Consider the following 112,421-nt stretch of genomic DNA (forward strand, 5'->3'; position numbering starts at 1 on the left):
TGAAAGTTGAGAATTCAATCAAGTAGAAAATTTGACAATGTTAAACTAGAATCTTTGCAATGGCTTTAGCCACTGCAGTGACGGCAGGAATGTTGGAAAAAGATAGACTGAAAAGTATTTTAAGTACGTAAATTAAGGAATTGTAAAAAAAACTTTGAAAGTAGCTGCTTGTAAATGACTGAAAAGATTGGGCGAATACTTGAAAAAGCTCAAAAGTTTGAAATGTGTTTTATTTTGAAAACCTCCAAAACATTTGAATGTAGTTTATATATGAAAATCCCTGAAAGGTTGTATAAGTGGTTTCCGTTAGAAAATCCCTAAGACAGAGTTTAACAATGGTTTTATCTTAAAAAACCCAATTTGTTGTTTTTCTGTGCTTTTATTTTGAAGGTAGTACTCCATGTACTTTAACTGCATCACTGCAATAGCCTAGAGTAGTTGTGAAAGTGTTTTGAAGTGTGGAAAGTTTAACATTTGTTGAAATCTTTGATAAGTTCAAAATCCCATTGGAAAGAATAGGGGAAAATACTTCCAAAAGTACAAGTATACATGTCAAAAGTAGTAGAAGGCATTAGAAAACAGAAGCTTTGAAACATTAGCAAATATTTGAAAAATTGTCACCTTTGAAACTAAATTATTGAAAGTACTGCATGTGTGGTAAGAGTACTAAATGTGTAAGTACTAGTTTTGTAAATGCTGCAACTGTTGAAAGTGGAAACTTGAAAAATATTTGAACTTTGAAAAAGTCCCTATGCAAGTCAATGGGAAAAAAATACTTGTACTTTTGTCGGTGTAATCCCTCATTCGTCCAGGCGTGTTCCATAGTAGAAAAAGCTTCAGTTGTAGTCATCTGGACTCAGTTAGAAAAAATAGACGTTTCGACTCTCATCCAAGAGTCATTGTCAATAAAAGAATTTAGATCGAGAACTCCAATATTAATACTGTTCTGTGGTAAGACCCGCCCATTGGGCGGAGCCTTCCTGAAGTAGAAAGAGTTGTTTGTTTCAACAGAAACTCCCCCCTTGTATCTACCGAGCTAGCCTATTCAGAATCTTAATGGCCTATTACTAGGTTTTGTACTTTTGCAAATACTTCAAAAAGTACAAAACCTACATACATACACCAAAATTAAAAAGCAAAGCTTTTTTGAAACATTTGAAAATTTAATAATAAAAAACACAAGAACAATTGGTGACTGCAGAAAACAGGGATGACTATGGAAAATGTAATAAAAAAACAAAACAGGAACAATTGGTGCAGAAACATCCGCAGTCACCCAATAAATAAAAAACTGCCTATAAATATAAAGTGGCAAAGTGAACTAAAGAAAAAAGGAACATTTGAAGCTGACAACTACGAGTCAGGTGGCTTTCAAACAAAACAATGTAGTTTAACATGCATCTTCAATCAATCATTATTCCATGTGTAATTGAAAACACTTCATGGAGTCGGGTTGTTTGGGAATGCAGCCCAAAGCGGGTGGTAAACTCCATCTAAGGCTAAATACCGGCACGAGACCGATAGTCGACAAGTACCGTAAGGGAAAGTTGAAAAGAACTTTGAAGAGTGTTCAAGAGGACGTGAAACCGTTAAGAGGTAAACAGGTGGGGTCCACGCAGTCTGCCCGGGGGATTCAACTCTGCGGGAGAGGGACAACGTGCAGGAGGAGACGCTGTACGACAAACTCTGGATCCACTTCCAGGAGAGGAGGAACGAGGGAGGAGAAGTAGAGTCGGTGACGTTGGTCCGAACATTGTCCGACTATGTGGTCATCATCTTAAAGGACAGCAGAGGTCAGGAGGACGTGAAACCGTTAAGAGGTAAACGGGTGGGGTCCGCGCAGTCTGCCCGGGGTTGTCTGCCACAACCCAAAAAATTACATTCAAAATAACTTTATGGGCACAAAAATAACTACGTTCTAGGATTTTAACTTTTTAGACGAGCCCCCATAAATATGTTTTGACCCCAAAAAAGGATAAAACATATTTATAAAAGGACACCGGAGACAATATGCAAATTCAAAGATTTTATTAATATTCAATACTAAATCAAATACCGAAAACTTGCAAAAACGGTAGCCCAAAAAATAACAAACAGGAGCGACACCGGGCCAGCCCCGTATAGGGCCGTAGAAGCCGGTGTCGACACCTTTAACTGGAAAACAGGTACAAAAAAACCCTAGCTAAAGCCCAAACGAAAACGAAAACAGGACTACCGGTCCCACCAGGCCAGACAAAAAGCTGACGCTAACCAAGCGAGCCAGCTGGGAGCGGCCCAACTTGGCGTGCGTGCGAGCGAGCGCACATCCGGGTGCTCCATTTAAAAGGCTCCAGGGCCCGCAAACGTGAGCCATTCTATGAAAAAAAAAAAATGAAAAGATCATTAAACAAAACCTACCAAAACTAGGAATATATAAAAAGACTAATCTAAGAAACGGAACAGAAAAAATATGAATACAAACAATAGGGCCAGCCTGGTCTCGCCCCCCCTCTTTGAAACAGGGGTGCACCCCCCCTGGATCCGCCACTGATAAGAATAAACAAACTTGAAAAAATTAAAATCTTCCCCTCTGCCTAAAAGGATAAATCAGGATTGTTTCCCTTGCAATGTTTGGCAATTCAAATCAAAATATGCATTGGATTGAAAGCCCTCTGCAGCATATGAACACAACGAGCCAACGCAATTTGATTCAAATCAAAACCAAATCGCACTTCTCCAGACAGAGACCGGACGTTTGGCGCCCCCTAGCGCGAGCAGAGCAAACCACAGCCGTGTTTTGTAGTTTTATTTTCTCCCAAAGCGCGCAAACTGAACTTTTCTTCACATGAACGGAGAAAACGCCACGACATAAGCGAGGTAAGTAAAACTGTCACTCCGGACGACCGCAGACGCTTAGAAAAACCACAGCAGACGCGCGCCTTTTGTAAACACAAACTACAGACTTGTTTGGGGTTTAGATGTCAGATTTGCACTTCCTTGATCGTGTTTCTGGTTTGTTCACAGGCCAGGCACATTCTCCGCTTCACGAGGAGCTACATTTGCAATCACGCTGAGACATTTAAGACAATTGTTTAGGGAGTTAAGGTTACGGTTAGGGGTTATTATTATTATTTGTTTCATTTATTTCAATAACAAATTACCGTGATGATGATCAATAACAATATTAGTGTCTCTAACCGCTGGGCCAACACGTCAGACAATTTTTCGCCGAGACAGGAAGTCTGGTTTCGGCCTCTCTTTCTCCCTTGTTTCACAATCACAAAGTGCACGTTTTATCTGCGTGTGCCCCGGCAGATGGAACAGTGGGCACGGTCTATGAGAGTGGAAGGTCTGCCCAGCAACCACATGCCAGACAAGAGTCTCAAAAACAAGCTCATGAGCTACTACCAAATGAAGGAGAATGATGGAGGTGAAGTGGTGTCTATCACTTTCTGCCGAGGACCACCCGACTCAGCGGTTATCACCTTTCAGGACAGCAGAGGTCAGTGACGTTACAAATCATGTTAAACCTTAGGAAGTCACGGGTCAGTCACCATAACTACTATAGAGACTGTCATGTGTGTCCGTAAGTGGGAGCCCTAAGCTTACAAATAGTTACAAATTAATCTTAAAGGCGTAATGGATGATTTTTCACCAATTTGAGAACTCAAGTGGAAGTGCGCATGTGCACTCCACCCGTGTGGAAGCAGAGAAAAACCTTGTTGCTACACATGCGTTTGTTTGTTAGCGCAACGGATCGCATCGCATCTCTCGTCTCCCGTAGATTTCCGTCTCTTTATGAGTCAGCTTGAACAGACTTTGTCTTAATTTTGTCCCGCACACTGAGGGAACTACATCATGATGGAAACGTGCTGCTCTCCTGGGGACGAGGCTGCAGGTGAGCGGTAGGTGCGTTTAATGATTGATACGTGGCAGGACTAATCGGCAGTCCACACCACGAGGGAATGAGACTCAGATTTGGGCCAAAAAAATCGTCCATTATGCCTTTAAGTCTTTCAAAGAAACGTGTCATAAAAATACAAAGTAAACTGCACAATATATATAGATGAGGCACTATTTACAATGAAATATACAGGATAAAGAGTTGAATTATGGACATATATGTATAACGAAATTTCCCCATGTGGGGACAATAAAGGATTATCTTATCTTATAACTAAAGCACTATTGGTACTTCAAAACACGTTGAGCCCAGCCGCACGCTATCACTTTAACAGCGAACATCGGCTCGCAAACAAGTATCTGCGCTCTAACTTACAGAACTTCGACGTTCATACATGGCCACAAACGATACTCACATCATATGGACGCACACGGTACCTATACACAACATACATACATAAGGCAAGATGAAAGAGCGACACGAGACTCCGCTCCTAACACAGTAATGGAAAACAACGCAGCATACGGGCCTTTGGGAACTACAATAAACCCTGTTGCATTATGGGAGGTGTAGTACTTTCACAGGACGTTCAACAAGCTGTAAAGACCTCGAACATTAATTTTGGTTGTATTAAAATAAATACGTAAATGCATCAATGTATTAGTCAAAATCAAACTTAACAGAGCCAAAACGAGACTAAATCAAGGCTAATTTGGACTGAATGAGGACAAATCAGCCTTTTCCCCCACATTTTCATTTAAATACATCACATTATCCTAACCCTCTGTCACATCAGTGTTCTCGCTGGGCTGAGGTTGAATATGGCAGTGGGACAAACTGCGGGCGCTCGCTCACAAGGTGATCTTAATACCTGGCGGTATGTTTGGGGTATAGTGGTGACCAGCCGACGCATGGCAGCCCCCTCAGCAAGAACACTGCACATGTAGAACCTCGCTGTTCTTGCGCTGTATTTAGTTGTTCAGCTGTAGAGCTCGGTTGAAAAAAATCTATTTTCCGATTTTTAATCGATTCGCATATTAATGACCGATTATCGATTTGTACGTCCAAAGATCGATTTTTTTTTAAAATTAAAATTATTTTCTACATTTCCCTCAGTGAACTTTTATCCCCGCCCCGTCACTAAATTCACGCAAGCGCGCTCGGTCTAAAAATAACTCGAAAACAATCATGGCGTCGGACAGAGATGGTAACGTTAGCGTAACACTTAATACACCTGAGACACTGAAGGTGCCGATTTGGAGGAATTTCGGGTTCCGGGAAATAGAAGGGACCAACGAGCTGGACTTAAGTAAAGCGGTCTGCAAAAAGTGCGGGATTGAGGTAAAGCACTGTGGTAATACCACCAATTTACAGAATCATCTGCGGCGGCATCACCATAACCTGTCCTTGGGACCGCAGCAGACGAAGCTGGACATGCTGTCACTAACAATCAATTCGGCACGTTCCCAGAAAATAACTGAGGCGATTGCGGGCTTCATTTGTAAAGATATACAGGCGTATTCCGTCGTTGAAAACGATGGCTTCAGGCAGTTGATGAAAGTCACAAAACCTCATTACAAAATGGTGTCTCGCAAGCAAATCTCAGAAGATGTGATACCAGAGGAGGAGGCAGCACCAAAATCTCCAACAGAGAAGGCAGAAGATGAGATCCTACTGTACAGAGCAAGGAGACCTGCGGGACTGCATGACAATCCTCTCACCTGGTGGAGAGAGAATGAGGATCAATTTCCCCTTTTGGCTCAGATGGCAAGGCGATATCTCTGTGTCCCTGGCACCAGTGTGGCATCTGAAAGGGTTTTTTCCACCACAGGCGATATTGTCAGAGCAAAAAGAAGCTGCCTTACTCCAGTGCATGTAAATCAGCTCCTGTTCCTGCAGAAAAATCTTTCTTTGCCCAAGTGATGGCAATTGACAGAAGGGCAGTGTATCCAGTGTCAGTGACTATTTACAGTTAGTCAGTGTCACTGACAGTTTAATTTACTGTTTAAAATGTTCTGTTCTTTCGTTCGCACTTTAAAGTTTTGGCCATGTCTTCATGCAGGGCCATAAACAGGCACCTGAGCTACAAACACATTGGTTATATTTTTATCTTTTATTGTCCTTTGTGAGTTTGAAAAATGCTCAACGTTTAAATTGTATACTTCCAGTTTCAGTACTGGCAGTGTGTGAGCAGTTTTAAAATAAAAATGCTTTTGGTAGCAACCGCTATTGGGTGAATTCTTAATTATTTTCAAGCATAATAATAGTGCACTGGTTAGTGTCCCAATAGGAATCCACTGTTGCAGATGTAGTCACCTCAATGATGTCCTCCATTTATTGTCCTGGATTATCTTTCTTGATTGGTAGATTGACCCTTAACCTGTTCAGTCTTCCAGCCATCAGTAACTACCAATACGTAAGATTTGTTGTTTAATATTGATATAATACTAGTTTTAATATGTTGCTTCTCTACACAGTCATGAAGTGAAGGAAACGGTTCAAATACATTTTCATTTTTAATAACATTAACCCCCGGATCAAATCGAAATCGGATCGAATCGGAAATCAGATCGAAATCGGATGGAATCTGAAAAATATCGATTTTGAAACGTAAAAATCGGAATCGAATCGATTCTTGAAATTTGAATCGAAACCCAGCTCTATTCAGCTGTAGCGATATATCCGATCTTTAGCCGATATATTGCGATTAACGAACTTGTTTTGGCTTTCTGCCGCATATTTCGGAAATCTTTTAAATTGGACATTTTGCACGGGTTCTATTGTTTCTCATTCGCGGTCCTGACACAGTCCTTCTTTGTGCGGGTGGCATCGGATCAGCTGAGGTACAGAATTGTTTACCCAAAGGTTAGAACTATTCGACTGACATCTCTCTTATTTGCTCGCGAGCGCCGGTGAGGGATTGTGCTCTGTTGGCCGTTGCCCGTGATTTAAACGGTGGGAATGTTTGGTGCGCGACCCGACAGAGCGGCCATTGCTGAGCCGAGCGCCGAGTCAGGATGGGGGACGTACTGAGATTCATTTGGCTCCGGTGACGGCTCACCTTCATTCTTTAGATGTCATAAAGCATATGTTACCAAAAACTTGCAAAAACTGTAGCCCAAAAAAATATTGTGGTGGGTACTTCTTAACAAATAAATTATATGGCAAAGTCAAATAGTGTTCATAAATTTATTCCCGGAAGTGCAAAAACAAAGTGCAAAAATCCAAAACCAGTGCAGAAAATAAGTATTTACAAGTATATACAGCGATAGTCCAAAAAATGATGACCAGCATTGGCTCTGGAGCTCGTGCCTGCGGTGCACCCAGCTCTCTCTCCTCGAACACACATCCCTTTGTGGTGCAAAACGTCCTTTTTATACAAGGAGGCTCCTCCCCCAAACCAATTAACAGAAAAAAACAATATTTCTCTACAAACAGAACATGAATACTTTCATAAAAAATACCAAAAATTCTAAATATATTCCTACACAACACTACCCCTTCATTTTGAAGTTTAGCGTAAAAACAAGAAAACTAATAATTTTCAACCAAAAACGGCGAATTCCCTGACGTCACTGATGACGTCACCCATGTGCGCCCGTCATGTGACGCATTTATAATGCGGAAGTCCGCGGAGTTCGTGTTGGCCGGCCGAACACTGAGGGGATGATGAAAACACAGAGCATGTGGATTTGGGACCGAGTTATGGCGAAGGAATGTGGTTAAGCAGCAACTAAGTGTGCACCCGTGATTACTGCTATGGAGAAAAGGAACCAGGAACAGTTTTGGGACAGGTAAGGGACGTGCCGGTACCAGTGTACCGGTCCGTGTATGTGTGTGCGTGCGTGCGTTGGCGCCATGCCGCCCTGGTCTCCCCGGGCTGGCTGACGAAGCTACTTCGTCACAAAAATAAACAAAGTTACAACTGAAAGATGGACCTGGTGGGCAGCCAAACACAAACAAACAGGAGCGACACCGGGCCAGCCCCGTATAGGGCCGTAGAAGCCGGTGACACCTCTAACTGGAAAACAGGTACAAAAAAAAAAACCTAGCTAAAGCCCAAACGAAAACGAAAACAGGACTACCGGTCCCACCAGGCCAAACAAAAAGCTGACGCTAACCAAGCGAGCCAGCTGGGAGCGGCCGAACTTAAAGCGTAACCCGAACCCTAAAAGGCAAGGCAAGGCAAGGCAAGTTTATTTGTAGAGCACATTTCATACACAAGGCAATTCAAAGTGCTTCACACAGAAGGAAAAATGCATTCAAATCACAAAGAAATTACAGAAACAGAAATACAATAAAATTAACTGAATTAAAAATTATCAATCCAACTGATTTTCTAAACTAATAAAATCACAAACAAAAGAGAAGAGTGCAAAGAAAAAATCCTTTCAGTCATATGCGCAGCTAAACAAAACTGTTTTTAGCTTAGATTTGAACATTGTCAGAGTTGAAGCCTGTCTCACATCTTCAGGAAGACTGTTCCAGATTTTAGCTGCATAAAACTGAAACGCAGAACCCATGTTTAGTCCTGACTCTGGGCACCAGCAGGAGGCCGGTCCCTGAGGTCCTCAGAGTCCGAGATGGTTCATATGGCACTAACATATCCAAGATGTACTTTGGTGCTAGGCCATGGAGAGACTTGTACACAAGCAGAGCTGCTTTAAAGTCTATTCTCTGAGCCACAGGGAGCCAGTGCAGAGACCTGAGAACAGGACTAATGTGATCATACTTCCTGGTTCTAGTCAGGACCCGAGCAGCAGCGTTCTGGATGTACTGCAGCTGTTTTACAGCTCGTTTGGAGAGACCAGTGAGCAGGCCGTTACAGTAGTCTAATCTACTGGAGACAAACACATGGATAAGTCTCTCTAATCTGGTTTTGACACTATATTTTTGATTTTGGCAATGTTTTTTAGATGGTAAAAAGCTGCTGATGTTATTGATTTGACGTGGCTATTAAAGTTCAAGTCTGAGTCCATTATAACCCCCAGATTTCTAATTTGGTTTGTAGGTTTTAGAGCGAGACTCTGGAGGTGACCGCTAACACTTTCTCTTTGTTTCTGTGGGCCAAAAACGATTATTTCAGTCTTGTCTGGCTTCAGCTGGAGAAAGTTGTTTTGCATCCACAAACTGATCTGTTGGATGCAGTGACAGAGTGAATCTACTGGCCCATAGTCACCTGCCGATAGTGAAACATAGATCTGAGTGTCGTCTGCATAATTGTGATAGGACACATTTTCACTGCGTATCAACTGACCTAACGGCAGCATGTAGAGGTTGAACAGAAGGGGACCCAGGACTGACCCTTGGGGCACTCCACAGGTCAGGGTCATGTGGTCTGAGACACAGCTACCAATTTCAACAAAGTACTTCCTGTCTTCCAGATAGGACCTTAACCAGTTTAGGGCAGTGCCAGTGATGCCCACCCAGTCCTCTAGTCTCTGTAAGAGGATCCCATGATCGACAGTGTCAAAAGCAGCACTCAGATCTAACAGAATTAAGACTGAGGCTTTGCCCGTGTCAGTGTTCAGGCGGATGTCATTTGTCACCTTGACAAGAGCAGTCTCAGTGCTGTGATGAGGTCTAAAACCTGACTGAAAAACATCAAATGAGTTGTTTATTAAGAGGAAATCTGTGAGCTGTTGGTAAACAACCTTTTCAAGGACTTTGCCCCAAAATGGCAGATTAGAGATGGGCCGGTAATTACTCAGTACTGCGGCATCAAGACTGCTCTTCTTTAGGAGAGGCTTTATGACCGCAGTTTTCAAAGACATTGGGAATGTTCCAGATTGAAGCGACATGTTAACTATATGAGTAAATGGTGCCAACAAACTGTTCAGCACACACTTTAGAAATCTGGTGGGTAACACATCGAGGCAGCATGTAGATGAACTCAGACTGGTGATGATCTCATGGACAGTTTTGTCAGTTACTGGTGCAAAGTGAGTTAGCTCTAAGTGTCTTGGTGGTTTTAGGGTAATTTATTGCATTGTGGGATTTATAGCATTTTTAATGCCCTGAACTTTGTCATTGAAGAATAATGCAAACTCATTACACTTGGATGTGGAAATGAGTTCTAACGGCAGCTGAGCTGGAGGGTTTGTTAATCTGTTTACTGTGGCAAACAGGACACGCGAGTTGTTACTGCAGCTTCCAATTATTTCAGAAAAATATCTTTCCCTAGTTCTACATAAGATTAGGTTGTACATGTTCAGCTTCTCTTTGTAAATCTCTTTTTGAACCTGGAGCTTTGACTTGCGCCATTTCCGTTCGGCCCTGCGGCACTCCCTTTTCTGTGCCCTGACCGAATCATCATTTCTCCACGGCGCCTTCTGCTTATTTTTAACCATTTTAGCCTTTATAGGGGCGATGGTGTCCAGAACATTCAAAACACTAGATGTAACAGAGTTCAACAAATCATTTACATTAGAACATGAGACAAAAAACTGAAAAGATCATTAAACAAACCCCCCCAGACCAGGCTGGTGTCTCGCAAACAAAATGCATACTTCGTGATTGTGAAATGAGTCTGCGGGCTGGTCGCCGCCTGCAAGAAAATGGATGGATGGATTAACACACATAGCGACTTTCAAAATATTACAAAACAAAAATCTCAACTTAACTGTTAATTGTGTGTACACACAAGTCTAGATTAAACTTATTCTAGAAAAATGAACTTTGTGTCGAGTTCTATATGCGAAATCTCAAGATTTACTTTATTACCTACAAACATGATATTTCAGTGCTGTTGACATATGGCACAGTTTGCATATTTAAATTCTTATCATTTTCTATCATCTTTGTCTTATACATGCATACTAAAGTCCCCTCCTTAAACCGACACCTTAACGTGGTGGAGGGGTGACAGGAGTGTGACCAGCAAAGACCCAGCAGTCGTGATGGACAACGCTGCAAATAATGGTAAGTGCAGTGGAGATAATGCAGCTGATGCACATTGGACACACTGAACTGAGCCTCACAAACAGGTCTAAAAACTACTTTATATTCCAAAATTGCACTTTTGAGACAGTTTTGTTTATAGCTGAAGTTTAAACTGTCCAATTTACAAGTTTGCACTTAAAACCTGTTTATGGTGAAAAGAAAAAATAAAGTACATTTGAATTTTGTAACACAATTGAGCCATTTTCATTATTTAAGAGCAGATTGAATTGAATTGTATTGAATCGAATCGTGATTAATCAATTCAGGACGTTATGTATCGAAATCGAATCGATTTATGAATTGGCCATGATACCCAGCCTTATTGTACATCGTTTCAAATGTTGATAAAAGCCTGAGAGTTTTGATAATTCTATGTTTACAATTCGATATTGTGTGTGGCCCTAGTTGTGCTTAGCATCACCTGATCCTGGCAGAGAGAATCCTCCTCGGTTAGGGTGGGCGCCGCCACCATCAGGTTCAGGTTCACCCCGTCCACTTCCAAAACATGCAGGGGATTTTTTTATGACCCGCTTTGCCACTGTGGGAGAGCGAGAGCGGGAGAGGTCACCGGAGCCAAATGAATCTCAGTACGTCCGCCATCCTGACTCGGCGCTCGGCTCAGCAATGGCCGCTCTGTCGGGTCGCGCACCAAACATTCCCGCCGTTTAAATCACGGGCGACGGCCAACAGAGCACAATCCCTCACCGGCGCTCGCGAGCAAATAAGAGCGATGCCAGTCGAATAGTTCTAACCTTTGGGTAAACAATTCTGTACCTCAGCTGATCCGATGCCACCCGCACAAAGAAGGACTGTGTCAGGACCGCGAATGAGAAACAATAGAACCCGTGCAAAATGTCCAATTTAAAAGATTTCACAAATATGCGGCAGAAAGCCAAAACAAGTTGGTTAATTGCAATATATCGGCTAAAGATCGCATATATCGCTACAGCTGAACAACTAAATACAGTACAAGAACAGCGAGGTTCTACATGTGCAGTGTTCTTGCTGAGGGGGCTGCCATGCGTCGGCTGGTCACCACTATACCCCAAACATACCGCCAGGTATTAAGATCACCTTGTGAGCGAGCGCCCGCAGTTTGTCCCACTGCCATATTCAACCTCAGCCCAGCGAGAACACTGATGTGACAGAGGGTTAGGATAATGTGATGTATTTAAATGAAAATGTGGGGGAAAAGGCTGATTTGTCCTCATTCAGTCCAAATTAGCCTTGATTTAGTCTCGTTTTGGCTCTGTTAAGTTTGATTTTGACTAATACATTGATGCATTTACGTATTTATTTTAATACAACCAAAATTAATGTTTGAGGTCTTTACAGCTTGTTGAACGTCCTGTGAAAGTACTACACCTCCCATAATGCAACAGGGTTTATTGTAGTTCCCAAAGGCCCGTATGCTGCGTTGTTTTCCATTACTGTGTTAGGAGCGGAGTCTCGTGTCGCTCTTTCATCTTGCCTTATGTATGTATGTTGTGTATAGGTACCGTGTGCGTCCATATGATGTGAGTATCGTTTGTGGCCATGTATGAACGTCGAAGTTCTGTAAGTTAGAGCGCAGATACTTGTTTGCGAGCCGATGTTCGCTGTTAAAGTGATAGCGTGCGGCTGGGCTCAACGTGTTTTGAAGTACCAATAGTGCTTTAGTTATAAGATAAGATAATCCTTTATTGTCCCCACATGGGGAAATTTCGTTATACATATATGTCCATAATTCAACTCTTTATCCTGTATATTTCATTGTAAATAGTGCCTCATCTATATATATTGTGCAGTTTACTTTGTATTTTTATGACACGTTTCTTTGAAAGACTTAAAGGCATAATGGACGATTTTTTTGGCCCAAATCTGAGTCTCATTCCCTCGTGGTGTGGACTGCCGATTAGTCCTGCCACGTATCAATCATTAAACGCACCTACCGCTCACCTGCAGCCTCGTCCCCAGGAGAGCAGCACGTTTCCATCATGATGTAGTTCCCTCAGTGTGCGGGACAAAATTAAGACAAAGTCTGTTCAAGCTGACTCATAAAGAGACGGAAATCTACGGGAGACGAGAGATGCGATGCGATCCGTTGCGCTAACAAACAAACGCATGTGTAGCAACAAGGTTTTTCTCTGCTTCCACACGGGTGGAGTGCACATGCGCACTTCCACTTGAGTTCTCAAATTGGTGAAAAATCATCCATTACGCCTTTAAGATTAATTTGTAACTATTTGTAAGCTTAGGGCTCCCACTTACGGACACACATGACAGTCTCTATAGTAGTTATGGTGACTGACCCGTGACTTCCTAAGGTTTAACATGATTTGTAACGTCACTGACCTCTGCTGTCCTGAAAGGTGATAACCGCTGAGTCGGGTGGTCCTCGGCAGAAAGTGATAGACACCACTTCACCTCCATCATTCTCCTTCATTTGGTAGTAGCTCATGAGCTTGTTTTTGAGACTCTTGTCTGGCATGTGGTTGCTGGGCAGACCTTCCACTCTCATAGACCGTGCCCACTGTTCCATCTGCCGGGGCACACGCAGATAAAACGTGCACTTTGTGATTGTGAAACAAGGGAGAAAGAGAGGCCGAAACCAGACTTCCTGTCTCGGCGAAAAATTGTCTGACGTGTTGGCCCAGCGGTTAGAGACACTAATATTGACTGGTCTCCGCCTCCCTCCGCGGGCTGGTCTCTGCCTCCCTCCGCGGGCTTGTCTCCGCCTCCCCCCATATATATAATAAATAAAAACTTAACACAACGCGAGCCCGAAAGGGAACAAGCGCTAGAAAATGGATGGATGGATTAACACACATGGCGTCTTTCAAAATATTACAAAACAAAAATCTCAACTTAACTGTTAATTGTGTGTACACACAAGTCTAGATTAATCTTATTCTAGAAAAATAAACTTTGTGTTGAGTTCTATATGCGAAATCTCAAGATTTACTTTATTACCTACAAACGTGATATTTCAGTGCTGTTGACATATATGGCACAGTTTGCATATTTAAATTCTTATCATTTTCAATCATCTTTGTCTTATACATGTATTCTAAAGTCCCCTCCTTAAACCGACACCTTAACGTGGTGGAGGGGTTTGAGCACCCGAATGATCTCAGGAGCTATGTTGTTGGGGCTTAGCCCCCTGGTAGAGTCTTCCAGGTAAACAGGTCCTTGGTGACGGGTCAGACCCAGAGCGGTTCAGAAGCTCCTTATGAACAGTGATACAACAAGGCCAGTTTGCTCTGCTCAGCAATGGCCGCTCTGTTGGGTCGCGCACCAAACATTCCCGCCGTTTAAATCACGGGCGACGGCCAACAGAGCACAATCCCTCACTGGTTCAAGCGCTTTTTTCGGACGTTACATGCATCAGTTGCTCTCATATGGACTTACTATTCACTGAGATTTGCACTGTCATTTATATTGTGTGCATATTTTGCACTAGACTAAATGTAAATACTGGGTTTTATGTTGTTTGTCATGTTTGTCATGAAACCTAATTGTATTCTGTATTATTACTTACACGCACCTCCGATAGTTGACCTAGAATCTTGCGCACCCCCCTTCAGAAAATCCTGGATCCGCCCCCGCTTATTATCTGTGAATAGAGTAGAGCTGGGTTTCGATTCAAATTTCAAGAATCGATTCGATTCCGATTTTTACGTTTCAAAGTCGTTTTTTTACGATTTCTCAGATCCCATCCGATTCGCTCCGATTTCGATCTGATTTCCGATTCGATCCGATTTCGATTCGATCCGGGGGTTAATGTTATTAAAAATGAAAAATGTATTTGAACCGTTTCCTTCACTTCATGACTGTGTAGAGAAGCAACATATTAAAACTAGTATTGTATCAATATTAAACAGAAAATCTTACAAGTATTGGTAGTTACTGATGGAAGACTGATGAAAAGGTTAAGGGTCAATCTATCTTCAAGAAAGATAATCCAGGAGTCCTGAATTATCTTTCTTGAAGGTAGATTGAAGTTCACTGAGGGAAATGTAGAAAATAATTTTAATTTAAAAAAAGAAAAAAAATTGATCTTTGGACGTACGAATCGATATTCGGTCATTAATATGTGAATCGATTAAAAATTGGAAAATCGATTATTTCAACCCAGCTCTAGAATAGAGTGTGGGGGGAAAGGATATTCAACATGTGTAAATTGCAAAACTAACGAGAGAGAGCGCATTTGAGTAATATTTCTGTTCATGGGTTTCAGTGTGTATTTGTGAAATAGCAAGAGTTGGCGCTGTGCGCAGAAGACAGGGAGACGGGCGCGCATGTCTTCACATGCTCTCCCCGGGGACCGTCACAGACTCCAGCAGGGAAAATTGCTTCACGCTCTTATCTTTTGACTTTATACCGCTTTTTATATTTCATTTAATGCTACTTTGCCTTGTCGGCGGTACTTTATAAAAAACAATTGATAATGATGCATTTCATTTATATAGTAGAAATCAATAATCTAAGTGCGGCAGATCCGTAAACCAAATAATAAAATAACTGCAGCCTAATGGTGACGGACCAGTGACTTCCTAAGATTTAACACTTAAATGATTTGTTACCGAAGGTGACGAGCGCAAAGTCAGGGATGTTTGGACCACCATCATGGACTCCACGTCTCCCCCCGCACACAGCAGCGGCTGGTCCATTAAAGGCGCTGGGGTGCCGCCCCCCCTGTCAATCTGCCAACTACGTCAATTTCTTTTGTGTCTAAAAACAATATAATTTATTCAAAAATATCTTATATTCTTATTAGTGTAAATGTGTAAAATAATAATATATATCCATATATATATCCAGGGCTCAGATTAAGGATTTTCACTTGTATAGCAGCAGCTGCAAAACAATCCGTTAATTTTTCGAAATTTGTATAGCAATTCCATAATTGCATAGCAAAACACGAAAGTGACTAACAATCAATATTTTCCATTGATATAACACGATCATTTATTTAAATGTATTTGTAAACATTCTATTAAAGAAAACTCTTAACAAATTAACTTTTAAACACTAAAAAAAAAATCTTTAAATAAAACTTGCAAATAAAATTCATTGTTGAACAAATTAATCAACACAAAGTCAGATGGCCTTAATTACAACTTTCTTCCATATCATCATCAATCAGATGACTATTTGCAGGAGTCTCATTTACATATTAATTGTCATTACACTCACAAAAAATATGTATTAAGCTTCTGATGGAAACATAAAGGTTGCTGTGGCGTCCATCATGGTGTATTTTATGTGTTATTCAAATTGTACCGCTCTATTTGACGTTCCATTCCATTTTTCTACTTGATGACGGTCCCTAAGTACTCCGTCACCGCTCCGGCTGCACATTTGATGACGGTCCCCAAGCGCTCGTCTCGGCTCCGGCTGCGCATTCGGATCAGTGTAATTCGCTGCGCCCGAAATACGCATCTGATTGTTAAAAACGAGATTGTCGTCACTTGACAGTGTAAATATGAATATTTCGGCTGTGAATGATCTGCAATGACTTTTGCGTTTAGGAGCTATTGACCTCGGAAGTCCGAATCTGACGCCAACTTTATCGCACGTGGCTCCTCCCACTTTCAGACTCGTGATCTGTGACAGCAGCGGGACTCGTCATGACAACACAGCGTCCTACATGTGTCATGCCGTTATTGACGATCGATTGACGAGTGATCAGTACTTTTAGGCGCTTTGGTTATACAATTGAACACACATTTTTGTATCGCAAAAGCTGCGATACAAAGCACTTTTTTCTGACGAATGCATTGCATTTGAGAGAAATTGCGTCGCATTTTGCGATACCGCTTATTCTGAACCCTATCTATAAATAGATATAGATGTATAAAGTGAACCCTCGCTATAACGCGGTTTACTTTTCGCGGTCTCACTGATTCGCGGATTTTCATCATGCATTGTGTTCTGCATTCTGATTGGCTTAACAGTCTTCTCTACCTGTGTGTCAATAACGTTATGGATTAATATGTACATGTACGTAAAACCGCTTGCCAAATTGAAGTTTGCGAGGCCGGTGAGAGCGGCGCGCGTGAGCTTCAATGTTTTCTGGAGTATTTCATTGTGTAATAACTAAAAAAATAAAGGTTTCTACTTCGCGGATTTCGCCTATTGCGGGTTCGTTTTGGAACGTAACCCCTGCGATAAACCTGCGTCACTTTTCTACGTAGCCGTGGGGCAGTTTGAATAGCGCCCCAGAGTCCCATTTTAGCCAATCAAATCACAATCAAAAGTGACTACGTCACTATGGGTTTCTCCATAGGAAAATAGCGACTTTGGGGCGCTCCAGAAACCGCCCTTTTGAACGTAGAAGTTACGCCATGGAGCTACGCTTTTTACGCTAGAGACTGAGGCACGCGCCTACGCGGAAGTGCCACACACGCCGTGTTTTCCGTGTTTACGTCTTAAAACTGCATCTACAGAGTCTGTGACAAAAGGTACGTCCAAAATGACTCAGAATGAGCTGCTCAACTGTTTGCTGGCTTTATTTGTGTGTGTTGAAAGCGGCTGATTTCGTATCAATCCGAGCCAAGACATGTGATCTGTCAAACCCCATGCTACCTTACCATGACAACAAACACGCAGTTTTTTTTTGTTTATTACTTGCATAAGGCTAACGCTAAGCATTAAGTATCGCTTAACTTCTAACTTATCATTATCAAAAGTGGAAATAAAGTGTTTGTACTTAATTCAGTTGTAAATGTGCATTTAAAATATGTATCCATACAGTCAATGTTAAATTTTGGACAATTAAAAAAAAAAAAAAAAAAAACACGGTCATGTCAAATAGCCCCCCCTATCATTTGTACCACCAGCCGCCACTGCCCGCACGCCTCCTCCCCTGTTCCTCCTCTCCTGGAAGTGGATCCAGAGTTTGTCTCACAGCGTCTCCTCCCGCACGTTGCCGGGCAGACCCGTCACCCTCATGGTCAGGTCCCAAGCTGCCATCTGCCGGGCACACGCAGACAAAACGCAGGCTTTTAGATAGAGGGCCGTCTGTATTATGTTTTCACACTGCACACTCACTTCCCTCTGCACGCTGTGGGACTCAAGGAGGAGCAGTAATAATTAAGTTAACTCATTCAGATAAAACACTTGAACAATTAACATTTTTACAATGGTGGGAGTGGAATAAATACATTTGGGGAAATATGCACAAATAAAAACAAAAGAAAAATAAATAAGGAGGAGGCATGCGACAAAAGACAGACCGCTTTAATGTCTTCACTCTGCACATGAGCTCCCTGTAGAACGAACAGCACGTGCACTGGCTGCGCACGTGTTGCACAAATGTTTAGCTAACATGCAATGTGGCTTTCTAAATAATATATTTCATTACACTAACACACCACTTGCACAAAATCGCATCCACAGCATTCACTAATGTTGTCCCACCAACAAGTGGTTTGTGTTTTTGTTGGAAACCGTGTTAATAAAATGAAATATTTAAAACTTTCATGGAGCAAAACTCACCCTGAAAGACACGCTGGACGGCACTGGGAGAGCAAGTTAAGCTAGCGAGAAAAACAACACGCCCGGAAGCAGTGTGCACAGGTCTTTCAAAATAAAATGAGAAAATATAAAATTCACATTTTTAAAACGAAAAAACTTAAATACTCACAGGAAATGATACCAAACATTTTTTTTAACTCCGTTACACTTAAATGTCTCAGCATGATTGCAAATGTAGCTCCTTGTAAAGCTGAGAATGTGCCTGGCCTGCGTCTGTTGATTCTTTGTGTTTACAAAAGGCGCGCGTCTGCTGTGGTTTTTACGAATAATTGATCACGTCTGCGGTCGTCTGGAGTGACTGCTTTACTTACCTCGCTTATGTCGAGTGGCGTTTTCTCGGTTCATGTGAAGCAAATCCAGTCTTTCTTTTTGAGCGCTTTGAAAGAAAGCTAAAGGTCCCATTTCATGCAAAATCGACTTTTCAGAGCTTTTAACCTTCTTGCAGTAATATTGGTGTCTCATATATGTGCCCAAAGTGTTTTTTTGATTGATTCATGCAGTTTTTAGTGAGAGTACAGTCTATATCCTTTTCCTCGGATGAACAGATGGATGGGGCCTACCCATTCAATGCGTCATCAGTGTTGAGTGAAGCGGCACACTTCCTTGTTTCTACCGGTTTCAGCCCCTCCTACAGGAAGCACTCTGTACCTGGAACACGCCCCCTCCGCCGTTCCCCCAGCTTTGCGCCGAGGGGGGAGGGGGGAGTGAGAGGAGCATGAGAGACCACATCTTCTTGGAGAAAAATGTGTCTCTACACCGTTTAATTTGCCGAAAGAAGACACAGTACGTGAAAGGTGTCTGGGGTTTATTTCGGGTGTTTGTTTTCCCACGACACGTCACTAAAGTTGCGCAGACGAAAAGCAAAGTCTTCAGCGGAGGCAGGCAGCGGTGAGCCCAGGGAAAGCACTCCGGCAGGCGGGGAGAGGACGCGCTAGGAGAGGACGTGCTAGGAGAGGACGGGTGGAGAGCCATCGCGGTGAAGTTAGTTTCACGTTGCACGTTGGACAGGAGAGCCGGGTCCACTGCGCTGTGAACCTTCGGACTATTACGTTATGGGTGTTGCACAGCACTTATTATTATCAAATATACCCTTAGGGTTGACTACGAAACAGGAAAAATAGCATGATATGGGACCTTTACACTACATAACACGGCTGCGGTTTGCTCTGCTCGCGCTAGGGGGAGAATTTCGATTTGGTTTTGATTTGAATTAAATTGCGTTTGCCCATTGAATTCATATGCTGCGGAGGACTCTCAATTCAAAGCACATTTGATTTGAATTGCCAAACATTGCAAGGGAAACAGTCCTAATTTCTCTTCTTTTGGGCAGAGGGGCAGATTTTTATTTAGTTTTTTATTTTTATTTATTCTTAAGTGTGGGGAAAAGGATATATTCAACATGTGTAAATTAAAAAACTAACTAGGAGAGAGCGCAATTCGAGGAATATTTCTGTTCCATTTTTTCCCACTGAAAATAAATCATATTTTGTTTTAAATAGTTAATCGACAACAGTCTTACACTTTCATCGCTCCAAAACCTATTGGTACAGACTGGAATGTAATTTTTGTTGTAGTACTTGTCAGTAGAGCGTGTAAAAATATACATTATTCAACAAGTGGCAAGTTAAATAAAAATCACCAGGAAGAAGCGCACTTGAACAGTTTTGTCTAACGCTTACTTTTTTTTGACAGTAGAAGAAGAGCTCATTGTCCAATCAGAGCGGGCGTTGCACCAGCGATACGCATGCGCAGTCCAGCTCCTGTTTCATGTGTACAAAAAAAGCATAACAAACGTGTCCGCCAATCTGGTCTTTATTTCTAAAAGTATAATTCGATACAAAGTTGAGAATTCAATCTGTGGCGTCTCCATGTTGCACAGTGCCAAATTTACATATCTAAACAAAAGTGTGAAAGAAAACAACTGTAGAAAAGGAACGGTGGAATTTTGTGAAACGGTGACGACGCTAAATAAAAGAAAATAACAGTGTGAAGAAAAAGTGTAAAAAGCCCGGAATAAATGTCTTCAAACTACAAAAATGGAACGGTTGTCTGCATTTACAAGTCGTGGCTGGCGACTACGGGATCCTGAGAGCGGTCAGGACGTCCGACAAGTGGCTCAGGTAAGAGGAGTCTGGGTACCCCCTAAAACAAAACAAAATAATGTGCAGTTTAATATGTATCTTCAATCAATCAATCAATCATTATTCCATGTGTTATTACTTTTCACAATATTACTTCTTACTATTTTATTTTTCATCAGAACATAAAACAACAAAAAGTAAATACACAACATAACAACAACAGAATAAAATAAAAGCACAGGCAAAACAAACATGTGGGAAACAGCGTTTCCCACATCAGGAATTGAGTTAGAGCTCCGTCTACTGGCTGCAGAGGAATTTACATAGGGGAGATAGAGCTAGCTTGCCCCTGACATGCTAATGTTGGCGCGCAGTTGTAATGAACATGATTTAACAACATAAATACTAAGAACGAGTCACAGAAGATCTTTGATGTGAATGAAGCTAAATACATCTCCAGGTGTGTTTTTGATGCAGGAACATTATTGTAACATGGTTAAAAGCTTTTACAGTTTACATTTTGCATACAGTATGTCTCTTAATAGCAGTTACTCACGTGGGCTTGCCCCCGTGCATGCTGGTCTTGTGCTGGATGCTGTCCCACTGGACCCTGCCCTGCCTCACAGTGAAGGTGTGGCCCCTCTTGAAGGCCTCGTTCAGCCGGGGAAGAAGCCTCCGAGTCTGCTCACAGTCCGGGAGGAAGGCCTCGAATGTACCTCCTGTAAAAAACTCTCCTGGAGACGGATGCCCCTCCTTTGGGTCAGGAAACAGAGAAAACGGCACAAAACGATGCATTATTTTAAGCTTGATAACTTTTGAAATCATTGTTTTAACAAATGTATAATGAAGCATGAGCGTTGACATCAAAAAGTGAAAATCACTGCTAATATTTACATTTATTCCATTGATTTTGTCAATACAAACCCACAGTCTTTAATAACAAAATATTTTGAATGTAGAAGAGGCAGCAGAGTTAATCAAATTTTGATTTTGTTTTTTGGTACAAATATTCCACTCAACAGGAAGCATAGATGTGTGAATGCACGTTTAAGCCTCCCTTTGTACCAATTTCTCTGTATTGATTACGTTGTATTTCATCACAACTAATCATAAGGAAAACGTATGGACTGATGATTTAGATTAATCCAAATGAAACATAGGCCTATAGAAAGCATGCAAATTGATGCATTATAGGCACAGTATTTGTCCCAGCCCTCTCTCCCAGGTAATAGGGGAAGTCTCTCACCGCTTGAATGCCATCTGGAATGGAGTAGGTGATCTTGACAACAGGATCCCTTGTATGTCCGGGTAAACTCATGGGCAGAGTAGCATAGGTCATGTTCCCGTTTATGCAGCATGCTTCCCGGTCCTCTCTCTGGTCACACGTAAGGCATTGGACGTGCAAAAATTCATTACAGCTTGAACACATGGTCAAGAGGCATTTGGTCCTCTTCACTGTCGGTCCTGCTTTGTCACAATACATGCACTCTAACCCTTCTGTAGCTGCTGTAGTCTGCTGTCTATTCGATTTGGTTTTATCGTTTCGAGTTGTCACTGCCCCGTTTTTGATCGATTCTTGGACATCTTGGCCATCCAGTCCCAAACCAGCTGACCGGCTGAGCTTTTCCTGAATAACCGCATCTTTCCTTGGGGAAACGTGTCCAGTCGAGCCATTGACTTTCCCAATTTGCCCGTTTGGGGAATTTCTAAATGCCTCGGACCCACGTGACGTTGAAGGTTGTGAGTAGTCTTGCTGTCCAGGAGAAACTTGAGCACCGGAGAAAACTTCGAGGAGCAAATTAGAAACTTGAGAACAAAGATTTGTTGGCCCCAAAATAAAAACATTTTTGTTAGCGATTTCCATTGATATTTTCTTATACCGGCTGCGAATTTCAGTGTAACACGCCAGTAAAGTCTCATCAGTTTCATCTGTGACTCCAAGATCTTGTAGCGATAAATGTATGCAAATGAAATCTATACTGACTGAATCAATTAGCTTTTGTAAACCTTGCTGACATGCTAGGACTTCTGACCCTTTTGTCCCTGTTAAAAGAACAGTTGTATTTCTATCTCCTTTTGAATTTCTTTCTCTCCATTGGATCCCAGAAACTAACTCCTCAAACCTGGGTTTATAAGCTTTTATTATGTGCAACCATATGACACCATCAACAGTTATTTCGACAGTGTGTTGTTCTTGTCGAGTACTGAAACTGGACGACCTCCCTCTGCCTTTCCCCTTCTCCGTGTCGCTTTTCGGTGAGTTGTCTTGGTCCTTTTTTTGGACTCCTGAAAAACTACTCGTCCGTCTCAAGCTTGCTGTGGACTTCGTTTGCGCATCCAAACTGTCGGACTGGATTGCGCTGGCAGTGGATGTTTTGGGCCTTGTGGTGTTCTGCATCGTGACATCCCCACTCTTGAAAAGGATATCGCCACCCGTGTTTTGCGCATTCACGTAGGCGTTTTTAGTTGCTTCGGAACGCACGTCGTGGGCTACCATGGGGCCAAGGTGTTTTTTATGATTCGACTGCTGATGCCCCCTGATGGTAAAACTGCTCGCTTTGCTTCCCATTGGAGGCAAATGCGGATCTTTAAACTGCGCTGCAAGTTTTAACTTTGGGGATCCTTCCATCTTCGTGTCATCTTTCTCTTTATCCACGCCGTTACTTTCCAAAACGCCAACGCTGACGACTGGGGCTTTCGTTTCGTTGCCGGGCCAAGAATCTTGAAACCTTCTTGGACTCGTTACATTGGGTTTCTCCATGTCGCTGTCGTCGTGCAAGAGCAGAAACCTCTTCGCTTCGGAAACATCCTCCCTACTTCCAATAATGTAGATGTTTTGTTCGTCTTCGCTGAAAATAAGTTTAGCTAACTTGCTGCTCAGTTTATCGACCGCTCTCTTTAGGTTTGCTCTGCCGGGAAGGATTGCTTTTAAAAGCTTGTCCCGGCATATATTTGCCTGACTCTCCTCATACAACTGACTAATTTCTTTCCTCGCCTCCCTCAAGCACTCTTGTCCGTCTGCGCCGTCTCCAGAAGCGATTTGCAATAATAGAGTGGTCAAGCCTTCGTGTGAATAATCCACCACTGCGACCCCATGCTTCTTAAGGATGTGATAGTACTTCTCTCGACAGTATTTCTGCAAGTATCTGAACGTGTCCGCGTCTACCATGAGTGAAAAATCTTCTTCGGGCTCAGGAGGGCTTGCTGTAGCGCCTTGCAGTTCCCAGTCATAACCACCAGGAGTGATTTCTCTCTGCAAACTTGTGGCGTGTTTCTCTACAAATGGTCTTTCCTTTTTGTCCTTCTGGCTTCTGCTTTGGTCGTGCATTACCTGTAGGGACATCCAGATTCTTTTGTTAATAGATGATTGTGATTATTGAAGGGAATACCAAATAATATTAACTTTACTAAGATTGTATTACCAACTATATTCATTTTACGAGACTGTATTAAACTATATTTTGACACACACTGAAACTATGAAGGGTTTACTCCTTACACGCACATGCATACAGAGATCCCATTGTTCCTCTAAGACACTCTCTGATAAGACACCTGTGCCGGAGAAAGCTGCAGACGAGCTCAAGGACACTTCTGTGCGAAACTGGAGCGTTACAGAGGAGGAGACCAGAGAGGCGTATATATAAATTGTTTGAGCACACAGGGGCAGCCCGACACATTCGACTAGGGACAGATTTGGTAAGCGCTCTGTTATCTGTATTAGAATTGTACATGGCAGCGATTAAACATTTGATTCATTCTGACTATTTTTGATCCTTGTCCTTTCTTTCATAAACGAGCACGCCAACATTATTCAAGTGATAAATAAGCACAAGAACTAAAATCGTGACAATTTTAGAGTCAATACATATACGAAAAAATTAAACCTAAATGTAAAGTGTTTTTTTTTTGTTGTAGTTTTTTTGTCTGTTTATTTTATGTTTTTATCTGTTTATTCAATGTAGCAATTTTTTTGATGCCAGGGTTAGTTATGACACTATTAGTTATGTCAACCAGAAATTATTGATATATTTTAATCTTACTAATGATACGTTGTACTGCATTGCTTTATGAATCTGTTCAGACGGGTTTTTTGACGTTGACTTTGTTTCTGCTCAGGTTTGAGTTGAGTTTTTATTATTTGACAAAAATAATATTTTACTAATATTATTAGTACTTTAGTTGACAAAAAAATTTAAAAAGAGTTTGCAATTTTACTTATATTTTTTTAGTCTGTATAATCACTTTTTATATAGTTTTAGTCATCAAAAATATGCCATTACCAAAAACTATAAAGAAAACATTTTAGTCGATGAAATGCTCTGTGTCTTTGCTTTTGTTTTTGATTGAAACATTGCTTAATCGATAAAACTGATATGTTTTCGAGGCAAACCTGGCAACACCTCACGGCACACTAGTTTTCCCCAGCACACTGGTCGAAAAACGATAATGAAAGACAATTAAGGCTTTCAATGCCCATAACACCGATATTGGGACATCCCTGGTTACCTGTGTGTGAGGTAATGGCGTTGGAGGGTTTGGCGTGTTTTCGTCGCAGGTTTGTGGCTCCTTGTTTTCCGTTGTACTTTTTGGGAGTCCATTTTGGCCAAGCAGCTGTCCTAAAGCTGCCTGGACGGTGGAGTAGCCGCCACTTAATGTACAAAGTTCCAGATTTGAATTGTGGTTCACGTGGACATCCGGGTGGTCCTTTTTGAGGCCTTTCAGTGTCTTCCTCGCCGAAGCAGGGAGCTGGCTGTAGTCGACAGTAGCGGAGAGATGTATAATGATCTAAGAAGCAAATGAGGGACAGTTATTGAGAGATTGCGTTCACGTCACATGGGCCTATGCGCATGAAACAAAAACAAGCTAAACATTCAATGTCTTCTTTTTAAATAAATCAGTGGCTTCAGGAAGTGATGCCCTTATTCAACAGCGCCCAATGCTCCTGCCAGGTTGCTCCAGCAGTACTGAAGGATGGCTCAAATGAGAGATTCCCTTCACAATCAGTATCAGTTTTATTGCCATTGTCAGTGAACAATTCACAAACTAGGAATTTGGAACTTCGGCCTTAAAGGCGTAATGGACGATTTTTCGGCGATTTGAGATCGCAGGCGGAAGTGTGCATGCGCACTCCTCCGTGTGGACTGATACAACACACACGTGCGTTTGTTTATTAGCGCAACGGATCGTATCGCATCTCTCGTCTCCCGTAGATTTCCGTCTTCTTCTGAGTCAGCTCGAACAGTCTTTCTCCGTCTTCATTTTGTCCCGTACACTGAGGGAACTATATTATGATAGATAAATGCGCTTAGACACGCGGAAACTGCTGCTCTCATTGGGACAAGCAGATGCGGCGGCAGGTGAGCAGTAGGTGAGTTTTATGATTGATACGTGGCAGGACTAATCGGCAGTCCACGCCACGAGGGGAAAAAATCGTCCATTCAACCTTTAAGGTACAACTTAAATTGTAATTGTACAGGAACAATACAGTGTACCCTAAAAACCAGTTAACAATAATTCGATTACTAAATTAGTTGACGATTATTATAATAATCGGTTAGGTTTGATTAATCGATTAACTTGTTGCAGCCCTAGTTGGGTCTTTCTTGCACAAATCTGTGGCGCTTATATATGGACAACTGACAGTAAAACACTTAATACACAGCCTCTAGAACAGCGCAGAATTGGTGCTAAATACAGCATTTCAAGAAGAAGAGTACTCACTTTACTTCTCATCATTGTGGATCACTTTTACCACTGTGGGTCCACGACTGTCGCACACGGACAGCTTTCTTCTTCTTCTTCTTCTTCTTCTTCTATGGTGTTGTATGGCGGTTGGTATCCAAGTGTTACATTACCGCCAGACTTTATTCTTTAGACTTTATTTAGACCGCCCATTCTTCAGACTTTATTCGTCAGACTTTATTCTTCAGACTTTATTCGTCAGACTTTATTCGTCAGACTTTATTCGTCAGACTTTTATTCGTCAGACTTTATTACCCCCCCTCACCCCCCACCTACCCAGACCCTCCTCCCCCTTCAAAGTTATTGGTCTGGTGCTTGGATGCCGGCTGCTGTGGAGTGCCGAGGAGGAGGAGGAGGAGGAGGAAGAAGTAGAGGAACTCATGTGCTTTGAACTCTTGGGCTTTTAACTGAAGAATGAAGTCTAAAGAATAAAGTCTTAAAAATAAAGTCTGGCGGTAATGTAACACTTGGATACCAGTCGCCATAAAGTCTGAGGAATAAAGTCTGGCGGTAATGCAACACTCGGATGCCAACCGCCATAAAACAACAACAACAACAACAACAACAACATAAAACACCATAGAAGAAGAAGAAGTAGAAGAATTTAATGCACACTAATTCTTTTGCATATGCTTTATGACGCCTAAAGAATAAAGTCTAAAAGAAGTCATAAAGCATAAAACGGTCGGCACTAGATCATACGCTCCTAACTCACGGAAGTCAGAATTTGGAAGTTACAGAATCCAATATGGCGGCCCTCGTGGCGGCCAAAATCACAAGCGGGGTACATTTCCTGTCTCGCAGCATTGAATCTTCAGATTTGTTGGCCCAACGGTTAAAACGCAGCATGGGGTGCTGGAAATCCTGGGTTTGACCCCCGCTCCGACACAAAATGTATGGATAAAATGAACAGGTGAGCAAACATTTACATTTTTTCCCCTCGTCTCCTAACTACTACTAAAACTTAGGGTTAGGGTTATGGTTAGGGCTTAGGGGTTAGGGGTTATGGTTAGGGCTTACGGGTTAAGGGTTAGGGTTAGGGTTATGCTTAGGGGTTAGGGTTATTTATTTTAAGGTCAAACACTATCTTTGAACAGAATATAATACATGTGAAGTGGAAAAAACTGTAATGCAATGAAAAAAAAGCTTTTTAGAGACAGTGGTGAGTGTATTTTTGGTACGCACGTCGAGGCGTCTGCTTTAAGATGTACAGGCGTCCAACTTCTGCGTCAGGCGCAAATTTGACGCCCCGGTCTGAACGTAGCTTGAGAGTTTTGATAATTCTATGTTTACCATTCTATATTGTGTGGCCCTAGTTGTGCTTAGCATCACCTTGTCTTGGTCCAGGCCTCCGGGATGCGCCGCCACCGTCAGGTCATATCTCTTCCCGTCCACTTCCAGAACATGTGTTTTTTCGACGACCCGCTTTGCCACTGTGGGAGAGCGAGAGAGGGAGAGGTCACCGGAGCCAAATGAATCTCAGTACGTCCGCCATCCTGACTCGGCGCTCGGCTCAGCAATGGCCGCTCTGTCGGGTCGCGCGCCAAACATTCCCGCCGTTTAAATCACGGGCGACGGCCAACAGAGCACAATCCCTCACCGGCGCTCGCGAGCAAATAAGAGCGATGCCAGTCGAATAGTTCTAACCTTTGGGTAAACAATTCTGTACCTCAGCTGATCCGATGCCACCCGCACAAAGAAGGACTGTGTCAGGACCGCGAATGAGAAACAATAGAACCCGTGCAAAATGTCCAATTTAAAAGATTTCCGAAATATGCGGCAGAAAGCCAAAACAAGTTTGTTAATCGCAATATATCGGCTAAAGATCGGATATATCGATACAGCTGAACAACTAAATACAGTACAAGAACAGCGAGGTTCTACATGTGACAGAAATGTGATGTATTTCAATTAAAATGTGGGGGAAAAGGCTGATTTGTCCTAATTCAGTCCAAATTAGCCTTGATTTAGTCTCGTTTTGGCTCCGTTAAGTTTGATTTTGACTAATAAATTAAGACATTTACGTATTTATATTCTGATCTATCCGAAATGATTGTTTGAGGTCTTAACAGCTATATCCCAAATCACACAAATATCAAATGGCCCTAAAACCACAATAAATACATTACAGAGATAATTGTCAACTAATTTAGCAATGGAATAATCGTTATCCAGACTTTACACGGACTGTGAAGCCACGTGCTGAAAAATTTGGTTTCATGAATCAGCATCAGCAATCAACAACGAAGTAATTGTATCAGAATGTAACAGGAAACATTTAATTTTAGTGTCATTGTAGAAAAGATTCAGTTGTAGTCATCTGGACTCTGTTTTTGAAAAGTGTGTGTCATTAATAAAACTGTAAGTCTGCTCAATCATGGTAGTTTGAGGCAGCTTTGGCGACATCCGGAGCTACTTTAATTTAAATCTTAAATTCATGGGCCTTTTGCAGTCTAAACCACTAATGTATTCATTAAAAGAACACATGTTGGATTAATTGATTGGCTAAATAATTGTTTGTATTTGTACTGTATTTTCCGCACTATAAGGCGCCTTATAATCCAGTGCGCGAAAAATACGGTAATGAACAAAATGTGTATAGTTAAAATATGGTCTATAAGGTTTTGAAGTGCGATACATTGCACCGGAAAAAATCAACTGTAAACAATAATACTGAAACTGCTGACATAAAAACTAAAGCGGCACGATCACATAAAAACCCTTTTCTAAATGTACAATACCGTCAACTACAGTAGGTGGCAGTAAATGCACCTTTTCAGTTTCCAACCGCCATTAAAGGTAAAAGAAGAAGAACAGAAGTTTAAAAAACATGAGCTGCAATAAGAAAATAGCAGAATGAAACACACTGGTAGTTATTTAATATCTATAAGGCGACTTTGGAGTTACTTACCGTATTTTTCGGACAATAAGTTGCACCTTTTTTCATAGATTTGGCCATAGATTTCCTCTGTCACGATTTAGTGATTTGGGGTAATACTGATGCTTTGGTAAACTTGTTAGCATGTTCTTTATGCTATAGTTATCTGAATAACTGTTAATATGTTACGTTAACATACCAGACACTTGTAGCTGAAGGTGTTAGCGTTAGCATACGTACACCTATTCACCATGTTCTCTAATCTGTTATTATTTTAGATTGCATTTCAATATCAAAAGTCTGTTCTTGGTCTTGGATTTTATCAAATAAATTTCCCCCCAAAATGCGACTTATACTCCAGTGCGACTTATATATGTTTTTTTCTTCTCTATTATGCATTTTTTTGGCTGGTGCGACTTATACTCTGGAAAATACAGTAACAAAAAAGTCCTCACTAGTCCAAAGAATATTGAGTGTCTATCATTCACTCTTCAGTCTCTATAGTAGTCATGGTGACGGACCCGTAACTTCCTAAGGTTTAACATGTTGATGATTTGTAACGTCACTGACCTCTGCTCTCCTCGAAGGTGATGAGAGCAAAGACGGGCGATGTTTGGACCACGGTCACGGACTCCACGTCTCCTCCCCCGTTCCTCCTCCTCTGTTGGAAGTGGATGCACAGTTTGTCTCGCAGCGTCTCCTCCCGCACGTCGCCGGGCAGCCCCGTCACCCTCACCGTCCGGCCCCGCCCTGCCATCTGCAGACAAAACGTGCACTTCATGATTGTAAAACGAGGGAGAAAGAGAGGTCAGATTGACAGTGACACAATATATATACAGAGGATTTAAGCAGAACGATAAATGCCCTCAACTCACGTCAGTAACTACACATGTTGATATTTGGTGTTATGAGGCTGGTCACATGATATCTGCAAAACATAGCAATCGTAAAACTGGAAGGTACAACTAAAAGTACAGCAATCCTACTATTTAAATGTGCTTTTGTGATAAACTATTCTTGCATAAAAAGACCCCACCCAGATAACAGAAAGGAAACTGTGGTTATGTGGCGCCCTCTATTGGACGCTACTGCTACATAACACCAAAAGAAAGTAGAGCCACCGTTTCATAGTAACCATGGGTTTTGTTTTTCAGATCCCTTCAACCAAATCAGAGACAATGGCCCGAGAGAAATCTGTAAGTGCTACATGCTTATTTCCGTGTTGGTTTAACATCACTCTTGGCAACCCAACTGTCGCCTGATTAGAACATATAATATGCTATATGAGGTTATGTTATTAAAGTGTCGTCATGTACAGCACATTTCAAAAGGCTTCTAGTCACGATCGTGCCCAAAACAGAAGGTCTAGAAAGCCCTGTTTAGTCCTTTTCAAGTCCTGGTTTGGTTCAAGTCCCAGTTTGGTTCAAGTCCAGGTTTGGTTCAAGTCCAGGTTTGGTTCAAGTCCCGGTTTGGTTCAAGTCCGGGTTTAGTTCAAGTCTTGGTTTAGTTCAAGTCCCGGTTTAGTTCAAGCCCTGGTTTAGTTCAAGTCTTGGTTTAGTTCAAGTCCCGGTTTAGTTCAAGTCCAGGTTTAGTTCAAGTCCTGGTTTAGTTCAAGTCCTGGTTTAGTTCAAGTCCCGGTTTAGTTCAAGTCCTGGTTTAGTTCAAGTCCCGGTTTGGTTCAAGTCCAGGTTTAGTTCAAGCCCTGGTTTAGTTCAAGTCTTGGTTTAGTTCAAGTCCCGGTTTAGTTCAAGTCCAGGTTTAGTTCAAGTCCTGGTTTAGTTCAAGTCCCGGTTTGGTTCAAGTCCTGGATTAGTTCAAGTCCCGGTTTAGTTCAAGTCCCGGTTTAGTTCAAGTCCAGGTTTAGTTCAAGTCTTGGTTTAGTTCAAGTCCCGGTTTAGTTCAAGTCCTGGTTTAGTTCAAGTCCCGGTTTGGTTCAAGTCCCGGTTTGGTTCAAGTCCGGATTTAGTTCAAGTCTTGGTTTAGTTCAAGTCCCGGTTTAGTTCAAGCCCTGGTTTAGTTCAAGTCTTGGTTTAGTTCAAGTCCCGGTTTAGTTCAAGTCCAGGTTTAGTTCAAGTCCTGGTTTAGTTCAAGTCCTGGTTTAGTTCAAGTCCCGGTTTGGTTCAAGTCCTGGTTTGGTTCAAGCCCTGGTTTAGTTCAAGTCTTGGTTTAGTTCAAGTCCCGGTTTAGTTCAAGTCCAGGTTTAGTTCAAGTCCCGGTTTAGTTCAAGTCCCGGTTTAGTTCAAGTCCCGGTTTGGTTCAAGTCCAGGTTTAGTTCAAGCCCTGGTTTAGTTCAAGTCTTGGTTTAGTTCAAGTCCCGGTTTAGTTCAAGTCCAGGTTTAGTTCAAGTCCTGGTTTAGTTCAAGTCCCGGTTTGGTTCAAGTCCCGGTTTGGTTCAAGTCCTGGATTAGTTCAAGTCCCGGTTTAGTTCAAGTCTTGGTTTAGTTCAAGTCCCGGTTTAGTTCAAGTCCAGGTTTAGTTCAAGTCCTGGTTTAGTTCAAGTCCCGGTTTGGTTCAAGTCCCGGTTTGTTTCAAGTCCTGGATTAGTTCAAGTCCCGGTTTAGTTCAAGTCCCGGTTTAGTTCAAGTCCAGGTTTAGTTCAAGTCTTGGTTTAGTTCAAGTCCCGGTTTAGTTCAAGTCCAGGTTTAGTTCAAGTCCTGGTTTAGTTCAAGTCCCGGTTTGGTTCAAGTCCCGGTTTGGTTCAAGTCCGGGTTTAGTTCAAGTCTTGGTTTGGTTCAAGTCCTGGATTAGTTCAAGTCCCGGTTTAGTTCAAGTCTTGGTTTAGTTCAAGTCCCGGTTTAGTTCAAGTCCCGGTTTAGTTCAAGTCCAGGTTTAGTTCAAGTCCCGGTTTAGTTCAAGTCCCGGTTTGGTTCAAGTCCCGGTTTGGTTCAAGTCCTGGATTAGTTCAAGTCCTGGATTAGTTCAAGTCCTGGATTAGTTCAAGTCCCGGTTTAGTTCAAGTCCCGGTTTAGTTCAAGCCCCGGTTTAGTTCAAGTCTTGGTTTAGTTCAAGTCCCGGTTTAGTTCAAGTCCAGGTTTAGTTCAAGTCCTGGTTTAGTTCAAGTCCTGGTTTAGTTCAAGTCCTGGTTTAGTTCAAGTACTGGTTTAGTTCAAGTCCCGGTTTGTTTCAAGTCCCGGTTTGGTTCAAGCCCTGGTTTAGTTCAAGTCTTGGTTTAGTTCAAGTCCCGGTTTAGTTCAAGTCCAGGTTTAGTTCAAGTCCCGGTTTAGTTCAAGTCCCGGTTTAGTTCAAGTCCCGGTTTAGTTCAAGTCCAGGTTTAGTTCAAGTCCCGGTTTAGTTCAAGTCCGGATTTAGTTCAAGTCTTGGTTTAGTTCAAGTCCAGGTTTAGTTCAAGCCCTGGTTTAGTTCAAGTCTTGGTTTAGTTCAAGTCCCGGTTTAGTTCAAGTCCAGGTTTAGTTCAAGTCCCGGTTTAGTTCAAGTCCCGGTTTGGTTCAAGTCCCGGTTTGGTTCAAGTCCTGGATTAGTTCAAGTCCCGGTTTAGTTCAAGTCTTGGTTTAGTTCAAGTCCCGGTTTAGTTCAAGTCCAGGTTTAGTTCAAGTCCTGGTTTAGTTCAAGTCCCGGTTTGGTTCAAGTCCCGGTTTGTTTCAAGTCCTGGATTAGTTCAAGTCCCGGTTTAGTTCAGGTCCCGGTTTAGTTCAAGTCCAGGTTTAGTTCAAGTCTTGGTTTAGTTCAAGTCCCGGTTTAGTTCAAGTCCAGGTTTAGTTCAAGTCCTGGTTTAGTTCAAGTCCCGGTTTGGTTCAAGTCCCGGTTTGGTTCAAGTCCGGGTTTAGTTCAAGTCTTGGTTTGGTTCAAGTCCTGGATTAGTTCAAGTCCCGGTTTAGTTCAAGTCTTGGTTTAGTTCAAGTCCCGGTTTAGTTCAAGTCCCGGTTTAGTTCAAGTCCAGGTTTAGTTCAAGTCCCGGTTTAGTTCAAGTCCCGGTTTGGTTCAAGTCCCGGTTTGGTTCAAGTCCTGGATTAGTTCAAGTCCTGGATTAGTTCAAGTCCCGGTTTAGTTCAAGTCCCGGTTTAGTTCAAGTCCCGGTTTAGTTCAAGTCTTGGTTTAGTTCAAGTCCCGGTTTAGTTCAAGTCCAGGTTTAGTTCAAGTCCTGGTTTAGTTCAAGTCCTGGTTTATTTCAAGTCCTGGTTTAGTTCAAGTCCCGGTTTGTTTCAAGTCCCGGTTTGGTTCAAGCCCTGGTTTAGTTCAAGTCTTGGTTTAGTTCAAGTCCCGGTTTAGTTCAAGTCCAGGTTTAGTTCAAGTCCCGGTTTAGTTCAAGTTCTGGTTTAGTTCAAGTCCCGGTTTGGTTCAAGTCCAGGTTTAGTTCAAGCCCTGGTTTAGTTCAAGTCTTGGTTTAGTTCAAGTCCGGTTTAGTTCAAGTCCAGGTTTAGTTCAAGTCCAGGTTTAGTTCAAGTCCCGGTTTGGTTCAAGTCCCGGTTTGGTTCAAGTCCTGGATTAGTTCAAGTCCCGGTTTAGTTCAAGTCCCGGTTTAGTTCAAGTCCTGGTTTAGTTCAAGTCCTGGTTTAGTTCAAGTCCCGGTTTGGTTCAAGTCCCGGTTTGGTTCAAGTCCTGGTTTAGTTCAAGTCCTGGTTCAGTTCAGTCAGTGTTGAGTTCCAATTTTGATGTGTGAGAGTAAACTAGTACCAAAGGACTTAACCAGGACTAATACTGAACCACACCTAAAGTAATCCAGGATAAAACCGGCGCTCAAGAAGGATTAGAACTAAACCAGGACTAAACATAAGCAGATCAAAATAAAGCCTGACTAAACCGGGACCACTTAAAGTCTAAGTGACTCTTGTTTATCTAATTATGACTTCGTTTGGTGGAATAGCACATGTACTAAATACTTATCACAGGTTTACATCCGTTAAGTGGCCATTTGTGAAGACATTTCTAAAAACAAGTTAAAATGAGGGAAATTAAAACCGAATTGCTCTGTGATGTCATCAAAATGCGACGTTTCACTGAAAACACGGACAATTTACACTTTTCTGACGGTTCAAACAATAATTTAACCAAATACAGTGTTATATCGTATTAGTGTTTGTCAAATCATAACTGTTTTGTGATTTATATGCATTTTGGCTCTTGTTTACAGTAGGTAACAGCTGTGGAATTACCTGTGTCATATTTGGCTGTCCATATCAAACCAGGAAATACAATTATAAACTTTACAAAAATGGTCAAACTGGGGACAAACAGGCAAAATGTTTTGTAAAATCTGAAATATAATTGTGTTCACTACGTTTTAAGGAAATGTGTAGTTTAACCTGTGTTTTTGGGGCCCCATCCTGGAGCCAGGCCTGGGATGGGTGCTCCATGGCGAGCGCCTGGTGGCCGGGTCTTACCCTACGGGGCCCGGCCGGGCACAGCCCGAAAGAGCGACGTGGGGCCGCCCTCCCGTGGGCCCACCACCCGCAGGAGGATCCATAAGGGGCCGGTGCAGAGAGATCTGGGCGGCAGTCGACGGCAGGGGCCTCGGCGACCAGATCTCCAGACACAGAGACTAACTCTGGGGACATGGAATGTCACCTCGCTGGGGGGGAAAGAGCCTGAGCTTGTGCGGGAGGTTGAGCGATACCGACTAGATATAGTCGGCCTCACCTCCACGCACAGTTTGGGCTCTGGAACCCATCTCCTCGAGAGGGGCTGGACGCTCCACTTCTCTGGTGTTGCCCGCGGGGAGAGGCGGCGGGCTGGTGTGGGCTTGCTGATAGCCCCTCAGCTCAGCCGCCACGTGTTGGAGTTTACCCCGGTGAACGAAAGGGTCGCGTCCCTCCGCCTTCGGGTGGGGGACAGGTCTCTCACTGTTGTGGCGGCCTACGGGCCGAACAGCAGTGCAGAGTACCCGGCCTTCTTGGAGTCCTTGGGAGGGGTACTGGACAGTGCACCGACCGGGGACTCCGTTGTTCTACTGGGGGACTTCAACGCCCACGTGGGCAATGACAGTGACACCTGGAGAGGGGTGATCGGGAAGAACGGCTTCCCCGATCTGAACCCGAGCGGTGTTCAGTTATTGGACTTCTGTGCTAGCCACGGATTGTCCATAACGAACACCATGTTCAAGCACAAGGGTGTCCATCAGTGCACGCACATGGCACCAGGACACCCTAGGCCGGAGGTCAATGATCGACTTTGTTGTCGTGTCATCAGACCTCCGGCCGCGTGTCTTGGACACTCGGGTGAAGAGAGGGGCAGAGTTGTCAACCGATCACCACCTGGTGGTGAGTTGGATCCGCTGGCGGAGGAGGAAGCCGGACAGACTTGGCAGACCCAAGCGCATTGTGAGGGTCTGTTGGGAACGTCTAGTGGAGCCCTCTGTCAGTAGGGTATTCAACTCGCACCTCCGGGAGAGCTTCTCCCATGTCCCGGGGGAGGTTGGGGACATTGAGTCCGAGTGGACCATGTTCTCCGCCTCCATTGTTGATGCGGCTGCTCGGAGTTGTGGTCGCAAGGTCTCCGGTGCCTGTCGTGGCGGCAACCCCCGAACCCGGTGGTGGACACCGGAAGTAAGGGATGCCGTCAGACTGAAGAAGGAGGCCTATCAGGCCACTCTGGCTTGTAGGTCTCCGGAGGTCATCGACGGGTATCGGCAGGCCAAGCGAGCCGCGGCTCGTGCTGTCGCAGAGGCAAAAACCCGGGCCTGGGAGGAGTTCGGGGAGGCCATGGAGGAGGACTATCGGTCGGCACCAAAGAAATTCTGGCAAACCGTCCGGCGCCTCAGGAGGGGGAAGCAGTGTCTCACCAACACCGTTTACGGTGCGGGTGGAGGCCTGCTGACCTCAACTGGGGATGTCGTCGGACGGTGGAAGGAATACTTTGAGGATCTCCTTAATCCCTCAGTCACGTCTTCCGAAGAGGAAGTAGAGACCGGGGACTCGGAGGCTGGCTCACATATCACCCAAGCTGAAGTCACTGAGGTTGTTCGTAAACTCCTCGGTGGCAGGGCTCCGGGGGTGGATGAGATCCGCCCTGAGTACCTAAAGTATCTGGATGTTGTAGGACTGTCTTGGTTGACACGTCTCTGCAACATCGCGTGGCGTTCGGGGACCGTGCCTCTGGACTGGCAGACCGGGGTGGTGGTCCCTCTGTTCAAGAAGGGGGACCGGAGGGTGTGTTCCAACTACAGAGGGATCACACTCCTCAGCCTCCCGGGTAAGGTCTATTCCAAGGTACTGGAGAGGAGAATCCGACCGATAGTCGAACCTCGGATTCAGGAGGAGCAGAGTGGTTTTCGTCCCGGTCGTGGAACACTGGACCAGCTCTATACCCTCCATCGGGTGCTCGAGGGCTCATGGGAGTTTGCCCAACCAGTCCATATGTGCTTTGTGGATCTGGAGAAGGCTTTCGACCGTGTCCCTCGGGGTGTCCTTTGGGGGGTGCTCCGGGAGTACGGGGTCCGGGGCCCTTTGCTCAGGGCTGTCCGGTCCCTGTATGACCGGAGCAGGAGCTGTGTTCGCATTGCCGGCAGTAAGTCAGACCTGTTCCCAGTGCATGTTGGACTCCGCCAGGGCTGCCCTTTGTCACCGGTTCTGTTCATAATTTTTATGGACAGAATTTCTAGGCGCAGTCAGGGGTCGGAGGGTGTCTGGTTTGGGCACCACAGGATCTCATCTCTGCTGTTTGCAGACGATGTTGTCCTGATGGCTCCATCAAACCCGGACCTGCAACATGCACTGGGACGGTTTGCAGCCGAGTGTGAAGCGGCTGGGATGAGAATCAGCACCTCCAAATCCGAGGCCATGGTTCTCGACCGGAAAAAGGTGGCTTGCCCTCTCCAGGTGGGTGAGGTGTCCTTGCCCCAAGTGGAGGAGTTCAAGTATCTCGGGGTCTTGTTCACGAGTGAGGGAAGGATGGAGCGTGAGATCGACAGGCGGATCGATGCAGCGGCTGCAGTGATGCAGTCGCTGCATCGGACCGTTGTGGTAAAGAGGGAGCTGAGCCGAAAGGCAAAGCTCTCTATTTACCGGTCGGTCTACGTTCCTACCCTCACCTATGGTCATGAGCTTTGGGTAGTGACCGAAAGAACAAGATCGCGGATAAAAGCGGTCGAAATGAGTTTCCTCCGCCGTGTGGCTGGGCGCTCCCTTAGAGATAAGGTGAGGAGCTCGGCCACATGGGGGGAGCTCGGAGTAGAGCCGCTGCTCCTCCACGTCGAGAGGAGCCAGCTGAGGTGGCTCGGGCATCTGTTCCGGATGCCTCCTGGGCGCCTCCCTCGGGAGGTGTTTCAGGCATGTCCCACCGGGAAGAGGCCCCGGGGAAGACCCAGGACACGCTGGAGAGACTATGTCTCTCGGCTGGCCTGGGAACGCCTCGGGATCCCCCCGGAGGAGTTAGAGGAAGTGTCTGGGGAGAAGGAGGTCTGGGAGTCCCTGCTCAGACTGCTGCCCCCGCGACCCGGCCCCGGATAAAGCGGCAGAAGATAGATGGATGGATGGACCTGTGTTTTTGCTTATGGTTTAACTGGCTCATTTCGTTTTATTCATTCACAGATGTTTTTGTGCTCGAAAATTACCTTGAAAAACCTTTTTTTTTTACTGTGGACTGTGTCGCTTCTCCACGGAACTTGACCTGCAACTTGGCCTAGTGGCTTCGCTTGCTGTTTCCATGGAGATATACACTCGTTGCCATGCTGTGGGACAAGCCAGGCAAAGCAATAGCCATATTTTGGAGACGTAGTTTCATAGTGCACCGATAACAAGAACTAAAATTGGTATTAACATGAAGTGACGGACCTATATTATAAATTATGCGTATTACAGCTGCACAATATGTAGTAATTGAATCTAAATCACAATTTGAGTTGGCACGATTATCAAATGATCAATTATTGACTTCACAGTATCTTGTCTTTTTATAGAAAAATCTGATTTGCCTGTAGTTTAGATCAGTTTTTCTTAATATGGGGGTATTTATGCGTTCAGATTCAAACAGAATGTGGAAATAAACTGCATTTTAAAAAGAAAAAGTTATTTGTAGTAAATGTGATACCTTTAAGAATGGCTTGTTGGAGAAAGTTGACATTTAAAACATGAAAATATAAGAGTATAGTTGACAATAAGAATAGACTGAACTGATTTATACAGAATGGGCTTGTTACACCGGTATAACACTCCACATACTTTACATGTGCAAATGTCACAGGTCTAACCAAACCGTGGAGTTTCTAAACAAATTACACGTGCAAAAATCGTACGTAAATCGCTGCGGTCACAAGCAACATTAAACAATTGTCTTAAATGTCTCAGCGTGATTGCAAATGTAGCTCCTCGTGAAGCGGAGAATGTGCCTGGCCTGTGAACAAACCAGAAACACGATCAAGGAAGTGCAAGTCTGACATCTAAACCCCGAACGCGTCTGTCGCTTTGTTTGTTTGTGTTTGCGAAAGGCGCGCGTCTGCTGCCGTTTTGCGATTAATCGATCACGTCTGCGGCCGTCCGGACTGACAGATTTACTTACCTCGCTCATGTCGTGGCGTTTGCTCGATCCATGTGAAGCAAATCCAGTCTTTCTTCTTTACGCGCTTTGGGAGAAAGTGAAACTGCAAAACACGGCTGCGGTTTGCTCTGCTCGCGCTAGGGGGCGCCACACGTCCGGTCTCTGTCTGGAGAAGTGCGATTTGGTTTTGTTTTGATTTGATTTAAATTGCGTTGGCTCGTTGTGTTCATATGCTGCAGAGGGCTTTCAATTCAAAGCATATTTTGATTTCAATTGCCACACTCCTATTTACGGCTATGAACAGAAAATATGTCACAGTATTGCACATGATTATGAAAGCTGAATGACACATGTTCTAAGTGTTTATTGTAGAGTCTGGCCGCAGCAGGAATTAAAGTCTCGAGAAACCGTTCCTTCACACAAGATTAAGCTTATTTATAAATCAACTTAATCCCAGCGGGGCAATTGATAGGGCATCATATTGTTGTATTTATCTTTTTCTTCATTTTTGTTTATTCTTATCTGTGAAGTGAGGAGAAGGATATATTCGAAATGGGTAAATTGAAAACCTAACCAGGGGAGAGAGCGCATTTGAGTAATATTTCTGTTTATGGGTTTCAGTTTCCACTTTTTCACACTGAAAATAATCATAGTTTGTTTTAAATAGTTAATCGACAACTGTCTTACTCTTTCATCGCTCTAAAACCCATTGATACAGATTGGCATAGGCCCATAATCTCAATGTTTTAGTACTTGATGTATTTATTTTTTGTTGTAGTACTTGTGTAAAAATAATACATTATTCAACAAGTGGCAAGTTAAATAAAAATCACCAGGAAGAAGCGCACTTGAGCAGCTTTGTCTAACGCCTACTTTGTTTCGACAGTAGAAGAAGAGCTCATTGTCCAATCACAGCCGGCGTTGCACCGGCGATACGCATGCGCAGTCCAGCTCTTGTCTCACGCGTATTACGATTCCGGTGGAGGTCACAGGCATCAGCTAAAACTCACAGGTGACTTAAACTGTTTCATAACAATAACATATCTCAACATTGAAATGATGAAACGCGCCGTGTGATGCCGTCAATCTGTCATTGTCCCCGCTCGTGCTCCCGATTTAAAGCTTAGTTTGCAGGCGGTGACTGCGCTAACCTGATATGTGATCAAACATGTGTGCGTAATCCCGGCGCGGCACGCAGTTTAATTCACCTTTCAACGCTTCCAATCGCGTTTAAATGCCACGTACGCGTATTCACAGTTTTAAGTGAAATGACAGCTGCTGTAAAATGTTCGCGCACTCGCCGTCGGAACACGCTGCATACGAGTGAAGCTAGTGCGACTAGTTGCTAATGCTAACTCCTTCACATCTTGGCACGCATAACGCATTGTCCGAGGCCGTCCGCAGCCCGTCACCGATACTAAGAAGGACTTGACCCATCTTTGAGCTTCTAAACAAATAAACACGTCGTAAATAAGTGTTACGTCCCTGTTCTGTGTGTTCCAGGTCGCTGTCATGGCCAAGCTGTTTGAAAGCATTGGGAAATTGGGGTTGGCCTTGGCCATTGGAGGGAGCGTTGTCAACTCTGCCTTGTATAATGGTAAGTGCCAGGTTTATTTTGACTCCGGTAAATGCTTTCTTCAAGTTGCAGACCTTTTAAAACGGGTGTTTCCAAACTGTGGCCCTCAGAAAGAAATGTTGTCGTCTGCCATATCGGCCCAAAAAGAGTCATTTTAGAATCATAACTTCAATAACATTACAAACGTCATTGTTCTTAGTGGTTTTAAATTGCCCTGTGACTCTGTCATGGCTATGATAAATGCTCCTACCTGAACAACTCTGTATTGACCTTGCGTCTTCAGCCCTCCACTTCAAACGTGTGTCGGTGTGTGGCCCCCGGTGACAAAAGTTTGGACGGTCCTGCCCTATGAGAACATCTAGAGATTATATTATGAGTTATGAGTGATTCTTTGTGTTTTTAGTGCAATATTACCACAGATTTTTGTGTTCCGTAAAGCACTTGGAATCACTTTGAACAAATAGATGTAACGAGATGCGCTCTACAAATAAGTGAATGAACTCACTAATGTATCAAGAGCAAAGTGTAATTTTGGTAAACCAATATAAGCAAACGTAGAGTAAGAGCATAAATACATAAATATAGCCGCAAGCGGCAATGATCGGCCCTCGCCACGCCGCCGCCACACCGCCGCCACGCCGCAAGAGGAGGGGGCGCTAACGCGCCCCAATTGTCCTTTTATCACGCCTACTGCTGAATCTGTGACGCTGTCACATGTTCTCCCCTTTGTTTTACCATCAAAAAGCAATTTTATTTTGAATTCTTGGCAAAATGTGCGGCTTTGCCGCACAGACACCGTGACTCTTTGAATGAAAATGTGGATAACTTTTGATGGTCCTGAAGATGAGTCTCACCAAATTTCAGGTTAATAGGGCTGACGCCCTGGGAGGAGTTTGTGAAAGTCTAAAGCGTAAACATGTTCTGGCCCCATTGGAATAACATGGGAGGTTTCGGTCATCGTTACGGCAACGCCATAACAATTATGACATGGGTCTCATTGACTTTTTTGATGGGGATGCTAAAATTGAGTTGTGTGTCAAATTTCATATAATTTCGCAAAACTAAACATTTAACCTCCATATAAAATCTGTAGGGGGCGCTGTGGCGCCAAATGAATTTATTTCACTTCAAGTAGGTTTAGGGCAAAGAGTTTAACAACTGATTCTAATTTGACGCAATTCGGACTTTATCTGCGCAAACGGCAGAAATTTTAAATATGGGAGATTTCTGAAATTTTAGTTACAGTTTGCGGCTTCGCCGCACAGAGACCGTGAGAGGTATCAATGTAATTTGGATAACTTTTGATGTCCCACTCCTCAGTAGCATTTTCACCAAATTTCAGCTTTTTAGGGCCAACGCCCTGGGAGGAGTTCGTAAAAGTACGACGTTTGGAAAAACTCCGAAGTCATGTTTAGCCATTTTTGAAGCAATATGGCCGACATTTGGTTCGGGGGACGGCGTTGCCGTAATAATATTTTTTACTTCTCTTGTCACCATCTACCTCTGCGCCAAATTTCATGATTCTACGATCAGATTTTTTTTGGGTCATTTCCCATCTCTCAATGCATTTTTGGTACATTTGGTGGCGCTGACGCGCCAATTTTTTTTATTTTAGAAAAGGGAAATAGCCAGAATGTAGAGAGGCACGATTTTTAGAGGTGTGCAAATTTTTGTGACTTTTCGTCAATGTTCACTGGGTGAAAAATAGGGGGGTTGGTCCCGAGAAGAAGAAAGAAAGAAAGAAAGAAAGAAAGAATAATATTCCGATGCGAAAACAATGTTTCCCATTTTTCAAATATCATAAACTATACATTTTCGGAAAGCGCTCGCGCTTTCCTACCTCATGGTGTGGGTCCCTGGTCACTGACGGGTACTTTCGATAATTTTGAGTGGGCTCCGCCCACTTTGTGTTTTTGGCCCTCTATACAGTAATAATGTTCAATTTTTGCATTACATGCTTATATGCACGGAACATGCAAGAGATGGGGAACGTATTCGTGAGCTACTTAGCGCAAATGAGTGCTTTATATGGGGATGACGACCGCTTCGCGGTCGTCATCCCAATGTAAAGTGCTCGTTTAGTGCGAACTTTTGCACGGGCTTCGCCCGTTTACAACGGTAATGTTCCATTTTCCTACAACTAATTAGTATGCACGGGGCGTGCATGAGTGGAGGAGTGCGTTAGTGAGTGTTTGGAAGTGGGCGAGCGCTTCGCGCACTACGTGCGCACTTTCGCAGCCGTGCTTCGCACGGCCTTACGAGATTAATAGGCCTCTCGCCAGCTTGTGGCGCTCGGGCCTAATAAATAAATGGGAAATTAATGATGGTGAAACTGTGTGTATTGTTTACTTGAAAAATGTGGTGCTTATGTTGAATAAAATGTAATTTACTATAACATTGCTACAAGTCTTATAAACTAATTTAAATGAAAGTTTATGGTAATCGTATAATTTCAACAATATGAAGAACTTAAACTGTTAATTATTATTATCATGATATGGTTTTGGATTGTGGCGTCTTTAAGCAGCTCTGAAATCTCCATGGTCTGTCTCTTCGCAGTTGACGCTGGGCACAGAGCCGTTATCTTTGACCGATTTCGAGGGGTGCAGGACATAGTTGTGGGCGAGGGAACTCACTTCATCATCCCGTGGGTTCAGAAGCCGATCATGTTCGACTGTCGTTCCCGTCCACGCAACGTGCCCGTCATCACCGGGAGCAAAGGTGAGACAAAACGGACGGCTGAGGGAGTGACGTTTCGCCTTTTGGGAACTCACCGGAACTTGTCCAAAATGTGTTGTGATGTAAACTGAGAGGTTACATCAAAAGTAGCAACAACAAGTTCAGGCTTACCTTTCAATCTTGGGTAACTCATCTCAATTTAAGCTTCAAACCGTTCCATGAAAGACTTCAGATCAGGCCTGAGGTTTAAACTGTGCTTTGTTCAATTGAAATGTATGTTGTTTTTGTCTTTTTAATCTGACTAAACAACAGGCATTTTTAAGTTTTCTGTTCATTCTGTTCAGAGAAGCGAGGGGAAAGACTCACTCTCTTTTTGAGACGGAGGGATGGATCTAGGTAGATGGATGCATTTATATTGCAGACTTATGACCGATATCCTGTTTTTTCCCGAGGCGTGGCAACCAAAGATCTCCAGCAACTCGTAGCCAGCTCTGGTTTGCCACGTTAGCGGAACAGAACTAAGGATTTGATTTACCTAGCAGATTTACATAGTTTTTCTTTTCGACTTGTATAGGTCGTTTTGTCATCGTTCATTGTTTCACGTCGCACCAAATCGCCAAAGCAAGTTTCTGTGTTTGTGAATTTTTGTTTCGACAATCGGCAATAAACCTTTTCTGATTCTGATGAACCTGTATTGTCCAGATAAATACCCTTGAATAGTTGCTGCTGTAACAATTTGCTCCCGGTTGAAGATGAATGTTATTTTTGTCTTAATATCTACCTTTTTTTTCTCTCTCTCTTTTTAATAGATCTGCAAAATGTAAACATCACGTTGCGTATCCTCTTCCGGCCGGTGACCAACCAACTGCCGCGCATCTTCACCAGCATCGGAGAAGACTACGACGAAAGGGTTCTGCCGTCCATCACCACAGAGGTCTTGAAATCCGTAGTGGTGAGCGACCGTTTCCACCTCATTTACGCCGCCGCGTGTCATCGAATGCAGGTCAACAATGCGCTCGTTCTGTTGTCGTCGTGGTGTGTGTGTGTTTTTAGGCTCGATTCGACGCCGGCGAGCTCATCACCCAGAGAGAGTTGGTGTCTCGACAAGTCAGCGAGGACCTGACGGAAAGAGCGTCTACTTTCGGGCTCATACTGGACGATGTGTCGTTGGTACGGAGTAGTAGTCATTCAATGTTGTATTTTTTTAACTCGTATGTAACGATGAGAGGCATTTTTCCGGAATTGGATGGACGTTTGTCGCACGTTGTGTCAAACCGGACACATCTGCTACTTTTTACTGATCGAATCGTTTTGTTTTTAGACACATCTGACGTTTGGGAAGGAGTTTACAGAGGCGGTTGAAATGAAGCAGGTGGCCCAACAAGAGGCTGAGCGGGCGAGATTTGTAGTAGAAAAGGTATGCTATACTTTTTCTAAAATGTCTTATTACTGAACGTATATACGCGTAGTACTTTTTCACTGACCTTAAATCTTCTGTCCAGGCCGAGCAACAGAAGCAGGCCGCCATCATCTCGGCTGAAGGAGATTCTCAGGCTGCCCTGCTCATCGCAGACTCCCTGATGGTGGCGGGAGACGGTCTGGTCGAGCTGCGTAAACTGGAGGCCGCAGAAGAAATTGCCCTGCAACTGTCCCGCTCCAGAAATGTCACCTACCTGCCGGCGGGACAAGGCACGCTATTTCAACTGCCCCAATGATGACTTGAGCCGCCAGTGTTGTTGTGGGCCGCGGATTGTCCAAACTCCGCAGACCGCTCGCTCTCGCTCTCTTCCCAGTTCTGGACTATATCCTGTTCGATGCAGCGTCAATTAGAGAATGAGAGGAGTGCTGCCCGTGGCCTTGTGTGTGAAGAAGAGACCAGGAAGATATTGTGTAATCCAAATGTCATACTTTATGTTCAATTGTCCAAATTGAAAACTATTAAATATTTACAATGAGAAAAATTCCTGAAATGCCATGTCATTGCTATTAGTCATATGTGTCACTTTGCAGTACACACATTTGAACACCGTTGATTAAAACAGGCTGCCTAAGTTACGAGGCAAATATTGAGGCACTTGATATTGTTCCAACTGCTCAAATAAAGGATGTTTCCACATGTCACTGGGCTGTCTATTCAGATCAAATTTATATTTTCCACAAGGGGGAGTATAGTATCTGAAGTCATATAGAGCACAATGTGTTTTCTTATTGATATTTTTTGCAAAACTGCATAAAAAATGTATATATTGTGTATATATATATATATATATATATATATATATATATATATATATATACATATAATTGAAAAAATACTGTGAGGTAAAGCGTGTTAAAGTAAATGTTCCATGCTAGATATAGTTTACAGAGCCAGAATAGGACAGTAGCATGTTGTAGTCTCATGTGAGTGAGGATGGCTCCTGAGTGTGAGGATGGCACGTGAGTGTGAGGATGGCTCATAAGTGTGAGGATGGCACGTGAGTGTGAGGATGGCTCATGAGTTTGAGGATGGCTCATGAGTGTGAGGATGGCTCGTGAGTGAGGATGGCATGTGAGTGAGGATGGCTCATGAGTTTGAGGATGGCTCATGAGTGTGAGGATGGCTCGTGAGTGAGGATGGCATGTGAGTGAGGATGGCTCGTGAGTTTGAGGATGGCTCCTGAGTGTGAGGATGGCTCCTGAGTGTGAGGATGGCTCATGAGTTTGAGGATGGCACGTGAGTGTGAGGATGGCTCATGAGTTTGAGGATGGCACGTGAGTGTGAGGATGGCTCATGAGTTTGAGGATGGCACGTGAGTGTGAGGATGGCTCATGAGTTTGAGGATGGCACGTGAGTGTGAGGATGGCTCATGAGTTTGAGGATGGCACGTGAGTGTGAGGATGGCTCATGAGTTTGAGGATGGCACGTGAGTGTGAGGATGGCTCATGAGTTTGAGGATGGCCCATGTGCGCACACTTGCGGAGCGGACGCGCTGCGCTGCGCCTGCACACCGCGGCATGAGCGCGGGACGCGGGGGACGCGCCGAGCTTGGCTGGGCCACGTAGTAGGAGCCAGGGGCCCGCGCTGTGGATTTATTATAGAATAATGCTCTACGTTTGACACAAAGGAAAGTGATAAGACTGAACACATCCGCAGCTGTAGAGTAACCACAAGAAGTGCGCAGAGACTGAATCTGTGCAACTCTGACGCCAAAGGAAGAAGGTTTCCAGACTGAGGTAAGCCGTCTGCCTCCATCAAAACAAGAGTAAAGGACTGAAATGTGCCTGTACACGTGTGACACACCTGCCAGACCCCGCTGTGAGACGTGCTGCTGGCATCAGACACTGTCTGCGCTGTTTGAGCTCGGACTTTGTGTCCAGTTTGAGCTTTTCCACAGAAACAGTCTGTGTTTGTTTGAACACCGCTGTTTTCTCCCAAAACTGTCAAAATGGACTCCGTCTACCCTTCATTTTGGACGCAATTGAATTCGTAGACTGTCAATTCAAATCCTTAATCTGACACAAAGTTTCATGAATGTTACGAAGCAGACGTCTGTGCTAGCATTAAGCTAACTGGTTAGCCCAGAATCTGGGCGGTTTTGGGCTGAAAAGTGCAAGTGTGCTTCAGTCTGTGTCCTGTGCATTTGGACAGTCTCTGTCCTCACGCTCCAGGACAATGTGCACGACATTTGAATGTCCTCAGTGCACTGATACTTTAGCTGGGCTAAATGATATAAAAGCTGCACCTTGAGCTAATGTAGCCAAGTTAGCCTCATGTGCAGGTTAAAGCCGACCTACGGGCTTTGGCCACACAAGCTAACGCTAAGTAGCCAAACTTGGCCTGGTCTGCACTGAGCTTCTCAATGTTGCCTTTTTGTTTAACCCTTTCTGAGCTTCATCATCTCATCTTAACCTGGGCCTAGGACCTGGACTGCCCTGAAGCATCATGCACTAGTGTCAACAGTGATGCAAATCTACAGACAGATCCTGCTAAAACAAATACTTTTACCTTGTGCATTACCTTTAACTTTACACAACCCAATAATAAACCATAGCCTAAAGCTCATGAGGCTTATGTCCACTGTGGAGCGGACACTTGGATAAACACACAGAGGGAACAGTTTTGGTGAGAACGAGACCTGTCTTTAGATGTCAAATCAAACTCTTTTAATGAACCTCAGATTTGCACTGAAGTGAAAACCCCCAGCTTGTATCTCCATGACCCATCTGCGGGCCCCGGGGCCAGAGAGCAGCATCAGATCCGGGGTTCCCCTGCAGTGCACCACACAGAGGGCTGGTGAAGGTCTTATGAGAGCGGACGGACTCAGGAATGTGAACCCTGCCACAGTGCTCGAGCTGCAAGAGGGAAAGCTCATTAAAGTCTAGACTGGAGACTATGGATTTGAATAGCACGATGCAGTATTCCAGCTTCACCCAGTTCAGTTCTGACTCTTCTGTTTTGGCGTGATGCTCTTTACCTGTGTCATTCAAATCTTAAGCGCCCATATCTGTTCTGGTCAATGTACGAAATGGGTTTTTGCAATCTTCACCTTATCTGTGAATCACTTCCTTTCCTTTCTTTTAAACAAACCACAATATAAACACGTTCCTGATGACGTTATTCAGACGATATGCTTCAGAAATCATCCTCGCTACCACAGACATTGCTTGATTCATTTTTCACTGTCGCCCTCAGAGGCAACTGTTAATGTTAAAATAAATTGAATTCAAATTGAAAAATGTGAGAAATGTGGTAAAACGTGTATGAAAAATGGCCTGGTTAAGATTCAATTACTGCACAAAACGTGACCGGAGAAGAATTGTACCCATAAACAGTGCAGAAATATCCTTTTTTATCTTTTTTTGTTTTAATCCGCTACTTTTAAATCCTTTTATTGTACTCGATAGTCTACTTTTTGTCCACCCACTCCTGCAATTTCTTACTCATTCAATCACAAGTCACGATTTTGACCAATACATTACTGACTGTGTTCAATTCAATGAGTCATTATTACAGCATTATTAAAACTCCCTAATCCAAATGTACTGTTTTTACGTTGAGGTTAAAAGTTCATTGTTCAAATCTATTCAAAGCGTTAAAAAAGCAGATCCGAAACTATCGCCGCCTCGACACGTTTAACCTCCGAACCGTATCGGGGAGGCGACCGTGTTGACTAATTGCGAGCGACATCGAGAAGTCGCACACCACATCAAAGCGTCTGTTTGTAGTGAACGACCGGCTGAAATGACTAACGCTCAATTCCAGTTGCATAAGCGCGCAATTGCTTCGTTTGAGTCGCTTCGCTTGTTATGACAGTTCATCTGGCGCTTAGAAAAAGACATCCTCTTAACTCTGAACGCCGCCAGCCGAAATCCTGTACGTTAAGTTTCCGGCGAGATGCGTTTTTTTTTTTTTTTTCTGCTGCCATAATCCGTGGCTCTTTGTGTTCGAGGCGGGGGTTTTGAGTTGGCCCGTCAGCGCACGGCCGGCGCTCCCCTGCGCTCCCAAAGCCGTCCAAATTCTCCCAAAGGATCAGTCGACTGTAGGTGAGAGCGAATGCAAGCGCAGCCAAATTTGAGTTGAGCTGCAGGAATCGTCTTGGCTTACACGAAATTCCACGAGGTGTTGATGCAAATGTCTCAGTTGCTGCTGACTAACTCCAGCCAAAAAGCTGTCAAGAACTCGACTGAGGAAACCTTGAATTAAATGTGCTACGGCGTGTAGGGAAAAAAAAGATGAAAGTTGGAATCAAGTTTTTTTTTTTGATGGGTGTAACGATGTATCGATACTCTTCAATACAAACCTCTGCGACATTTCGCCATTAAACACATAAGACATATTCCACATTTGATTTGCTTTGTTTTGCTCAGTAAAGAGGAGGAGACAGGTAGTGCCAGAGTGCAATCCTACCTTTTTAACGCCGTTTTTATTCGTCACAAAACTGTTTGTTATTGACGTGAGCCAAAGGAAAGTGACTGAAGCCCGCCCCCGAGCATTACCATGGAGATTATCTCACTAATAACTGATATAATACTTAAAAGAGCATTGTATTTATATAACCAGGAGGGTCCCAATTGGATCAAAAACCTCTTTTACACGGCAGCCCTGGCCAAGAGGCAGCTAAGTGTACACAGTTACAACAAACCACTAAACCAACATAATATTTGCTTATTATTCATGCCATCTTTCAACTTGGTTATTAAAGGCCTTTACAAACAGGAACTCCTTCTGCAACATGATTCAGGCTAAAGGAGCTGAGAAAGGCTAAAGGAGCTGAGAAAGGCTCTGCGGGCGAAAGAACGGAGAGTAAGTAAGTAATCCTTTGATCGTACGGAATTATTATATTATTCAACCCATTTGTGGCCATCATTTTTTATTTTCAATATCTGCATTACTAAATGGAAGGCCGGTTAATTGTTCTAATTGACATTTTCCTTTTTGAACATAAAACAAAAATACAATATCAACGTTTTCTTTCTTTTTGTTGATAAACGTGATTAATCGTAAAATTGCGATATTTCCCCCCAAAAAATCTCTCTACAGCGTGTTTTTTTTAGTCATTGTGTTGAAGCGGGACGTCTGTACATTTGGATGGAGAACTATAGTCAAGTCACTGTTAAAGTATTCGATAAAGAAGGTTGATTTGTGCCAAAGGTTCAGTGTCGTGCACCAACACGTCAACACTGCACATTTTCTCTGGATGGCTTGAAAATGGCTCTGTCTATGAATAACTTATTTGCTGTCGAGCCCTATGCAAAATGATGCAACCGAAAAAAGGGCCACGATTAACAGCTGTGTCCATGACAACTTCCTGAATAATGTGGATCTCGATATCGCAGAGAAATGTGACCTTTTGAAAATGTCAAAAATCTATGAAAAAAAAGACCAGGTCCTGGTTGTTATGGCATAATTTAATTTTGTGTAGATCTACTTTTTGATAAGTAATAAATAGGGATGTCACGATTTCACATTTTAGTGTAACGATTATTGCGAGTAAACATTGCGGTTTAATGATTATTAACAAGTATTAACATCACGACCAACAATTTCTCAACACATGGCCGCGCCTCAATATGCTTTATGAAATCAAACTTTCTGAATGAGTCATTTGACATAAACGCCAAGATTTTTCAATAAAATAAAGAAATAACAAATAAAATAAAAGCACTTTACTTTATTTAGGTTTACTTTTTTGAGGAAAGGGTTCTAAACCATCACATTTCTTTCTTTTTTTTAACTAAAAAAGACCTAATTTAGTTTGAAAATTGTGGCATTTTTCCTCCAAAAATGTCATTGTGTTTTTTTTGTTTTGTTTTTGTCTTTACGGTTATATTGTGACCTAAATAATCCCGATAACCGATTAACCTAATAATCTTGACATCCCTAGTCTTCAAATAAAATTCTCTCTTCTCGATTATTGTTCTGCAGCACTAAATTGTACCGTTTAACTTTCTTTGTAGATGATCCTTCGATGATTATGCACGGAATTCTAATAATACCTTGTAAAAATGACATTCTTTCTGCGTCTGTTTTTTCGTCCGTTACTGTTTATTCAAGTGAAACGCTTTGAGGTCAACAAGCTGTTAATATGTACCAAAACTGCGCCAAGAGTAACACAACGGGAACACGGGCACTCAAGCTCGTTCGTATTGCAGTGTAAAACTAAACAAGATGAAATTACAATATTTGAAAAAACACGTTGCAGGTGCGCCTCTCGTCTAAAGTACAGTTTCCTGTGGTGGTTTTAACTCTGAAGCTCTCAAGTTGTGGTTATCTTCTGCTCACAACATCAATGGGCGGTGTGCGCACAATTTTAGTATCGTTTTCAACAAGCTAATCAGTGCCATGTCGGTTCACTACACGGGTGCGTATCTAAATTATACGTCTAAAAATGATGCATTTTCGAATGATGTCGATTGCTTTTTCGATCCGATCGTGTTCTATTGCAAATTAATGAATGGGTTTTTCGTAGAACCTTTAACGTTTAAAGCATTGTGCGCTTGGATTTGTGGTTTTTCAGTCAGTTGTGGTCAAGCTCGGTGCCGCGTTTGGAAAAAAAAACGTTACAGTTCGTTTCAGTTCAGTGAAAGAGAGCGCGCCGAGCGAATTTCTTAGGCCTACATTTACATGCGTGTGTTTTCTCTCATTTCTAGGCACCGCGCCGCAAATGGCTCCGCAAGCAAGACTCGCGGCGGCTCGGATCACGTCCACGTGAATCCCGGCTCGTCTTTACCCGCAGCGCCGCCGGACCTCGCGAGCCGCCGCCGCCGGCTTCTCGAAACGACTCCCGAGACGAATCGCTTTTCAGATGCTCTGCGGAAAAGTCCAAGCGCTTTTTCTTGCTCCTTTTTAACCCCGAGGACCAAACTTGTACGGAAGAAATTGTATGTCTTTACAATTCACTGACCCGAGCAGCATGGACGCGCTCTTTGAATCGGGTTGACTTTTAGCCCGCCTCATCCCCTTCTTCTGAGGTTTTTTTTTCGTTCAGTAGAAGGAGGGTGAGGATTGGTGCGGCGTTTTTGTTATATCAACTTTTTTTTGCAATAAATAGGTCATATAGGCGTCGAAACAAGTTGCGTTCTCACCGCACATTGCCCCCGCCGCCAGTAGCCGTGTCTCTATCCATGAAATCCTGCCAAAACGTCAAAGAAGAGGTTTCCGTCCTTAGCGGGATGTCCCACGAGGAAGGGCACAGGGCGCAGGTGTCCGGAACCTACTTTCACCCGACGGCAAACTCTGATTTAGACTTGGCCGGTAAAGTTTATAAATGCGAAGTGGGTGAAATGCATTACCCGGTGCTCGTGGACACCAAGATGTCGGCAAAGGCGTCCGCGGGCGATCAAAACGTCGGCAATCCTCAGCAGTATTTCAGGGAGGCCGGGCAAGAAGGTGCGGGGAAGCGGGGAGCGGGCGATGACGGGTCGTCCGAAGAAACGGACGACGAAGAGGAGGAAGAGGAGGAAGAAGACGGCGACGAGAGCGGGTTCAAGCGTGAGCAAATAATCGTGGAGGTCAACCTGAACAACCAGACGCTGCACGTTTCCAAAGGCGATAATAAGACAGAGGACTCGGACATTGAGTTGAACGACGAGGAGGAGGAGGAGGAGGAGGAAGAGGAGGAGGAGGATGAGGAAGAGGAGGACGGAGAAGAGGAAGAGAGCGAAGAATCGGACGAGGAGGACGACGACGACGTTGAGCTGGAAAGTCGGACGACGCGGTCCAAACGAGCTCGCGCGGACGACGGCGACAGTCCGACGAGCAGGAAAAGCTTGCGGACTGCTCTGAGCCCGTCCGCCGTTGTCGACACGGCGGGAGTGAACACAAGGGGGCGCCGCAAGCACGCGGAGGCGCCCAAGGGCAAGAGGAGACTGGGCCGAAGCGGGCACCAGTCCACCGGGGCGTCCGCGGGGGGGAAGGCGGAGGCGGAGGAGAAGGAGATGCTGGCGTGCGAGAAGTGCCCGCGGGTCTTCAACACGCGCTGGTACCTGGAGAAGCACATGAACGTGACGCACAGACGCATGCAGATCTGCGACAAGTGCGGCAAGAAGTTTGTCCTGGAGAGCGAGCTGGCGCTGCACCAGCAGACCGACTGTGAGAGGAACATTCAGGTGAACACACACGTGCATCCCTCCTCCCGTGAAAGAGTCACTATAAAGAGGAAATAAAATAAAAAGTCTTAAAAACTCAAGGGTACGCTCGAGTAAAGTAAGTCAAAAAGTATTTGCCAAAACTATTACTCAACTAAGCTGTCACTTGTAGACTTACTCACAGTGTGGAGATATAAGAGAAATATTACTCTCGCCAAAGTAAAAGTATTCAGTCTGAAAACTACTCCAAAGAAGTACCATTTTTTATTAAACTTATTCAAGTACGGTAAATATAAGTTCTAGCCGCCTCTGGTCAGGAGAACTTCATGCATACATGGTAATGGATACTGAAATACTGGCACTAGTGCTCAGGTTTGACACAGCCTCTGTACAAACGATCTCTTAAAACATTCTGTTTGTAGAAATTGCCAATCACGTCCAACTTGATTGTTTTAATTCCATTTGATGGTCATTTTGGTAGAACAAAGCTGGGAAACTATCAATAAAATTGTACGTTTACTTTGCTCCACATCAGTTTCATAGAACAGTCCGTGACTGTGTAAAATGTAATTTGCTTTGAAAAAGATTGATTCCAGGAAACATTTGTTTGTTTTGTCAGAGTTTCCATGGTATTTTCTTTGATTTGACTGTGATTCGCTGCACTCATGATCACAGATTTCACAGAGATTTAGATGGCACTGAGATTTTATGAGTTGAATCTCATTATCTACAAATACTTGAGTCAGAGATTATGACTGCAGTGTGCAAATTATTCAGCCTCTGGGGCATTCTGGTTTTTACTTTTGGCTCTTTCATGAGTCCTTCAATATTGTTTGTTATAAAGACTTGATTTAAAGATATATCTTATCTATATATGTCAATCATTAGCTCAATTCCAGTTTCTTTTATATATTTTTGTTAATAATAAGAAAATTCCCTACATAAATATTGCAGCAGTCTTCCTCCTAATTAAGTTGTCCAGTATGACGTGTTATGTGGCCTATACACAATATTCACTCAAATTTCACTTGAAAATACAAAAGTGCGAGTCGGTGTTATTGTGAAGTCCAGCAGAGGGAGGTGTTGCACAATGCTAAGACAAAAGCTATGTTCCCATGTAAAATGAGACAAACCCATACATGATTTTGTTTTGCAGTGCGTCTCCTGTAACAAGTCGTTTAAGAAGCTGTGGTCACTTCACGAACACATCAAGATCGTCCATGGTTACGCAGAAAAGAAGTTCTCCTGTGAAATTTGTGAGAAGAAGTTTTACACAATGGCCCATGTTCGAAAGCACATGGTCGGTAAGTGTTGTCGAGGCCCACATTGGTTTTTATATTGCTGATTTGATATTATTCATTAGTTGTAGTTACAGTTGTGCAGAATACATTACGTTTAGAATTGGGGTTGAACAATATGTTGGAACATTGGCTAATGCAATAGTCAATGCAATAACTAAATATATTGCATTAACACCAAGGTGCTCAGAAGGTGAACACACAGAAGGTGACTTGTTTTTAAAATGAAATGTGTGTTTTTAAAAAAAGGCATTTGTACCTAATTATTTTATCTGTACTAATTATTTTATTCGTATCTAATTATTTTATTCCTATCTATTTATTTTATTTATTTTATTTATTTTATTTATTTTATTGGTTAGACTTTTAAAGAGTTTGCGTAAGTACAATAAAGCACTGCAAAGAAAATATAAAATACACAGATAAGAATACATAAAAATAATCAGGTAGATCTGTCCACTAAACATTCAAAGGCAGCGAACATCAGAAAAGTGCTCTCACCTTCTTTATAATATTTTTGTATCAGTTCACACATTACACCGGCAACCAGACCAATAGGATGCTTAAAACTCGCTTTTAGGAGGAATAATGAATGACATGATCAAACTTTATCATATTAAATTTTTGAAAGGCACTGTATTTGTAAATTACTGTGTCAAATAATCGCAATAATATCAATATAGGAGTAATTAAAAGTCATATATTTTTCAATGTCGGGCCACACGTACTTGGAATCACTCTGCAAACCATTTCCCATCAGCAAATGTAAACACTGACTGTCGGGCATAGACGTCCATAAACACAGAGCCGCTGCTTCCCGGACTAACGGCAAACTGAACTCTTCTTCTTCTTGATCTTCTTCTTCTTTTTCTTGATTTTCTTCTTCTTGATTTTCTTCTTCTTCTTCTTGATCTTCTTCTTCTTGATCTTCTTCTTCTTGATCTTCTTCTTCTTCTTCTTCTTGATCGTCTTCTGCTTGATTTTCTTCTTCTTGATTTTCTTCTTCTTCTTCTTGATCGTCTTCTGCTTGATCTTCTTCTTCTTGATCTTCTTCTTTTTCTTGATTTTCTTCTTCTTGATTTTCTTCTTCTTCTTCTTGATCTTCTTCTTCTTGATCTTCTTCTTCTTGGTCTTCTTCTTCTTGATCTTCTTCTTCTTCTTCTTCTTCTTCTTCTTCTTCTTCTTCTTCTTCTTCTTCTTCTTCTTCTTCTTCTTCTTCTTCTTCTTCTTCTTGATCGTCTTCTTCGTCTTCTTCGTCTTCTTCGTCTTCTTCGTCTTCTTCTTCTTCTTCTTCTTCTTCTTCTTCTTCTTCTTCTTCTTGATCGTCTTCATCTTCTTCTTGATCGTCTTCATCTTCTTCTTGATCGTCTTCATCTTCATCTTCATCTTCATTATTTACATGTCTGTGTTGTCACTTTGATCCGCACGTTTCAGCTTCTTGTTTGTAGGTAACATTTCAGTACTTTTCCCCCCATTCAAAAGACATATTTAGTTTAGATTGAATTCTTAATTGCTATGGCAACGGGATAAGATTTTCCATCACTGTAAAGCCCAGGGATGGGAATGAGTTCAGTCTTCCACGCAGTATTACAAAAATAAACATTGGTCTACAGCAATTATTAATTCATGTTTTTTCATGTTTAAAAGTAGCGCTGTGCAATATGTCCAAACAAACTAAATTTATTATTATTTATTGATTTAATCTTGGTTTAGTCTAGGTACATTTAGGCATGTACGTTTTAATTTGAATAAAACTGTTAAATCATTGCAATAATAATGATACCGCCGCAGTCTTTTCTAATATCACGCAGACCTAGTTCAAAGCATTACCATAGCATAAGTCCAAAGTTATGTCTGAAAGCGATAACATCTCCACGGCGACGAGCAGCACCCAAAACGTTACATGGCTACGAAAGACAATACAGTTACTAATTGTCAACGAAGATTAAAGCGGCAACAACAAATCGTTTTCTGGACTGTACAGACTCTTCTATACAAAGACAGTGGAACTATCAAATAAAAAAAATACACATTAGTAGTAAATATTCCCTGTGTAGAAGCCTTCAGGCGCCATATTTCAACTTTTGTTTGTTTAATATGTACGAAACGCCCCAATGTACAAAAGAAATACCGTATTTTCCGGACTGTAAGTCGCATTGGAGTATAAGTCGCAGCAGCCAAAAAATGCATATTAGAGAAGAAAAAAACATATACAAGTCGCACTGGAGTATGAAATGCGGTTGCAAGTGTGAAAATAACAAATAATATCACACATAAGTCGCTCCGGAATATAAGTACAAATATAAGTATAAGTCGCACCCCGGCTCAAACTATGAAAAAAGGTGCGACTTATAGTCCGGACAATACGGTAAAGGCTTGACTAGTTAAAATCATTTTTAAAAAAGTGTAATATTCAGAGACTAAATCATCACAACACAAACATCTCCAGGTTTATTTTTCTGCATAAGAACAACGATGAACACGGTCGCACTACAGATGGATGAGTGTGTTTTTTTTAATTGTTCGTAACGACTGTTCTGCCGCTCGAGCCTGCAGTGTCTGTCTATAAATGCCTGTTTGTTTGTTCCGTCTCAGCCCACACAAAGGACATGCCCTTCACCTGCGAGACCTGCGGGAAGTCCTTCAAACGCAGCATGTCCCTGAAGGTTCACTCGCTGCAGCACTCGGGAGAGAAGCCTTTTCGCTGCGAGGTAAAGCGCCCACGCCGTCTGAAAAATCGGCGTATTTTCCTCATTTGCTTTTGCCGTTTGTCTGAGCCGGAGTCAGACGTTTAACAATGGTGATAGTTAAAATGTTTATACAATGGCATTCGCTTTACAAAACCCCATTTGAGAGTTTTTGGGATGTTCTGTTCCAGCGAATGTTTGCCGTGATCAAAGCTAAAGGCTAAAGGTCCTCCCAAATATTAGAGCGTGTGCCACTTTATATTCTGTGGCGACTTCTTTTTTTGGACGGACAATGTATTATTGAGATATTCAATTTATTTAGTAAGGCCTTTTGCAACCCATACAGTTTGATAGTTTGATCAATTAGAAAAACAATCGTTAGTTTTGGCCTGATGCTTTTGTCACCTGTAGACTTACTCGTGTTCATTAATATGCACTGTCCCCACCAAATAAACTAATAATACCTTGTTTTCCGGACTATAAGTCGCGTAAATGCATAAAAGAGAAGAAAAAAACATATACAAGTCGCACTGGAGTATAAGTCGCATTTTTGGGGGGGAATTTATTTGCTAAAATGAACATGGTGAATAGGTGTACGTATGCTAACGCTAACACCTTCAGCTACATGAGGCACAGACAGAACTGTGGTAAGTGTCTGGTATGTTAACGTAACATATTAACAGTTATTCAGATAACTATAGCATAAAGAACATGCTAACAAGTTTACCAAAGCATCAGTTTTACCCCAAATCACTAAATCCATTGAATTCTTCTTCCTCTGTGTCACTTCTAAACAACTCCACAAACTCTGGAGGTAGAGGAAGTGCTGATTCTTCTTCTGCGTCGCTTAGAGCCTAGAGCGCCCTCTTCACATATCACATATAAGTCTCTCTGGAGTATAAATTGCACCCCGGCCAAACTGAAAAAAGTCCGGAAAATACGGTACTAATAATACTGCAGGCTCCTGTCAGAGTTCACAGGAGGAGCCATTACTTACTAAGGGCCGCACGGTGGTATGGGTGGATCCCTCATTATCATACAGAGAAGATCTTTGGACCGTTCAAAGGAAAATAGAACAGTGGCCCCAAATGGTGATGTAGAGAAGTGCACAAAAAAGATGCCCTCCAGTGTTAAAAAGTGGATGTGTTATTGTTTTGATACATTTTGTACACCTTTTGCACCTTTTTAAAGACTTTATAAAAGACATGCCGACCTCAAAATCTGATAAAAAGTCATCTGAGCGACCGTGATTGGAAAGAAATCAGATTACTCTCATCAGATTTGGTCATTTCAATAATCTCACAACTCCATATAAAGCTGGTAATATTCAGAGTTTGAGTGCACATATAACCGCAGTGAGTGTATTGTGAAGAAGCCGTCATACAGACTGATTTGAATGTGGTTACAGCAAATGAATCGGTACAAAAATCAGTCATGTTGTCTAGTTTAATCCTGCCCAACCCTAAGAATGGAGTTTATGCTTAAAACAGGCATTTTTAAACCAGCATTCTCAGCTCAACCACGTTGTCGACATCAGAGTCAAACAGCATCCGGGCAGATTAGACCTTTGGCTGATTACGACGCCGAGATAGAAATGTCAAGTATGTCATGTTATCTTCCTTTTTTTTACCGCTACTTATTTTGTACGTCACTTTTCTGGGGTCAAAGGCAAAGCTATAGCATCTGCATAGAGACGTGCAGGTGGCAGACCCTCTCTCCAGAAACGCTGACGTGGAGTTGTTGACCAGATGCAGGAGCAGACGAGGTTTTGTTCACACGTTGCTGAAACCGGAGTGACTCCTACAGACAAACGGGAGTGTAGACATTCTTACGTGACAGCTCCTCCACATTCCTCTGGTCAACGCTGCCTTTTCGCTCTCGCACGTCATATTTGCTCTCCGTTTGGTCATAACATGTACTCACGGACTGTTTTATCCACTTCCTGCTATTTCTTGAGCAAACATTGTTTTGGTGAGTGACTTTGAGATGACACAGCTATAGGCCTTTTACCATTACCGTTTTTTCAAGACTATAAATTGGAAAATACGATAAATAAAGTTTTTTCATAGTTTTGGCCGGCTTATACTTATACTTATATTTATACTTATATACTTATACTTACACTGCGGAGCGACTTATATGTGATATTATTTGTTATTTTCACACTTGCAACCACATTTCATACTCCAGTGCGACTTATACATGTTTTTCTCTTCTCTATTATGCATGTTTTGGCTGGTGCGACTTATAGTCCAGAAAATACGGTACATGTATGATACTGAGATCAATTTACTCATTTAAATTGATTACTCAATTTAGTCATCTTAATTGACTTTGTTGCCAACCTTCCATAACCTATAATGAAAGTAAAATATTTAAATGTTTATCCTGTATGTGCCAATACTTACCTCTAAAGTTATGATAAACCTTAAAACGCACAGTTCCAAACAAGCTTAATATCTATTTACATTGTAAGCGTATCACATTGTTTCTAATTTCCTCTTTAAGTTTAATTTTAGCTCACTTTGCTGTAGGTCTTCTCCGCCTAAAGAAGCTAAGCTAACCCTCTTATTACGCACAGAGAACATGTGTATTTGGGTGGAGCAGTTCTACCAAAATATGTGAAGTCCTCCTGTACTTTACCATGTGGTTAGGTATGGGTCTACGCGGGCTCTGTACTGCATACCTGTGTATTTGCAGATCCATACATTACATTGTGTCATTGAGGATATAAATATCTCATTTTGGCGTGTGGTGCTGTAGACCGTTATCCTGTGGGGAAAGTACTCAGACCAAGTTATCCTTAGTCTGAGTACTTTCCTGTCTTCAAAGTTTAACTAAACACAAAACAAAGCGATTTATCTGATAAAGTGTGTACATGGGGCACTATAGTAATGTGTATATGTCCTGGGCATATACACATTGGCATTTTAATGTACATTTTTCATATGAGAAAATGTAAAAACACCCTCTTAATGAAATCAAATACGCGTCACCATAGTTTAATGTATAGTATAGTTTAATATGATGAACATTTTAACGATTCTGAATCTTCTGTATCTACCGTAGGTTCTGGAGTATAAGTCGCACCAGCCAAAAAATGCATAATAATAAAGAAAAAAAGCATATATAAGTCGCACTGGAGTATGAAATGCGGTTGCAAGTGTGAAATAACAGATAATATCACATATAAGTCGCTCTGGTGTATAAGTATATAAGTATAAGTCGCACGCCGGCCATAACCATGAAAAACGGTGCAACTTATAGTCTGGAAAATACATTACGTTTCTAGACCTACATTTGACAACTTTTGAGAATAATAGTAAAATGTGGAAAAAGTACAACGTTTTTTTTTCATTCATTGTTTAATTTTTAGCTGTGTTTAAGTGTATTGCATATTTGAAAACGCCGCCTTCAGCATACAAGCCTCATTTGTGTTGACTACAAAGGCCTTTTTAGCTGAGGATTTTGCCTTTATCTCGGCAGTGACATGAATGCGGTGTTACATTTCTCTGCCATGTTTTCTGTTTCCGTGCAGAACTGCGACGAGCGTTTCCAGTACAAATACCAGCTGCGCTCTCACATGAGCATCCACATCGGACACAAGCAGTTCATGTGCCAGTGGTGCGGCAAAGACTTCAACATGAAGCAGTATTTCGACGAGCACATGAAAACGCACACAGGTACTTTTACTGCAGGAGCTTGTGTTTTGTGCGAGCCGGGCGGGCGGGGGGCGTGCAAAGCAGGACCAGGGGTCTGATCGCCCAACTGTGGAGGGTAAGGATGGAGCGAGTCACATTTGCCACGCCACGAGAAGAAGCGCGAGATCGAGTCCGTGAAAGGCCAGATTATTTTTATTAACAATAAAATATTACAAAAATTATCATAACAATACAGTCATAAAAATAGACAAATATACCCCAACCTCCACCTCACATTCGCACGCAAAAACTCAATAAAAAAACAATTACGGACTAAATAAATTGATACATCAGAAGAAAAACGGACAAAAAGGAAAATAAACCCCCAAAAAACAGTATTTCAATGTAGGCCATATATTTACTTTCCAAAATTATTATTATTATTATTAATATATATATATTTCTAGGCCATATATTTACTTACTCACTACCAAAATGATTATTATTATTTATTTATTTTCTCATTTCCTTTCATTTCATTTAATTGTTTTTATTTATAAGGAACATTGCAAATTTATTAAAATCAAGCAATGTAAATATGCCCAAGTTCCCTGATTTGAGCTGACGTTAGGGTTAAAAATCACACATAATAATAAGAAATACAATCAATCAATCCAGGTGCAGTGCTGTACATGTACAACCAGTGCTCACAAGTTGTTGTTGTTGAACTGCTTGTTTTAAACTACAACTTCTCAAAACATAACTAACCACTGCTTAACTGTTATTTTGCGCCAAATGTAAAGATATGGAAACAATATCATGAGATAATTCGACATTTGTGCCCAATCTTACTTGAGCTCTTGTTGTTGTTGTTGTTGTTGTTGTTGTTGTTTTATGGCGGTTGGCATCCAATTGTTGCATTACCGCCAGACTTTATTCCTCAGACTTTTCGTAGTCCTCAGACTCATGTCCCATGCCGAGTGAGAGGAGGAAGTCGTTTTTTATGATGCGCGGCTTTAACTCTCACGTACGCTATAAAAGTGTTCCCCAGCGCTGTCAGAGCACGCTTTATGACTACAGCGAGGAACTTAACCATGTGACTGACGTGTGAGCCTATTATGCAGCTCAATTCAGCACTGAAAGAAAAAAAAATCTTGAATATTTAACTTTTTCCAAACAATTATTTGTGTTGTAAAATGCCACAGAGAATTTGACAATATTGAGATCTGAGATTCTGGGAACAGTTATGAAGTATGCACCAAATATTACCTATGCGTGTGATCTTTAAAACAAAGCCTCCTGGTCCGTACCAAACGTTCCAGTTGTACATTACGTACATATATTTGCATATTCAGGCTCAGCTCAGAACCTGCTAAAGTTTAACCAGGGCTAAAGTTCTTGCTCGGATAAAAGGGAACAACACTAACATTTCACAATAGGAAATCGGATACAGTTCCTCTCATGGTTTGTGTTTATTTACTTGTGTTATAGCTCCTAATGCATCAAGGACTGGGGACTTTGAGTTTAATGTGGTAGTACAGTAAGACAAAGTAATGTTTAACTTAGCTTAAGTGACACAGTCGTAGACTAGGTTTAAGTTCAGCTCTACATATTAACTAAAGGTGATTTCATTTCAGCAATAGTGTCATAAATGAAAGCAGGAGAATTGCAGATAAACTTATATTCACAGCTGAATAAAACTCTTTTGGAGCCCAGCAGGAGGCCGGTCCATGTTTAGTCCTGACTCTAGCACCAGCAGGAGGCCGGTCCATGTTTAGTCCTGACTCTAGCACCAGCAGGAGGCCGGTCCATGTTTAGTCCTGACTCTGGCACCAGCAGGAGGCTGGTCCATGTTTAGTCCTGACTCTGGCACCAGCAGGAGGCCGGTCCATGTTTAGTCCTGACTCTGGCACCAGCAGGAGGCCGGTCCATGTTTAGTCCTGACTCTGGCACCAGCAGGAGGCCGGTCCATGTTTAGTCCTGACTCTGGCACCAGCAGGAGGCCGGTCCATGTTTAGTCCTGACTCTGGCACCAGCAGGAGGCCGGTCCATGTTTAGTCCTGACTCTGGCACCAGCAGGAGGCCGGTTCATGTTTAGTCCTGACTCTGAGCACCAGCAGGAGGCCGGTCCATGTTTAGTCCTGACTGGCACCAGCAGGAGGCTGGTCCATGTTTAGTCCTGACTCTGGCACCAGCAGGAGGCCGGTCCATGTTTAGTCCTGACTCTGGCACCAGCAGGAGGCCAGACCGGGCAGCACCGGGACTACATTCTACCAAAGAGGCAAAAAAAAGCATGTGGCTGCAGAAAAGTCATGTTCAGCGTTGGTACTTTAGACTTGGAGTCAGCTCGTCTCCAGCAGCTCCCTAAAAAGGAAAGCGACCCGCAGTGAACATTACAGTAACGCACACTCGGAGACTTCGCCCAGTTCAGTAATGAGAGGGCGGAGCCGCTTCAAAGACTCTGCATATATTGTGGTTCGTAATGAATAGTTAGACACATGTTTCGCTGCTGCACTGCTATTTCCAAGGCTAAACTTGGCTCTGTGTCCTGTGTGTCTCTCTCTGTATTTCTATGGCGGCTGTGGGCGGGTGCACTGCCACTATTCTATTTGTGATATGTAATTATTCTGCCCTCTCTTTTTCCCCAAAGTTAGACACTAATTTAGCCCAGCGCAGGAGCGGGACACGCCCTATTGTGCAGCGCCCTTATTTAACTCCTAACATGTCCGCTTTCCCAGAAGACTTTCCAAAAGGCTAACGTAACAGAAGCAGATTAGCACATTCGCTGTCACCTTTTTGATGGCGGATGGGTTCACGCGTCATATGCCACAGTGAGGCATTTGGAGGGCCCTTGAGCAGCATGTTAATAGCTGACTGTGTGGGTGGGAGCCGCACATTGGAAGGCTCCATGGAGGGAGGTTAATGAGAGCGGCAATCCAACGCAGCTACTGTTGTTCAGTTTCACGTCTGCGCTCCTCCAAGTGTGAATTGTAATGGTTCCCTGCTGAGTGGGTGGGCTGGCAGCAGAGACCTCCAACTCGAGATGGCAACTTGTGTTGAAAAGAACTGTCTGTGTTTGGGGGCAAAATGCAGAAGTAGAACTCTAAAAGTGCAACTCAAAGTGCCACTTTAAATGTTTTTGAAATATATATCGTATATTTTGTGCGCAGGAGAGAAGCCGTTCATCTGTGAGATCTGCGGGAAGAGCTTCACGAGTCGTCCCAACATGAAGCGGCACCGTCGCACCCACACGGGCGAGAAGCCGTACCCCTGCGAGGTGTGCGGCCAGCGCTTCCGCTTCTCCAACATGCTCAAAGCTCACAAGGAAAAGTGCTTCCGGGTCACCACGCCCATGGTGCTGCAGAGTGGTCCCCCTATCCCCGTGCGTGTCTTTGCCAACACTTTCTCCACAGCCTCCAGCCCCGGACCCTCGACCCCTGCCCCGACCCCGATCTCTGCCTCTGCTCCCATGGGCCTCAGCGCCTCAGCAGCAGCCCTGTCTCAGAGGGCACCTGTGGGACACACATACTCTCATGTACAGCTCCCCTCAGCCCCCTCTCACCACCATCCTCACCCCCCCACGGCCCAGCAGCACCTCGCTAACCCGCCCCACCTCCTCACTGTACCCCTTGTGTCAGCCCTGCCCCCTGCACCCGCCCTGTTCAAGAGCGAGGGCCTGAACCACTGTGGCCATGAGGACAGTTACCTGCACCACATGGGCCCCACAGAAAAGGCCCCCCAGCACCACTGAGCCCCGCTTCTCCCCTCTTCAAGAATAGGAACCTCTTCAAACGGCTACAACCTCTTGATTTATTTCTTAGAATGCCCACAGTCCTCTGTAGACTTCATCTCTCAGTCATGTGCAGTCGATGGGTATTGAGCATCTCTTTTCCTCCAAAGCTGCTGGCGTGCATTGACATTACAGACTTCACGGCTCAGTTCTCTTCATGTTGAAGTGACCTTCAGTTGCACATTGGTCAGAGCGTGGGCTTTATGGGCTGGTCCTCCCTCAGCAATACTCAGCTCCTCGTGGATGTAGTGCAGGGCTTTGGGACAAATGTTTAATGAATGTTTTTCTGGTTCCACCTGAACCTTCTCTGTCCTGGAGCAAAGCTTTCCCTCAGAGACCGCAGCAGTGACCATGGGTTACAGTGGGACGAGGACATAGGAAACCGTTTTGTAAACGTTCTGTGAATCTCGACCAAAGTGAGATTTACATCAAAGTTAATGGTGCTGTTCATTCCATGTTTTTTCCTTTTATTTCATTTCCTGCAGCAAAGTGTCATAAAATGTTGTCTTCAGTCAAACCGAGGGCGTTGGCCAGGCGCGCTTTCACAGGCATTTTGAGATTCATGTTCTTACCCAATCCGTGTTCTGCAGGTTACGCCCGAGGCCCTCACACACAACACAAAACTGCCACTGTCACTGGTTCAGTTCAGTGCAACCTCAGCTTTTCTTACTGTGGGTCAAAGCGCGTGCGTTTAACAGGACACTACTGCCACTGTGACGGGCCAAACGCTGGTCTCATCAGGATCTACCACCTCCTCTGCTGCTGTTCAACAATACGGGTTCAATGTCAAAGGTCATCCACACCTGGGCCCTCCATCACCACAGGTTTAACCCATCATTCCACTTTCTAATCCCACATGTCTAAACTCATTGAATGTCGACTACACAGGAATGACTGACGGGTCATTAGAAGTTTATGCTCTCTTAGTTTAGCTATACTGTTACTAGCTATGACGCAATTAGCATCGGTAGCGTTAGGACGAGACGCAGTAGTAAGTCGTGCCACTTTTAGATGAGGAAATGTGTAATATTGGTAAGAAACGACATTAGAAAAATGTCATCGTTATTTGGAAGGATTGGCGTCGATTCAAGTTTCGACTTTGACAGCGGAGGTGTGCGCTCGCTTGCACCCAAAACGAGCTGCTTTCTTTTTTTACATTGTACCCCGTTAAGATATACAACGCGGAATTATCTAATGAGTAAAAGTAGTAAGTTTAACACAGACGTTCTCGCTACCACAGTGTTAGTTAGTGTGGCTAATCTCTGTCGTTTAGCCTGTCCCCGTTTTGAATTCAAGCCCTGCAATTACCCCTGCCACGTCAGAGGGCGTCTTAACCGTTCCTCCAGGTTCACTGCTGTGCTTTAGCTAACATTTTGCCACATGGATCTTATGTCTTTGTATATAATTTGAAAAGCCTTTTTTTTTCTCTTTTTTTTGCGTGTATTCTCTGCACTTTACCTCTGCGTGGGTGAGGCGCAGGGAAGGGAGGGACTGACAGATGCATTGTGGAGCCGTGTGCGGTTGCATGGCGAAAAGGGTGGATGTTTGTTAAGGCAAGGAAAGGAGGAGAACGTTTGGTCGGAGGACGGCGGCAAAAAAAAATTAAAAAGATAAACGCCAATCATGCAAAAGATCACCTGCCTACGTAAAATGAGTTATCTTAAAGGTGCACTCTGTAACTTTTCTGATCGAGGGTGTTACTGCTTTACCTGGAATGTTCCTCTAATGTGGAAAAATAATCACTTTTTTTTTTGTTCCTCATTGATCATTATTGATGTTTTTTTTTTTTTTTTTTTGCAAATAAAATGGCTCTCAGTATTTATTTGATGAACAGAAACTGCCATTTCACATAAAATATCCCAATTTCTTCCTCCAAAATCTGCTCCAAACTCTGTTTTTTCTTTTTACCGACGGGCTTGGACTCTATGATTTGAAAAAATATATATATATATATATATAATAATAACCATATCATTCATGAGTAGACCAAATCTCTATTAAAATCTCGACAAGTAGGCAGCAAACCCACGACCAGAAAGGTTTCAGCATAATGCAAGTTTAAAATGGAATACTGTGTATTTGCCACGTGCGTTACTGTAATTTTAGCACCTTTCTTTTTGACACTGGGTTTAAACCGAGAGCTGCCATGTGGAGATTTTCAGAGCCAGCTGTCCGTCACTATTGGACCTTGCGAACGTTCTAAAATGCTTCCCCTTTACATTAGTGGTCACAATATTATGCTTAACCGGCATAAAATGGAACTTGGACCATTAAGTTTAAAGGTTCTCCTGTTGCGCTACTGGTTACCTGTATAAAACATATTATTACTCAGCATTCATTTTGCCTACAATACTCCTCCTTTCTTTGTTGTCTAGAATGCACTTTTACTAAAATTCTTGGCTAGGTAATAAAAATAACATTGTATATTCTTTAAAGATGTTTTAAAAAAATCAGTATACTTTTCCCCCCCTTTTGTATTTTTAACCACTTAATGTAGCATTGCGTTTATTATTATTGTATCTGGTACAAATATGTGCAGCTTTATAAAGTCCCAGTTTGTTTTTGTTTTTTTTGTATGTTCTTCTGGAGTTTGAGGAGGGATGGAAACAAGTGGGCCTTTTTTTGATAATGTACAATAACTGACTGCTAACTTTGAGAAGTAAACAAGTAGCCATTATTATCATAACCTCGTGTGTCTCTTGTCTTTTAACACCTTCAACACACGTTACAAACTTAAGGTCAGAGCTGCGGAGTTCAAACCAGTTTTCTCGCTAACTATATTTCCAGAGTATAAGTCGCACCAGCCAGTAAATGCATAATATAGAAGAAATAAACATATATAAGTCGCGCTGGAGTATAAGTCGCATTGTTTGGGGAAATGTATTTGATCAAATCCAAGACCAATCTTGAAATACAATCTAAAATAATAACAGATGAGAGAACATGGTGAATAGCTGTACGTATGCTAACGCTAACACCTTCAGCTACATGACGCACAGACAGAACTGTGGTAAGTGTCTGGTATGTTAACGTAACATATTAACAGTTATTCAGATAACTATAGCATAAAGAACATGCTAACAAGTTTACCAAAGCATCAGTTTTACCCCAAATCACTAAATCCACTGAATTATTCTTCCTCTGTGTCACTTCTAAACAACTCCACAAACTCCAGAGGAAGAGGAAGTGCAGAGCCCTCTTGTGGTGGTCAGTGTGAAACAAAATGATATAATGTGTTTAAAATATCACATGAGTCGCTCCTGTGTATTGGTTGTACCTCGGCAAAACGTTGAAAAAACGTATTCATAAAACCATGTATAATCCGTAAAATACGGTAATTGCTGTTGCCAGACTGGTATTATTACCACCGTCAGGTCACTGGGTTTGTGGCCATTCGTCAAAAAAAAACGGCTCAGCAGCTGTCGTCAATGTTCTGTTTTTTGGAACACGTGAGCGACTGAGCACAGATCCTCTTCCTCATTTGTGTTTGCGATACTGCTTTGTACAGAGACAAGAACTGTATGTAAGACTACCATCACTTTAGAAATCACTGTTTGAACGAAACATCTGCTTTAATGAAGGATGTACCCAAAAAATTAGAAAACAAATCATGTCTGAGGCCCAAAAAAAAAAAGCAAACTCAAATGTTAAAATAATTTAATTGGGTTGATTGCAACTCATCTACACTGCCTGTCCTTTCAGCTGCGACGCTGTATTCAAACCCGACTGAGCGGCTTCTTGTTTCTGAAACTACCATGTGGAAAGACGAATCCCGCGGTCATGGAGGAGACTTCAGTGTGTTTGAGAAGTGTCGATTCACTGGCATCGAGCAAAGAAAACATCTAAGGAGAAGCAGAAACTAATCAACTACAGCTCTGAACCCCAGTGAGAGTGTTTGTGCAGCGGTCACTCTCACATCATCAATACAAGAGCAACTGGAGACAAATACTGACTCTAATAATAATAATAATAATAGTAAAATAATAATTCCTAAAGCTAAAGTTGCTCCTACCAGATATGTGACCCTTTTTTTCTGCCGCAACTTTTTATTGAGATAATAATAAATCAATTCATTTTGGAGGGCCTTTCGCAATCCATACAACTAATTAATTAATCAAAATAATCATAATATTTCTTGGTTTAATTAGAAAAGCAATCGTTAGTTGCAGCTCGAGGCTTTTGCCATTTAGACCTACTCATAGTGGGAAGAATAAACAAAACAGGAACTCGAATAAGAACACGTACTACACTGTAAACTGTTGGCGTTAAAGTTTAACGTCAGAGAAGAAGAGAATGTACAATTTAGTTCAGACTTGAGCGCTGCCCGTCTCTGGCTTTGTAGTTTCCCTTCTGCGCAGAAGATAATTGAGGGTGAACGGGGAAGAAGAAAGCCTTGTATATCTCGTTTTCTAATTACATCACTGGGCAAAGTATGCAACGGCTCTGAAATGCGAGGTTCTGTTTCGTAAATAGTAATTTTGCGCCGTGGTTCAAATTGTAGTGTCGCTTGGTTATTCTGAACGAGCCGGTTCCCCGTGTGCCTCTGGGAGAATTCACTTGGCACGTCGATCACTAAATGGCAGGCCAAACCACATCGATAGTTATTTCATTGAGATCTATTCAGAACAAAGGTTGGTATTGTTGATTGCTTTAGCCCTGGGGTCACAACCTGGTGCTCTATGGGCCTTCCTCAGTCGCCTGCGTTGACCTAATCTGAATATAGAACAGCCGAAGCGTCGCATATCGCCAAAAACTGAGAACGACAGCAAGGTTTTGATTCAAAGACGTGCAAAATGGAGATGGATAATGCTCAAAACCTGTGTGAATGTCATGATGAGGCTGTTACAGAGACACAGGATCATCCTCAGACCAGGACCAACCCAGAGCCAAATCAGGTCTAACTCGCACAGGACTGACTCGAACCAGGACTCGCACTGGTCTGACCCGAACCAGGACTCGCACAGGACTGACCCGAACCAGGACTCGCACTGGTCTGACCCGAACCAGGACTCGCACAGGACTGACCCGAACCAGGACTCGCACAGGACTGACCCAAACCAGGACTCGCACAGGACTGAATCGGGTCCTAACAGAGCCACAGGGGGAGAAACTGCCTCGCTTTGCACCTTTTCTTGTGTGGTTTTGGTATCGCTTAACACTCACTGGTTTAAAATGTGCATTAAGATTTGTTTTTTCAAATTCAAAAATACGTTTTAAATACACACAAATGCACCAAACTTATATCAAACAGTTACTCACGGTTTAATAGGTCTGTAACTTGGTTATAAATGTAATTGTAGGTCAACTCCTTGCTCATAAAGTAGCCCTAAACACGCCTGCTTTAGGCGAACTTAGTTGTGAAGAACACCTTTGAAGAACACCGGTGTCATGAGTTGGGGGAACGTGACAAAACTGTTGTTGGATCCAGGGCTTAAAGGTGGAATGGACGTTTTTTTTCAGCAAATTTTTTATCATATTTCCTCGTGGCGTGGATAAATCAATTGTCCTGCCACGTATCAATCATAAAACGCACCTACCGCTCACCTGCAGCCGCGTCAGGCTCGTCCCCACGTTTCCGCGTGCCTAAGCGCATGGATCTATCATAATATAGTTCCCTCAGTGTACGGGGCAAAATGAAGACGGAGAAAGACAGTTCGAGCTGACGCAGAAATGGGAGACGAGAGATGCGATGCGCTCCGTTGCGCTAATAAACAAACGCACGTGTGTGTTGTATCAGTCCGCACGGGGGAGTGCGCATGCGCACTTCCGCCTGCGTTCTCAATTCGCCGAAAAATCGTCCATTGCGCCTTTAATTTGATATATAAAGTTTAATGATATGAGCAATACTCTTATTTTGGTGGATCTGCCAACTATGCAAGGAATTATAATGTCGTCTAAAGGGAGAGATCAAGCCACTGTTTGTACCGTTCCCCAAGATTAAAGACTCCAGGCCAAAAGCGTTCATGTAACTACTCATTTACTCCAATTTCTTACCAATTAACGTCAGATGCTTGTCGGATCCACCAGCATATCTTCTTTACCTTCAAAAATCAAGCGTTTGTGACTTTTATTTCGATAGATTGGTGGTTAGATAGAAACTTAATCCACTGACCAATCAACTAAAGCTTTTTAAAGGCGATGCATTCTTTTTTTCAGGTACTTATTGAATTATAACACAAGTACATCATAATATTAAACAATAATATTGATCTAAAACGGGTTAATAATAGAAACGGTTCCATTGATTTCCTATTCCAAAGTGCAAGAAAATAACTGGAAGTGACATCACACTGGAGACACTCATTCCAGTTAAAGTTAATGAATAATTTAAACATAAGAAACAACCTTTTTGACCCCTAAACACTAATTCAACTAAATAAAGGTGCTTTTGTATGTTTTTATTTGTCAAAAAAACAAAACATTGACAATAGGTTAAGTTTTGGCCCAGTGGTTGTTGAATAATTATACACCTAAAAATGTGCTATTCTGGGATAAATGTTTCTAATCATTTTTAGCTCAATTTTAAACATATTTATCTTAACTCAAATTTAGTTCAATGAGTTGTCCAACCTGTCACTTTAAGAGCCCTACATGTAATAATTGCAACTCAGTACAGTGATGTGGGCGGGGATAAGGGGGAGGTGAAACCGGAAACTTTCTGAGCATTTGAACCTCAGTCGCAGCAGGACAATACGATTTACCCCAAACGCGCACGAATCAATCCAAATACACCCGCAATGAGGACGAAACACCGCTGCAAGGCAAAGCAAGACAAGTTTATATGTAGAGCACAACTCGTACACAAGGCAATTCAAAGTGCTTCACGCAACAGGACAGAAATCACAAAACCTTCTTCACTATTACGATTACTATTGACATTGCCAGTATGACTGCGTCTCCGGGACAGGCACATCACTTTTAGATTGATTCTTTCCCATGTTTGACCCTAGACGTCAGCGCGCTGTCTGCCTCTGCACACGTCTGTGCTGAGCGTACCTTAACGATCTCCCATTTAACCATGTACATAATCGATCATACATTTACAGGTTTAACCCAGACCTAAAAATGCATCACAGACAATAATAGTGCTACATCGCGGGTTATTCATAAGACTGCGCGCGGACTTGGACGCGAGGGGAGAGCGGTGATTCAGCGTTGAGTGGGTGGCCAGGTGCCCCGCTTCCCTCCCCTCTCTCGCTTCCCTCCTCACAGCTAATAACACGCCTGTACATCTCCGTTCCCATTTGGGTTTGAAAATAGTCCGCCGCCCCAGCTGTTCGTCATTACGCCCGCGGTGGAGGAGCGCGGCGGTGTCTGTGCGCGCAGATAAGCCGCGGAGCGCGTCTCCGCCGCCTCGTGCCGCACCTCATTAAGCCGCGTGTTTGTACTCCTTTATTGCGACTGCAAAACAATATTCACTCCCCCTCTCTGGAGTTTACGGACGTAGTTATTAAATGGAAACACGGCCTCGTTGCCTTTGCCATCGATTTGAGGGCAGCGCGTTACTCTCGAGGTTTTGCCCGGCTGAATGCGCTGCACATTTCCACTCAAAGTACGTCTCAGCGTGGGGTCTTCTTGATAACGTCCCCTAAAAGTAGTTTGTATTCAAATGAAATGTCTTGAAGGTAATGCATATTCGAAAAGCCCTAGATGCCCGTTTTACCTCAGAATTTGCACATTTGATGGTGTCAAGTCAGATTTTGGAAGTATTATAGGTCAAATGGGACACTACATATGTGTTCCTGGATTTGTTGCTATGAAAAAATTACAAAGCATGCAAGCAGCAACTATATATAATGTTTATACCACTGTTGATGACGCTCGAGTCTGCAAGCTGCACATTTTTTCACTGGAAACTTCCATATACTCTTATTTAATTGTCACGTTTCAGAAAATACCCCGAAACCCTTTCAAAATAAGGTGAGTTGTGAGTTATAGAAACACATTTAAAACTACAATGATCAAACTTTACCCATTGCATATTACAAAATGATTGAGCTCAAAAACATTATAGAACAACAATAAGACAAAGTCACAAATAGATTATTGGTGTTTGACTTGTTCCTCTGGTTTTCCAATGAGTCACACATTTCACACAGATTTAATTTCCAAGTATACCAACGATGCTGACATTTGGCTTATACGTTTAGTTTAGTTTAGTGCAATGTTAAGCCAATATGTTTGTTTAAGTCTATAAATAATAAGTCTATTTCATTTAAATGTGGGTAGAACTTGTTTACATTTACCTGAGAGATTTTTCTAATAAATCGTACTTTCTGGCACCAGACTTTTACTCCTACTTGAGTGAAATATTGAACAGTTTAGGAGTTTTCTTAAAGTTTTGGTTCCTTTCCCACAAACACAGAAAGCGCATTATTCTTTGATTTGTCGGTCTGAAGTAGATTATTTAAGTAATTTTTCACCCTTAATTGAGTGTATTTGGGTCAATACTTCTTCTACTTGAGTATTATTATTTCAACGTGACACTTACTTTCCAGAAATGATGAAAATACACAAATAGTCTTGAATCCACCTGCGTTTTATAGGTTAGTGCCAAATTCAGTTGCAAGCCTTAGATTTCTGTATCCTGCTTTTGGTTTATTTGCAAACCATATAATAATAATAATAATAATAATGATAATGATAATAATAATACCTTTTATTTATATAGCGCTTTTCAGTGACATATACAAAAAGGGGGGGTATTTACAGACAGGGGGGACAGCACGTACAGTACACAATAATGTACACAGTCTGAGAAAGAACAGATCAAATAAACAAGACAGAAGAAGTACAAAGAAAATGACTGCGTGTCCTTGTAAATACTCTTTTAGAAATGTAATGTTCATAATGCAGTCGTTTTTTCTTTGACAGAGACGACTTACAAGAAACACTTTGTCCAAAACTGTGAGCCTCATATGCAACATTCAGGCTGCTCAGAATCCACCCTCTGCAGTGAGCCCCCTTGCTCCCACCTCCCCCCCCCCTTGCTCCCACCTCCCCCCACCTCGCGCACAGTGGGTGAGCAGTTATTAAAGGGGCGGGCTCGTGTCACCAGCAGCGACAGTGGGTTTGGCCGCTGTCACATAAAAGTCCTGCTCCGCTCGTTCCACCGGCGGAAGTCTCTCCTGGAGCCGAGTCGGAGCTGAGCCGCGCGCGGGGAGACCGGACCAAGGCAGCGGGTAAAGTGTGAATTCTTTCTTCTCTTACTAACTCCAAGTTGCAGCCTGGGCAGAATGGCGTAGGTGTCTTGGAGAGCGATCGCCTGCAGCTGCTGTTTCTGTAGGTTTAGGTGAGTTCTGGAGATAAGATGACAGGTCTGGACTGCACAGAAACAAACAAACAAACAAATACATTGAGGGAATGGCCTGAATGTCCACAATGGCACTGTGTACATGCAGTCTTCAATTGACCATAACCAGTCGACGCGTATTTGCATTTTACGCACCATCACGCGCGCCTTGCCGCTGTTCACGTGTGCGTCTCCTCTCCAAACCCGGGTTAGTGTTGGCTGTGCTGCGTGTAGTCGTGAGTGTACTTCCGTGAGTGTACTTCGTGTGAGTACTTCGTGTGTGTACTTGGTGTGTGTACTTGGTGTAGAATAGACGTGATGATGTGATCGTGTCTCTCTCACCAAACCCATCCTCTCTCTCTCTCTCTCCGTCAGGCCAAAGACGCACGGACCATGGCCTCGCACGCGCCCCCCCACGTGCCCTCTGACAAGCGCTTCGTCATCTTCTTCGACTTTGACGAGACCATAGTGGACGAGACCTCCGATGACCTGGTGGTGCAGACGGTCCCGGGGCGGCATCTACCCGACTGGCTCAAGGACACGTACCAACCGGGCCGCTACAACGAGTACATGCAGCGCGTGCTCGGTTACCTGGCGGAGCAGGGCGTGACGGAGAGCGACATGCGCGCGGTGATGGAGAAGATCCCCGCCACGCCGGGCATGCTCACGCTCTTCCAGTTCCTCCGCACGCGGCCGCAGACCGACTTCGAGGTGGTGCTCCTGTCCGACGCCAACACCTTCTTCATCGAGTCGTGGCTGCGGCGCACGGGCGCGCGCGGGCTCTTCCACCGCGTCATCAGCAACCCCGCCACGTTCAACAAGGACGGCCGCCTCGTGCTGCGGCCCTTCCACTCCCACGACTGCCCGCGCTGCCCGGTCAACATGTGCAAACAGGCGGTGGTGCGCGACTACATCACGCGCCGGACGCAGGAGCGCGGCCGGCCGTATCAGCGGGTCTTCTATGTCGGGGACGGGGCCAACGACTTCTGCCCCGCGCTCGCCCTGGGGCCCCGCGACGTGGCCTTCGCGCGGCGGGACTTCCCCATGCACCGGCTCATCATCGACACGCACGAGTCCACGCCGGGAGCGTTCAAGGCGGTGACGGTGCCGTGGACGAGCGCGGACGAGGTGGTGCAACGGCTGCGCAAACACGTGACAGAATAAAAGCAAACAAAACGTATCCAAAGGACAATCAGACCTATCTCAGGGGACAGGGGCCGGAGCTCAAGTCCACACGTGCCTCAGCCGCAGCTCACGTTCAACACTATCACCGGGTTCATCGTTGTGGCCCCTCTGTGTGTGTCGTTGTGGCCCCTCTGTGTGTATCATTATGGCCCCTCTCTGTGTATCATTATGGCCCCTCTCTGTGTATCATTATGGCCCCTCTCTGTGTGTCATTGTGGCCCCTCTCTGTGTGTCATTGTGGCCCCTCTCTGTGTGTCATTGTGGCCCCTCTCTGTGTATCATTATGGCCCCTCTCTGTGTATCATTATGGCCCCTCTCTGTGTATCATTATGGCCCCTCTCTGTGTATCATTATGGCCCCTCTCTGTGTGTCATTGTGGCCCCTCTCTGTGTGTCATTGTGGCTCCTCTGTGTGTGTCATTGTGGCCTCTCTGTGTATCATTATGGCCCCTCCGTGTGTATCATTGTGGCCCCTCTGTGTGTGTCATTGTGGCCTCTCTGTGTATCATTATGGCCCCTCCGTGTGTATCATTGTGGCCCCTCTGTGTGTGTCATTGTGGCCCCTCTGTGTGTATCATTGTGGCCCTTCCGTGTGTGTCATTGTGGCCCCTCTGTGTGTGTCATTGTGGCCCCTCTGTGTGTGTCATTGTGGCCCCTCGGTGTGTGTCATTGTGGCCCCTCGGTGTCCTAATAAAGGAGGCTCTTAATAGGCCTGGGGCTTCAGAGAGATTCTCTTGGCTGCATTTTAAGACAATTAATGAACAAAACCGCTTTAGGTCGTGGGGTTTATAACTACAACTGCAAAAACCTTTAAAAATTAAACATTCAGGGGAAAGGTTAATGAGTTTAAGCCAAAGATAGTTAGTAATGTTATTTTTGTAATGTCCTGTGTATATTATTTACCTGTCTGTCTGTGCTGTGCTGAAATGTGTATAAAACCAGCAGGAATAAAGCCATAACTGAAGCTATTTGTCTGAATTTTGCCACACTAACATTTATGTGATTCCACTCAATCACTTAATCATAATTCACTAAAGTTAAGTTCAATTAAAAATGCATCCAGGCATGACATAAGGGGCAGTGTGCTGACTCAAGGTTATAGGCCAATCATAACACTTTGCCTTGGACTTCATCTGCAGAGTGCATCTCCATGAGCCAACAACAAATATGATTATTTTTGTCAGGATTGCCATTTCACACTGCATATTTAACTCTTACATCTATTATAAGACCTTATCTATAATGAGAGCGTACTATAATTTAATATGAGCTATAATGGAAAAAGCCTTTATAGTCTGAAGTGCGCTCTAATGTGTCTAACAGGCAAATGAATACGTTATTGTCCAAAATCCTACAAAAACATTCTTAAAGATGTTCTACAAATACAGTTTCCATTCCAGGAGATGGCAAATCAAAATGTTACTGTCAGTTATTTCTGTTACGTGATCTTTTTCATCGACGCCCAAAATCTAACAAAAAGATTCTTCAAAGTGCTTTAAAAAGAACATTTTCCATTCCATTCAATTCAGTCATTCAATTTAATATTTTTTTTAATTTTTTTTATTTTTTAACCTGACAAATCCCTGGTAAAAGAGTGAGCGGTTCCTGTACCCCGGGTTGGGAAACATCTTGGATCAGTGGTTCTCACACTTTACCAGGCTATCCCCTTTCCCAAGACAATACGTGTATTTCCTGCTACCATAATTAAAGTATATTATTTCTACATAAGGATTATTCCAAAGATTTTACCGTAAATAAATCAAATAGCTTATTACAACTCCACACGCCACACTCTCAAAAAGAAATGAGCTACTGTGTTAATGTGAGATGAAATGACGCCCCCTAGAGGGACTAAGAAGTAGAGACAGAGAGGACTAAACAGCTCCACAAGAGGCGCTGTGGAGCAAGGCGCATATCACACAAACTCCGCGAAGAAGAAATACCGGAAACTCCTTCGTGCGCATGGCGGTATTTTGGGGATTATTTATGTAAAAAGCTGAACTTTTAGGACGTTTTCATAAGAAACAGATCTGTTGTGCACAATCGAAAGCAGGTAAGACTTCATTAAATTGTCTCTTAATGATTAAGGGTTCGGAGCTGACCCAAAACATCTCTTTTTACCCACAACGTAGCGGTGTCGTTGCCTCATTCATTTCTTTGCATGGTTAGTGGTTAGCATGCTACATTAGCCTAGTGTTTACAGTAGCGTTTACATGTTTATTGTTCTTAAAAAGAGTTCCCCGTTGTCTGTTATGTCTATTTCCTTAGTTTGTCTCTAAACCAAGTCGAAGTTGAGGTCTTTGTAGCGTTATAATTCCATCTCTGGCATCTTCATCTCATCCATGCACACTGTGAAAAACATTTGTATGGTTATTATAAAGCTTACGGTCCTTATAGTGGTTGGATTTGGATGTTCTTGTGTGTTCACTATTTTACTGGATTTTACAGCGATCCTCAGTCCAAAATCCTACAAAAACATGGCTAATCAGGGCATGAAATAATGTTACTCCCACATTAATCTGCCATTTATTCATTTAGCTAATTATGATTGTATCCATGTATTACTCCTGGCACAAGAGCAACTTTAGCAGAAGATATTAAGATAAACAATATGCATTTGACACAATAACCTTATGGAACGATCACCCTTTTCTAAATGTACATTACTGTTAACAACATGAGCCTCAATAAATAAATGCATAGTAGAATAAAACACATTAGTAGTTGTTATTTAGTGTTGTATCAATTATTTAAGGACCTTCTACAGCTTAAATCTTTTTGTACTTGATAGAAAAAATAAATAAGTTCCCCACAAATACAAAGAAAATGGGCGCAAACTAACTAAAGAAACCGAAAAAATATTATTATCAATCACATATGATTAAAGTTGATTTAGTAATTATTGTGACAGCCCTGCACTTAAAAGATATATATATATATATATATATATATATATATATATATATTTGTGTCCATTTCCTTATTCATTTTGACTTCTTGCCCACTGTGTTTCAGCTCGTTTGAAAATGGAGGCCGATCTTTACGATGAGTTTGGAAACTACATCGGGCCGGAGCTGGACTCGGACGACGATGACGATGATCTGGACGCAGAGGACAGGGACATGGACGAGGTACAGTCCAATATCCCCGGTTTAAAGTGTTATTAATGATGCATATTTGCTCAGATGTTGCTAATTACACCCATATCATTGTTTCATAGTCACATGTGTTACAATAATACATTCTAGTCATCCAGATGTACAAATGTTATTAAGACAGATGATGAACTTGGCATTGTATCCATCTTATAATAAATAAAGAAGATACTTTTTAAACTTAAATACCGGTATTTTAATGATCAACTTTACTATGCCGAGTCCTATTATTGAAGTAAAGTGGTTGATGTAACAAGTTTTAGATTTCTTTTTTGTCTTTCGCAGCCATTTCGCACAATAACATGCATGTTTCTTGAAATGTTAGAAATGGTCTTTTATGACTTTCGGGGTTGATATTCCACTCTTTTAATGTGCTTTGGAGCATAATAATGAAAATTATATTTGCGTTGCATGAAAAAATGTCTTAATTTGATTATCTACTCAATTAGATCAGATGATTCTTGGTGACGCGTGTCGGTCAATCAATGCTTTTTTATAGAAACTGTTGTGTTTGGAAGAAATATAATTACTCCTAATGGCTCTTTAAATCCACAATATTTTCTATTTAAATTTATTTGCCCTTTGGTTTGCCCTTGTACTTGTCGTTTTCCGTCTCAATCAGAAAGAAATTGGATTACTCTCATCACGTCAGACTGTTTGTATGCCATAATCTGATCTGCTCCAGAAATCAGATTACGATCAGATTTTTTAAGTGCGCACGTAAACGTAGTCAGAGTCCGTCCATTCACAACCCAAAATGCGTCCCTCTTTTACATCTATGTGAGGTGGTCTTCCCGGCCGCACCTTGTACAAAACCACTGCTTATGACACGTCTGTACGTTTTTCATTCCGCGCCGTAACCAGAGGGACGACGACGAAGACGACGAGCCCGCTGACGCCGATGATGAAGTCGTCCCGGGGATGGAGGTGGTTTTACACGAGGACAAGAAGTATTACCCCACGGCAGAAGAGGTGTATGGTCCCGAGGTGGAGACCATCGTCCAAGAGGAAGACACACAACCTCTCACAGGTCAGAGACGACGCAGAGACGCCAACACAGGCTTTACTTATCAAATCTAAATGCATCTTCGGTCTTTCATTTAGTTATAATGTTAGTTTTTATTGTTTGTCCTGCTTTATGTGGCGGGTTGCTTGCTGGGTTGTGTTGCTTGAAGTGTTTGGCTGTAGACAACTTCTGAAACATTTTTGGAGTTCTCAAAATAAGATAAAATAACCTTTTATTTGTCCCACAAATGGGGAAATTCCAGTGTTGCAACTCTGACATTATTTCTCAGTGTTGCACATGATTATGAGAGTATTGCACGTGATACATAATAATATAAATGGATGAGTTTTTCGTAGTTTTTCAAAGTTTACTCAAAAAATTTAATATTGACCTTTTTTTTACATGTATATCATCACTTTTGTCCTTTATTTTATGTTACCTGAGTATGAATATACACTTAAATTGTATCATTATCTAAAATTATATGAGTTGGATCAATGTAAAATAGTTAAATCGGGTCAATCTAACATTTTTCGAGCGTTGTTTGTTTGGTTCTTTTACATCTTGTGCAATGTATACAAATTAGTTGTATTGTCATTTCAGAGTGGTGTTTTTGACATCTTGCGTAAATTATTATTTCTTATTTTCAGAGCCCATCATAAAACCTGTAAAACACAGGAAGTTCACGTTGATGGAGCAGGAGTTGCCGGCCACGGTTTATGACATGGAGTACGTTTTAAACCTCTTCTAAGCTCACATTCTTAGATTTTGGTTTGTCCCATTGCCGTTTTTCGTGATCATAAATAAATGTATGTCTTGTTTGTTTTTGTATTTTAGATTTCTCGCCGATCTCATGGACAGTCCAGAGCTGATACGTAACGTTACCTTGTGTGGTCACCTCCATCACGGCAAAGTGAAGAGCATGTTTCTTTTTTTTTTAATAACTTCTAAAAATCTACCTTTTTAAAAGCATTTAACTGTGAATATTTGTTCCGTGCAGACTTGTTTTGTCGATTGCCTCATTGAGCAAACGCATCCAGAAATCAGAAAGCGAGACGATTTAGATGTAAGTGCGACATTTTGTGGACAATATTACGTCATGTTTGTTTACTTTATTTCTGCATTAATAAACCGTCTTTATATTCCAGCTCCGATACACAGACATACTCTTCACAGAACAAGAAGTGAGTTCATAAACACCCCTTTTCCCTGTACTCGTTGCTATATTTTCCCTGTGCTCGTCGCTGTATCTTCCCTGTACTCGTCGCTGTATCTTCCCTGTACTCGTTGCTATATTTTCCCTGTACTCGTCGCTGTATCTTCCCTGTACTCGTCGCTGTATCTTCCCTGTACTCGTCGCTGTATCTTCCCTGTACTCGTCGCTGTATCTTCCCTGTGCTCGTCGCTGTATCTTCCCTGTACTCGTCGCTGTATCTTCCCTGTATCTTCCCTGTGCTCGTCGCTGTATCTTCCCTGTGCTCGTCGCTGTATCTTCCCTGTACTCGTCGCTGTATCTTCCCTGTACTCGTCGCTGTATCTTCCCTGTACTCGTCGCTGTATCTTCCCTGTACTCGTCGCTGTATCTTCCCTGTATCTTCCCTGTGCTCGTCGCTGTATCTTCCCTGTGCTCGTCGCTGTATCTTCCCTGTGCTCGTCGCTGTATCTTCCCTGTGCTCGTCGCTGTATCTTCCCTGTACTCGTCGCTGTATCTTCCCTGTACTCGTCGCTGTATCTTCCCTGTACTCGTCGCTGTATCTTCCCTGTGCTCGTCGCTGTATCTTCCCTGTGCTCGTCGCTGTATCTTCCCTGTGCTCGTCGCTGTATCTTCCCTGTGCTCGTCGCTGTATCTTCCCTGTGCTCGTCGCTGTATCTTCCCTGTACTCGTCGCTGTATCTTCCCTGTGCTCGTCGCTGTATCTTCCCTGTACTCGTCGCTGTATCTTCCCTGTACTCGTCGCTGTATCTTCCCTGTACTCGTCGCTGTATCTTCCCTGTACTCGTCGCTGTATCTTCCCTGTACTCGTCGCTGTATCTTCCCTGTACTCGTCGCTGTATCTTCCCTGTGCTCGTCGCTGTATCTTCCCTGTGCTCGTCGCTGTATCTTCCCTGTGCTCGTCGCTGTATCTTCCCTGTACTCGTCGCTGTATCTTCCCTGTGCTCGTCGCTGTATCTTCCCTGTACTCGTCGCTGTATCTTCCCTGTGCTCGTCGCTGTATCTTCCCTGTACTCGTCGCTGTATCTTCCCTGTGCTCGTCGCTGTATCTTCCCTGTGCTCGTCGCTGTATCTTCCCTGTACTCGTCGCTGTATCTTCCCTGTACTCGTCGCTGTATCTTCCCTGTACTCGTCGCTGTATCTTCCCTGTACTCGTCGCTGTATCTTCCCTGTACTCGTCGCTGTATCTTCCCTGTGCTCGTCGCTGTATCTTCCCTGTGCTCGTCGCTGTATCTTCCCTGTGCTCGTCGCTGTATCTTCCCTGTGCTCGTCGCTGTATCTTCCCTGTACTCGTCGCTGTATCTTCCCTGTGCTCGTCGCTGTATCTTCCCTGTACTCGTCGCTGTATCTTCCCTGTACTCGTCGCTGTATCTTCCCTGTACTCGTCGCTGTATCTTCCCTGTACTCGTCGCTGTATCTTCCCCGCGCTGAGTGACTTTTGTGTCCCGCAGAGAGGAGTTGGCATCAAAAGTACTCCCGTCACCATGGTGCTGCCGGACTCCAGGGGCAAATCCTACCTCTTCAACATCATGGACACGCCGGGCCACGTGAACTTCTCCGACGAGGTCACGTCCAGCATCCGGCTCTCCGACGGCGTCGTCCTGTTCATCGACGCCGCAGAGGGAGTACGTTTCGTTTTGCCTCTAGAACGCGCGGAAATTCGATTGTTGTAACGCCAAAAGTCCAGGCACAATTAGCAAATCGCGAAGACGGCAGTTAAGATGTGTGGAGCTTTCGTTCCTTTCTGCTCTCAACAAGATAATTTTATCACGATTGTCTCTCTCCTTTAAGTAGACATGAGTGACAGCTAGGAGTGTTTTAGTGTTGCGATTATTGTGAGGAAAAAACACAGCACGATTTAAAAATTATTTACAATTATTGAATATTATTGTGACGGAAAAACTCATTTTCTTTCCTTCCCGTGGTCTGGCATGTGACCGTTCCTGAAGTTTGTTACCGGCTTTACAAATTATAATTATCGAAAAGACAAAATAACGTTAAATATGACGACAACATCCAGTTAAAAAGTGATTTACACCGAGGTCTTTTTTTTGGGACGATAGATTGATCTGAAAATACACAATTTTGCTTCTAAAATTGTGATTTTTATGTTACGATTATATTGTTATCGATTTAACTTAATAATCTTCCTAACGAAATCCGACGAATCAAGTTGTCGAGAAGGTTTAAATTAACGCCAATTAGTCATCTACGGGATACTAAACATCCACCGTCTCGTTCAACAGACGTGCTTCTTTGTGTTTAAGTTTAGTTTAACCTTGTCCGTTAAATAAATGAATAAGAGATGGATATTATTCGACTTGAGCTTTAAACTAACCCAGCGCGTGTCCAGGTGATGTTGAACACGGAGCGCCTCATCAAACACGCGGTGCAGGAGCGAATGGCCATCACAATCTGCATCAACAAAGTGGACCGGCTCATCCTGGAGCTCAAACTGCCCCCCACAGACGCCTACTACAAGCTCAGGCACATTGTGGATGAGGTCAACGGCATGCTCAGGTCAGATTGCATGTCCGCCGACCTTTTTGTTGTTGCAATGTTAACGGTCGTTTCTACGCAAAGTAATTCAAAGTGTGGTACAAAACAGAGAAAAATTCATGACATGATGGCTGTCTTTGGAACGTACTCCTGGCAGCTGGGAAGAAGGCACTCACAACAATTATTATTATTATGATTATTATGATGATTATGATGTATTTTTTAATGCCACTTCCTTATTTTCTTATTTTATTTCTTTACTTTTCTTATGATCTCTCTGGTTCTGCTAATTACATTTTTTAATTATTATTATAACATGTTTATTACTATTATTATTACTACATGTTTATTATTATTACATATTTTATTATTATTACAAAATTATTATTATTATATTACTATTACATTCTTATTACTATTATTACATATTTATTATAATTATTACTATTATTGTTTTAATCCCCCCCCCCCAATTTTATAAACAAATGGAACAAAACGCAAGACACAAAACGGCCAGACGGAGAGTACAAATAAAAAAAAAACACACAAGTAGACATTACCAAACTACACATAAATACCAAAAAAATCACGACATATTTAAATAAAAATATTTATTTTTTATTTGATTTTTTTTCTGTTTTTGTTCTATTGTTTTTGTTCTATGTTCTAATAGAAAATAAATAAGATACAAGACAACACATCCAATTAAGTCACCACCAATATAAATACCTGTCATCATATTATTCATTTTAAAAGAGAAAAGCGTAGATTAAATCCTTTCAGTCGTGAACATTTACCATCATGACACTGCAGCCTAATTCACTATGAGACCGTCTTGTGTAACAGTGGCGTACAATGACCTTCGGCGTGTTTATTGTGTTTTTTTCCCTTCCAGCACATATTCCACGGACGAGAACGTGGTGGTTTCCCCGCTCCTGGGAAACGTGTGCTTCGCCAGCTCTCAGTACAGCATCTGCTTCACCCTCGGCTCCTTCGCAAAGATCTACTCGGACACTCACGGTCTCAGAATCTCCTCTCCACTGTGTTATTCTCTGGTAACGTCAGGGCTCTTTGTGTACTAACGATGTATGTGCTGTGTGCAGGCGACATCAGCTACACAGAATTCTCCCAGAGACTTTGGGGAGACATTTATTTCAACCCAAAAACGTAATTCCCAGATTCAGTATTTTTTTAAAAAAAATTATTGTTATATATTGTGTGTTTCTTCCTAGTTATTATACTTCTGCCCTTTTTAAATTTCAGCCGCAAGTTCACAAAGAAAGCGCCGACCAGTAACTCTCAGCGCAGCTTTGTGGAGTTTGTTCTGGAGCCGCTGTACAAGATACTCTCCCAGGTTTGGGCGTTTCTAAATGTGAATTAAACGTAAAAAAAAGACGCTTGGGGAAATGTAATTGTTTGGCTCGTAGGTGGTTGGAGATGTGGACACGTCTCTCCCTCTGGTTTTGGACGAACTGGGGATCCATTTGTCCAAAGAAGAGCTCAAGTTGAACATCAGACCTTTGCTGAGACTGGTCTGTAACCGGTTCTTCGGAGAGTTCACAGGTAAACCTACTGCACTGCTACACTGCCATGCTCACTGGTGTCCTGGGATAACAGTAACATGTTTTAATTGACTTCTATTTGCATTCATTTCATTTGTAAATATTGTGTGTCTTTCAGGCCTGGTGGACATGTGTGTGCATCACATCCCTTCACCACAAGATGGCGCCAAGACCAAGATAGAGCACTCGTACACTGGAGGCTTGAACTCTGACCTGGGGGAGACCATGGCAGAGTGTGACCCTGATGTAAGTACATTATGACAAGGAACCTGTAAGTTATTTGTTGTATACTGCACAACTGCGATATTCTATATTTGATCTCCACAGCCATTTAATTACAATGTTTCTTTTTTGCTGTTATAACTCGCAAATTGACCTTCCTAAAACAACTTTCTCCTTTAAAGGACGTTATATGTTACGGGCCATTATTACGAACTTTGTTATTTAAAAACTGTTTGTAATTGGTTTGGATTCAGGATGTTTTATCTTGACCTGTTCCTTAATATTTGTTACCTCTTACTCCCTAGCTGAGCATGTTGTAACATCATAGTTTTATTCATGAGGCCACCAAATGCTCAATTGTCCCCAAAACCTTAAAAATGACTGTGACCACAAAATGTCTTTATTCCAGTATGATTCATCTTCTGTCCCCGTCACCTTAGGGCCCCCTGATGTGCCACACCACAAAGATGTACAGCACTGAGGATGGGGTCCAGTTCCACGCGTTTGGCCGGGTCTTGAGCGGGACGATGCAGGCGGGACAGCCAGTCAAAGTGTTGGGGGAGAACTACACTCTGGACGACGAGGAGGACTCCCAGGTCTGCACCGTGGGCCGCCTCTGGATCTCCGTCGCCAGGTTTAAGCCCTTTTCTATTGAGTTCATGAAGTTTGTCACTCAAATAACAGCGGTGCGGGTGTAAGAGGAGCGGTGTGGGCGTACGAGCGAGCGGTGCGGGTGTAAGAGGAGCGGTGCGGGCGTACGAGCGAGCGGTGCGGGCGTACGAGCGAGCGGTGCGGGCGTACGAGCGAGCGGTGCGGGCGTACGAGCGAGCGGTGCGGGCGTACGAGCGAGCGGTGCGGGCGTACGAGCGAGCGGTGCGGGCGTACGAGCGAGCGGTGCGGGCGTACGAGCGAGCGGTGCGGGCGTAAGAGCGAGCGGTGCGGGCGTAAGAGCGAGCGGTGCGGGCGTAAGAGCGGGCGTAAGAGCGGGCGTAAGAGCGGGCGTAAGAGCGGGCGTAAGAGCGGGCGTAAGAGCGGGCGTAAGAGCGGGCGTAAGAGCGGGCGTAAGAGCGGGCGTAAGAGCGGGCGTAAGAGCGGGCGTAAGAGCGAGCGGTGCGGGCGTAAGAGCGGGCGTAAGAGCGAGCGGTGCGGGCGTAAGAGCGAGCGGTGCGGGCGTAAGAGCGAGCGGTGCGGGCGTAAGAGCGAGCGGTGCGGGCGTAAGAGCGAGCGGTGCGGGCGTAAGAGCGAGCGGTGCGGGCGTAAGAGGGGAGCGGTGCGGGCGTAAGAGGGGAGCGGTGCGGGCGTAAGAGGGGAGCGGTGCGGGCGTAAGAGGGGAGCGGTGCGGGCGTAAGAGGGGAGCGGTGCGGGCGTAAGAGGGGAGCGGTGCGGGCGTAAGAGGGGAGCGGTGCGGGCGTAAGAGGGGAGCGGTGCGGGCGTAAGAGGGGAGCGGTGCGGGCGTAAGAGGGGAGCGGTGCGGGCGTAAGAGGGGAGCGGTGCGGGCGTAAGAGGGGAGCGGTGCGGGCGTAAGAGGGGAGCGGTGCGGGCGTAAGAGGGGAGCGGTGCTTGCTCGCGCGGGCCCACGGGGGAGCGGTGCTTGCTTGCGCGGGCCTGCGGGCGAGCGATGCTAAAGAGGTGGCTGTATATTTAGATAAATGTCATATTTTTCACTGTTGGCCCAACGTTAGAACAATCAAAACTCATTTAGCGGAGTGACTAAGAGCAACACAAACCTGTGAGCACCATTTATAAATATCATGCGCAATATATGCGACTGAAGCACTTAATAAGATCTTTCAAAGATGACGAATGGCATGATAAAATGTGATAATCTGGATAACTTGTAATGCTTTATGATACAGTCTAATGAATAATAATGTTGCAAAGCCTCTGAGTCTGACATGGGGAAAATTGCTCCAATACTTTGTTTGCTGTTGTTGGTGATCCAAATGTGTCCGTGTCATGTGTAATTGTCTGTCGGTTGTGTTTTATGTCACATGTGACCCTCTAATTGTACCATCAGTCTGTCCAGGGACGACAGATGGAAATGAGGTGGTAAATGGGGCATAGTTACATAATTATGAATCATATGTTCATTAATCTGTTCTGTCCCTTATCTAAAATGAATGAAACAAAAAGCACAGGCCATTATGTTATGACTCTACCAGATTAATATAAATGGGTAACTTGTTTATTGCACAATAGAATGAAGATGTGTCAGACCTTATCTTTTTGCTTAAACCTCCATTATGAGCATTTTCATTCTTAAAAACCTTTGCGCTTTACGTGTCTTTCTGCTTTCTTTGTCTGCTCAGATACCAAATCGAAGTGAACCGCGTACCTGCTGGAAACTGGGTCCTCATCGAAGGCTGCGACCAGTCCATCGTGAAGACCTCCACCATCACAGAGCCCCGGGGCAACGAAGACGTGAGACACGAGTCAGTTTAGCTTAACATTCAGATGAAATGAAAGCGCGTTTAAGTATTTGTCTCTTTGTTTTAGGCCCAGATCTTCAGGCCCCTCAAGTTCAACACGGCGTCGGTGATAAAGATCGCAGTGGAGCCCGTTAATCCGTCCGAGCTGCCGAAAATGCTGGACGGGCTGAGGAAAGTCAACAAGAGCTACCCGTCGCTCACCACCAAAGTAAGTCTGCGTCGGTGAAGACGAGGCCTGGAACGTTCCACAGTGAAACGAGCGGCTTTTAAAGTGACTGGACCCGGTTGTTGTCCATGAACTTGAGAAAAAATACATTTTACATATACGGGCTTCTTCTACAGTGTGTCAAACGCTTGCGCTTCCTGCTAGAATGCCGCCCGGTGGCCGTTAGACAGTAAAAATCTATACAATTAGATGCACCTCAGCGTGGGAAATAAGTAACGGCTTAAAGTCCGAAAAGTATGATAATTGACTTATAACACCAAATAACTACATTTTGCTATACTAAACTGTACTATTCCTCATACAGACGTAAACAGAAAAATGGGGAGTAGATGTAGAGTTTTGAACATAAAGATGGCAGATATATAAAGAAGCTATTAATGTAAATGTAGCTTTTTTAAACTTTTGTCTGTTATTGTGTGTGTTGTGTTATTTTTTTGTTTCTGCGGCGATACAAATCAAATACATATTGATACAAATTGTCCTATTAATCACCTTTATTGTACTATTAATAAATCACATTAATCGCCCTTATTGTCCTATTAATCGACCTTAATGTCCTATTAATCCACCTTATTGACCTACTAATCCACTTTATTGACCTACTAATCCACTTTATTGACCTACTAATCCACTTTATTGACCTACTAATCCACCTTATTGACCTATTAATCCACCTTATTGACCTATTAATCCACCTTATTGACCTATTAATCCACCTTATTGACCTATTAATCCACCTTATTGACCTATAAATCACTATCTTTACCATAGCAAAATAGGCTTGTGTCCGTGTTGTGTGGCGTGACGCGGTGCTGATAAAGTGATCTTGGCGTGTGCAGGTGGAGGAGTCCGGCGAGCACGTGATCTTGGGAACAGGAGAACTCTACTTGGACTGCGTGATGCACGACCTCAGGAAGATGTACTCGGAGATCGACATCAAAGTGAGTTCAGATCTCCTTTTCGCCCATGTTCTTTGCGCACGATTATCGACACAACTAAAGATTGTTGCCGTCTCCGATCGCTGCAGGTGGCCGATCCCGTCGTCACGTTCTGCGAGACCGTGGTGGAAACCTCCTCGCTCAAGTGCTTCGCCGAAACGCCAAACAAAAAGTAAGAATTGTTGCATTGTGTTCGTGTCGCTACGTTTGCTTTTTCAGCTTTTACCGTGTTGTGGCGGTGTTCCTTCGTAATATAACGTACCTTTAGCTTCATTCGCGCTTGTTTTGTTTATCCCGTTCGAGGTTCTCCCCGTCTGAGCCCTTGGAAAACACACGTGTCAATTTGACTGTGATTGTGATGTAACAAAGGTAGAAATGCTGCGTTGTTTTGTATTTCTGCCATCAAATAGCATTTTTTGCCACTGCTTGCTTACATTAGGATGCCAGCTGGCCACATTGCTGAACTCGTTTGGTTTCTTTATGCTAATTCTTGCCGTTGCCAGTAGTTGGACCACATCCAGATGAGGGAGTGCAGACTGATGCAACTTAGTGTGTGTGTGTTTTAAGGTTCAAATGTATTTAAGAGCAGCTTTAAAGGCCAATAACAATACAAACTATGCATAATGTCTATGCATGTGTCTTTTAAGTTTTTCTTTTTTAGACTGTGTGAAATCCCGTTGGACGTTTTGTGACCAGCTGATTGACAAAATAAAGTAAATGTGACAAAAACGGCCAGATGATAAAGTACTTTTGAATGTAGATGATGAAAATAGATTGAATTTAAACCACTTAATTTTGCTTCTAAAATGGTCACGATTATTGTTCTTTGTTTCTTAGTTATATTGTCACCTGAATAATTCTGATTAACCGAATAATCTTTGCATCTTTCTTTTATTTAAGGACAAATCTATTCATTGTTTTAGTCCCCCTGTGGTTTAATTGTTATTTAAAACTACTTTTTAGACCTCATGTAGCCCCTGTTTCGTCCCGCTGTTGCCCTGGTTTACATTTGGTGCTATTTAAAAAAGCAAAACGCCATCTTTGTCGGTACTCGGTGTGTAAAACGTTTAAGAACCACAGATTTAGAACAAAATAATCTAAAGCAGACCTAAACCCGATCTGTAGTTTGCGTGCTCGTTCATCTTTCCCGCTCACGCAGTTTCCTCGTAGTGACCGACACCGTTGTTCCGTGTATTCGACAGGAACAAGATCACGATGATTGCAGAGCCTCTGGAGAAGGGCTTGGCCGAGGACATCGAGAACGAGGTGGTGCAGATCACGTGGAACAGGTATAACACCAGCACGGATACGCCATTTTCACACTTAAGACATACGAAAAACTGATGTCGTTTTACACAAATCAAGATCGAAACGTTTGGGGGGAAGAATAGAGACTTTTCTCTAGCTAAAGACGGCAGGAATCGATTAAAAAAAAACACTTTGGGCCCATATATGAGGTGCCAATAGCTCTGTGAGGAGGTTAAATGCTCTGAAAAGTCGATTTTGCGTGATATGGGACCTTTTAAAGTTCAGGAACCTAACAATTACAAGTCAACATTTTAAAATAACAAATTGAAGCTTCAAAAACTAATACAGCCAAATCGTTTTCCTAAGAACCACACAGTTCTGGAGTAAAGATTACACTTATTGTCTCCTTTTATGCCTTTAATGAACCGTCTTTTCTCAGCAAATGGCATGCATTAGTCTGTCCGTGCGACACATATTTATCACTTAATTATGCCGTGACTCGAGTTTTAATCCGAATATTAATACTTGTGCTGCCATGATTAAGAGCGCTCCGTCCCTTTACCTGCCTGGACGTGTAGTGATTGGTGAATTCCTACAGACTAAAAATGTCCCTTTTCCGCTTCGACCCGTCTTTACGTCTGGTCTTTATTTCTTTTATCAAATCCATCATATTTCAGAGCAGCCATTAACTCCCATTTGTCGCTCTGGTAGCGGGGATAAATGGCCTGGCATGTCAAGAATGATGATTGCTTTTTTTAATTAAACGCCGCCATCGAAGAAGCTGGGGGAACGTGGAAATGCCGCTGTTAAATGGTTAAATAAAAAATGTGCTCATCGTGGTTTTTCAGGTGTGTTTTCGTTGGTGGTTTTAAATGGGAACTTTCAAACGTGGGACTTTGATAAATGTGGATTTCTCTGCGTTTTGGAGCCGAGCGAGATTCAAGACTCGAAGCCAAAAGGACTGAAAAAGTTTTAATTAAACGACCTGATTTAAGAGCTTGCCTTAAAACAGAAAAGCTCTCCTTCACTGCCAGTTTTACAATTTACAATTATTACATTATTTTACCCTCTCTCATGCATAGTGTGTAGGTGCATGATGATGAATATGGGCTGTAAATATGATGAATACGGGCTGTAAAAGTGTGAGTCTGTTACATTTTTAAATAACGTCGTATATATTGTATAGAGCTCGTAATGGAAAGTCAAAAAACATAAATCTCCCGCGCTGCAGTTGTGTTTAATGTCCATTGCGATACATTGGCCAAAACAATATAAAAAGTGAACAAAAGAATAGGGAAACGGCTTGATAAACTGCTGGGTCACTGCTGGTAAATGCTTTTATCTTCATCTCTACATTTAGTATTTAGCACCACAAAGTCTCCATAGGTTTAACATTAGGCTAACTTAAATATATATATATACATATCTGTCAAATCCTGACTATTATACACGTTATTGCTTTTTACAATAAGGTTATTATGTTGGGATGAAGCAATATCCAAATATACCTGAATTTATTAAAGTAAATTTGGTTAATGAGCAGAAATGTAAGATGCCATTTACACATCAATTAAGGATTCAACAAAACCAGGAAAAAAGCATTAATATTTCAAGAAATTTTCTTTTTTTCTTTTTTCCCCTTCCCACCCTTTTTTACTTATTTTTTTCCTCTCACCCTATTTTAACTTATTTTTTCCCCTTCCCACCCTTTTTTTCTTTTTTTTTCCCCCTTCCCTCCCATATTTTTACTTGTGTCGCAGATTTGCCGTCGTCCTCTTGACCCTTGATACGCCACAATGTTGAAATAAAATGTCCATAAAACTTCCCATAAACTATACATTTTCCGCTCCGACGCCAGCTTCGCACATAAACCCCACGCCCCTCGCTCACGTGGGCCGGCGTCCTCCGGCGGGACCGCTCGTGACATACGGCTCATTAAAAACCCTCCCAGCTTTATCGATCCGCTCACTTACCGTAATTGGATCGCGCGGTAAAAGCTTGTATGAAATTTGCCGCCGTTACCGTGCGATGGTCCTGCCAGAGTCCGTCCCCCCCACACACCCGCCGTTGCCCGCGGGTCCATCTGGTACGAAGCGCTGCGGCGTGGATCGGCCCCGCCTCGAATGGGACATGCTTCACACGCCATTAAACTAAACCTTTGCTCCGTAGTCCTTCCTCGTCCATTAACCCGTTCACCCGCGATCAACCAATCTCTATAATGCTCCGAGCCCACGCGCCCTCTTCAACCGGTGGCCGTGCTGTTGGGCTTCTCCATAATGGACGGAAGAATAATTACGATTTCTTGGAAAGTAGCAGTGTAATGCTCGTTTCTCATTTTTTGAAGTGGCAAACGGAATTGTAGGAATGCTACTTTTTCCTTTTTACAAATGTCTTGACAAGCAAAACATTACTGTCATAATCAAAATAATTAATTTATAAAAGTGCTTAAAAGCTGTTGTTTCTTCTTGAAATGTGGTAAAGGATCATGGTCTATTTTAATTCAATATATTGACTCAGCCCATGATGTTATTGTGAGACTTTTATATCACAATGTTTCGGTTATTGTTATATTCATATTGATAAGTAACAAAATACATAGAAAATACGTATTCAGAATACTTTAGTTACTGTCCGGTACAGTTACTCTTTCATTTGGTGGTACTCTGTATACAGTTACTTTCGAAAAATCAAAGGATACATGTAATATTGTTTGTGAGAACAAATATAAAGTTGTTTTAATCCTCTTTTGTGCTTTTTACACTGAAATGGAATGGAACTTAAAGTGAAAGTTTTGTATTATCCATCCATCCATTTTCTACCGCTTGTTCCCTTTCGGGGTCGCGGTATTTAGTCAAAAGATTTTAGTTTTAGATTTTAGTATTTAGAATAATAAACTCTGGTAAAGATTTCTAATAACTGGTCCAATCAAATACATTTTATTACAGGTAATTTATTTAGTATTCTGTAACTAAATATCTTTTTGGGTCAAAATTGAAATTCTGACTATTTGAAACGATAAGTTAACCTATAGAGAAAGTGTAAATTAATGTATTAGTAAGACTTTTGATGAGCGAGTGGCTTTGTTTGTTGTTGATCAGCGCACGTGACGGGATTTTACAATTTTCTCATTTTGACCTTCTTTGATGTGTTTATACGTGTTGTACCTATACATTATAGTTTTACACCGATCGAGTGGGTGGGGAAAATGTCGAAAAATCTGTAGATATTATGACATCAACACACTGAGTTTTGTACTTTCCTAGTGTAATGTCATCAATTACAAACAGGAAGTCAAATTAAAAACCTCAAAAAATGTGCTATTCCGCGATAAAATGATCATTTTCATCCAAATTCAAAATACATTCATCTAAACTGCATTTTAGTTCAACGACTCGTACGACTTTAATTGCTCGTTTGCCGTTTTCCAGGAAGAAGCTGGGCGAGTTCTTCCAGACCAAGTACGACTGGGATCTGCTGGCTGCCAGGTCCATCTGGGCTTTTGGCCCCGACACCACGGGGCCCAACATCCTGGTGGACGACACGCTGCCCTCTGAGGTGAGACTGACGGGGGGGGGCTTGGCAGCAGCACGGGGGGAACCGTCTGGGCACTTTTGGACCAAACAGAAGACTGTTTCCTTCTCACAGAGCTGGCACCGTCGTGTAGTGACAAACTCAGTGTTGTTTGTGAAAAATACAAACAAAACTAACAACGTTTCAAATTGATTCAGACGATTTCTCACCGTTTCATCTCTGTGTACCTGTAACGGGCACATGTGTTTTAAATCTATTGTTTAAACTCTCTGATATCGCGCTCCAAAAACACAAGCTGTACTACTGCGTGTGCAAGAATTTACAGTATTTTCCGGACTATAAGTTGCACCGGAATAAGTCGCACCAGCCAAAAAATGCATAATAGAGAAGAAAAAACATCAGTTACACTGGAGTATGAAATAAGGTTGCAAGTGTGAAAATAACAAATAATATCACATATAAGTCACTCCGGAGTATAAGTATAAATATAAGTATAAATCGCACCCCAGCCAAAACTATGAAAAAGGTGCGACTTATAGTCCAGAAAATATGGGTAGCAGCTTTGAAACAGACCATTCGATTTAGCCTTGTATTTACACTTATCTATTATAAAACGGTTAAAAAATTCAGTTTGAAAGTTTGGTGTTATGTCATAATGTTATTAGGGAGAAAGAGAAACTACAAAAGAGCCTGTACCTGACCTTTTTGCATGCAATAAAGTAATATCTGTTTTTGTACAGATGTGTCGTAAAAGCCTCTGTTCGGGTATAAATCGTAATCGTAGAATTTCACAAACTGAAAACGGAAAAACCTTTTATAGCTAGGGCTTTTTGCATGGCATTATTCAATCAATGTAAATAATGAACAAAAATATGCGTTTAATGAGGGGACTAATTGAAAAGATTATCACGGGCTAGTCAACTCGTCTATAATAGTTTGATTTGTTGTGTTTTCAATTATAATTCAAATTAACATGATTATTATGATTTGTGGACAGAAGCTGCTTTGATAAAAGACGATTATCTATGTCCTGGTAGTCACGGTGCACATACTACTCCTACTACTACTACTGCGCCTACTACTGCTCCTACTACTGCTCCTCCTACTACTACTGCTGCTACTACTGCTCCTGCTACTGCTCCTACTACTCTGCTCCTACTACTGCTACTACTACTGCTACTACTACTCTTACCACTGCTACTACTACTCTTACTACTCTTACTACTACTACTCCTGCTTCTTCCGCTTCTTCTGCTTCTTCTTCCACTGCTTCTTCTGCTTCTTCTTCTGCCGGCATTTCATGGCTTTGACTCTTTACTCAATGTCAACTGGAGTATGTCAGAACTGAAGAAGCCCCTTGGATGAGCGGCGAAATGTATTCACTCTTAAATACTGTTCCGTTGTTACTGTCTGTCCCTCCTCTTTACCCTTTTACGCTGCTCATTGTGCTGCACCTGCAAGTTGTTTTTTGTATAGCATTTTAGACGCTCCTATTAACTTATTTTAATTTTCTTGTAGGTGGACAAGGCGCTGCTGGGCTCGGTCAAAGACAGCATCGTCCAGGGTTTCCAGTGGGGCACGCGCGAGGGGCCCCTGTGCGACGAACGTGAGTGTGTGTCCTCTCCCACCCCCCGGACCCCCTCGTGATACTCTCGGTGTCTTTTTAATGAAGGTCAGCGTCCTCTTGCTCACGGCCCTCCTCTGCCCACAGCCATCAGAAATGTCAAGTTTAAGATCCTGGACGCCGTCATCGCGCAGGAGCCGCTGCACCGAGGGGGAGGCCAGGTCATCCCCACGGCCAGGAGAGTGGTGTACTCCGCCTTCCTCATGGTGAGCTCACGTTGGCCTGCGCTCTCCCTCACCCGCCCCCCTCCCCCCCACCCGCTCTCTATAAGCTTCCATTACGCTGATTACTACGTCTTGGGCTTTTTGCTGACGTGAGGCCTTTTTAATTGCAGTGCGACAACATTGCTCTTTTGCAATTTTTGGCTCTCTTCCCCGTTGCCTTTGGCCCCGCTCTGCGCCGGCGCCGTAAATCCCAGAGCGCCACGGGACGGTCATGGCCTCTGTGTCATGTGGGTGGACAATATTGATGAAAAAATGTACCATAATTTGGGGCAAATTTTTCTGATGACTTTAAACCGATCATAGTTCAGTAATCCGTCACACATTTGCTGAAAATGAAGATAAACTGCTTGTTAAGGTATTTTGCGTAAAAGGATAAAGGACTGTCAAATGGAACTCAAAAGTGCAGAGATGTCGCCTTATAATCGCGTTTGGATAGTTCGTGATGTAGCTTTTTACGGTGCAAAAAAGGGCGGGGCAAATGAGCGTGTTATTGTCACGTTAAAGCGTCAGTGAATTTACAGGGTGGCGTTAAATGCAGTTAAATATATACGTATGACCTGGGACCTGGGGCCTGGACCGGGGGCCTTAATCTATTGTTTTTTGACTTTTGTTGCTCCATCCTGAAGTAGTTGAAATAAACTGTTACTATTACAATCATTACTTTTATATCATAGTTTTGTTATTTGACTTCAAAATCATTATTATCTTTTAAGTATTAAATCTACTAATCTGGGAAACGGTTGTAGACGATTCATCTTCACCTCTTTCTCTGCATCATGTGACATCACCAGAGGCTTTGTGTGTCACTAACGCTCTGTTCACTCTCTCCTCCTCCTCCTCTTCCTCCTCTTCTTCCTCTTCTTCTTTCTCTTTCTTTTTCTTTCTCTCTTACTTTCTCTTTTCTGTTTTACTCATTTTTTCTCCTCTCTCCTCCCTCTCCTCTCCTCTTTTCACTCCCTCTCCTCTTTTCACTCCCTCTCCTCTCTCCCCCCTCTCTCTCCTCTCCCCCTCTCTCTCCCTCCCTCTCTGTCCTTGATCCCTCACTCTCCTCTCTCCCTCCCCTCCCCTTTCCTCTCCTCTCTCGCTCTCTCCTCTGTTTCCTTCTCCCTCCTCTCCCCCTCCTCTCTCCCTCCCTCTCCTCCTCTCTCCCTCCCTCTCCTCCTCTCTCCCCCTCTTCCCTCTCTCCTCCCTCTCTCCTCTCTTTCCCTCTCCCTCCTCTCTCCCTCCTCTCTCCCTCTCCCTCCCTCTCCCTCCCTCTCCCTCCCTCTCTCTCCTTGATCCCTCCCTCTCCTCTCTCCCCTCTTTCTCCTCTCTCCCTCTCTCCTCTCCTCCCTCCCTCTCTCCCTCTCTCTCCTTGATCCCTCCCTCTCCTCTCTCCCTCCTCCCTCTCTCCTCTTTCCCTCTTCCCTCCCTCTCCTCTCTCCCTCTCTCCTCTCCCTCTCTTCTCTCCTCTTTCCCTTCTCTCTCTCCCCCTCTTCCCTCTCTCCCCTCTCTCCTCCCTCTCCCCCCCTCTCTCCTCTCTCCTCTCCTCTTTCCCTCTACCTCCTCTCTCTCCTCTTTCCCTCTCCCTCCTCTCTCTCTCCCGCTCTCCCTCTCTCCTCTCCTCTCTCCCTCCTCTTTCCCTCTTCCCTCTCTCCCTCCCTCTCTCCTCTCCCTCTCTCTCCTCTTCCTCTCTTCTCTCCTCTTTCCCTCCTCTCTCCCTCCCTCCCTCTCTCTCTCCTTGATCCCTCTCTCTCCCCCCTCTTCCCTCTCTCTCTCCTCCCTCTCTCCCCCTCTCTCCTCTCTCCCTTTCTCCTCTCCTCTTTCCCTCTCCCTCCTCTCTCTTTCCCTCTCCCTCCTCTCTCCCTCCCTCTCTCCTCCTCTCTCCTCCTCTCTCCTCCTCTCTCCTCCTCTCTCCTCTCTCCTCTCTCCTCTCTCCTCCCAGGCCACACCCAGGCTGATGGAGCCGTACTACTTCGTGGAGGTGCAGGCGCCTGCAGATTGTGTGTCTGCTGTGTACACCGTGTTGGCTCGAAGGAGGTCAGTGACATGAGGCTATTCAAAAGTACAAATGACACAAGCCGTTAAAAGCGCCGGGCAACAACAAAAGGAAGTTCAGAGCCAGCAGAAAATGGAAGGCCTGTGGGTTCATTCTGACCTCAAAACACATTTGTATGTCCCAGATAAAGACTGACAAAATGTAGAAGGTAATTGGAAAACGGCATGTTGACAGCACTCACTATCACTCGCTCCAAAAACTCCTGCTAATTCAGTCTCTTTTTGAGGTTGTCCATATAAATGTTTAGAATCGCAACAAAATAATTAGCTTACTATGACGCCATCGACCGATAAATTGACTGAGCGACCAAATCACCAGTTAAGTCATAATATGATATAGTATTGATTAAGCTGCAATGTTTAAGAGTTGGCTATTAAAATGATAATTTTTACATCATACCTAATTTGTCACTAGTATTCAGACTGTAACTTGCATGCCAAAAGAGAGAAGAGCTTTATTCATAAATATTCTGTATTTAGTATCCATATTTGGTTATAAATGTATGTGAACATGTCACAGTATAATAGTAACAATCCTTTGACTCGTCGACTAATTGAAAAACATAATAAATGACGAGTTGAAAATAAAAGGAACTTGCGGCCCCAGTATTGACTCTTAAGACACAATACAATGTTAATATGCCACAAGGATGCATCGAAATATGCTGGGAAATGAACACGATATTTGCTGATTTAGCAATTCGCTAAAATATATTGTGAAATATTGTGCTTGTACTTAACGTATATAGCACCACTTACGTTTCATATATCTTTTATGCTGCACAAGAAAAACGAGTTTAAAGATGGTCCAGAGCTACAGTATATTCACAATGCATTTAATTATAATTTCCATTTATATCAGAGCTTTAAAGCAAATTATTCATGTTTATCTCTAAATGTCTAAATGTAACAGTGCAAACTTTGTTGATCTACCAGTGAAAATACCTGGATTACTACACAATATTATTGGTTTAATTTCGTTAAGAGCATGTTTATGGTATGTATATTTTTAGAAAGCTGCATTTTAGAAACTGCAAAATAAATCAATTCAACCGTTTATCAATGTTTTATTTCTTTTTCTTTGCAAAAAAAGGCAGTAGCGACATACATGTCATACAATATAAGCTGTAAACAGACAAGGTCGCCGTTTATTCCAGGCGGTGCGCAACGGTCACATTTATTAGCCAGCGCTCGAGCGTCGGCGAAGCCCACCCTCCCGTTAAAAGCCCCTTCCTCGTCTTGTGCACACACTGTAAATCTGAAACGGCCCCTAAACCTGATGGATGGGCCGTCGTCGCACGTGGCATCTTTCACCGTTTTCATTGTTTCTCCGTCGTCGTTTTTTTTGTTCCTTCACAGAGGACACGTGACCCAGGACGCCCCCATCCCCGGCTCGCCCCTCTACACCATCAAAGCCTTCATCCCGGCCATCGACTCGTTCGGCTTCGAGACGGACCTGCGCACGCACACGCAGGGGCAGGCCTTCGCGCTCTCCGTCTTCCACCACTGGCAGGTCAGGTTCACGGCCGCGATCCGCCTGCATCAATTCAAGTCGCTCGTAAAAAAGAATGCTGTTCTCGCGGGCCTTCTTCGGGCGCTAAACGTCCTGAGTAACACATCTTTGCGCAATTAAGTTACTTTTTTTTTTTTACGATTTTCGCTCCACGGGAGAACTGAGACGCCACAAAATAATGTGTAAAACTGTTGTGTTTATGAAAGCATCGCGAGAACGCAACTGGTTATCTTCAAAAAGCACTGTATATCTTTGAAATTAGACACAAATCCACACATTTCAGAAACACTGTGTGATTTAAGACACTAAATCTTCCCCTACTGCAATACAATATTAACTTGAAAGCACCACAGAAGGAATAAATGATGCCGTTGTGATTACTGTACGGCCACAAGTTCATTCAGTCCAACGAACACGCGTTTATTCTCAAAAACTCAAACCGCGCTGCTTCAAAGCTAACGTCATGTTTGTGTCAACCACTGCTGCACTATTCAGTGTTTTTGTAATCAATAATACAATCACTATTTTTATTTGGAATCTTATGAAATAATAGGACTATTTTATTTTGGCGAGGCCGTACTGCGCAGTCTTCCTTCTCTGTTTTCCACCGAATAAACACATAAACACGCACTTAAACACACATAAAGATGCACATAAACACACAAAGATGCACATAAACGCGCACATAAACACACAAATGCGCACACAAACGCGCACATAAACACGCACATAAACACACACACACATAAACACACACACACATAAACACAAACACACACATGAACATACTTGATACATTTTTGATGGGAAACAAGCGCGTGAAATATAAACCACAACAGAAGTCCTCCATGGCGCCGTGTTCTCATACGGCAGCAGCTTGAGCAGGTTTGAGGTGAGGAAATATGCGTGAAAAGTCTTAAAGTGTGTGACTCTGGCGCTTTGTTTTAGTACAACTAATTAGCCTTTTTAATGGGCTCATGCTCAGGTCAAGTATTAGACGCAGAGTGCAGTAGTCGTATTTTGTTGCTAAGTGTACAAAATACTCTATAGGGAAAAATGCTATTTAATCATTGACAAGTATAAAGTTGAGTTGCTTATTTATACAGGGAAAATCCAATGAGAAAAACTGTTCCCTGTTAAAGCAAAATACAGATTAAACAAAGCAACACAGGATATGCAAATAAAACAGTCAATAAAACGATCAATAAAATGAACAAATACATAAAATACACTTGCACTATGGGATCAAATGTAATGTAAAACTAGAGCTGTGGGCGGTCCTTAATCTGGCGTTCAGCTTGTACATCATGTGCCCGTCGCCTTCTTTCAACACTGTTTTTTTTTTATTAACTTGTCTAATATTGATTTCAACTTAACTTCCAGAACATTCCTAATTGCAGTATGTCAAAGGCAGGACAGTGGCTTATTGGGCTTTACCCGTGAGCTTCTAATTCGCTGACGTGATTTGCGTCTTAAGGACTTTTAACTTGAAGGAACGTACTTTATTGTGTTAAAACGTCAAACAAATACACAGAAATTGACAACTGGCACGTCTCAGAAACTGGTGAAGTCGTTACAGCTCGTTACACCCACTGAAGGACTTAAAGGTCTAATCCTGTTCAAAGGCGGCTCATTTTCCCTGACGCCGCACGCTGTGGACTCGGACACGGCGGACGTGACAGGCGCGTCGCCCCGGAGCCTCATGAGTCGACACGCCGGGGCCCCGTCACAAGCGATTCAGCCCGGTCGCTTTTGAGGTCATTTACGGGATCGTTTCAGGCGAAGGGTGTGTTCATGTGACAGATTTATCATGAGCTTTTTTACTCACGCGGTGCTCGGCAAATGTCCGTTTTCACCTACCCCTCATGTCTGCCCACTGGTCTGTACTTTAAAAGCGCAAAAATGAAAATCTACTGCTTGCTTTGGTGAAATGAGTCAGTTTTTAAGTTTTGAACGGGAAGTCGTGGCCCCGTTTCCATTGTTATGCAATACTGTGATTTACAATGAACAAACTGTGAAATAATGATCCACCGTATTTTCTGGAGTGAAAGTCGCACCAGCCAAAAATGCATAATAGAGAAGAAAAAACATGTATAAGTTGCCCTGGAGTATGAAATGCGGTTGCAAGTGTGAAAATAACAAATAATATCACATATAAGTCGCTCTGGAGTATAAGTATATAAGTATAAATATCAGTATAAGTCGCACCCAGGTCAAAACTATGAAAAAAGGTGCAACTTATAGTCCGGAAAATACTGTATATGTGTTATAGTTTATTAATAATAATACCAGTAATGAGCATTTCTCCTCTTAAATTGTGGACTAATAACATTCTGCACATGAGCAGACACACACACACACACACACTTGCTAAAACAAAAGTTTTTTCCCCCTTGTTGGCGGTTTTGAGTGACGTCGTCTTTACCTGTAACGATGGAGGCGGAGCCAAGTCCTATTGATTGCAGCAGGGACGGCGATTAAACACGGACCACCCATTCACGTTAAAGCCTCATTAAATACAATCATTAGTCTGTGTCCACTCTTCCAAAAATACACTAAACTCACGCGCCGCTCCACTTAAAGCAACAGCGACGTTCTAACAAACTGATAGTGTTTAGATGTATTCACCGTGTACTTTTGAGTTTTAAATATTACAGTCTTCTGCTTTAAAGCAAAAAGAGGGTCTCGTATGTGGCGTAAGGTGCGTCAGAATCGACTCTTTCAGTGGTCGTTAATCACAACATTTATTTTGAAAACGACTGTAAAAAAATAACTCTTTAAGACCTTCGCACGCAGTTTGCACGTGTCTCCTCTCATTACAGATCCTGGACTTTGAGCAGATTCTTTGCTTTGAAAACATTCATCTCAAATCCAAAACTCGATGGCGATTTGTTTGATTCCTTATCCGGGCTTTTGTTAATTGTTTTTGCGCAGTATTTTCTCTTAAAGCTCCAAATATGTGCGATCAGGTGCCATCTTTCGTCCACGCTCGCCTGTAAATTCGATTCTTCAGTATGTTTTGATCGAACGGCTTCAAAACCTAAAACCGTCACGTCCAAAACTTTCAAAATAAGTGCGTGTTGAGGTGGGACATGTACCAGTTGTTGTTTTGACAATGGGTAAAATCTCTAATCGAGACAGAAACATCACCCAAACAAGGGCATTTAGCGGTTAGTTTTACGATCTGTTCACGTTTCGTTGCAATATTTGAACCTCGAACGAGTTCTCAACATCGTGAAAATACCCTCTGAATGTTGTTATTGAGAGACTTCGAGAAGTGCCAATATTGCCGTAAGTGGATGTACGAAGCTCCATTTCCCTCGGCCTCGGATGAGCTCGTTACGACCCGGCATGTTCCATATCCCGGGAATAAAATCAATCACGTGTCAAATTATTTTTAAAGGGCGCACCTGAAGCTGTCCGTGTTCCCGTTTCCTCGAGGCTTTGTCGGTCGTTATCTTAACCATCTCGTATCGATTGGAACCGCCAAAGAACATATGAACGGCATTACCTCGTTTAACCATGTCGTGCTTCTCTCATTAGCTTCTTACGATTGTCATCCTGGATCTTCAGCCTGACGTCTCCCCGTGTCGACTCTTGGCCCTGGCACCAGCAGGAGGCCGGTCCATGTTTAGTCCTGACTCTGGCACCAGCAGGAGGCCGGTCCATGTTTAGTCCTGACTCTGGCACCAGCAGGAGGCCGGTCCATGTTTAGTCTTGACTCTGGCACCAGCAGGAGGCCGGTCCATGTTTAGTCTTGACTCTGGCACCAGCAGGAGGCCGGTCCATGTTTAGTCTTGACTCTGGCACCAGCAGGAGGCCGGTCCATGTTTAGTCTTGACTCTGGCACCAGCAGGAGGCCGGTCCATGTTTAGTCCTGACTCTGGCACCAGCAGGAGGCCGGTCCTGAGAACAGGACTAATGTGATGGTACTTCCTGGTTCTAGTCAGGACTCGAGCAGCAGCGTTCTGGATGTACTGCAGCTGTTTTACAGCTCGTTTGGAGAGGCCAGTGAGCAGGACGTTAGTCTAATCTACTGGAGACAAATGCATGGATAAATCTCTCCAAATCTGGTTTAGACACTATATTTTTGATTTTGGCAATGTTTTTAGATGGAAAAAAGCTGCTGATGTTATTGAATTGATGCAGCTGTTGAAATTCAGGTCTTGAGTTCATAATTATAAAGCCGTATTTGAAGTACAAATATAGGGCAAAACATGAAGCGACTGCAAAATGAAACCACAAATGCAGAACTATCACTTTATACTTGTATTTGAAAGATTACACTGCAAGTTCATTTACGTTTTATCTTCAAACGTCTCTTTATACAGCCTTTTGGGTCGGTTTTTGTTCTAGATTATATACTCAATACTCACTTCTCTAAAACGACAGCATTGTTTTTAGATTTCAGAACATGTTTGGAGCCGTCTACAGGTTTTTGTTTTGTTTCTTGCTGTTCTTTCTGTCTAAATAATTGCACACTCTGTGATTTGATCATTTATGACCGTTGAAATTCCCGTCCAAACAAGCGTACATTGAATTGTGCGGCCGTACGTAGCGCTGCGATTAGGACGACATTTCTACCCATATCGGATCTACAAGTCAACCTACCCACAGTTTCCGCTCACTTTTAGCCCGGATACGCTCGGATGTCTCACAATCTCGGGATCGCACGGGTTGGGAAGGTCACACTCTTTAACAGAATGGATTTAGTGCATCATTCTAAAAGCCGGGCCCCTCTCGTGTTTATCGCGGGCCGGAGTACTGACAGCTCTGACATGTGGCGCTCTCTATCACGGTGATGGATGCGCCTCTGACTCGCGGAACGACAACAACCACAAAAAAAAGAGACAGATTTGCAAATGAATCAGACGTTTGGTGACGGGTCCAGCGCTCGGGACAGAACCGTCACGTGCAGCGCTCCTCGGATTAGCCCGAGTGGATTTCTGCGGCCTAATCATTGTTTCGGTTTGTCATGTGATGTCGCAGATCGTCCCCGGCGACCCGCTGGATAAGAGCATCGTGATCCGGCCCCTGGAGCCACAGCCGGCGCCGCACTTGGCCCGAGAGTTCATGATCAAGACGAGAAGGCGCAAGGTGAGTTTCTGTGTGAAAAACAAACAAACGGGCACTAAAAATATGATAAGATGAAGAAAACACATGTACAATCTATAACATATGCATTTTCTTCCATTTAAAGGTGCACTATGTAACTTTTTTGGTGGTTGGTCTGCCACCTGCTGGTCTTGTGGAGAAGTGTTGAACTGCTTTGCCTATTTTTCCACTGTATGGCATGAATCAAATCTATTTATGTTCAGCGTCTTTGGGTCACTGAAAAGCGCTATATAAATAAAAGTTATTATTATTATTATTATTATTATTATTATTAATTTATTGCTCTAAAATACCTTGAGTGTCCCCGCTTGTCTATTTGGCGATGGATAAATGAATGCCACACTGCGGAACATTCTGGGCAAAGCAATAACGCCTCCAGAAACGTTACCGTACATAGTGCACTTTAAAGAAATTAAACATGAATAATCTAGTTTAATAAAATCTGTTCATTGTCAATGAACAGAATTCACAAACATAGGAACTTGTCTTGATGATTCTGTGCAACATAAAACAATGAACAATGATTAAAACAAACCTATATAAGTATATATAAGAAAAATAATTGAAATCTGCTATAGGATAAACATAAAAATTTAGATAAAAGATAAAAATGGGTTTAATATGTACACCAATTTACAGTTAACACATATGTAGTGCAGAAGGTGAACAGTGCAGCGAGTGATTCAAGTGTTTAAGAAGTTATATTGTTTACATTTTATCAAAGACAAATAAAATAAAGGGACGGTACTGAATAGTCGAGGGCTTCATTCACACTGGCCCGTCGGTGGCCCGTGAACGGGACAAATCCAACCCAGGCCACTTCCCTATGTGCAAATAAATCCGATATGTATCCGTACTTTTAGAATGCGACTTCAGTCCGAACGCTCAGGTTTCGTTCATTTGATCTCCACGTCATCAACAGGAGAGACATTTCCCGGATAAACGTCACAATCCTGAGAGAAATGGCAGGTGAAGGAGCCGAAAACTGTCAGTGGAAGAAGGAAGACGTTTGTGAACTAATCAATAAACGGGGTGACAAATTAATTCAGGCCTTAAGCGGGGGAACCTGCCCTTTTATTCCGTCAACTCGGTGCGCTGCGTGTGTTCTTTTGTGCGCGTGCGGGACAAAAAGAGCTGCATTCCCTTCACAGCAGACACAAACGGCAATCACATTTCTGTTGTAATGTGAACGACCAAATAAAAAATCTGATTTAAACCAAAAAATCCAATTTGGGCCTCATACCCTGCAGTACGAACGTAGCCAAGGAGTCGGATCAGACTGTGGAAACAAGCATGACTCTGGTTCACAGTACCTTTTTAAATGCAAGTGAGGCGACTGTTTAAAATGGAATAGATTGAACCTACAAAGTCTCCTCTCATCCTTCACTTTAGTCCTTTAACTGTAGACGGCCTGCGAATTTGACATCGCCAACAAAACCTCACCATTCTGCTCGTTTTGTCTGCGCAGGGTCTGAGCGAGGACGTCAGCATCAGCAAGTTCTTCGACGACCCCATGTTGCTGGAGCTGGCCAAGCAGGACGTGGTGCTCAACTATCCCATGTGAGCGCGGAAAAGCGGCTCCAAACTGACTTCAGGGGGAACGCCGACTCGGACCGCGGAAAACCACTCGTGTCCCGTTTGCAACGTCGGAATTGTGAACGCCTGTTTTTGTCTTGTGTCTTATTTTTATATGTAAAATAAAAAACAACATCATGTGATGTGTTTTGTAGGAGAACCTTTTTTAAATAATACGTTGTCGTTGAACACGCCTATGACAAAAGAATAAAACGAGTCGGATACATTGTTTTGCATTCAGTTTTTTTACTCTAAACATAAATCAATAAAGTGAAATACTGTGGTTGGAAAAATTGCTCTTCAAAGTAAATTGCCCCCGAATCAAGTCCAAGTTCCCTGCTTTGAATTTTAAGTACTTTCCAGTCAAAGTAAATTAATGTTATACTATATCTTTGCAATTTATCTTTGTGACTATTTTTTCTTTAAAAGATCTTAGTCCATTTTCTAAATTCAATTCTCAAGTTTGAATTACTTTATTCGCCACTTTGTTGCCCTTTTCCCCATGAGATACACAGGAGATGCGCATGAGATACACAGGAAATACACAGGGGATACACAGGAAATACACAGGGGATACACAGGGGATACACAGGAAATACACAGGGGATACACAGGGGATACACAGGAAATACACAGGGGATACACAGGGGATACACAGGAAATACACAGGAAATACACATGAGATACACAGGGGATACACAGGGGATACACAGGAAATACACAGGAAATACACAGGAGATACACAGGAGATACACGGGATACACATGAGATACACAGGGGATACACGGGATACACAGGGGATACACAGGGGATACACAGGAAATACACAGGGGATACACAGGAAATACACAGGAGATACACAGGAGATACACGGGATACACATGAGATACACAGGGGATACACGGAATACACATGAGATACACATGAGATACACGGGGGATACACAGGAAATACACAGGATACACGGGAGATACACGGGAGATACACAGGAGATACACAGGAGATACACAGGAGATACACGCAGACATATATTTTCCATAACTTCCGGACACACTGTCAAATCGCTGAGGGATGAACTGCTCGTAAAGTTCTCCCCGCTCCGTGAGACGGCCGTGTCCGTCCGAGCACCGCGTGGACCGTGAGTGATGGACACGCGGCCCAACGGGAGGAGGCAGGTGGACGTCCAGGCGAGGTCACACTGGTCCAGGGAAACGCAAGCGAAGTGAAGTATGGTCAGGTCGAAGGTCGCAGGGTCGACGAGGCGGTGTACTGCAGATCGTCTCAAAATATAACGCATCGACTCTTTTTCGGTGATAGTTTTAGAGTACACACATGTCGACGGATGCAAAGTGGGTATTCATAATGATAACTCCACTTAAAGGTGCACTATGTAGCTTTTCTTGCTGAGGGTCCGCCACCTGCTTCACGTCATGGAGATGTTAGAACGGAAAAAGAGCAGATTCATCACAAAATTTAAATACAGGTTTAAAGTAGTATTTCAGCACTCATAATGGTTAAATCTACCGTCCATTTACCTTTTGATCCTCAACCGTGGCATTAACAGGAGCATTTTAGCACATTACCGTATTTTCCGGAGTATAAGTCGCACCAGCCAAAAAAATGCATAATAGAGAAAAAACAAACATATAAGTCGCACTGGCGTATGAAATGTGGTTGCAAGTGTGAAAATAACAAATAATATCACATATAAGTCGCTCCGGAGTATAAGTATAAGTATAAGTCACACCCCGGCCAAAACTATGAAAAAGTGTGCGACTTATAGTCCGGAAAATACGGTATTAATAGGTTTCTATGATATTGTCATTGGAATAATCCCCAAAACGTATCTAGATCTTTTTTGTCAATATCCGTAAGAATGCAGTAAGAGTAACTTGAGTGAATGCCGGACAGACGCTGCACGCTTAATGCCATACTCCGGAACACACCGGACAAAGCAACATCTCCATGACGACCTGCCGGTGTCTTGACTCCCCAAATGAAAAGTTACATCGTGCAGGTTAAGAACGGATGCCGAATTCAAAGTACAACAGCAAATATCAAGCTCCTGCATTACTCCAGGGCACTTCTACTAATACTACTGCTTTTACTACTCTTAAAAGTACTACAAGTTCTTATAATAACACTTTGCCTGCAACATTACAGCCCGGTCAACCTCCCAACTTCCAAATAACTGTCTTATAGTTGCGGCTGGACATGTCGCTGAGAAAACGGGATAATTTGTCGTCATTTCGTTTCAAATACAGCGTCGGTCAAAAGCCATCCATTTCCCTCACTGTACATTTTATCACGGGCCGTGTTTATATAAAGACGGTGTTTTATGGAGCAAAGGGCAAAGGTGAAATAATTTTTGTTTATGGCGCAATATTGTAGTTGCCCCACGTGGTTTATTCTGGGCTGTACACGATGATTAACAGCGGACGTCAGCGCGAGACAAACGACTGTCTATAAAGTATGCTTTATACACACATTGGCCCTATATCATATTACGTAAAAATCTATATTGCACTTTCTGATGTCTTTACCTCGAAGTGTTGCGCAAAAGTTTGTATTTGTGTGTTTTGAGTCGGTGGACAGTCAGATTTTTATGTTCTTGCGATAATTAAATGGGAAAATTAGTAATTTGTTGCAAAGATATTGACAAAAAATACATATTATAACAATCTGCTGCGATAGGATCACATTCCAAGGAAGTCTAATTTAGTTTTGTTGACTTTATTTGGAAAAACGCAGTGGAAAACGTGTGCGAAAAGCTCTTGAGCGCGCAGTGAAACGGTCAGTGGGGTCGGCAGCAACAGAAGGGTCAATTCTGTCAACCGGACACTCCCCCAAACTCCTCCAAATACTGCAGTTTCTTCAGTTCTGACGGAGTTCATCTCGTTCCTATGGCGATGAAGTGGCCTCTGTGTTCTAGAGAGCAACGAGGTCACACTGTTTTACTCCTGGATGTTTGCATGTTCTCCCCGTTGCAGAGTCGAGCAAAGATAACTGCTTGTTGTTACAGAAAACATCACAATTAACAGTCATCCTGACACCGTTACCTCTAAAGCGGGACAATCTTGCTGAACCTTTTTCTTAAGAGTGGAATATTGTGGAAAAAACACGAGCTGTGACACGTCAACGGCAGAATAAAACACTTAAGTTAACTGCAATGAATCGTAGCGGTTACTTATTCAGCCCTGTGCAGCTGAAATCTAATCGTGTTACCAAAAACAAATCTACCAGTGCAAAGAAAATGTGCAGATGATAAATAGTCAGTGTATTTCTCCATCGTTTATTGAATGGCTCTGGTGCTGGGACAGAAGGTGCTGTGCTTATTGTGGGTATTTAAAGACCCTTCCTCTAGATCTTTAGGGGCCCCAAGCTGCTCCTGACATGTGGCCCGAGCAGCTCTGTTTGCAGCATGGGTCAAACGCAAGGGACAAGTGTGCTTTTACCCCCTTTGAGCGCAGGACCCTCCAACCTCTCCCTCAGCGCCACAGGAGTCATGTGTCCCAGGAAAGGAGGAGCTGTCAAGAGCCATTAGAAGCCGCCAGGAGCCGTCAGGAGCAGTCAGGATTTGTTAGGAGCAGTCAGGAGCCGTCAAGAGCCGCCAGGAGCCGCCAGAAGTCGTCAGGAGCAGTCAGGAGTCATCAAGAGCCGTCAGGAGCAATCAAGAGCCACCAGGAGTCGTTAGGAGCAGTCAGGAGCCGCCAAGAGCCGCCAGAAGTCGTCAGAAGTCGTCAGGAGCAGTCAGGAGCAGTCAGGAGTCCTCAAGAGCCACCAGGAGTCGTTAGGAGCAGTCAGAAGCTGTCAGGAGCCACCAAGAGCCGTCAAGAGCCGTCAGGAGCCACCAGGAGTCGTCAGTAGCAGTCAGAAGCTGTCAGGAGCCACCAAGAGCCGTCAAGAGCCGTCAGGAGCCACCAGGAGTCGTCAGTAGCAGTCAGAAGCTGTCAGGAGCCACCAAGAGCCGTCAAGAGCCGTCAGGAGCCACCAGGAGTCGTCAGGAGCCGTCAAGAGTCATCAGGAGCAGTCAGGAGCCGTCAGGAGCCGTCAGGAGCCGTCAAGAGCTGGCAGGGCTTCAACCACTTTGACCTTTGAACTCGACTCCGCCCCATTACTCCAGTTCATTTGTCTGAGCGGGCGTGGGTGGACCGAGGTGAGAAAAAGCGCCCGTTTTCAGACGCTCAGAGGAAGAAGACGTTAGCGTGTGGACAGTGATCAGAGAAGACACACATGTCCCATTAATGTTGTTGCTAAGGAGCAGACGCTGTTGCTAAGGCACAGACGTACATAGTCATAGTCAAGCATTTATTATTATCAAAAAAACAACCCAGCCACTGAGATACAAGTCACAAAATATTCAATATTCAAATATGCAAAATATGTTGTATGCCTTACAACATACAATATTAGTTATAAAGTACTGTTTTAGCTGATACAAATACAGATTTATTGTATTTTATAGTCATATTTGTGCCAACTAAAATAAAATGAATAAAATGAAATAATTGAAATAATTAAAATAATTAAATTAAATAAAAATAAATAAAATCATAAATCATAAAATAAATAAAAGATCATAAAGACCAAACTATAATTACCTGCATAATTGTCTTCTAAAAACGTTATATTCACTAATATACTGTAATGTAATGTAAAGTAAATATATATTTTTTCAAATCTAATCTAATCTAACAAAAAAAAGAAAAATTGTCAAGAATAAATGTAATAAATTATTTGTGAACACAGGCTCAACATGTGAACACAACATGCACACATCATGCACACAACATGCACACAACATGCACACATCATGCACACAACATGCACACAACATGCACACAACATGCACACATCATGCACACATCATGCACACAACATGCACACAACATGCACACAACATGCACACATCATGCACACAACATGCACACATCATGCACACATCATGCACACAACATGCACACAACATGCACACAACATGCACACATCATGCACACAACATGCACACAACATGCACACAACATGCACAAAACATGCACACATCATGCACACATCATGCACACAACCTGCACACAACATGCACACAACATGCACACATCATGCACACAACATGCACACAACATGCACACAACATGCACAAAACATGCACACATCATGCACACAACATGCACACAACATGCACACATCATGCACACAACATGCACACATCATGCACACAACATGCACACAACATGCACACAACATGCACACAACATGCACACATCATGCACACAACATGCACACAACATGCACACAACATGCACACAACATGCACACAACATGCACACATCATGCACACAACATGCACACAACATGCACACAACATGCACACAACATGCACACAACATGCACACAACATGCACACATCATGCACACAACATGCACACAACATGCACACAACATGCACACAACATGCACACATCATGCACACATCATGCACACATCATGCACACAACATGCACACAACATGCACACAACATGCACACAACATGCACACAACATGCACACAACATGCACACAACATGCACACAACATGCACACATCATGAAAAACCAAAAAGGAGTTTTGTTCATAGTTATCTACCGACCTCCTGGTCCCTATTCAGAGTTTATAACAGAGTTTTCTGACTTTATATCAAACTTAGTGTTAGCCTGGGATAAAATAGTTATAGCTGGAGACTTTAATATCCACGTGAACATGAGTGATGACACTCTCAGTAATGCCTTCAGCGCCTTGTTAGACAGCATTGGTTTCACTCAGAATGTAAATAAAGCGACTCACACTCATAAGAACACTCTGGATCTTGTCCTAACGTATGGAACAGAGATTAGTGACCTCAGTGTCCTCCCTCAAAACCCTATATTGTCAGATCATTTCCTAATTACCTTTCAGTTTATTCTTAAAGATCATCCAGTCCCACAAAATAAAGTTATAATGAAAAGGACAATATCTGAAAAATCTATCTCAAAATTCAAAGAAATAATAGAGCCAATATTCAGTGACATGTCATGTGATCCTGCTGAGAACAGTTTTAGTCCCAGTTTAAGTGATCAATGTGTTGACTTGACCATGAATTCTCTGAAGTCTGCTCTTGACGTTGTCGCGCCGTTAAAACAGAAGGTCATTAGGCCAAAGCGCGCCTCCCCATGGTACAACCAAGAACTGCGTTCACATAAACAAAGAGTTAGAAAGTTAGAGGGATTATTTCGTCGCTCTCACACCGAAGAATCCCTAAAAGCATGGAAAAGTTGCCTGCTGTCCTATAAGCAGGCTCTGCGTAAGGCCCAAACCAGATATTATTCAAATCTAATAGAAGTCAACAAAAGTAACACTAAATTCCTTTTCAGCACTGTAGCTAGGCTAACAAACTGTCACAGTGCAGTAGAGCCCTCAATCCCAGCTACACTTAGCTCTGATGATTTCCTCCTATTTTTTAATAATAAAATAAAAACAATCAGAGATAAATTAGATGAAATTACCCCCGCTATTAGCCCTGAACTAGCCCAAGCTGTAAATCTAACGTCCCATATAAATCCACCTGTAAACTTAGAAAGGTTCACAGCTGTTGATCAAGCAGAGATAACTTCAGCCATTATGTCCTCTAAAAGCTCAACTTGTGTCCTAGACCCCATTCCAAGCAGACTCCTCAAAGACATTCTTCCCCTAATTATAGACTCTATTCTTAATATAATAAATACTTCACTCGAAAGTGGCTATGTTCCACAGTCCTTCAAACATGCAGTCATTAAACCTCTTCTGAAAAAGCCTAATCTAGATCCCGACCTATTGGTAAACTACAGACCTATTTCAAATCTTCCCTTCGTCTCTAAAATCCTTGAAAAAGTTGTAGTAAAACAGCTTTGTCGCCACCTGCAGGACAATAACTTATTTGAAGTTTTCCAGTCAGGGTTCAGAGCCCACCACAGCACTGAAACTGCACTAGTTAAAGTCACAAATGATTTGTTATTAGCCGCTGACGATGGACTGGTCTCAATCCTGGTTCTGTTGGACCTCAGCGCAGCGTTTGACACCATCGACCACAACATTCTACTGCAGAGGTTAGAATGTGATGTAGGTGTTGGAGGAACAGCCCTCAGCTGGTTTAAATCCTATCTATCTGATAGGTTCCAATTTGTTAATGTAAACCAGAGCTCCTCACCAAGCTCTAAAGTAATTTACGGTGTGCCACAGGGTTCGGTACTCGGTCCAATTCTGTTTACTCTTTATATGCTACCATTAGGCAACATTATCAGAAAGCATGACATTAACTTCCACTGCTATGCAGATGACACTCAGCTGTATTTATCAATGAAACCTGATCAGAGCGATCAAGTAGACAGACTTAGTGCTTGTGTGAAGGAGATAAAAACCTGGATGACACTAAACTACCTGCTTCTTAACCCTGAAAAAACCGAGGTCATTGTGCTTGGCCCTAAGCATCTACGAGACGCTCTATCTGAGCAGATAGTCACACTGGACAATGTTAGTGTAGCCTCCAGTTCTACTGTAAGAAACCTTGGAGTCTTATTTGACCAGGAGCTCTCATTTAAAGCTCATATAAATCAAGCTTGTAAAACAGCCTATTTCCATTTGCGCAACATCGCCAAAATCAGAAGAATCCTGCCTAAAAGTGATGCCGAAAAACTTATCCATGCATTTGTAACGACTAGATTAGACTACTGTAACTCCCTGCTTGCAGCGTGTCCTAAAAGCTCCATAAAAAGCTTTCAACTGGTTCAAAATGCAGCAGCAAGATTACTAACAGGAACAAAAAGAAGAGAGCACATTACGCCAGTGCTGAAGTCTCTTCACTGGCTCCCCGTCGAGTCTAGAATCAAATTCAAAATTCTACTCTTGACCTACAAAGCCATAAATGACATGGCCCCATCCTACCTCAAGATGCTATAGCACCATATCATCCAAACAGAGCTCTTCGCTCTCAGAATGCTGGCCTTCTGGTGGTGCCAAGAGTCTCTAAAAGTACTGTAGGAGGTAGAGCGTTTAGCTACCAAGCTCCTGTGTTATGGAATCAGCTCCCGACCCATGTTAAATATGCTGACACAGTCTCTT

At 43.1% G+C, this 112,421-nt stretch overlaps 5 protein-coding genes across 5 annotated transcripts; 4 read left to right on the forward strand and 1 right to left on the reverse strand.

The window, feature by feature from the left end:
- Nucleotides 1-20,165: 20,165 nt before the first annotated feature.
- Nucleotides 20,166-29,131, reverse strand: LOC140358787 (uncharacterized). Its single transcript, XM_072443834.1, has 6 exons — nucleotides 29,110-29,131; nucleotides 27,505-27,605; nucleotides 24,937-25,215; nucleotides 21,674-23,758; nucleotides 20,984-21,180; nucleotides 20,166-20,488 (listed from the first exon to the last, which is right to left on the reverse strand). The coding sequence occupies exons 1-6, from the start codon at nucleotides 29,129-29,131 to the stop codon at nucleotides 20,422-20,424; spliced, it is 2,751 nt and encodes a 916-aa protein (XP_072299935.1). The 3' UTR covers nucleotides 20,166-20,421.
- A 10,282-nt stretch (nucleotides 29,132-39,413) lies between these two features.
- Nucleotides 39,414-44,695, forward strand: phb (prohibitin). The gene is made up of 7 exons (XM_072442895.1): nucleotides 39,414-39,491; nucleotides 39,983-40,076; nucleotides 42,615-42,776; nucleotides 43,544-43,686; nucleotides 43,788-43,904; nucleotides 44,056-44,151; nucleotides 44,237-44,695. The coding sequence occupies exons 2-7, from the start codon at nucleotides 39,992-39,994 to the stop codon at nucleotides 44,447-44,449; spliced, it is 816 nt and encodes a 271-aa protein (XP_072298996.1). The 5' UTR covers nucleotides 39,414-39,491; nucleotides 39,983-39,991; the 3' UTR covers nucleotides 44,450-44,695.
- A 6,288-nt stretch (nucleotides 44,696-50,983) lies between these two features.
- On the forward strand, nucleotides 50,984-64,224 carry znf652 (zinc finger protein 652). Its single transcript, XM_072442896.1, has 5 exons — nucleotides 50,984-52,325; nucleotides 53,461-53,608; nucleotides 56,198-56,313; nucleotides 59,828-59,972; nucleotides 63,101-64,224. The coding sequence occupies exons 1-5, from the start codon at nucleotides 51,342-51,344 to the stop codon at nucleotides 63,679-63,681; spliced, it is 1,974 nt and encodes a 657-aa protein (XP_072298997.1). The 5' UTR covers nucleotides 50,984-51,341; the 3' UTR covers nucleotides 63,682-64,224.
- Nucleotides 64,225-72,765: 8,541 nt separating this feature from the next.
- Nucleotides 72,766-75,160, forward strand: phospho1 (phosphoethanolamine/phosphocholine phosphatase 1). Its single transcript, XM_072442897.1, has 2 exons — nucleotides 72,766-72,902; nucleotides 73,388-75,160. Exon 2 carries the CDS (start codon nucleotides 73,406-73,408, stop codon nucleotides 74,174-74,176), a length of 771 nt encoding a protein of 256 aa, XP_072298998.1. The 5' UTR covers nucleotides 72,766-72,902; nucleotides 73,388-73,405; the 3' UTR covers nucleotides 74,177-75,160.
- A 958-nt stretch (nucleotides 75,161-76,118) lies between these two features.
- On the forward strand, nucleotides 76,119-104,359 carry eftud2 (elongation factor Tu GTP binding domain containing 2). The gene is made up of 27 exons (XM_072442898.1): nucleotides 76,119-76,249; nucleotides 77,212-77,327; nucleotides 78,216-78,381; nucleotides 79,008-79,086; nucleotides 79,195-79,270; nucleotides 79,358-79,423; nucleotides 79,506-79,541; nucleotides 81,021-81,194; nucleotides 81,923-82,089; nucleotides 82,964-83,088; nucleotides 83,172-83,235; nucleotides 83,332-83,422; nucleotides 83,496-83,631; nucleotides 83,749-83,876; nucleotides 84,293-84,486; nucleotides 86,162-86,273; nucleotides 86,349-86,489; nucleotides 87,347-87,448; nucleotides 87,535-87,617; nucleotides 88,648-88,734; nucleotides 92,122-92,248; nucleotides 93,743-93,830; nucleotides 93,936-94,054; nucleotides 95,997-96,091; nucleotides 97,469-97,622; nucleotides 102,612-102,719; nucleotides 104,206-104,359. Exons 2-27 carry the CDS (start codon nucleotides 77,223-77,225, stop codon nucleotides 104,299-104,301), a joined length of 2,919 nt encoding a protein of 972 aa, XP_072298999.1. The 5' UTR covers nucleotides 76,119-76,249; nucleotides 77,212-77,222; the 3' UTR covers nucleotides 104,302-104,359.
- Nucleotides 104,360-112,421: the final 8,062 nt, after the last annotated feature.

This window comes from Eucyclogobius newberryi, unplaced genomic scaffold, assembly GCF_026437365.1.
Source record: "Eucyclogobius newberryi isolate DKJ021-1_F unplaced genomic scaffold, fEucNew1.0.hap1 SCAF_13, whole genome shotgun sequence".
In the NCBI taxonomy this organism is placed as follows: Eukaryota; Metazoa; Chordata; class Actinopteri; order Gobiiformes; family Gobiidae; genus Eucyclogobius; species Eucyclogobius newberryi.

Excerpts from the sequence above, each read along its gene's own strand:
- phb (XM_072442895.1), top strand. The coding sequence starts at position 39,992 with ATGGCCAAGCTGTTTGAAAGCATTGGGAAATTGGGGTTGGCCTTGGCC. Across the intron at positions 43,687-43,787 it reads AGGTCTTGAAATCCGTAGTG|GCTCGATTCGACGCCGGCGA; the intron begins GTGAGCGACCGT and ends GTGTGTTTTTAG. Across the intron at positions 44,152-44,236 it reads CGAGATTTGTAGTAGAAAAG|GCCGAGCAACAGAAGCAGGC; the intron begins GTATGCTATACT and ends TCTTCTGTCCAG.
- phospho1 (XM_072442897.1), top strand. The coding sequence starts at position 73,406 with ATGGCCTCGCACGCGCCCCCCCACGTGCCCTCTGACAAGCGCTTCGTC.
- znf652 (XM_072442896.1), top strand. The coding sequence starts at position 51,342 with ATGAAATCCTGCCAAAACGTCAAAGAAGAGGTTTCCGTCCTTAGCGGG. Across the intron at positions 52,326-53,460 it reads ACTGTGAGAGGAACATTCAG|TGCGTCTCCTGTAACAAGTC; the intron begins GTGAACACACAC and ends TTTGTTTTGCAG. Across the intron at positions 59,973-63,100 it reads GCACATGAAAACGCACACAG|GAGAGAAGCCGTTCATCTGT; the intron begins GTACTTTTACTG and ends TTTTGTGCGCAG.
- LOC140358787 (XM_072443834.1), bottom strand. The coding sequence starts at position 29,131 with ATGGCCAAATCTATGAAAAAAG. Across the intron at positions 27,606-29,109 it reads GGCCAAATCTATGAAAAAAG|TGGCAAAGCGGGTCGTCGAA; the intron begins GTGCAACTTATT and ends GCTCTCCCACAG. Across the intron at positions 23,759-24,936 it reads CGCCATTACCTCACACACAG|GTAATGCACGACCAAAGCAG; the intron begins GTAACCAGGGAT and ends ATGTCCCTACAG.
- eftud2 (XM_072442898.1), top strand. The coding sequence starts at position 77,223 with ATGGAGGCCGATCTTTACGATGAGTTTGGAAACTACATCGGGCCGGAG. Across the intron at positions 87,449-87,534 it reads ACTCGGAGATCGACATCAAA|GTGGCCGATCCCGTCGTCAC; the intron begins GTGAGTTCAGAT and ends CGATCGCTGCAG. Across the intron at positions 97,623-102,611 it reads CCGTCTTCCACCACTGGCAG|ATCGTCCCCGGCGACCCGCT; the intron begins GTCAGGTTCACG and ends GTGATGTCGCAG.